At 47.9% G+C, this 141,163-nt stretch overlaps 5 protein-coding genes across 8 annotated transcripts in view; 2 read left to right on the top strand and 3 right to left on the bottom strand.

Annotated features, from left to right (window-relative positions):
• Bnip5 (BCL2 interacting protein 5) overlaps positions 1-8,662 on the bottom strand; it is a 13,714-nt gene extending 5,052 nt beyond the window's left edge. The window contains exons 1-6 of the mRNA XM_036167097.1: positions 8,511-8,662; positions 3,812-4,431; positions 2,946-3,065; positions 2,352-2,416; positions 1,928-2,165; positions 118-252 (exon numbers count right to left, since the gene is read on the bottom strand). Coding sequence (XP_036022990.1) covers positions 118-252; positions 1,928-2,165; positions 2,352-2,416; positions 2,946-3,065; positions 3,812-4,431; positions 8,511-8,575 — 1,243 coding nt within the window. The 5' untranslated portion in view covers positions 8,576-8,662. The remainder of the gene's footprint in view (positions 1-117; positions 253-1,927; positions 2,166-2,351; positions 2,417-2,945; positions 3,066-3,811; positions 4,432-8,510) is intronic.
• Positions 8,663-32,875: 24,213 nt separating this feature from the next.
• On the bottom strand, positions 32,876-40,547 carry Pxt1 (peroxisomal testis enriched protein 1). The gene is made up of 3 exons (XM_036168365.1): positions 40,420-40,547; positions 38,274-38,398; positions 32,876-34,004 (listed from the first exon to the last, which is right to left on the bottom strand). Exons 1-3 carry the CDS (start codon positions 40,433-40,435, stop codon positions 33,900-33,902), a joined length of 246 nt encoding a protein of 81 aa, XP_036024258.1. The 5' UTR covers positions 40,436-40,547; the 3' UTR covers positions 32,876-33,899.
• A 7,951-nt stretch (positions 40,548-48,498) lies between these two features.
• On the top strand, positions 48,499-68,857 carry Kctd20 (potassium channel tetramerization domain containing 20). 4 transcript variants are annotated; one of them, XM_036167884.1, is made up of 9 exons: positions 48,628-48,678; positions 49,522-49,595; positions 56,231-56,409; positions 59,824-60,097; positions 61,147-61,249; positions 61,559-61,679; positions 62,342-62,539; positions 64,445-64,555; positions 65,993-68,857. In XM_036167884.1, the coding sequence occupies exons 3-9, from the start codon at positions 56,250-56,252 to the stop codon at positions 66,283-66,285; spliced, it is 1,260 nt and encodes a 419-aa protein (XP_036023777.1). In that variant the 5' UTR covers positions 48,628-48,678; positions 49,522-49,595; positions 56,231-56,249; the 3' UTR covers positions 66,286-68,857. The 4 variants fall into 4 exon arrangements, with proteins under 4 accessions (XP_036023779.1, XP_036023776.1, XP_036023777.1 ...); XM_036167883.1 differs by lacking the exon at positions 49,522-49,595 and having other exon boundaries at positions 48,616-48,678; XM_036167885.1 differs by lacking the exon at positions 56,231-56,409 and having other exon boundaries at positions 48,633-48,678.
• Positions 68,858-72,523: 3,666 nt separating this feature from the next.
• On the bottom strand, positions 72,524-101,390 carry Stk38 (serine/threonine kinase 38). Its single transcript, XM_036167563.1, is given in 15 exon segments — positions 72,524-74,369; positions 75,023-75,117; positions 76,918-77,013; positions 77,161-77,284; positions 77,467-77,584; positions 80,885-80,946; positions 82,955-83,018; positions 83,020-83,058; positions 83,466-83,620; positions 85,967-86,090; positions 90,492-90,575; positions 91,938-92,060; positions 93,216-93,267; positions 95,296-95,431; positions 101,122-101,390. Coding segments are annotated over 15 exon segments (1,653 nt in total). The 5' UTR covers positions 101,372-101,390; the 3' UTR covers positions 72,524-74,238.
• Positions 101,391-123,340: 21,950 nt separating this feature from the next.
• On the top strand, positions 123,341-132,764 carry Srsf3 (serine and arginine rich splicing factor 3). The gene is made up of 6 exons (XM_036168070.1): positions 123,341-123,469; positions 127,110-127,317; positions 128,714-128,848; positions 130,982-131,020; positions 131,212-131,298; positions 131,399-132,764. Exons 2-6 carry the CDS (start codon positions 127,112-127,114, stop codon positions 131,424-131,426), a joined length of 495 nt encoding a protein of 164 aa, XP_036023963.1. The 5' UTR covers positions 123,341-123,469; positions 127,110-127,111; the 3' UTR covers positions 131,427-132,764.
• Positions 132,765-141,163: the final 8,399 nt, after the last annotated feature.

Below are 141,163 nucleotides of genomic sequence, written 5' to 3'. Positions count from 1 at the left end.
AGCCTGACACTTCCCAAAGGGAGGCTGAAACAGGCCTCGGCCTCCCTCTCCCTGCCTCAGTTTCTCTTCTTCAAATGGCAGAGTCAAGACAGGTTCTTTGAGGGGCAAGGTACTAACTGGATTCCCAGGCTCTGTCCCTCGGCGGCTTCTCTGTGGGTCCCTGACCGTCAGCTGGGGTGGTGTGAAGTTCAGAGGGATGTGAACACACACCGTCTACAGACAGGGCCTCCTGGAATCCGGGCTCCTCTGAGTCTGGGGAGCAGAAAGGCACAGTAAGTGTGCTGTGTCGGCCACACCCAGCAGCTGGCTCTGAGCCCAGGCAGGTGCCAGTGTACCCTGACCTCAGGCTCCGTTGGGCTCAGTGAGCTTCTGGGCTGTGTCGGGTCTGGGGCTCTGTTTGGAGGCCCAGATCAAGCTTCTGCAGCCCCCAGAGAAACCTTTTGCTCTGCTTCTCTGCCCTTTCCTCCCTCTTTCCGTGGGTTCCCTACCTAGCCACCGTTTAGGTTGATCCACTGGGGACAGAAGATGCCTGACTCCATGGCATGAATAAATGTCCACGGCCTAAACCATCTTGCAGGAAAAATCTATCCTCTTAAGTCCCCAAACCCATGCTCTCTAAGCCAGAAACTCTTCTGGCTACGGTGTCCCTCGAGGCCAGCTCCGTTCCATCCTGATGTCCAGGAAGAACCAATGTGACCAGCCCTGCTCCCTACAACTCTGGCTCCAGCTTTGGTGGGTCACGTGACTATGACCTCATCCCTTCCCCCTTGAGCTCAGCTTCCTCTCCCCTGAGACAAACCGAGATACAGACAGACAGTAGGACACAGACAGCAGTCTGAGACACTGAGACGAGATGACAGTGAGAGAGGAACTGGGAGGGCCTGGGGCACTCAGCTGGTAGACTGTCTGCCTGGCAGGCACAAGGTTCTGGGTTCAACTCCTAGAACCGCAGAAACCGGGAGGTGGTGCACAAGCCTATATAACCCTAGCGTTTAGGAAGTGGACAGGAGCATCAGAAGTTCAAGGACACTTTTTGCTCTACCAGGGCGTTTGAGACCAGCCTGGACTGCGTGAGACTCTGTCTCCAGACAGACAGAAAACAAAAACAAACAAGCAATAACAGCAAAAAACCACCACCAAAAAATCAAAACGACAACAAAATGGGTGTGTGAAGGGTTCTAAGTGGTTAAGAGTTCCAAGTTCAGGCTGGAGAGGTGGCTCAGTGGTTAAGAGCACTGACTGCTCTTCCAGAGGACCTGAGTTCAATTCCCAGCAACCACACAGTAGCTCACAACCACTTGTAATGAGATCTGGTGCCCTCTTCTGGCCTGCAGGGACACATGCAGGCAGAATACTGTATACATAATAAATAAATAAATAAATCTTTAAAAAAAAAAAAAAAAAAAGAGTTCCAAATTCTAAGTGGTTAAACACCCATTGCTCTTCCAGAGGATGCGGCTTTGACTCCCAGCACCCACTTGGTGGCTCACAAGCATCTGGAACTCCAGCTCCAGGGAATCGGATGCCCACCTCTGGCCTCCACAGATACCAGACATGTGCATGGTAACCAGACATACATGTAGGCAAAAACACACACACACAGTAAGAGAGAAAAACAAAACTGTAGCTGAGAACCCTGTCTCCAGCTCTGTCACAAAATCATCCTCAGCCCAGCTGCAGAGGATGGGGGTGGCTGAGGACTCTGCATACCTTCCCGTTGAGAGCCCAGGTGGGCTGCCTGCACCCAGGTGAGGCCATGTAGAGGTGACCAGCTCCTGTCCCTTCTCCATCTCCACCCCCACCCCTCTCCACACTGCTTGAGGCCTAGTGTGGGCATCAGAACAAAGCTGGCCAATCCCAGCCCTGGGAAGATCCCAGAGCCGGAGGGAAAGCTGCAGTTGCTATGGCAACTGCCAGAGTCGCTCACCATGGATGCTGGAGGTGGAAGGTCGCTGGCTACTAATACACAGGGGTAGGAAGCTGGGCCTCTTGGGCCGGGTTTCTGGGCCAAGGGCAGTGGCTGCACCCACTCTCTTGGGTTCCTCGGGGGCAAGCCTCTTGAGGGACAAGGCTTTCTTCAAACTGGACCTCTTTTCCTGGGATTTCTTCCTGGGGGGCGGCGTTGCCTTTCGGGGAGCTACTTCCGGCTGAGGGATTTGCACTTGCTGCGGGAGAGATGAGAGAATGTGAGTCAGGTCCCCGGCCGTGAGGAGAGGGTAAAGGTAGCCCCCGGACAGGGCGTGGGTGGCCGCCTCAGGAATTAGGGAGTAAGGTTAACTGGGAAGGGCAGGTGGTGCACGAACCCGGAGCTGCAGCAGCCCAGGGAGGGATCTCTGATGCTGGCGCCTCACCTCTTCCTCTAAACGGTCCCCTGCCTCCTTGAGCAATTCCACTATCTTCCAGATGAGTTCATCCTCTGCAAGAGAGCACGGGGAACCACCACTCCTAAGTACATAGACAGTGTTCCGAACTGGACTCCCAAATGTGAACATGGCCGGTCTGCTTCCCTCGGAGATCCATAACAGCTCGTTAGAGGGTTTCGAAGGGAGAAGCCCCCTCCTCCCCAGGGCTAGGATTACAGTGTACACGGCCACACCCCATTTATGGGATGCTGGGGATCTACTGACAGCTTGGTGTATGCCAGGCAAGCATTCTACCAACTGAACCACACCCCAGCCTGGCCCCTCTTCTCTATCTTTTTAAATACATTTGAAGAGATCGAAAGCCACGTCACGTGCCCCTTGGCACGGAGGCAGGAGCGTTGCTAGCAGCCTTTCTAGACTCTAAGATCAGTACACAGCACCAGAAGCGGCAGGACAGGCAGGAAAGCTGTGCGTGTTCCAAGACTCACCCCGCCGGGGCCCAGTCATCACCCCAGTAGCCTCTCTAGTTTGCTTCAGCCTCCCACCCATAAGGAGAGAAGGACCTTAGCCGTTTGGACTCACGGTCAGGTTTCTGGGGGTCCTCTTCTGATGGGGGACCCGCAGCTTGGGCAGAATTCTCTGAGGATCCAGCACAGCCTCCCTCTGCAGGCAAGGCCTGGGGGGCTCCAGAATCTGGTCTCCCTGGAAGTCAAATGCATAGACGCCGGGGTTAGTGACACTCCGCTGACCTTGTTAACCCACAGAGTGGATCCCACAGAGCGACAGGCCAGGCAGCAGCCACCCCCAAGCCTTCCCCAAATCAGAAACTGGCCAGGATTTCCTGGTGAAAAGGGGGGTGTCTCAGGACAGGCTCCCCTCCCACCAGCTCTCCCTCTCATGAGTCACAGTGTGGTGGCACCAAAGCCTCCAGCGAGGCCTCCGGGAGTGAAGGAGACTTCACTCCACATCCCCAGCTATGGGATGCCTGGAGGCCTGCTCTCTCCTTTCATCACGGAATAAAGGCTCCAGGGGCAGACACTGCAGAAACTATCAGAGTACCCGGCAGGCACCCATAGGCCCGTGGAGTGGGAGATTAGCTCCTTCCACCTTCCCCAAATCTCATCGCCCTTATACCAGCTAGTGTGCACCCACACCAAGCACTCGTTTCGTGTGAGCTGTGTGAACCCATGCGACAGCGACTATTTTATCTATTTTTGTAGATGGGGCAGGGAGGGGGCACATTAAGGCCCAGAGGGGAGTCACTAGCCCCAGGCCACACAGCATGTGGGACGGTGGCACCCCTGATGGGATCTAAGTGCTCAGGGGTTCAACCTCATAGAAATGTCCCCCACTGTCTGCATCTGATCTCAGTTGAGGACATTTAGGAGATAAACTTAGGGCACCCTGGTCCTTGGGGTGGGACAATGGGGTTACCCTACTCTGCTCACCCCTGCGGATCAGCCCCAGGTCTGCCTCCTCGGTGTGTGAGGTAGCCAAGCTGGGCGGTATGACCTCTTGGCCGTCTGCCTCTGAGTTCCGGGGCCCTGTGGGTTCTTCAGCAGCAGGCTTCCAGTGACTGTGTTTCTTGCGACCGGCCTTCTTCTCCTGAGACTTCTTCCTGAGGCCCGGCTCCTCGGCTGCCTCTGGGTGTTTGCTCATCTCCCCTTTCCCCTTTGACTTCCTGCTGGCCTTTTCTCTGGGCTCCTCCAGACCAACCCTTAGGAGTAAGACACTCAGCAACACACTCATCCAGCTCTGCTGGCCTTGCTTCGGGGCCTTCTCTTTCTTGGTGTCTTCTGGGGGTCCCTGCTCACAGGGGAGAAATTCACTCTCCTCTCCCAGAGGGAGGGCTGGGGCCACAGCTCCCTGGGTCTCTGCAAAGTGACATGGGCTCCCAGAAGCTCTGGCCCCATCGCTGGCCGTCCGACGAAGCGCCTTCCTGTGAGTGGACCCGGAGGGTGGCTTGGAGTTCAAAGACTCAGAGTCCTTCTTGGGATCCTGCCGGTCCAAGGATTGGGCTCTCTTATCTTTGGGGGGCTTCCTTGGGCCCCTCGGGGTCTCCACGGGGCTACAACCAAAACAAACAGCTCCTTCAGTTGAAGAGTCACCCATGCCCCCTGCACTCACACACACACACACACACACACACACACACACACACACACACTAAATTAATTAAAATGTAATACATTAAAATAAAACATCTAGATTCACAATTCCCTATGTGTGGGATCTGTGCAAAGAGCACAGGAAGGATAGTAAACAGTGGAAAACTGCTGTGGTGAACACAGGGAGATTTGAAGGTGACAGCAGGTGACACCTTCTCTCCCTCAAGCCTCTGTCCTGGTGGGAGACCCCAGCACGTCACCATCATCCCTGACCGTCAAGACCCACAGCACTGCTGGTGTCACACATGGACCATCCTGAAGGAAGTGAGGATGTCCTTGGGCCAGGGGAGGAGGTGGGCAATTTGGAAAGCAGCGCTGGCTAACGTTCCTTAGCGGGAACATACGGGCCGTGTAGAGACCCGCAATACTGTCTACACCTCATGTAGAAACTGGCTCATGCTCCTGAAAGCCCTAGAGTAAGATGCCTTACTTTTGTGTTTCCAAAATTCAGCTCTGGGTGGGATAAGGAGAAGAAAAAATTGAGGAAAATGTTTGACTTTCCCCACACTCACTAGTGATGCCTCTGGGATCCTACTTGGTGCTAAGGATACAGTCATGAGTAAGATGACAGGTACATCTAAAACAGAACGCTCTGGTGTTTAAACTGATAAAGCTGGGGCTCGGAGGGCACGGGGGCTTAAGAGAAGGCAGATTTAGACCAATGGACTACCTGACTATATTAATTAGCTCAAAGGAAGTTGAGCCAGAAATACTGACAAACAGGTCAGGGCTTCTGTTAGCCAGGATAGCTGCTCCACCAAATCATGGAAGCCGTTAATCATAGGACATGATTGTCAGCTCAGGCCCTTCTTCTTCCCTGAGGTGGCTTGGCTCAGGGGTCCATCCCATTGCAAATAAGAGCACCCCCACCCAGCTGAAAGAAAGGAGCAGCCATCTTTAAAAAGGGGCAGTTGCTATGGAAACAGGTTTCCACAGAGGTAAGATGAGCTCAGCCTCTTCCTGCTGGGTGCTATGCTTCTTCACCATACAAAGCTTCCCAGTGAAGTTTCCCAGTGAAGGACCACCCCAGGATCCCCATGACCTCCTGACCTCAAAGCCCAATAACTTATTCACCAGCCTCCTGCCCAAGGTGTCCTGGCCTTCAATCCCATGACCACCTCCTGACAACTCTTTCCAGATGGCCTCAACTGACTGAACTCATCTCTACGCTCCCCCGGCCCCTCTGCCTGCTCCTTCTCTGGAATGTTCTAGAATCACTGTTCCAGATCCAGGTCAGGGGCTGAGAGAGTGTGGCTGGCCAGAGTAGTGAGCCTGTTACTCCAAAGAGACCTTCTCTGTTGGATAGTCTGTTTTTCCTGAGAAGGCAGTGATCCACTTCTTCTTACACGGCCACAGATCTTTCTAGGTTCTCAGTGTGAAAGTTTGCCCATCTAGGAGTCATCATGGTCTCTCTCCTTCCTCTTCTCTGTTTTTCTCACATGTTTGGTTTCATTGCAGGGGAATCCTGCCCTGGCCCAGACCAGAAGCCCATAGCAAGCCAGGCATTGGTGTAAACACATTTATTGCATGGCTGAGAGCTTTCAGAACAAAGTCCACCCTCGCCAGAAATGCCTGGGTGATGCATGAATCACAGAGCTTAAGATAGGACAATGGTTCTGACGACTCATTTCACAGCCACAAAGGACCGACGAAGTCACACCAAGCTGGCATGGTTATCCCCGGCACGAGGCTGTGTTTGGCATATTTTCTAAACTGATCTCTGACCTCATCATTACATTGGCCTGGCCTCTCATGCCACAAAGCACTTCCTCCTCCACCCCTGGAGGCATTCGACACACACGTCGCCTCACAGATACCAAGGAAGGCCTTCAAGAACACATCCTGTACACTGTCAGCCTGCCCTAACTCAGAATGTCCAATACTGCCTCTGTTTCAAGTGTAAGAGGCTAAAATCGCATGGCCAAGCTTGCTGCTGTCATATCTAAGACCCCCAAGGGATGCCTGGCCAGCGGCTTCCCTGCTGTTCCCACCCCTGGCCAGGCAGGCCCTGAGTATTTGTGGAACAAATAAATAATTATACACAAACACACTGTGAGCCCTTTCATCTCTATGATCTCATCGACTCGGACAGTGCCCGGTGAATCAGACTGTCTGGCGTGGGGAACTGAGGTTGTGAGCCACTGGTACACGATCAGTCGCAGAGCTGGGAACAAAGAGCTGAGCCTGAGGATTCTTCTGCCCGTCCCATTCCAAATCCTGTCTTCTCACTCCTGCACCAAGCAACCTCTTCTCAACACAATGCATGTGCAAGATTATGAACGCAGAGTGGGCCTCACAGCCCCATGGCCAATGGCTCTCAGCTCACGCTGTCTCTCATGGGCCCATGCCGCCCACAGCTATCAGTCATGCTCTGAAGCTTCCCAGCAAGAGCCAGGAGAAGCTAGCTGCAAATGCATCATTCTGGACTCCTGCAATGGTACAGGCACTTCCACAGCTCTTGCCTGCCCACATGCTGGGTAGGGAGGTGCTCCTCGGAGACCCCTGAGCCTCCACTGGCATGCCTGGAATGGGAGACACGGTGGTCTTGTGTTCCCAAAACGCTGGGCCTGTCCTGTGCTATACCTGGCCCCACTTGTTAATTGGTGACAATTCAGGGCCTCCATCTTCTTTAGAAGGAGGGTCTTCTGCCAGGCGGTGGTGGTGCACGCCTGTAATCCCAGCACTCGGGAGGCAGAGGCAGGTGGATCTCTGTGAGTTCGAGACCAGCCTGGTCTACAGAGCTAGTCCAGGACAGGCTCCAAAGCTACAGAGAAACCCTGACTCGAAAAACAAACAAAAACAAAACACCAAAAAAAACAAAAGCAGGGTCTTTCTTGCATTCCTACAAAGTGCCCAGCACACCCCCTGCAGTGTGGGGATCCTTCAGACCCAGCCTGGCAGGTGCTCCTGAAACCTCTGAGGACCCCTTCCTGCCCAGAGGCCGGGTCTGAAGAGAGATCACCTTGGGCTCAACGGAAGTCTGTGGTGGCCTTCCTTTACATAATAGAAAGAGAGAGCCACCAACCCCCTCACTGTTCCAGCCTGTTACCCCAATTACCTCAGGTCTGTTGGTGACTCCTGGCTCCCTCACACCTGAACACCCTTCTCTGATGCTCCCAGCTGGTCCTTGTACACTTAAACATTGTGGAGGCCAGGGACAGATGCAGGTGGGCAGAGGCTCCAGCCAGAGTCCCAACCTCTGCAGTCCCAGAGGGATCAACACAGTGCCTTCCTGAACACAGCTGCAGGTCCCAGGAGACCCCTCAGCAGCTACAGAGCACTGTGGTGGGTCAGCTAGACTGACCTGGGTTCTCTTCATCCATGTATATGTATGTGCTTGTGTGTAGGGGTGTGTGTGTGTGTGTGTGTGTGTGTGTGTGTGTGTGTGTGCGCGCGTGCGCATGCGTGCGCAGGGGTATGATGTGGGGAGTTGTGTGTGGTGTGTGTATGTGTGGGCTAGGGGTGTGCGGGTATGTGTTGGGGGTGTGTACCATGACACACATGTGGAGGGCAGAGGAGTCATTCTTTCATGCTTCCTCTATGTGGTTCCAGGAACTGAACTCAGGTTGTCAGGCTTAGATGCCAGGCAACCTGCACCTGCTGAGCCATCCTGCTGGCTGTTCCACCTTTTTAAAAATAAGAAAAAAGGCTGGGTGGTGGTGGCGCACGCCTTTAATCCCAGCACACGGGAGGCAGAGCCAGAAGGATCTCTGTGAGTTCGAGGCCAGCCTGGGCTACAGAGCGAGATCCAGGACAGGTACCAAACTACACAGAAAAACCCATCTCAAAACAAAACAAAACAAAACAAAACAAAAAAAGAAAGAAAGAAAAAGAAAAAAGGTCGTAGAAGGCTCAGCAAGCCAGAAGCAGAACCAAGTCTGGACTTGGGGTCTATTGCTAGTATGTCTAGCTTCCTTCCGGGACCCTGAAATGCCCATCCATTGCCGAGGTTCACACACAAGGAAAGGATTCAACCCACCTGAGACCACAGAAGTCGCTGCTGTCCCGGGACATCCCTGGGTTGGGATTCTTGAAGCGGGGCATGGCCCCTGTTAGGTAGAAGTCCTTCGAGGGTCGGTTCCTGTGCCTCCGTGAAGAAACTGCTGTTGTGACAATATTCACAGGGGCTCAGAACTTCTGGGCTATATATGTCACTGTTTCCCGGGCTGAGCTCACAGGTAGCCAACCAGAGGGCAGCGCTGGCCCAACCGCTCCACCTGGGCTGCCCGCCCAGGCTGCTTCCCCCTCCTCTGGGCTGTGCCAGAGATAGGAAGCTTGGTAGAACTACCCAGGAGAGAGAGGAGGTAAAACAGGCACAGTTTCAGTTGACAACTTCCTTATTATACCTGAATCCCAGAATGAAACCAGCTTAACGTCTGGCCGTTGTACGGAACTGAAAGCGAAGCCTAGTGGGAGACGTTGTGTGTAGGGGTAGGGTGGGTGCATCACCTCCACAGCCTGCTTGGTCATGTCTAAGATCGCCGGAGATGGAAGGGGCTAGAACAGGCCTCCAGACAACCTAACCTGATGGTGGAAACCGAGTGTCCAGACCCTTCTATGGAGAGTGGCGTCACCACGGATTTTTCTGTTTGCTTTTGTTTTGAATATTTAATTCTTTGACAATTTCCTACACATACACAATGTATCTTGATCATATTCATGCCCAAATTTCCCTTCCACTCCCTCCAGACCCCACTAACATGTGCCTTTCCCACTACGAGTCCAATTAAAGTGATAGTTTTGGAGCCTGTCCTGGACCTCACTCTGTAGACCATGCTGGCCTCGAACTCACAGAGATCCACCTGCCTCTGCCTCCCGAGTGCTGGGATTAAAGGTGTGTGCCACCATTGCCCAGCTTTTGTTTTTGTTTTTGTTTTGAGACGAAGGCCTGCCCTGGCCTGGACCATACCTGGCCCTTCCTGCCATTCTATCCCACCTTAAAAACTAAAAAACAAAATACAACCTGGCTGCGGGGGCTGGAGAGATGGCTCAGTGATCACGAGCACTGGCTGCTCTTGCAGAGGACCTGGGTTTAGTTCCCAGCACCCACATGGTACCTACAAATCATCCATAATTCCAGTTCAAGGGATCTAATGCCCCTTCTGACCTCACTGGCACCATCATATACACACATATATACATGGAAACAAAACACTTCTACACATAAGTAAACTTTTTAAATACACACACACACACACACACACACACACACACACACACACACACACACACATCTTTGGCTGTATTTAATGGTGCACACCATTAATCCTAGCACTCAGGAGGCAGAGGCAGGTGGATGTTCTGCATGCAAGGCCAGGCTGGTCTATAGAGTGAGTTCTAGGGCAGCCAGGACTACACAGAGAAACCCTGTCTCAAATAACCAAAACACAAAAACTAGAAATGACCTCAGTGATAAACTTTCTGGTGTGTGTTTTATCACATCAAAATGAAGCCAATGGAGAGGCAGGGCTGGGATCTTCCTGATTCTCAGCGACCCTGCCACAGACAGGCCTGCTCTTCAGCGCTCGGGGCTGCTGAGGGGCTGCTGTGGGGCTGCTGAGGCAGCCTGCACCTCCCCTCTCAGAGTCCAGTGCCCCTCCAAAACCAAGTCTTCCTCTACAGCCTGAGAGACAGAGTCCGGGTCTGAGGAGCAGGGCCAGCCCCAGGGGGTATGTCTGGAGCACATTGTAAAATGAGTCTAAAGGACCCCTTGTTCAAACAGTATTTAGATGTTGGGGTGTGCATATCTTCAGTCCTAGCATGCCAGAGGTAGAGGCAGAAGGATCAGGAGTTCAAGGCCAGCCTCTGGAACATGCTAAGTTCAAGGCTGGCCTGAGTTAAACATGAGACCCTGTCTCAAAAATGAAAAGATTTTTTTGAAAAAGGCAGAACTGAGCCTACACCAAGCGGAGGCCCTTTCCAGGGCAGGTCCTACAACCTGTCCAGGCCAGCCTGTCAAAGGAGACTCAGATAGAGACACTTCTCGACTTATGCTGTGAAGAGAGAGGGCAGAAGTGGGAGAAGGGGAAACTGAGACTGTTCTGTGACATTTTTGTTTAATATAAGATATAGGAGAGCCGGGCGGTGGTGGCACATGCCTGTAATCCCAGCACTCGGGAGGCAGAGGCAGGTGGATCTCTGTGAGTTCAAGGCCAGCCTGGTCTACAGAGCTAGTCCAGGACAGACTCCAAAGCTACAGAGAAACCCTGTCTCGGGAAAAAAAAAAAAAAAGATATAGGAAACCATCTAGGGGTGTGGCTCGGGATAAAACACTTGCTAGTGTGCACGAGGACCTGGATTCCAGCCCCAGTACCGAAAAACCAGCAGATGTGACTGCTCTTCCTGGACCCAGGTTCAGTTCCCAACACCCACCACATAGTGGCTCACAACCATCTGTAACTCAGGTTCCAGAGGATCTGACTCCCTCTTCTGACCAACACAAGCACCAAACATGCATGTGGTGCACAGATATCCATGCAAGCAAACATTGATACACATAAATCTAGGGAAAAAAAAATCTAAAAATGCACAAATAATAAAAATACAGCTTGCTAACTTATGTACAGAATAGAATAGGCCAAGTGGTATACTCCTATAATTCCATATTTAAGAGGTTAATACAGGATCAAGAGTTCAAGACTAACCTGTGATGGAGTAGTGAGTACTTGTCTCACAGTCCAAGAGCAGGATCGGAGTGGGTGGTGCGTGCCTTTAATTCAGAGGTCCAAGTGTGTGTGCATCCAGGCCAGCCAGGGCTACACAGTGAGATCCAGGCCAGCCAGGGCTACACAGTGAGATCCAGGCCAGCCAGGGCTACACAGTGAGATCCAGGCCAGCCAGGGCTACACAGTGAGATCCAGGCCAGCCAGGGCTACACAGTGAGATCCTGCCTCAAACAAACAAACAAACAAACAACAATACAAACCCCACACCCAACAACAGAGAAAGAAGTAGGAAGTGTGTATAACTGACCCAAGATATGGTTAAGCGGAAGGTTTCTAATCGTAGCTATGAGGAAGAGTCCAGAGCAGAGAGAAAGCAGTAGACCGAACATGGCTGGAAGACTGGACCTGACCCATGAGAGGAGAGAGGGGGGTAAGAGGGAGAGGAAGACAAAGAGAATACCTCCAACGAGGACCAAGAGCGGGCATAGAGGGCGAAGGAAGGAGATGAAGGACCATGCATGGTTGAAATAGCAGGGTTATAAGGAGAATGAGTAGCTGGGGGAAGGGAGCTCCTGAGAAGGGGTGGGGGTGGGGAGCTGGGGCGGGGAGTCTAGAGTAAGGGAGGAGGTGAGAAGAACCCGGGTGTCAGCACGGACTCTGAAATGTGTAACAGGTACTGGTGAAACAGAGGAAGCCTGGAGCCAGCATGAGCTTTGGTGGGCTAACAGGACCACAGACAGCCATCTGTCCCTCCTGCCCAGTGGTAAGGGAACTGGCTCCTTTGGTAGAGGGGAACCCGCTTCACAAGTTCCTGAGAAATGTTGGCTTTTGTCTATCAGGCAGAATTCGGACCTGATGGAAGGAAGAGGAGAAAGGGAAGGAGGAGAGTGGAGGAGGGGCAGAGGGCCGAATGAGGCAAAGTCCCCAGAACCCCTCCCCTGCTCCCCACATGGCTAGAGCAGCTTAGGTGGTCCTGGCCGTTTCTAAGCTTGGTAGAAACAGGACGCAGATGCCTGGGTGGTTTCTTTTGGCCCGGCTTTTCTCACTCTGTGAACTACAGCCCCGGCCTCTCACGCCGAGGCCCACCACACGAATGTGGACGCAGATGGACGGGGACCAGTCCCAGTGATTTTCACAGCACCGCCTGAGTACCAACTGAGAGAACCAGGTCTCCTTGAGTGCTAGTGCTGGCCAGCCACGCTGTGATGCAGCAGGTCCTCTGCTGGGGACTAGCCCCAGAAGAAGGGCCTCAAGCAACACCCACGAGAATGTGTCATCAGCACAATAGCCCCAAACTCCAAATCTTGGAATTATTGAAATATCCAGTCAGGAAAATAAGTGACAGTGTATTCACAAATAAAGAGGACTTCCTTTCTCCCCCATGGACATGTTACCCTCCTGTGTGGCATGGCTGTGCGACCCTGGGCATGGGGCACCCTATAAACTTGATCTTGAGTGAATTGAAGAGGCGCCTGTCTTGGGAGCAGTTTTGAGGAACAAAGCGAAGAAAATTTTCCCAACTAGTGCTGTGAGTGTGGATCACTGCTGGCCAGAAGTCTGTCCCTGCCCTGGTGGAGGAATTTGCATATAGAAATAAGGACGACAATGGACTTTGCATATAGAAAGGAGGCTAGGTCCCTCCATGACCTCAGAGCAAAGAGCTAACTGGCAACGTGCCCTCCTCCTGGGACCACATTCTTTTCCTAGAGTCCTCAATGAGAAAGCCAGGCAATGGGGAATGAGAAGGCCAGGCAAATACCACGACAGGCTCCTAATAGCTCAGTTAAAAACTAGGCCCCCGTTCCTGCCTCTTGAAACTGGACAACAGTCTCTGAGGGTGCCATGAACAAAGGGCGAAGAAATCAGCAATGCCCCTGACATCAAGGATGAGGGGAACTGCCCGTACCAGGCCTGGGCCAGACCCCACAGTATCTCAGGCAATAACCACATCAGAACAGAGCCTGGGACTTGTTCAAACTTGCCCAGAAGGGGAAAAAACTATAGCCTTAGCCAACCCCTGCTAGCCCTAACCAATCAGGAAGGTACTAATACGATTGTCACTCGCGTTATAAGCCAATCCTAGATAGAATGACCTCACTGCCAGGTTGCTGCCAGGGTCCAGCCCCAGCAGGGTGCTGTGCCTCAATTCATCGAAGAATGAAGAGTCTGATCACTAGCTGTCTTTTCAAACTGACGGCCCCGGCTAGCGCAGGCCAACTTTATTTATACGAGTTCTAATGCATTCAAGCACGAGCAGTTTCAAGTCATTTCTCTTTATAATCATTTTCCAAGATCATTAACATTTATTCACCTTAATTTGTCTTCTTGTTTCCCACTCCCTTGATGTCATTGACCTTTACCCCATCTCATTATAGTACAAACCAAATTACATCTAGCCAGGCATGTCTTATTCATGCTGTGCCCTAGCCCGTAAACATACAGTTACAAAGTAAGAGATTTAAACCCCGTGATTAACAACATGATACTTTCATATTTTTGTAATCAACTGAGTGTATTGCCATGCCTGAGATATCATTTTCAGGTGTATGCTGTTTCCTCTCTGCACTTGGCTGGTGGGTGAGATGGCCCAGTGGGTAGAGCACTTCGATGCCTCAGGCAAGGAGTGGATGACAAGTTTAACAAATCATAAAACCAGGCTTACGAGAATGCTGTCAAAAGTGAATTTTTTTGTTTGTTTGTTTTATTGTTTGGACAGGGTCCCCAGCAGCCCAGGCTTGCTCGGTACTCACTACACTGCTGAGGACGACCTTGTGTTCCTGATCCTCCTGCCTCCACCTGTGGGCTGCTGGGATTACCGGTGAGCACACTCTGCTCACACTTGACGGGGATGCTGGGGGTGGAACCCAGGGCTCTGTGAGTGTTAAGTACTCTACCCATCCAGCTGTGGCCTCCCTCACGCCCACCCTGCCTCTGGAGAGCTTCCTTTCTCCACCAGAGGGTCTGGATCTGAGGAGCTGGAGTTGCAGGTGTGGCTTGGGACCCGGCAGGGGTCCCCCCAGCCCTGATTTTTAGGGAGCATTTTCCTGCTGGAACAGGTGCGGTTAAGGAGAAGCCCTTTATTCTCAGCCACGGGTCCCAGTGGCACCACACTGTCTGCGTCACAGCTGGGGTGTCTCACTCTGGAACCCTGTCTGAAACCTTCTTCTTTAATTCATCCCATGACTTTGTCGGCCTGACTCCTCTGGGTGGGATTAGTGGGAACCCAGTCCACTTCCAGCAACTGAAGCCGGCTGATTCCAGGCCACCCAGGTCACTTATCTCCTGAGATAAGTGAAAGCCAGGGCCAGCCAGGCATGACTCAGCTTGTTATGAATCTCCTAAGAATATTCTAACCAGACGCCTCTTCTCTGGAAAGTACACAAAGAGTACACCTGGGCGCCGGGCAAGCCATACTGCGTCTTCCAGAGCAGAAAGCGGCGGGGGTGGGGGTGGGGTTGGGCAGGGGGGGGGGGGGGGGGGGGGGGGGGGCTGATGTAAGGATCACCTTTTTTTTTTTTAAACAGGTCTCTAAAAGCTCAGGTTGGCCTCAGACTCGGAGTATAGCAGAAGATGGCCTTGAACTTCTGATTGTGTGGTCTCAGGCTGTCCAAATATCCAAAAAACGAGCTCAGCCTGGACTACAGGAGGAGTTCTGGAGAGTAGATAAAAGCCAGCATTCCTCGGGACTTGTGAAAAGTGTTTCCATCTGCGGGAGTCACTTCCCTAAGCTTTGGCAGAAGGGACGGGACGTGTGGATCTCCATCCACAGTACCTGTGGCTGCAGGTCAAAGCCCATGCTGCCTCTAGGCTCCCTCAGTCCCTATTGCCAAGTACTTGTTACACATTTCAAAGCCCCCTACCCTAGTCTCCGGCCCTCCCCTTCCCCCCAGCTCCGCCCCCTCCTAATAACCCACTGTTCTCTACTGTCCTGTGCTATTCTCTTATCCTCCCACGCTCCCTCACTATACCCCATTCTCTGTCGCCTTCTGTCTCACCATCTCCACTATTCTCTCCCGCTCTCCTGCTTCCCTAGCCCTGGCCAGGTCCAGTCCACCAGCCACGGTCAGTCTGCTTCCCTCTCTGCTCTGGGCTCTTCCAGATGCCCCTGGCTGTTCTCTCTCTCCTGTCCACAGCACCAACCTTCGTTGTATCATGCTGGCAGTTTCTTCACCCTGCGTGTCCACCTTCTGAGTGCCGGGTTAGAGATCAGCACTACTGCACCCCGTGGAATTCTGTGCTTTGGATGGAGCCCAGGGCTTCCTGCATGCTGAGCAAACGTTCACCCGACTGAGTCGTCACAGCAGCCCCTGGCCTGATGGTCTAAAGGGGTAGACGGCAGTGGGAGTCTGCTCCTCCCACTGTGGTAGCAAATGTCCACTTGTGGCACGCGCTGACCCAGACAAGCTTACCAAAGAAAAAGAATGAATTAAAAGGGCTCTCCCTCTCTGTCTATTGAGGCAGGGAGTGCTTTCTTTTTCAATGGTACAGTGGTACACGGATGCCCATAAACTCTTGCTGTTTTGAAACAGAGTGTCAAACTGGCAACCATCCTTCTGCCTCAGCCTCCCGAGTGCTGGGATCACAGGGGTGAGCCATCACACCCACCTCTTAAACTCTTGATCTACGGATCAGAGCTGAAACTAGATCCTCATTCAAATGCCAGGCCCTTAACTCGGCCAGGAAGAAACTGCAATTATTCCTGGGGGTGACCTGACTCCTCCCAGTTAAACCTGGGCTTCAAGGCAGCAACCCCTCTGTCTCATCCCAGGCAAAGGGCACCTCTCTCCTTCTGGGAACGTCTAGTCACAGGACTGACGGGAGAAACGGCTTGGGAGGGGACTGGAAGGGTACCAAACAACAATGGGACTAAACATGTTACTCAGCCCTCTCCATCCTGTCGGAGAGAAACGCCAGCTCCAGCCAACTTACAAGAGAAGATGCGTCAGCTGGAAATGCAGGAAGTGCCACGGGACTGGCTCACAGACCGGAAAAGGAGACCAGACCTCCTCTCCCTGCAGAAGACAGCCACCATCAGCTCCTCTTAGAACCCCCCCCACCCCCACCCACACCACCACCACCACCACCACCACCACCACCACCACCACCACCACCCCCCGCCACCCCCCCACCACCCCCCACCAGGACTGCGGCTGGGAAGCCCTGGCAGTTCTGGAACTCACTCTGTAGACCAGGCTGGCCTCAGCCTCAGAGATCTGCCTGCCTCTGCCTCCCGAGTGCTGGGGTTAAAGGGGTGCACTGCCACTGCCTGGTTTGGCTCAAGGTTTAAAGAGCTTGCTGTACTTGGGGAAATTTGGAGGAACTGGTTCGTTGCCACCCATCAAAACACTATATTAGGCTAATTTATCACAGAGAAGTCTCAAAGGGCAGAGCCTAGCATGAAGACAGTTGGATAGGAAATTGAGAAATGTATATGGGGCTGCAGACTACAGATCAGCTCTTTCCTGGGCCTGAAGGAAGAAGTCTGCTTTTGAGCCCACTGACAGACAGACAGAAATCTCAGGGAAGCAGAGACATTGTTTGTCTCTGAGTCAATTAGACAGATCCCTAGTGTGCAGACCGATCATACCACACATGGGACCAGGAAACAGCTGGAAACATGGCTCAGATTCACACAAACAACCCATGCAGAAAGACCAGTAAAGCAAAGAGCAGGTGGACAGGGATATCAACTGCTGCCAGAGTCTATGGCCTCCGTGTGGGAAGGGGCTGCTCAGGCCGGGCCTGAATTCCAAGCCCTCTGTGTGGGTCACAGCAGGAAAGAGGTGGTCCTTCATGTAGGCCATTGAGAGACTCCACTAACAGATGCACGTAGGAGGAAGTGGGTGTGGGTGTGCAGAAGTGGCCAGTGATGTTGCTGGTCCTTTGGGCTGTGACAGCAGGGGTTATCACAACCCCTAAATGGCCCAGGACAGGAGAATCTCGGAAAGACTGTGTGGATGGAGAAACTGAGTCTTTTTTTTTTTTTAAGTTTTATTTATTTATTATGTACACAGAAGAGGGCACCAGATCTTATTACAGGTGGTTATGAGCCACCATGTGGGTGCTGGGAATTGAACTCAGGACCTCTGGAAGAGCAGTCCGTGTTCTTAACCTCTGAGCCATCTCTCCAGCCCTGAGAAACTGAGTCTTACTGAGAGGAATGTGGCCAACCTGTAGGAGCCATGGAGGAGAAATTGGGGGCAATGGACACGTTGGCCAGGGTGGTGCCTGTCAGAACCCACCAGAAGCCAGAGGGCACTTAAGCCATTCCGTCATGGAAGATCACCCACCAGGATGAGAAATGGCAGAGGGTGGTCTCCATTGAGGCAGCAAGGTCCACTCGGAAGGAAGGTACGTGGCATGTCACCTGCTGAATTCTGGCCACAAACACGGGTAGAGACGACGGAGGCCCTCAAGCCTCCTAGTCCTCACAGATTTCTCCTCTCCACCTGCTGGCTCCTGGCGGCCCTGAATGAGCTTTACGTGGCTGAGAAACAAGCAGTGTGCCTGACTCCAGATAACATGATCATGAGGTAACAGATGACAGTGTGGAAGTGGGATTTTGGTGTGGGCGTGTCTCCCCGCCTGCAGAGTGGGATGGATGAATGAGGATGTCAGAGAGACCTCCCCGCTCAAAAGAAAGGCACAGTAGCCCAGGCTAGCCTAAAACTTGCCTTGTAACTGAGGATGACCTTAAACTTCTGGTCCTTCTGCCTCCAACCCTCCAGGGCTGGGCTGGCAGATTTATGCCTCAACACTTGGTTTATGTGGACGGAACCGAGGGCCCCCTGAGTGCTAGATGAGAACTCTACCAGCTGGGCCACATATCCAGCCCTGTTTCTCCATTTCACTGGAGACCTTCTGCCCCTGGCTCAGGTCGGACCTGCTGTCAAAGTCCTTTCTCTCACTTGTGACTGATAAGACCTGAGTCGGTGAGTCACCATCTGTCAAGGAAATACAGCCTTAACCGAAAATCACTCTCAAGTTCAACTAGGGTAGGGTGGTCTGTTCTGAAGTTTGCAAGCGTCCTGGGTGAGGCAGGATGATGGACCCTGGAGCTCCAGTGGTTCCTCTGATCTTTGTTCTCCCTGGGGAGTCCCTGATGCTGGGGGAGTTAGTCAGGTGCCTCAGATGCCCTCTGGTGATTCACACACCTCCTGCATCCACAACCCTCCACCCCAGAGCTCTGATGGACATCCCCATGCCAGCCCCGGGCTGAGAACCTGAACTTGGCCTTACCAGGGCACGTAACCAGTGACTGAGGGGAATGGCGTCTTGCTCAGAACTGCTGGCATTTCAAGGGTCACAACAGTAGTGGGGGACTTTCCAGGTGCTCCGCTCCCCAGGCTGTGTATTTCCTTAACTGGAATGTCAATCAGCTTATGGAAACTGGCTTTGTTTATGCCTCCATTCAACTGCTGTGCAGGAGACAGAGCGAGGCTCTGTGAGCTACACCCCCTGCCCGTGGTTTTTTTGAAAGTGATTCTGTATGTAGCCCAGGCTGGCTTCAAATTTACAATCCACCTGCCTGAAGTGTGAGCCCACATAAATCTGTTTAATAATTTATTAAGGGGTGCAGGGGAAATACAGACTACTGATACAGAACAAGGAGATGTCGGTGCTGATGTTGCTGGTCCAGCTGCCACTGTCCTGTCCAAGGAAGATGGGGACCAGCCGCAAGCTGCTCCACGCCGCTTGAGCCCCCCAAGAGAGTGCATGACCCCTGTTCCTCTGCTTTTAAGTGGTCACATATGCAGGCAAGGCCGTGCCCTAGGGCTTTCTACCTCAAAGCCATTGGCTGAATGGAATGAGTTCCACAGCACCTCCCCTTTTCTGTCTAAATAAAAGGGCTCTAATACTAACACAAAGCTATGTACAGTAAGAACAATTATCAAGTATTGTCCAGAAGAAAAGGTAGTAACATAAACAAAAATGGAACCACAGGCAACAAGAACAAGCAAGAAACACATACTAAATATCCAGAGATTTTAATATTACAGAGATGACTCCAATAGCTGTCCTAGCCTGAACAATCTGAATCTTGTACCTCATGTGCTCTTGGCTAAGATGTGAGAGGATTCTAACTGTAACTATCTAGTCTTCAACCCCATCAAAGACCTGAGAAGGAAAATAATTTTTTTGTTTGTTTGTTTATCGTTTGTTTTTCGAGACAGGGTTTCTCTGTGTAGCTTTGGAGCCTGTCCTGGACCTTGTTCTATTGACCAGGCTGGCCTTGAACTCACAGAGATCCGCCTGCCTCTGCCTCCTGAGTGCTGGGATTAAAGGCGTGCGCCACCACCTCCCGACTGAAGGAAAATAATGTTACCTGAGTGAGCAGGAAGTGCAGGCAAGCAACTTCTGAAAATGTAAGAGGTGACAGAAACAGCTGGACAGTCACCCAAAGTTTCTCTTCAAGTTCGGGCATCCAGTTTTGGCTACAGGCCTAGAATATCTGATAGGCCAATTTCAGAAGCAGAAAAGTTTAAAAGACTGTCCTACCCTGTCTTGGCAAGGTTTAGCAGTCGCTTTTCTTCATGTCCTGCTTGTACTTACTGTCAGCGGTCAAGGCAAGGGCAGTTCTCTGTCTAACGGGCCACTTTTGCCAAGACGATGAAATCCATATGGAATGTCTTCTAAGCCCAACATCCTCTCGGGAATAGATTGGTGCTGCCAGGAGCAATTGTGTCTCATGTCAACAGAAATCTAAGCTTTTAAAACATTTAAATGCCATATTCTCTGGGTCTTTGAAGTGTTTGAAGATTACCTATCCATCTGAAATATATCTCTGTTTATCTGGAAAACCTAACTAACAGGACTATAAGTTTGACAAGCATGGGTGACTATTGACCTGTAATTCTTATCAACCTATAAAGCTTAAAGAGTAATGCTCCACACTATAAAATAAACAATCTCTAAACAGAGGTACAGCTTAAGGACAATGACCTTGAAGTTGTGACAATATACAAAAGTATCTTAATCAGAGATAGAAATGTATAGAGCAATATGACAAAAACACGCTTAATTTATATCAATATACAAAATAACCTGCCGGGCGATAGTGGCGTACACCTTTAGTCCCAGCACTCGGGAGGCAGAGCCAGGCGGATCTCTGTGAGTTCAAGGCCAGCCTGGTCTACAGAGTGAGTTCCAGGAAAGGTGCAAAGCTACACAGAGAAACCCTGTCTCGAAAAACAAAAAACAAAACAAAACAAAATAACCTAAACAGAAGTAGAACATACATTCAGTATGGCAAAAATAACTTTTCATATGTATTAATATACAAAAATATTTTAAACATAAGTAGGAACAATATGACAAATGTAATTTTGAATTTGTATCACTATACAAGAATCCAATGCAAATTATCTAAAACTGATAGCTTCCATTTTAGTTTACAAGTCGATACAATAATCTACCTTACTATCCTATCCACCCCCCTGTTTTCTATTCCAAAAGAGTTTCCTGAGTCTAAACTTCATTGTTCTATCCCCTATCCTATCATAATTTACAACCAACCCTTACAGATGACAATTACCAGTAACCCTGAGAAAACAAAGACTTGTTGGGAGAGGGGGCATTGTTTTCTTAGAATCGCTTCCTGCTGTCTAGGGGGTGCCCGTATCTCTGTGGGATCCAGTAAAAACTAAAGCACTGGTTAAGTCTCATGAGGACTAGTTGTGACATTTATAATGTGTAAAGCACATCTGACATTCCGGGTAGAGTAAGATGGTGGACCATCCCAGCTAGCCGCCTTGGAACTGTCCTGAGCGGTTTGTAGTCCAAAGCCAATCTTCGAGTGTTATTTATGGGCTCAATAGTTTATTATGAATGTGGTAGAATCATTGTTGTGGGGCCCCATCATCCTTCTGGAGACTTTAGAGATCACTGTTAGGAAAATTTATTGTTCATTGTGGAAAACTTAAACACTATTAATATCAAAACGGAAAGTTTAAATTTTAAGATAGTAGTATATATCTAAAGAAAGGTTCTAAAGATTCAAACATAAGTATGAAGAGAAAGAGAATTGTGACAACAGTAGTCCCTGGATTTTGGTTTTCTTCTGTCCCACACCAGGTGGCTCTTCTGATAGGAGACAGAGATGCTGAATTTTTCCTTTAACAACATGCTTGGATTCAGAGAAGGAGAGAGCCACACTCCAACCCCCAAAGTCAGCTTTAATTTTTAACTGAGTTGGGACTTCAACTTTTTTGAGAAGTAAAAAAATATTGATGTTTAGGTAGTGAGATTTTTTTTACCCCAAATAGAATATTGGTACCATTAGGTCAGATTTTTCTTTGGTAATTTTTTCAGATAGTTTTCCTTTCTTCTTTAGATGTCTGGATGTCCAAGGTCTTTTGACTTCCTGATACGGATATTTCTATTTTCCTGTAAAGACAGACCCCTGCCCCGACCCTTATTTGGTGAGTTTTCCTTTTGACTTGAAGAATTGTCACATTGGTGGACGAGCATCCTTCCTCCTTATTAGGAGCGTTCTCCTGTTCGAACTGAATCTTCATCAATTTCGATGGTATCCATAGCTTTTCTTCTCCTGTAGAAACAAAAACAAAACCCATTCCCCTATGTAGCTCGTATCCTAGTTTCTATTCTGAGGCCAACACATCTCTAAAGTACACAGGCCGATTTAATTCAGTTGTTTTATCTATAGTCCAATGTCTCTCTGCAGGTGGTATTCCTTTCTCATCAGCATTAAGAAAATTTACTGTAAATAAGGCACTGTGCAATCTATCTTTGGGGGTCTCAGTTCTCCCTTTCTGTTTATTAAGCATTTCTTTTAAAGTGTGATTGGATCTTTCTATAACCGCTTGTCCTGTAGGATTGTGTGGTATACCTGTAACATGCTTTATATTATGGTATGCAAAATCCTGTTTCATTTTACTGGAGGCACATGCTGGAGTATTAATTTGTACAGGTATTCCCATGATGGCCATAACCTCTAGTAGGTGTGTAGTTACAGAATCAGCCTTTTCAGAACTCAGCACAGTTGCCCAATGAAATCCTGAAAATGTATCTACTGTATGGTGTACATATTTTAATTTTCCAAATTCTGCAAAGTGAAACATATTTGTTTGTCAAATTTCATTTCTTTGTCTATCATTAGGGTTACTTCCTGCAGGTAATGGAGTTTGGTTAAAGAAGGAACAAGTAGGGCATTTTTTAAATAATCTCCTTGGCTTGTTGCTAAGTGATGGAAAAATCCTTTTCAAGGTTTTGCTATTAGCATGGTATCTTTTATGAAATTCGGAGGCCTCCAGCACATTTCCTATTAATAACTGATCAGTTTCATCATTACCTTGTGCTACAGGATCTGGCAGACCTGTATGGGATCTGATATATGTTATATATATGGGATGATTCCTATTCCTGACTATTTCCTGTAATTGTAAAAATAATGAAGTTAATTCTGTTTCATCAGGAGTAAGTTCAATAGTTTCAATATGTAAAACAATTGTTTCTGCATATTGAAAGTCAATAACTATATTGAGAGGTTCTGTAAAGTCCATTAGTACCATGAGAACGGTATACAATTCTGACTTTTGCACAGAATCAGAAGGGCTTTGAACCACTTTGCTTAAGTTTCCTGATTCGTAACCTGCCTTTCCTGATTTATTTGCATCAGTATAGAACATAAGGACTCAAAGATTGGTGTTCCCTGTACCATGTGAGGAAGAACCCAATTGGTTCTTTTTACGAATTTAAGTCTGTTGCTTTTGGGATAACTGTTGGTAATCTCTTCCAAAAAGTTATTGCAAGCTTTTGACCAATATTCACTTTCCTCATAAGAGGAAATTTCTTCATTAGTTAAAGGCACTACAATTTCTGCTGGGTCCATTTTTGTAAATTGACAAAGTCTTAATTTTCCTTTTAAAATTAAATCCGAAATCTTTTCCATATATGCTTTTAACTTCTTACTGTGTTTATGTGGTAGAAATATCCATTCCAGGGGCTGGAGAGATGGCTCAGTGGTTAAGAGCACTAACTGCTTTTCCAGAAGTCCTGAGTTCAATTCCCAACAACTACATGGTGGCTCACAACCACCTGTAATGAGATCTGGTGCCCTCTTCTGGCCTGCAGGCAGAACACTGTATACGTAATAAATAAATAAATAAATAAATAAATAAATAAATAAATAAATAAACAAACAAACAAACAAATAAATAAATAAATAAATAAATATCCATGTAGGGGAATTCACAGAGGGTAATATGCCCAGAGTGCAGTCAAGCTCCGAGGCCAAGCGATCCACACGGCATCCTGTAATTTCTTGGCTACCGAAGCCAATTCTCTCTCCGCTTCAGCCGATGGAACGAATTCCCACAACCCCTGCTTCAGTCTCTCAACTGCCATTTTTGTAGGTCCAGATCTGCAGGACTGCTCAAGACACTTTGTGATCTCTACGTCTCGACTTGTGATTTCACACTGGGGTGGGGGGAGACATGGCTGTGGACGATGGTCTCCCCGCTCCCCACCTTTCTGACCACAGTGCACACTCAGTAGGACCACATTTGACTGCTTGCTGTGGAGATGAACAACAACGTCTGTCACTTGTCGGGGCCTGCCGGCCACGTGGAAGGGGACAGAGGCTGCGGAAGAGTCTGGTGCTGGTAGAAATCCACGGCTGCGTTTACGGAGTTTCGTGCCTCTGACTAGCTCCTGTACTAAGTAAGCCCCATGGCATTTCCTTCTCAGTTCCTACTGTTGCTCACATTGCAATCTGAAGCTGACCGTTCTTTCTTGGTTGCTTCTGTGGCCCACGCTTTCTCTTTTCTCTTTCTTTTTCTTTCTGTGTTATTGTGTGGTTGCTGATGTTGTTTTAGGGACTCCACATGTAGCCCAGGCTGGCCTGAAACTTTTGATCCTCAGCTTCCCAGTTCTGGGGTCACATTCATTAAGCCGGGCGGTGGTGGCGCACGCCTGTAATCCCAGCACTCGGGAGGCAGAGGCAGGCGGATCTCTGAGAGTTCGAGGCCAGCCTGGGCTACCAAGTGAGTTCCAGGACAGGCGCAAAGCTACACAGAGAAACCCTGTCTCAAAAAACCAAAAAAAGAAAAAAAGAAAAGAAAAAAGAAACATTCATTAAATTAATAAACACACCGTCACATCGTTTCTCTTGGTTTCTCTTCCCCTTCACATGGCAGCAGGCCAGAGGGTACAACTCACTCACTACACCCGGGACGGAAGGCAGGCTTCACCATAGCCACTAGGAAGTGAGGGAAGACTCGGTCCTCCTGGTGCTCGCGGACAGAGGGCAGAGAAGTTTCTGACATGCGTGTGTGTCTCTCTCACCTTATCCTCTGAGCTTCCCATCACCAAGAGGTCCCTCCGTGGCCTGAAAGTGCTGCAGAGCATGCCTGGATCGAAGAGTCCGCAGAAGGGAACTGAGGACGCCATACCAACACAAAAGCGGCTTTGCGCCTCCTGGTGGTGATGGCTTTAAACTGCAGGTCTTTCCTTGAGATGCTTGGGACCTTGAGAATCCCATCTGCGGGCATCCTCCTGCCGCCACCCCACCATTGGAGTCCTATGACTCTCCTAATGCCACCTCCCTAACGACACTCCCCTTGTACCTCCTGCACCACCTGGTCATCCCCGTGTCAGTGAGCCCTGGACCCCTTGCTGGGCCCACGACAGCGGCATTGTTTTCCTACTAGACCGCTCTCCAAGCCAGGGTGCCGGCCACTGTACGCTAGCTGTCGCTCCCATACACCCCGATGTATGAGCAATTAACTTGCAAGCTCAGGAAATTTAAAACACAAAGATCATGATTAAAGGGCTGGAAAGATAGCTGACAGGTTAAGAGCACTGGCTGCTCTTCCAGAGGTCCTGAGTTCAATTCCCAGCTCCCACATGGGGGCTCACAGCCATCTGAGATGAGATCTGGCGCCCTCTTCTGGCCTGCAGGCATACATGCAGGCAGAACACTGTGTACACAATAAATAAATCTTTTTTAAAAAAAGATCACGCCAGCGGTGGTGGCGCACGCCTTTAATCCCAGCACTCGGGAGGCAGAGGCAGGCGGATCTCTGTGAGTTCGAGATCCAGGAAAGGCGCAAATCTACACAGAGAAACTCTGTCTCAAAAAACAAAACAAAACAAAAAAGATCATGATTAAAATATTTCTTAAGGCTTGGAGAGACGCTCGGCAGTTAAGAGCGCTTGCAGTGGGGTTCAGTTCCCAGTTCTGCCTCTAACTCTAGCTCCCGGGGATCCAAAGCCTTCTTTGCGTTTCATGGGGCACCTGCGTAAGTGAACACACATGCACAAGCACACACACAAATAAAGAATTCAATCTAAATGGTATTTCTTAAATGCTAATACTTTGATTTCAGGGCACACTCTGAACCACCACCTCACCCCACATCTAAATTTGGGTCCCCTCCCCGCTGCCCCGCAAGGTCCCACAGAGTGAGTGAGCCAGGAGAACCTGACACTTGTACTTGAGAGGAAAGTCCCCTCCATCCACCACCAGAGGTCTGGTGTGTCTGCTTCTCTCCAGGCTGGTGTTGCCGGGTCCCAACATCTCATTCAATCACACAAGATCACAGGGCGGTAAGGAATCATTCAAAGTGACAGCACAACCCAGAAATAATGCCGCAAGAGAGAGCGGGCACAAGAGGGATGGTACCCAAGAGAAAGGACTGTTTGAGGCTACCTTTTAGGGGGAGCGGGAGGCAGAGTCCGTTACTAGGGTAAAAGTTTGGGTGGCCCTCTATTTTGATTGACAGGTCAGCTTATGGGTTCATTTCTCTACTGCTCACATCTCTCCTTGGTGCACGCTGTTTTCATATGCACACCCCGTGTCTCGGTGAGCTTCTGTTACTGTGATGAAACACCATGACCAAAGCAAATTGGGGAGGAAAGGGTTTATTTGACTTCCACTTCCACATTGTAGTCCATCATTGGAGGAGGTCCGGACAGGAACCTGGAGGCAGGAGCTGATGTGGAGGCCATGGAGGGTGCTGCTTACTGGCTCAATCCTCATGGCTTGCTCAGCCTGCTTTCTTATAGAACCCAGGACCACCAGCCCAGGGATTTCACAGCCCACAATGAGCTGGGCCCTCCCCTATCGATCACTAATTGAGAAAATGCCTTACAGCTGGATCTTATGGAGGCATCTTCTCAACTGAGGCTTCCTCCTTTCAGATGACTCTGGCTTGGGTCACTAGCCAGCACACTCAGTTATGCATAGGAATAAGGAGGCAAATATGGGATTTCCCCCCCAAAACTTCAGTTTGAGGACACAGTTTGTCATATTGTGCATGTATCCAAAAATGAGCCGGGCACAAATGGGAGTAATCATCTGTCTGATGTCAATGGTCATTACGTGGAAGGAAGAAGAAACTTCTTCCATTGCTCAGAGAGGGTGTGCATGTAGCTCCATACGGGTGCAGGTGGGGTCCCAGGTTGGTTGCTAAGGGGTTGCTAGGTGCAGTGTTGCAATGGGATGTTCTGGCCTGCTTTCTGTTGCTGTGATAAAGACCATGACCAGGGTTGGGGATTTAGCTCAGTGGTAGAGCGCTTGCCTAGCAAGCACAAGGCCCTGGGTTCAATCCCCAGCTCAAAAAAAAAAAAAAAAAAAAAAGAAAAGAAAAGAAAAGAAAAAAAGACCATGACCAAAAGTAACTTGGGGAAGAAAGGGTTTATTTGGTTTACATCTTCCAGGCCACCCAGGGACACATGCAGGCGGGACACTATACATAATAAATAAGTAAATCTTAAAAAAACCAGATAAGGTTGCTGATAGCTCTGTTGTGTTTGGAAGGAGAAGGCCATGAGAGAAGTTTCTCTCTTCTACCTGGCTGGAAATCGCTGACAGCTTGCAGGAGTTGGTTCTCTCCCGTCTTGTGGGTCCTGAGGATGGACCTCTGAGCCATCTTGTCGGCCCCCACCCCCACCACCTTTCTTTTAGGCAAGTTCTTGCTCTGTAACCCAGGCTAGCCTTGGGCTGCAATCCTCAGTTAGTTTCCCGGATGCTGGCATTACAGGCCTGAGGAACCATCCCCAGCTCCACTTTTAGCTGCTTTTAAGGCATCATTTGAGCACAGGCCATTGGCAGCTCTCTGTGTACACCCGTGGAGCCACCCCCAGGGACCGCTGTAGAAATTTCCAGAACCCAGGAAGTTCTTGTATACATACACACACACACACACACACACAAATAAATAATAAATTAATTAATTAATTAATTAATTAATTAAAAAATGTAAAAGAAGACAGAAAACGGGTTGGGGATTTAGCTCAGTGGTAGAGCGTTTGCCTAGCAAGCGCAAGGCCCTGGGTTCGGTCCTCAGCTCTGACAAAAAAAAAGAAAGAAAGAAAGAAAGAAAACAAAGTTAAAACATAAAATAGCAACGCACTGTGGCTGGGAACGTTCCCGGTCAGCTGTCAGTGATATGAACTAATTGTGTCTTGGTTGCCTCATCTGTAAAATAAGGCTAACAACATCCACGTATCGAGGTCACACACAGGGTTGTCACGAGCTGCGGTGACACCATCAATTTAAAGATCAGTGGCCGGCATCAAGGTGCTTTCTGAGATTAACAGACTAGACAATGCTTGTAAATGCCTGGCATGGGCCCAGGGCACGGAGGACACAGCCAATGGTGGCCAGCACCATGGCAGGTGTCTCCTCCCCGGAACCTCCCCGACTTAGTCACGGCAGGAGCCAAACACGGCTCCCCTTACCTGTAGTTAAAAACTGCCCAGGGTTCACCCCACACTGGCCCCGGTGATAGACCTCTTCTCCGCTGTATTTCCATCCCTTCTCATTACCTTTTCACCTTCCTATTTCCAAAGATTAACTTTTATGCCACGAGGTGGCTCTCACCTTTAATCCCAGGACTAGGGAGGCAGAGGCGAGGATGTCTGAGTTCGAGGCCAGCCTGGTATACGGAGCGAGTTTCAGGACAGCCAGGGCTACACAGAGAAACCCTGTCTCAAAAAAAAAAAAAACAAATATATGTATGTGTATGAGTGCAGGTGCCTTTGAAGGCAGAGATGGGGGACCCCCACAGCTGGAGTTACAGGCAGTTTGAGCCCCCCCAGTGTGAGCGATTGGAACTCAGGTCCTCTGGAACAACACATGCATTCCACTACTGAGCCATCTCTCCAGTCCCCTTTTTTCTTTTTGAGGTAGGATCTCCTGTAGCCCAGGTTAGCCTTGAACTTGCTGCCAAGAGCATAAGTCTGAAACATAGAAGAGCAAACACCATTGTGTCTTTCGCTCAGAATCGATTGGATAACAACAAATCCACAAGGTTAGCAGTCTGTCAACGTCAATTTGCTAAGTAATCCTGCTTTCCTGGATGGCCTGGGCCAAAACAAACACGGGTTGCTCCATTCTGACCTTAAAACTGCTTGTGTGTGTGTGTGTGTGTGTGTGTGTGTGTGTGTGTGTGTGTGTGTGTACACACGCCACAGTGTCTAGAGGTCAGAAGATGTGTTTGAGTCCTCTCTCTCTCCCTGTGGGTTCCTGGAATTGAACTCGGGTCTTCAGCCTTGATGACAAGCACCCTTACCCGAGAGCTCTAATTGTTTTTTTTTTTTTTTTTTTTTTGGTTTTGGAGACAGGGTTTCTCTGTAGTTTTGGAGCCTGTCCTGGACTAGCTCTGTAGACCAGGCTGGCCTTGAACTCACAGAGATCCACCTTCTGCCTCCTGAGTGCTGGGATTACAGGTGTGAGCCACCACCGCCTGGCTCTTTTTTTTTTTTTTTTTTTCTTTTTTTTTGTCAGAGCTGAGGACCGAACCCAGGGCCTTGCCCTTGCTAGGCAAGTGCTCTACCACTGAGCTAAATCCCCAACCCTGGCTCTTTTTTTTTTTTTTTTTAAGATGGTGCTAGAACTCACCATGTAGACCAGGCTGGCCTTGAGCTCACAAAGATCCATCTGCCTCTGCCTCCTAAGTTCTAGGATTCAAGGCATGTGCCACCACACCCAACACTTACTCTGATACTAACTCCCAGACCACACATTACCACCATACAGAACATACTGATGTGTTTATGTGGGTTACAGACGGGGTACAAAGGCTGCAGTAGGGTCAACACCATTCTTGAGCAGGAGCTGACAGACTGACAGATGCAGAGGGCAGGAGAGCATCTGTGAGGGGTACTAGCTGCTCTTGTGGAGGACCTGAGTTCAGTTCCCAGCACCGTAGGGTGGCTCACAATCGCCAGCTCCAGGGCATCCAATGCTCTCTCCTAACCCCACAAACACCTGCACATTCAAGGCGTACACTCACACAGAAGTAAGTGTGCTCACTCTAAACAAAAGTGTCAGAGGAGGGAGGATCGGAGAAATGAGAGGCAAGGGCCAGAACAAGCTTCCCAGACCGGCCGTGGCTGGCAACCAGGCCAGGCCATGTCAACAAGTGGGGAGCGAGATAACCAGCTCAAGCCCCTGGGACCCTGGGGTCCCCCGACACACACACTGGTGTACAGTGTTAGCTGCCCTCCCCCACGGCGTTCGGGGGCAGTCTCCAGACCTGGTTTCTCTGATATGACTGTGACACACCCGTGTTTCTACAGTCTTGATTTGCTTTGATAGGGTGGGACCCTTTCTATTTTTAGAATTAAGTTATCAGTCTGCTCCCGGTGGGTGGTACCGGGCAGGTGGTGGTGTTTACAGTCTGCCTAGGTGCCCAGTCACTCTGCCTCTGTTTACACTCCAAGTGGATCACGCGCTGCTTGAGAGACTCACCCGGGCCCTGTAGAACCCTGAGGATGCTCTATGGCCCAGGCTGATCCTGAACTCACCCTGCCTCCAGACAAACCCTCCACCCCGAGCTACATACCCAGGCCTCCCCTCCCCCTCCCATTTTGCTGTGTGTCTCACGGATTCCCGGTGGCCTGCTAGCTGGGGATTTCCAGGTGGCTGGCTTCCAGCTCTTGAGAGTCATCTAGGCAGAGGCCAGACCCAGTGAAGTCAGAAGAGCTGGGAGCTCAGGGCTGTCCCCCAGGAGTCCCCTTTGCCTAACCCCTGAGCAGGCTGGATGAGGGGCTACCTCCCTCTTCTCTGCGATGTCTCCCTCAGCTGCTTCTCTGTCCCCAGCTCCAGTGGCCTTTATTTATCAGTTACCACTATCCTTAGTTTCCTATGTGTCTCTGTGATCTGAGACCCTATTGCTTTGATTTTGAAACAACAGGAATATTTACTCAAAGGTGTAGCAGGAATCTTAAATGGTCTTATTAATAAAACAAACCTGAGGCTAGTTATTGGGGTGAAAGCTGGAAGATCAGAGAAGCAGAATAAGCCACAGCTACCTCAACTCGCCAGTTCCTTAGCTGATCCTGTTTCCTCAGAATGGAAGCTTCTGAGTCCTCATCCAAATGGATCTCAGCTGAACTGCTGCTCCAAAGCCTAAAAGCTTAACCAGGCAAATGCTTAGCCAGCCAAATACTTCTAGTTTCTGGTCCTCACTCCTTATATATCTTTCTGTTTTCTACCATCACTCCCTGGGATTAAAGGCGTGTGTCACCATGCCTGGCTGTTTCCAATGTGGCCTTGAACTCACTGAGATCCAGAGGGATTTCTGTCTCTGAAATGCTTTGATTAAAGGCGTGAGTGCCACCATTTTCTAGCCTCTGTATCTAGTGGCTGTCTGTTCTCTGACCCCAGATAAATTTACTAGGGTGCACAATATTTTGGGGGAACACAATACCACACAAAGGATTTCAAAATATATTTAAACTGTACTTTATTCTGTGTGCCTGTGTGTGTGTGCACATAGGAAAACTTTCTGGAGTAAGGCCCCTCCTTCTCATGTGGGTCCCTGGGATTGAACTCCGGCCATCAGACTTGATGTTGGCAAGCCCCTTTATGGCTAAGCCATCTATTCAACCCAAAAGATAAACAAAGCTGGGAAACATTTCTCTTTGGAAGGACAGAGATGAGTATATGCAAGCTGCAAAAATATGAAGCAGGAATTCAGCTGGCACTACAAGGCTAGAAGCCTGGCATAGCACGGGCTCTGACAGAGGGAAACCAAAACTCAGGGAGTTTGGGTGATATTAGCTTTTGAATGTATTAGCTGTCTCCTGCAGGGAATTTCCTGTACGCTGCTGTAGCTTTCCCATCTGATTCTTCCCCCAAGAACTTCTAACAGTGTGGTTGATCGTTTATTGAGTGTAATTTCCCCTATAAGTTTGGGACATATGGATGACATCCTTTTGACTATGTGTGAAAAGTCACATAAACAAAGACCATTTTCCCACAATCAGGCCTTTGTTCCTTTTACTTCAGTGTAGACTTAAAAAGAGTCTGCCTTCCTGTAATTATCTCCATTAGCAGACTTCTGGCCAGGGCCCTCTCCAGACAAAAGTATTTCATCTGAGAAACTTCTCAGACATCCAGGGACAGACTGCAGATAGAAAAGCATTAGTGTACCCTGAGCTCATCTTGCCTACTCATAAGAGAAGCTAACCTCACTAACCTTAACTCCTTACCTTCACCCTGGTTTATTAACACAAGACCCTAATGTAAGAGATTTACTGCTTGCTATTACCAGGATGGTGAACAGCCATCTGCGAGTTACTGAGACAAGATTAACATTCCCACTGACCCAATGAGACAGCCGCCAAGACCAGACAGATGATAGGTGCCACGCTTCGTCTCTTGTGCAAATTAAGCTTAAATCCTCCTCTTTTATCCGAAAGCCCAGGTGTTATCCTTAGTTCTAAAGAGTCCTCCCTTTAGCAATTAACTCAGAGCAAAAGTACTTTTTCCGAATCAAAAGCTACATATTGCGACACAGGTTGCCTAGCAACTGAGAACACTTTCCCTGCCCCGCCAGCAAGTGGCGCTGCCGGTGTAAGCTGAGCCAACCGTGGCGCTGAAGGAAAAGGGCAGTTTTATTTTACTCGTGACTTATAGTGACATACAGACGCCTAACTTTTTACCTAGCCACTTCTAAGAATATAGTCTGAGCACATAAATTCCTCTTTAAATCCCCTAATCGATTTTAGCCCTTACTTGACCCTACCCGAGGACTTCCATTAGTCACCCCCTTCTGGGGTTGTAAATGAAAGCTGACAATGGCTGCTCTCTGTGTGGATCTCATCGCCTCTCTCTATGGCCCTGAAAACTTCAAGCCTGGCATTGCATTGCCTAAGCATGACTGCCTGTAAGTTTATATAACCGGAATGACTGCTTGTAAGTATATATAATGGTAACCCCACGCCACTTGTAGAACGGGCTTAGAAGAATAAAGTGAATGGACTCAAAGAGCTCGGTGTGCATACATTCATTCGATAGTCCTAAGATTAGATCCTCAGGGGGCTGGAGCGATGGCTCAGAGGTTAACAGCAATGACTACTCTTCCAAAGCTCCTGAGTTCAATTCCCAGCACCCACGTGGTGGCTCACAACCATCTGTAATGAGATCTGGTGCCCTCTTCTGGCCTGCAGACATACATGTAGGCAGAATACTGTAAACATAATAAGTAAATAAATCTTAAAAAAAAAAAAAAAAGAGATCCTCAGCTGGTTGTAGATTCTTTTTTTAAAGCATTTATTTATTTATTATGTACACAGCATGAATGACTGCAGGCTAGAAGAGGGCACCAGATCTCATTACGGATGGGTGCATGGGAATTGAACTCAGGACCTCTGGAAGAGCAGTCAGTACTCTTAACCTCTGAGCCATCTCTCCAGCCCTGGTTGCAGATTCTTATCCGGACCCTGGGAAAGGGTTATCTGGGGCTGGGCCCCAATAGCTCCTGATATAGATGTCTACCATTATAGATGTCTACGTGGAAACACGTGAAATCACTCCTCTGCAAAGGTGACACATAGAGGTTCTGCGCTCAATAAAATCATGTTTATTTCGCTTCTTTTTTTTAAAGTAACACCTACCAAGAACTCCAAATGTGCATACCCAGAACTTGTAACTACTAACGAACTTTCTTAGGACTGGAAATTCTTTTAGCGGGTGGGAGGGGCTCTGAGACAGACAAACCTCGAAAGAGCAAGAGGATGGAAGAGACAAGAAAAAGAGGAAAACAAATCCAACAGGCTGAGCCACGGCAACCAGAGACAGCAGCAAGGTGGGGCCTCAGCCCTGACTGACTCGCCACAGCTCCCTAGATGGGATGGGGCTGGAGAGAAGTCTGTGGGTGGCAGGGCTGAGGAATGGGGGCAGGCAAGGCCTGAGGGACCCTCCCAGGCAAGATGGGCTCCTTATACCTGAGAAAGCAGGAGCCGGGCCTCGAACAGGTGATGGGGTCTGGCATGGAAGAGAGGGTGGCTGGGCCAGGGCTCAGTTCTGAGAACTGAAGACCCGACTCCTTCCTGCTGTGCACAGAACATCGGAGCTGGGGCCCAGGTGGACCAGGGGGAGTCGGTCCTGAAGATCTAGATACGGGTGACAATTGCAGGGTCAGAAGGTCAGAGGGCATGACCCAGGGAGAGGCCCCAGAGGTTTGTGGGAAGGCTTGCAAGGGGCCACTTGTGACGTTCTCTGTGTGGTCAGGCCTCCCAGGCTCCTGACTTCTCGGGCTTCAGCAGGAGGCCCGGGAGGCTGCCTCCACCATCTGTCCGCTCTGGACATCAAACCTGCTGTTGAGCAAAACCATCACAGACTCGGACCTTCAGCAGTGGGGGAAGGAGAGCTGGAGAGGGTTTGAGTCCCGGGCAGGACTCCCGCCCCTTGGGGAGCAGCCGGAGGGCAGGGCTTGTCTGTCTGGCCTTCACAGCAAATGGTTGTTCCAGAAAAACCGCAGCAGCACCTGACCTCTCACGAACATCGGCACCACAAAAGGAACCAGCGCTTCCCCCGCTTCCTGTGGAAGATGCTGTGTGAACAGACAGTTGTTTTGTGTTTAGCGTTGCTAGTTCAGGGCTGGCAAGATGTCTGTGCAGGTGAAGACACTTGCCATCAGCCTAATGACCTCCCCATCCCCCCTACTCCCCATCCCCCCACCCCCAGCAGCACAGGGTGGTAGGAGAGAACCGAATCCTGCAAGTGATCCTCTGACCTCCACGCTGGCTGTTTTTTTTTTCTCTCTCTCCTGGCTAGCCCCTCCCCCATCGCTAATCTAAACAAAAAGTTCAGAATTACAAATTTGACAAATACAAAATATTCATTCATTCAACGCAGCCCAGTTCTAAGTGCATGACTGGGGTGATGAACCGGCTCCTGTATGTTCACATGCACCACAACCCTTGGGGCATATTCCCATCCTGATCATCAGGGCACTCTTCAGGCCTGGGACCCCATTCCTCTGGCTTAGAGTGGGGGGGCCGGGGGCCACATCCCAGAACCCTTCCGGGTGGTCTCAGACAAGCAACCAAGCCCCGTCTGGAGCACCCGGGACCACAAAGACATAGCTGAGTGAGGAGGAGGGACAAATTCAGCCAAAGCTGGGCAGGAGGAAGGTCTCGGGCATTGTGTCTACGAGAGGAGGATGAGATCCGGCTTCAGACACCAACACCAACCCAGGAGCCTCCCTGTGGCTTGGTCACACTCAAGAAAAGTCCTGGCCAGGGATGGTAGCACACACTTGTCACCTCCAGGGAAGGTTGGGACCAGAGGAGCATTGAGGTTTCAGGGACTCCTGGGCTAAACAGACCCCATCCCTGTAGTGGTCGGAATGTAATTGGCCCCCACAAACTCATAGGGAGTGGTACTATCAGGAAGTGTGGCAAGCCGGGCGGTGGTGGCGCACGCTTGTAATCCCAGCACTTGGGAAGCAGAGGCAGGCGGATCTCTGTGAGTTCGAGGCTAGCCTGGTCTACAGAGCTAATCCAGGACAGGCTCCAAAGCTACAGAGAAACCCTGTCTTGGAAAAAAAAAAAAAGGAAGTGTGGCTTTGGATTAAGTGTGGCCTTGCAGGAAGTGTGTCACTGTGAGGGTGGGCCCTGAGGTCTCACATATGCTCAAACCACGCCCAGTGTCTCAGACCACTTCCTGTTGCCTTCAGGTTAAGATGTAGCGCTCTTAGCTCCTCCTCCAGCACCGCGTAGAACCACAATGCTAACGGATCAACCCCTGGAAATACAAGCTATCCCAATTAAATGTTTTTCCTCGATAAGCATTGTTGTGGTCATGGTGTCTCAGCAATAGAAATCCTAACTAAGACAGTTCCCCCAAAGGAAAAGCAAAGAGTTAGCTGAGCAAGGTGCCAGACTGGGGAGGCAGAGACCAGTGGATCTCTGAGTGGGCTAGCCTGGCCTACAGAGCAAGTTCTAGGACAGCCAGGGCTACACAGAGAAACCCTGTCTTGAAGGACCAAAAAAAAAGAAAGAAAGAAAGAAAAAAGAGGTAGGAATACAGCCTGCCATAGAGCACCTGCCTGCATTTGTGAGACCCTGGGTTCAACCCCCAGTGTGTATGGGGGAGCGGACAAGCCCTTCAGGTGACATCAAGGACCCTTATGATCTGCTGTCACTCACCTCCCTCTGGCCACATGCTTTTATTTGGGGTTGGCTTTTGGCTTTTGAGACAGGGTCTGGCTCTGTCTCCATGGCTACCCTGTCACTCACGCTCCACACTAGGTCATGTGATCTTCCTGCCCCAGCCTTCCGAGGTGCTGCGGCTGTCTATGTGCACCACCAGCTTCCACTGTTTTCTCTTCCTTCAGGGCCAGACTCACTGGCCTCCTGGCCATTCTTCAGAGATGGACCACTCCTGCCTCAGGGGCTCAGTGGCCTGCACAGCACCCCCTCCCCAACTCTTGGAAGGCCTTATAGCTTCTCAGTGAATCTGCCCTTCATTCTTCTTGAAGCCTCTCTCACATACACACACACACACACACACACACACACACACACACACATATAGCTTATTTTTTATTTTTTGTTTTGATTTTGGTTTTTCGAGACAAGGTTTCTCTGTGTGGCTTTGTGCCTTTCCTGGAACTCACTTGGTAGCCCAGGCTGGCCTCGAACTCACAGAGATCCGCCTGGCTCTGCCTCCCCAGTGCTGAGATTAAAGGCGTGTGCCACCACCGCCCGGCGGTTTTATTTGTTATGGTTACTATGTCTATGTATGAGGGGGTGTGCATGTGAGTGCAGTTACCACAGAGGCCAAAGGTGATTGAATGCCCCTGGAACTGAAGTTACAGGTGGTTGTGAACCACCTACATGAGGTTCTGAGTACTGAATTCAGGTCCTCTGGAAGAGCGGTACGTTCTCTTAATTGTCATCTCTCCAATGCCTGTATGAGTATTTTGCCTGCTCTTAAGGGTATTTTGCCCACATGTACCTCTGTGCAGCACTTGTATGCAATTCCCACTGGGGCCAGAAGAGGGCGGCAGATCACCTGAAACTAATTGCAAGGGGGAGCTGACACGTGTGTGTTGGGAATGGAACCCAGGACCTCTGGAAGAGCAGGCTGTGTTCTTAACCTCTGAACCATCCCTCCAGCCCCCAGCAGGTGTCAGTCCTAAAGCTCCGTCTCCCTTCCCTTCTGTCTTTTGCTCCCAGACACTTCCTACTATCTAACTACACACTTCATTTCCTATTTGGCTTCTTCAGACACTTGGTGAGGTCACAGTTTTGTCCCTTTTGATCAAGGCTGTAACTCCGTGTTTAAGTAGCACGTAGCACACAGCAGGAGCATGATAGGAGATTGGATATTCGAGTGACCAGCCCAATTAATGGAAAGCCACCAGCCACAGAATAAGGAATGTGGACTCAGTTCTGTCAGTAACTGAAAAACAGGGGATTTGGACCCTTTCTGTAGCTGACATCACTTAGAAAAATTGAATGCCTATTCCTCTGGTGTGGCCGTAAGAAAAACCGTGGAGCACTCGGTCTATAAATCACCGGTTCGACACTCACACTCAGCTGGTGGCCTTAGGCAGGCTGTGCCATGTCTCTGGCCCTCACCTGCCTTGACAAGGACGCTGCCGTAACTCACAGAGCTGCTGGGACAATCTCTCAGAGAGGAGCTCATGGAATAAACTCGAAATTCTCTGTTGCATTACTACATAACTCAGGTCCCAGGGGACAATGCAAAGTCCCAATCAGGCTAATTTGGTTAAATAAAGAGCCTGTGTTCCCAGAGGGACAGTTTCCAAAACCCAGGAAGGACCTACAGAGGTACAAAGATCCCCATTAAGTTAAGAAGTGGAAATGTGCTGCTACTGGGGTTGTTTTGTTTTGTTTGAGACAGGGTCTCAAGTAGCCCAGGCTAGCCTCAAACTCCTGCCTCTGCCTCCAAGTGCTAGGGTGGCAGGTCTGAGACACCAACCTGGCTTCCAAGTGTGGCATCTTAAACCTGTATACGGAGAAATTACATGGTCTGGGTTTGGGGGTGGGAGGGGCATAGTAACAAAAACTATATAACTATATAAAATAAACAGGTAGAACAAAATGGCAAAATCAAAAATATTTTAAGAAGCACAAAACAGGCCGGCGGTGGTGGCGCACGCCTTTAATCCCAGCACTCTTTAATCCCAGCACTTGGGAGGCAGAGGCAGGCGGATCTCTGTGAGTTCAAGGCCAGCCTGGGCTACAGAGTGAGTTCCAGGACAGCCAGGGCTACACAGAGAAACCTGTCTTGAAACAAAAGGGGGCGCTTAGCAAAAGAAGGAAAGAAATTGTTCTTCAAAACGACTAGGCAGCTAGACAACAGCGGAGGCAAACACTCTGTGGGAGCCTCTAGAAGAAACTATGCTTGCTGCGGGCTTCGTCACCCCCAATGTTCCAGAAAGTACCCATCAGTCCACCCTGGTGTCCCTTAGTATCTCTCGCCGGAGAAGACGGAGCCTCTAAAACTGGGCTGTGTGCTACCTCCACACAGATTCCCCCCAGAATACATGAAGAGATGCATCCGCTGGCGCTGCCGGCTGTGGCGCTGCCTCATGGCACATCAGCTGCCCAGAGGTGCTGTGCCAACTGTCCTTGGACCATAGTGTGAGGTACAGGTGTGAGACCCAAGGCTGGCTTTGCCCCAGGGTCATAGCTTGTAGGTATAAGGTTTGGTGCCCTACACACCATTAATCCATGAGTTCTGATCATTCCTGAGCACCCTGACTACCTGGCAGCCATTGTTCTGTCTCCCTTTCTTCCTCCAACCTGGCAGCCCCCCCCCCTCCCCGGGTACACTGTGATCTCACCTCTTGAACCATCCTGTGATGGACACTGTCCCCAATTTGTCTCAGCTGCATGGTCACTGACTGGATTTCTTCTGGCTGGTTCTGGTCAGCGTTGTCCTCCTCAGGCTGAGAAAGCGGACCGTGACCTACGAGAAATGAAGTGTTTAAGGGAGCCACTGACTTTGTAAAGGCACCTCCATGCCGCGTGTGTGTGTGTGTGTGTGTGTGTGTGTGTGTGTGTGTGTGTGTGTGATGCAACTGTGTTTATTTCTTCTTCCCTTCCTATGAGCTAGGGTATAGGTGTAAGTGTCTAGATTGCTTTTAAGCAACACAGAGTGTCAACGATTCCTGGGTACTTTGGGGACCTTGTAAAGAATAAATGTCGATAAAGAACTCCCAAATGCTTCAGGAATGGGGGGGAAGGGATATAAATTGTGGCTGTACAGGCTGGAGGGATGGCTCAGTGGTTAAGAGCACTGACTGCTCTTCCAGAAGATCCAGGTTCAATTCCCAGCACCCAGATGCAGCTCACAGCCATCTATAACTCCAGTTCCAGGGGATCCGACATCATCTTCTGGCCTCCACAGGCACCAGGTACACACATAGTAGTACACAGACAGACAGACATGCAGGTAAGTTTTGTTTCAAAAATGGCTACTGGCTGGAGGGGGCCTCGGTCCCAGGCTCCCAAGGCCAGAACTCCTCTGAGAAGCAACTTGGGATTTTTAACACCGCTCAACGGGGCTCTCAACACCTCCTCACCTTGGCCTTGGCTCTACTGCAGCCCAAGGCTCCAAGCCCTAACTGCTCAGAAGCACGTGCTCCGACCAGCTGTTTGCAGAGGTCATGTGCCCTCCCCCAACCAATGGGAAGCGCTGAGGTGGAGCTCCGGGATAACAGGCCATTCCTTCACCCCTCCCTCCCATCCTTTATTTCTTATTTTTTCAGTCTTCCACTTTTTCTTCTCATTTTATTACTTTCTCTTGCCTCTTTCTTTCAGCCCCCTCTTTCTTTTGTTAAAGATTTATTTGCTTTGCAAGATAAGTGTGTGAGTTACAGGTGGCTGAGTCAGCCGGTTGGATGCTTGGCACAACCTCCAGTTCTAATCACGGAGCCCCCTCTCTACCCTCTAGGATTTACAAGCGTCCGTACCCACTGAGCTATCTCTCAGAACTCCTTGAAGACAAAGTGGAAAGATGGATGTGGCCTGGAAGATGGTGCACACCTTTCATCCCAGCACTCAGGAAGCAGAGACAGGTGGATTTCTGTGAGTTCGAGGCCAGGCAGGGCTACACAATGAAACCCTGCCTCAGAGAACCAAAATAATTAATAATAATAATAATAATAATAATAATAAAAAAAAATAATAAATAATAATTTAAAATGAATGTAATCTTATTTTAGTTGGAGTTCTTAATTAGTTTTACTCACTAGTAACTTGGTGCTAATAGGAACTATGAGATTTATTACAGTGAGGCAGTTAGAGATTTTCACAGAGATGAATGAGTTTAGTGGTCTTCTTGCAGTTATTAATTTTAGGTTTTTTGAGACAGGGTTTCTCAGTGTAGCTTTGCGCCTTTCCTGGAACTCACTTTGTAGCCCAGGCTGGCCTCAAACTCACAGAAACCCGCCTGGCTCTGCCTCCCGAGTGCTGGGATTAAAGGCGTGCGCCACCACCGCCCGGCAGTTAATTTTAATTTTAATTAAAAAATAAAATAAAATAAAAAAGAATTTGCCAGGCAGTGGTGGTGCATGCTTTTAGTCCCAGCACAGCACTCAAAGTCTCTGTGAGTTCGAGGCCAGCCTGGTGGTCTACAGAGTGAGATCCAGAACAGACACCAAAACTACACAGAGAAACCTTGTCTCCGGAAAAAAAAGAAAAAGGAATTTATGCTTTATTTATGTGTGGGGAGTGGGAGTGCCCTGGGAGGTCAGATGAAGAGATGCCAAATTTCCCGGAGCCACAGACAACTGTGAGCCGACATGTGGGTGTGGGGGCTCAAACCCAGATCCTCCACAAGGGCAGCAGCGTTCTTACCCACTGAGCTACCTGGCCAGCACCTCAGTTCTTAAACAATACATTTAATGTCCAAGTTTATGTTCCCAACACCGAGAAACAGCACATACTAAGTGAAATATTTATCTTAGCCTGAAGCTAGCCCCTTACCTGTGTTCCTCGACATAGCTGGAGCTGGCCGCCCGCGGACAAGCTGGGTCTTGTACTTCTCAGGAGAAGTTTGTTTTGCCCATTGGTGATTGGTAACAATTTGTTATTTTGACAGGTGGATTCAGAAGTTCTTTGGGTTTGTAAACAATGCCAAGTACTTGTTTTCCTGTTGAAAAATACATCCTCCACCGGGCGGAGGCGGCCCACGCCTTTAATCCCAGCACTCGGGAGGCAGAGGCAGGTGGATCTCTGTGAGTTTGAGGCCAGCCTGGTCTACATAGCAAGTTCCAGGACATCCAGGGCTATACAGAGAAATCCTGTCTCGAAAAACAAACAAACAAACAAACAAAAAAAACCCAACCAAACAAACAAAAAGAATGCTTGAATTCTTCAGTGCCCCCCCTTAATTCAGTCTGGGTCCCCCATTCTATAAACGGTTCCACACAATTCAGGTAGGTCTTCCTACCTTGTGGGAATGCCCTTACAGACATACCCAGGCTCCAGGGAGAGTCCAGTGAGGTAGCAAAGCTTTAACCCTCAGGATTATATAGCGAGTTCTAAGCCGGCCTGGGAGGTCACGTGAGAGACTCCATGTTCCTCTTGCCCATCTTGACAGCTCCAGTGACTAAAACTCCAAAGAGAACCAGGCCAGCAGTGGTCCCCAGGATGGGGATGGGAGCCGAAGGGGTGGGGGCTCCCACCTCAGGGTAAGGGGCTCAGACAGCCCCTCATGCTAAAAATGACAAGTCTATCTCTGCTGTTCTCCAAAAGGCATCGCCACAGCTGCCCGCTTCTGGAAGGCTCCATCCCAGCAGGCTTGGTCTCCACAAGCTCCCATGCCCTGAGTTCGGTCTTCCCCATCCCTCAGGTCAGAGTGAAACCCAGGGCCTAGCACCTCAGGATGACTTTCCCACCCGTTCTGGGGTGTGGGGTCACACTTGCTTTGGGGGAATCTGCACACCGCCACTTGATGCACTTGCCCTGCGAGAAGGCCCTGCACACCTCAGCAATGCCAGCCCTCTCCCACGGTGAGCTAAGCCACCTGGCTGCAATGGCCCAGGTGCACAGGGCCCGGTCAGGGAGTGATGATAATCTCAGTCCTCCTGGGGGAATTGCTGGTAAACAGGGAGGAGGCGCCGGTAGGGCGACATCACAGTGGATCAGCCCCTGCTGGCTGTGTTTGTAGTAACCCAGCAGAGCCATCCAGGGCATCCGGCAGCTCCATGCCTCCTGGTCACGCTCATGATCTGTGCGCGGCCTAGGTCTATGAAGCAGGGAGGGCTTCGGGTGGCCCTGCAGGTAAGTGGCGGTGCCCGGACACCGCAGGATGTAGGGCCGGGACAAGGGCTTGGTCAAGGCCAAGGCGGCTGAGAGCAGCTGGGCAGACCTCTGAATGGCAGAGTCTGTTTCTCTCAGGGGACTTTCGAGCGCTGTGGGTGTGCAGCAGAGCACACCGTGGCCCTGAGTGGCTTTCTGCAGAATTTAGTGGGGGTGAGCACGTTGTTGGGAAATCAGGTTTTTCTTTTGTGGGTTCTTAGATCTCCAGAAAGTGGCTCTGTCTTATTAGCGTTGGAGAGGAAAATAAGAGGGTGGGCAAGCTGTGGCTCTTAGTAACTCCGGGGAAGGAAATCATTGTGGTTTTGGAGTTAGGGTCAGCAAGAGAGGTCTAGAGTCAGCGGTAGAAAGGAAGGGAGCAGGTGTCTTCACCAAACCAGTGAGGTAGCCCCGGGTGTCAGGGCAAGCAAGCGTGCTTGTGTGTGGAAGGGTACTCAAAGAGCCAGAAATGGGGAGAGGAAAGTTACACCCCTCCCCCTGCCTCCTCTCCCTCCTCCTCCCTCTCCCCTCCTTCATCCTCCTCCCTCTCCCCTCCTTCATCCTCCTCTCCTCCCCCCTCCCCTTCCACAAGGTCTCACTGTGCTGTTCTGGCTGTCCTGGAACTAACTCACTCTGGAGACCAGTCTGGCTTGGAACTCACAGAGATCCACCTGCCTCCACCTTCCAAATGCTGGGATTAAAGGGTGGGCTGGGAAAGTTACTCTTTTGAGAAAAAAAAATTAAAAAAAAAAAAAAAAAACCAGGCAGGCTTAGCAATGAAAAAACTGCCTTTGGTGGTGGTGGGTTTTTTTGAGACAGGGTCTCAAGTAGCCTAGACTGGTCTTGAACTTGCTGTGTTTTAGGATCTGGTCTTGAACTCCTGATCCACCTGCCCTCTAGCTCCTCAATCCTGAGATTACAGGTGTAGGCCACCTCTACTTCCCAAGTGCTGGGTTTATAGGCATGGACCATCACATCTAGTATACACAGTGCCAGGGATCAAACCCAGAATTCGTGTTTGATTGGTGCTTATCAATTAAGCTAATGTTTGATTGGTGCTTCCAGCTTGCCCCTGCACAAGCTGGGAAAGCCCATCTGCCCTACTTCCCCAGCCCCACCCGCACTAAAAGTCTCTGAACAGGAATGGCACCCAAAGTCCAGTTCCACATTTCTGGCAGAGGGTGCAACCCACCTTCGTGACATGACCAGTCCAATTAAGTACCTGCCCTGGCCCTAGCCTTTGGCCATACTTGGGGACAGTCCCAGTCCCTGGCCGGCATGTCATCACCCCTCACCCAAGATCTATAAAACTTCCCTACCTTAGCTTGAGGGCGTGACTTCTCTGGCCTGTTTTCTGAGACCATTGAACCCACCGGGGAATTGCTTTGTTCTCAATAAGCCTGTAATTTGGCTTGATCTGGCTTACTGCACCAGTGGGGAAACTTACTATCTGAAAAAAACATATCAGCTAACCAGCTAACTCACTACCAACTGAGTACATCCTCAGCCCCTCTAGTCCTTTTATGCCGATATTTTCAACTTCAAAAACATTGAGATTTATATTATTTTTAACTGTGTGTGTGAGGGTAAGTGTGGGTGCTTCAGGAAGCCAGAGGTATTGAACCCCCTTGGAACTGAAGTTATGGTATGGGGCCTACATGCCTAGCTTCTGAAATATCTAACATTTAGCAAACGTTTCTTCTATATCATGGTAGACCAGATCTCCTTTTGTGTATTTTTCCCATGATCTTCTAGAGAGGCAAGGGGAGGGCTTTAAAGCCACAGTGTCAATGGACCACAGTGAAGCCGAGGTCTCTTAGGATGCAGATCCTTCCTATAGTGCACATGTGGGGGAAATGTCTTGGCACCTAAGTTTGTGACAGAGTGGAGCAGCTGAGCTGCAGCCTCAGGGATGTTTAACTGCAGAGGGGCATGCTGCCAAGGCTGAGCTGCAGCCTCCTTGGGCTCACTTCTAGCTTCTTTTTGAGACTGCTCAAGTCCCCATGACTGTCTGTTGGTCATTTTGTTGTTACAGTCCTGAGACTTATTTATTTAGGGATAGGGCCTTGTGTATCCCCTGGTGACCTCAAACTCTGTCTGTAACCGAGTTCACTGTTTCCAATCCTAGTGTGACAAGTGACAAATCCTAGTTTAAGGCTTGCAGATTTGTTTTTCTTTTCAATGAAGTCTATTTAAAACTCATATGAGGCAGGAGCTGGAGAGACAGCTCAGCAGTGAAGAGCACGTGCTGCTCTTTCAGAGGACCCGGGTTCAATGCACAGCACCCACTTGATGGTTCACAGCTGTCTGTAACGCCAGCTCCAGGGGCTCCATCGCCCTCTTCTGGCCTCTACAGGCACTGCAGGTAGTAGTCAAAACATCCATACACTGCCGGGCAGTGGTGGCACACGCCTTTAATCCAGCATTCGGGAGGCAGAGGCAGGTGGATCTCTGTGAGTTCGAGGCCAGCCTGGTCTCCAAAGCGAGTTCCAGGAAAGGCGCAAAACTACACAGGAATACCCTGTCTCAAAAAACAAACAAACATCCATACACATAACGTGAAAACAAAATTTTAAATAAATCTTTTAAAAATCAAAACAAAGCTTAAATAAATAAATCTTTTAAAAATTATATAAAATGCAGCTGGGCGGTGGTGGCGCACACCTTTAATCTCAGCACTTGGGAGGCAGAGCCAGGCGGATCTCTGTGAGTTCAAAGCCAGCCTGGGCTACAGAGTGAGTTCCAGAAAAGGCGCAAAGCTACACAGAGAAACCCTGCCCCAAAAACAAAACAAAACAAAAATTATATAAAATGCAATTGACTGGGCTACATAAAAAAAAAAAAAAAAAAAAAAAAAAAAAAACAAACCACCTCATACAAGTAACAAAAACCTTCCCAGTATCCAATATTGGGTTTGAGAATAAAAACTGTTTATTCACAAACACAAGCCATCATAGCTGGCCCATGGCCTGGGACACAAGTGTGTTTGTGAACCAGTAACCAGAGTAAGGTGAGATAAACACTTACCATCTTACAGCCGACACTGAAGCCTGGGGTAACCCATTCCACATGTCCTGGTTCCCCTTTCAGCTCCCCACAGGGCTTTGGCTTGCAGACTTTGGCTTGCTTCTGGATGCTCCAAATGAGCACTCTGTGGGTTTCCAACAGTCAACGCTCTGAGATGAGCGCTGGACTTCTTCTGAGGCAGAACTTGAAGTGTTTATAGATTGCGCTCTGGCCTACTGTTCATTACTGGTGACTCATCTTTTACTTATTTATATTTTTATATTTATTTTATTTTATTTCCTGAGCTGAGGACCAAACCCAGGGCCTTGCGCTTGCTAGGCAAGCGCTCTACCACTGAGCTAAATCCCCAACCCCTCATTTATCTTTTGAGACAGAATTTTGCTATGTAGGCCAGGCTGGCCCTGAACTGGTGGTAATTTCTGCCTTAGCCTGTAGGTGACACCAACCTTATACCTGGCCATTCCATCTTCCCTGCCATCTAATACACAAAACACACCTAAGTATCCATCCACTTTTCTAAAAGGACAGAATATCTAAATAAAATAACAAAATTCGCAGCCAGGGCCAGTGGCATGGTTCAATGGATAAAGGTGTTCCCTAAGCAAGCCGGATGATGTGAATTGGTCCTTGCAGCCCATGGAGAAAGGAAGGAACCAACTACTACAAATTGTCACCTGACACCCACATCCAAGTCATGACGCGCATCCATCCCCCATCATATGCAATATGCCCACACATGGTAATAATGAATAAAGTATTAAGGGTTTGTTTGTTTGTTTGTTTGTTTTTAACACTTTTTTAATGTTTCTCCAGACAGGGTTTCTCTGTGTAGCCGTGGCTGTCCTGGATCTTGCTCTGTAGACCAGGCTGGCCTCGAACTCAACAGAGATCCGCCTGCCTCTGCCTCCCAAGTACTGGGTTATAATCGTAGCCACCACTGCCCGGCAAGTATTAAGTTTTTAAAATTTGTATGGCACAATGTAGTATCTTTTGAATGAAGTGTTTTTCTTTCAATTTTTAAAGTTACATTTCTTTATTATTTACTTTGTTTGTTTATTGTGTGTGAGTGTGTTCATTGTGTGGAGGCCAAGGACAGTCTCCATTGTGCAGAAGGCAGGGATCTCCAGCACTGAATCTCTCCTTCCATCGTGTGGGTTCGGAGGATTGAACTCTGGATCTCAGGCTCAGTAGCAAGTGCCTTTGCCAGCTGAGTCATCTCACTGGCCTTAACTTGTTTTTTCTTTTTCAAGACAGGGTTTCTCTTTGTAGCCCCAGCTGCCTTGAAACTCACTCTGTAGACCAGGCTGGCCTCAAACTCAAAGATCTTCCTGGCTCTGCCTCCTGAGTGCTGGGATTAAAGGTGTGCACCACCAACCACCCAGCTTGTTTAGAAGTTTTTTGGTTTTGTTTTTATTTGGTTTTGGTTTTTCAAGACAGGGTTTCTCTGTGTAGCCTTGTGCCTTTCCTGGAACTCACTTGGTAGCCCAGACTGGCCTAGAACTCACAGAGATCCGCCTGGCTCTGCCTCCCAAGTGCTGGGATTAAAGGCGTGCGCCACCACCGCCCGGCCTTGTTTAGAAGTTTTAAGGGTTGTAAAACATCATGAAGAATGTTCTATAGGATTTACTGGCAGCAAATGCAGGAAATGTAATAAACCCATTAGTTGAATGAACCTGTATTGCCTTTTGAATCAGCTGTTATGAACAATGAACGTTCCAGGCTTGCCAGTTTGGCTTTCTGAGTTACAGTCTCTGATGATAAATAGAGCTCAGAGGCTTGATATTTGGGGATACATTAAATTAAAGTTATAGAAACCAGCATAAACACACGTTTCTAATATGCTACCTATAATTTGATGTCTATCCAAAATTAGTGCCATGTCTGATATGCTGAATTTAATATTAAATTTATATGAAATTTAATAAAGAAGGAACCTTTTTAATCTTAACTATTAATTAAAATGTATGTTATCGAGTGTCCCCTCTAGGTAACAGGTATTAAGTGTTAGCTCAGGACTGATTCGGAAATAAGAGAAAGAGAAAGCCAACTGTCCTTGAACAAGGAAGGCAGCAGTCCCTCCGTGTGGAGACTGCCCTGGGGCAGAAGAGGGAACTTTGGGAGGAAAGTTTTATCAGTGGGTTGTTCCTGTAGTTCCCTGGCCTAGAGATACCGACCGATGTTCACATTACTATGGCAGAATTCTGGGTAGGCAGGTGGCTTTTTTGTTTGTTGTTGGGTTTTTGAGACCGGGTCTCTCTGTGTAGCTCTGGCTGTCCTGGAACTAGCTCTGCAGCCCAGGCTGGCCTCGAACTCAGAGATCTGCCTGCCTCTGTCTCCTGAGTGCTGGGATTAAAGGTGTGCACCACCACTGCCCAGCGGGTGTCTTATCAGAATGCTGAGGTGGGAGTTGTTCAGGTCATTTAAGTTCTTTTTTTTCCCGGTCATTAGTCTGTCATTAATTCTTCTGTTGTTTGAGCTAGGGTCTAAAATAGCCCAAGCTGGCCTCAAACTTGTTCTATAGCTGTGCTGATTTCTGTCAACTTGACACAAGCTAGAGTCACCTTGGAAGAGGGCCTGGGTGCATTGCCTCCGTCGGAGTGGGAAGAGGGCCTCGGTGCATTGCCTCCATCGGGGTGGGAAGAGGGCCTGGGTGCACGGCCTCCGTCGGAGTGGGAAGAGGGCCTCGGTGCATTGCCTCCGTTGGAGTGGGAAGAGGGCCTCGGTGCATTGCCTCCATCGGAGTGGGAAGAGGGCCTCGGTGCACGGCCTCCATCCGAGTGGGAAGAGGGCCTCGGTGCATTGCCTCCGTTGGAGTGGGAAGAGGGCCTGGGTGCACGGCCTCCATCCGAGTGGGAAGTGGGCCTCGGTGCATTGCCTCCATCGGAGTGGGAAGAGGGCCTCGGTGCACGGCCTCCATCGGAGTGGGAAGAGGGCCTGGGTGCACCGCCTCCGTTGGAGTGGGAAGAGGGCCTCGGTGCACCGCCTCCATCGGAGTGGGAAGAGGGCCTGGGTGCACGGCCTCCGTCGGAGTGGCCTGTGTGTACAACTGTGGGGGACTTCGTTGTTGTTCTCACCCCAACCTCCCCTTTTTTTAAAGGGGATCGAACCCAGGTCAAGCGCTCTACCAGAGCTAAATCCCCAACCCCCCGTTTTTTAATTAATGAGGTTTGTGCGATCCTTGTGATTGTGTAATCAGCCGGTCTGATAACTTTCTTTGACAGTGAGAGTCGCGGTTTTCCCTTTCTTTTCAGGTTTTCCCCAGGACTAACCAACTTTCTGATACTTCGCTCCCGGGCAACGTGAGACCTATAGAACTTGGCTGGGCGAGCGCAGACTGTTCCATGACACTCAAGGGTGGAGGGGAAAAAAAAACAACTGTTCTTCCTTTTCATCCATCTTTTGTTTTGTTCTTGTTTTCCTTCCTTCGGCCTGCAAGCCCTATCCATCCGCCACCCCGACGTTCGGGGCGGCGAGGCTCATCATTTCCCTATGAGCACCAGCCGTCCGGGGGGTGGGGGGAGCTGCCGAGCTTCTCTCCCCGCCTGGGGCGGCTCGCTTCTCCGCCTTCGCCCTTCAAGACACGGACGCTAGCGTGGGCGGCGCGCACTCCCCGGGGCGGCCGGGGGAGAGGGCCCCGTCACGGGGCAGACGCAGCAGGCGAGGCCCCGGCTTGCGGCCTAGGACGCGGCGGGGGAGGGCGGGGCGTCCCGCGCGGCCTTCCCGGCGTGCCCCGCGCGGAGGGCGGACACTCTTATCTGGAAAGGCCGGGTGACTCAGCCGCGTGGCCGCGGCCGGGGGCGGGAGGCGGGGACGCGCGGTGGCCGGAGCACAGCGGGTCCCGGAGGCGGCGGCGGCTCGCTCGCTCGCATCCCGGGCGGCTTCGGGGCTCCGGGGCCGAGAGCTCGGCGGCGGCGGCCGGTGAGTGGCGGGCCGGGCCGGGCCGGGCCGGACGTACGGGCGGGCGGCGGCGCGGGCTGATGATGGCGGCGGCCTCGGGGCCCTGCGCCGGCTCCTCCCCGGCCTGGGAGAAAGAACCCGGGCGGGCGGGCGGGCGGGCCGCAGCCCGGGCTGGGGAAGGTCGGCGGCGCCTCCCGCGAGACTCTGGAGCCTTCCGTCGGGGCCTGTCGCCGCTCTGTCGTCATCCCGGGCAGAGCCGGCAGTTCCCCTGCGGAGAAGAACTTTTTATGGCAGCCGACAGTGTCTCAGGTTTGCGCCGTCAGAGAAGTTCCCCTTCGTGGGGATTTGTCCTTCTCCCGAGCAATCCTGGCTTGGGCCGATGTCCTCTGGTGGAGTGAATTTGTAAACTTCTGCATGAGGGTTCAGCCAGCGAACAAGGAACTCTTGGGCCAACTTAGAGAAGATGCGTTTCTAAGCCCTTTTCCACGGGGTCCGTTTGCTGATAAAGCCATTATTTACTTGGAAGTTTGATACATGTCTCCCCCCCACACACACCATGGTCTCTCAAAGTGTTGGAATAATAATAGCTGTGAATCTTGCATTAGAACGTCAGCCCTACTCCTAAAGAACAAAACCCAAATCCTAACCAGCGGTTCTCAAATGTGCCTGCCCCATTAAAAGGTTGCAGGACCCTAGCACGGCTCCCAGAGATGGATTCTAGACATTTGGGCTGGGGTGGGCCCCTGAGTCGGCAGGGTGAGCAGGCACCCACCCCGTCAGCCAGGGACCTTGGGAAACCATAAGTAAAAACCTGTCCGATGCCTTTCTCTTTTTGTTGACTTATTCCTCTCTGTTCATAACCAGACAGGAATCAAGAAGCCCCGACTCCGGAAGGCAGTGTGAGAAAGGATAGTGTTTTCTGGAACTCTGACATTAGGGTAGGAAATGGTTTTCATACATATCCTGTTATTGCCTTGGTAGGAGAAAGATCGCTTGTATCTGGCTGGCTCATTTACCCTATTTCTTTCCGGAGCCTGCTGCTAGGAGCATCAGAGCTTAAGCTGGGCCATTAGGTGAAATCTCCCTCCCCATGTATCAGCCAGTGCCCTAAAGTTCCATAGCCTGGAGGTCTCGGGTTCCCTGGGATGTACCAGCATCAGTGTTATTTATATGGGCTTTGAGTTCTGGGCATCAAGTCACTAACCGAATATCTGAGTCATGCCTATCTTATGCAGAGCACTGAAGTCATTTTATAAGCAGCATCCCAAATGTGGCCCAGAATTCCCTTGCTCTCTAGCAGAATTGAGGGTCGGGTGACCTCCACATCTGCCGACGGTCTCTTCAAATAGACTCCACAAGTGACCGACCTTACAGTTACCCAGCAGTTTTTGACAGTATTCTTGGCTTTGGTACCTTTTTGGATGTCTGGCTTCACTTGCTGATGGTTTGTTGTTGATGATTTACAAAAATGTTGTGCCTTTCTTTCTGTAGCTTTGAGGTTCTTGACTTATTTTGTGTGTGTGCCTTCCACCTGCCCCGAATCTGACCTCCCCAAGCTTCCACAGCTAATTGGAGTGAGAAATTGAAGGGAACTGTTGGAATGTTAATTGCTTTAAGTTGGGAACTCAGTCATTGAAATATGAAACTTAAAGGGGTAAGGGACCCTATTATAAATTTACCTAGTACAGGCATCTCATCTTCCAGGTGAAGAATCCAAGATAGGCAGGCTGGGGATGGAGCTCAGAGGTAGAGTGCCTGCTTGGCGTGTGTGTGTGTGTGTGTGTGTGTGTGTGTGTGTGTGTGTGTGTGTGTGTCTCTCTCTCTCTCTCTCTCTCTCTTGCTAGATTTGGTTCTCAGCACACACGCCCACACACCCACACACACAACACAAAAGACTGAGAGATGAGATGGTAGATTCCTGGTTCCTAGACTGCTGTTCTTCCCACTAAATTGTCTTTAAATGTTTCAAAGTGGAAAAGGTGCAAAGAGATAAAAAGAGAAAGAAAATGGAGAGACTTTCCTAATACCACAGAGCCAGTGTTATCTGGAACATTGGAGAAAAATGTGTTCTAACCATAATCCATGAACAATGAAAGCACTAGACTAAGTCTCAGGAGCTTGGTGTAAGGAGGAAAAGGCTGAGTGAGCAAGAGGGCTGTCTTACAAAACCCAAGAGTGATTATAAGTTCACTAGTTTTAAAAAGATTCACTTTCAGCCAGGCGGTGGTGGCGCACGCCCTTAATCCCAGCACTCGGGAGGCAGAGGCAGGCGGATCTCTGTGAGTTCGAGGCCAGCCTGGGCTACAGAGTGAGTTGCAGGAAAAGCGCAAATCTACACAGAGAAGCCTTGTCTCAAGAAAAAAAAAAAAAAGATTCACTTTAGAAAAGATTTCATGAAGACTGGTTTTTACCAGTTACATGTATATGCAGTGTCCAGATGTTTGCAGCTGTCTTGAGCTACTCTTGTCATGATCAGGTTTATTAGGAGTTTTGTGGGGAGGTGTTGATGGTTTGCCTACATGTATGTCTACCAGTTGAGGCATTAAAGGCCTTTACCACACGCATGCGATGCCCTGGAGATTATGTTGTCAGATCCTTTAGACTGGAGCTGTGGTGGCTGTGAGCTGCCATGTGGGTGCTGGGAACGGAACCCAGGTCTACAAGAGTCTCGACCACTGAGCTGTCTCTTCAGCCCATTTTGTTTTCTGAGATACTCTTATGTAGCTCACACTGGCTTTAAAAAAAGGGTGGAGACCAGCTCTCAGAAGGCAGAGACAGGTGCATTTCCATGAGTTCGAGGCCAGCCTGGTCTACAGAGCGAGATTCAGGACAGCCACAGCAGTTACACACAGAAACCCTGTCTTGAGAAACTAAAAAAAAAAAAAGGATGGAGAATTTTGCCAATCATACATTCGTTGGGGTTTTCTTTGTGATAGTCGTGATTAGGACCCAAGCCGAGCATGGTGCCTTTCTTTAACCCTAGCACTTGGGAGGCAGAGGCAGGGATACACAGAGACACCTTGTCTCAAAGAACCAAAAAAAGTCCCTAGGACTTACAAGACTATTTTCTGTTTTAGTCTGAATTGTAGTTTCATCCAAAAACTTAATTTTTGCCATAACTACTAACCTTCAAGCTTTGTGGTCTAGGCATAGTCACATTCCTGACACCGGTCTTGGTAAAGCGTCCGCTGTGTAAGCATGAGGACCCGAGTTCAGATCCCCGGCACCTCGTGAAGCCAGGTGTGGTAATAGATCCCTGTAGTCCAGCACTGTGGGGGAGACAGCAAGACCAGGGGCTAGTCAGCTGGTGAGCCCCCTTAGCGAGAGGCAGTCTCCGGTGTAAGATGACACCAGATGCCAACCTCCGGCCCCACAAATCCACGTGGACGTGGACGCCCAGGCACATACAACACACTCAACATGCTGTGCAGCAGAGTTCCGATGTCTTCGGGTTTGGAAGTATTTGCATATTGGGGGTAGGACTTAAGTCATGAAATTCTTTTGTGTTTTATACACACATGGTCTGAAGGTACTGTATGTGATGTTTTTAGTACTTCTGTGTATGAAACAAAATTTCATAGTGGAACTTTCACTTTGGCTTCATATCTAAGATGAAAATTTGGGGGTTTTGAAGTATTTCAGATTTCAGAGTTTTAGAATTTACCATATTTCAGACATGCCATTTTATTATGTATTTTCGATTTTTATTTCTGTGTGTGTCAGTGTATGTGCAGGCACAGGTGTCTGTTCATGCATGTGGAGGTCATGTGACAGCCTTGGGTGTTGACCAAAAGTGATGACCTGCCTTGTTTTAGTCTGTTTTCCTGTGTGTACATCTTCACGTATAGAAGCTAGCTGTCCATTGAGCTCCAGTGATCTGCCTGCCCTGCGACCCAACACTGGGGTTACGGGTACATGCTCACAGTTTGTCTGTCTGTCTGTCTCTCTTTCTCTCTCTCTCTCTCTCTCTCTCTCTCTTTCTCTTTCTCTTTCTTCGTTTGCTTTTTGTTTTTGTTTTTCGAGACAATTTGTTTGTGTTGATAGCTGTCCTGGAACTCATTATGTAGACCAGGCTGGCCTTGAACTCGAGATCTGTCTGCCTCTGCCTAGCACTGGGATTAAAGATGTGCACCGCCACTGACCAGCGTGTGTCCACTTTCTTAGCATGGGATCTGGAAATCAAAGTCAAGTCCTCATGCTTAAGACTAGCACTTTTCTGAATGAGACTTTAGGAAATGTTCGCTGAGGTAATTCCCATACTGTCCCTCATCCTTATGTGGTTTCCACTGTGATTGCAGATTGTGTGACCATTGCCACTGTTTTTCTCGAGGAGTTTTAGAGAGCTTATAGATGTTCTTCATCTGTTTTTAAAAGCTAACTTCTGGTTTCACTATCTTGTTCTTAGTGAAGTTGTTTATTACATCATTGTGTGGGACGTGTGCATGCTTGTGCAGTAGTCTACATGTGGTCAGGGACAACTTGCAGGGGTCAGTCCTTCCCTTCCTCCCTGTGGTTCTGGGGTCAAACTCAGCTGTTAGCTGGGAAGTGCCTTTACCTGCTCAGCTCCAGCCCCCAGGATTGAGTCATTTATCAGTTGGCGATAGGAAGGCTCTAGGCCTGCCCATGTTAAGTCAGCTCTTAACCACCACAGCACCGCCCCATCCCCACCTGTTAGGTTTTGTTTTCTGGAGACAGAGCCTCACTGTGTCCCAGGCTTGCCTGCAGCATGGGCTGCTCCTGCTCCAGAGTGCTGGGGTTGCTGGTGTGGGATAGCACCCTGGCACATTTTCTCTTTCTCTAATTTCTAGCCTTACTTCTTAGATATTTTTTGGGATTGAGAAGGTATTTGTTGAGAAGGAGATTTTTGTCTCTTTTCCAATGTGTATGTTAAAGCTGTCGATCTTATCCTGACTGAAGCTCTTCTGTGCTGTATCTGTGTCGTCCACATCCTCTGCAGGAGTGGTATGCACTCTTAACTGTATTTTGTCATTCAGTTGAAAATAGTTCCTCTTTTTTGTTTTGTTTTGTTTTTCGGGACATGATTTCTCTGTGTAGCCCTGGCTGTCCTGGAACTCACTCTGTAGATCAGGTTGACCTGGAACTCAGAGATCCACCTGCCTCTGCTTCCCAAATGCTGGGATTAAAGGTGTGTAACACCACTCTGAAACAATTCCTATATCCTATTGTGATTTCCTTTTTTTTAAAACTCAGATTATCTGAAGCAGGTTGCTTAATGTTCCGACACTTGCAGCCAGTTGTGTCTGTTGCTGGTCACTGTCACGCTCCACCTGGCACAGCTGCAGAGTGTCAGTCTATTGAAATGTAGGAGGCTGGGTTGCCTGATCATGTTCCACTCTAACCAAGTGTCCAAGAATGCTCGAAAAGGATGCTCTGCAGTCTTGGGGGCAGTTAGGTCAGATCATCCTCTGTCCAGAGCTCACGTGTGTCCATGTTTATGAGCAGCTTTATGGAACACAGCTGTGTTTACTCACTTGTGAATTGCTGATGGCTGCTTTTGGACTGTAGTAGTGTGGCCTACAACACCTAGAATGTCACTGTCTCCCTCCTTACCGTTCCTGTTGGAATTCTTACCCTGCTGAAAACTTGGGCTACTGGAAAGGGACCCTGTCAAATACTGTTTCTAGAGTGTCTGCCTGCTCTCTGGGAGAGGAAAGTGGTAGGAATCAGGCTTGCTTTCATTTTTTCCTCATCAGTCTAGAGGAAGAGAGAGAGAGAGAGAGAGAGAGAGAGAGAGAGAGAGAGAGAATGAATGAATGAGGGAGGGGACTGTGAGCTGCTGCTGCTGGGGAGAAATGACATGGTAAACTTTATAGCCGCTGTGGTTGATTTAAGGATGGGCATCAGAATTAAGGTGGAGGGGCTGGAGAGGTGGCTCAGCAGGTAAGAGCACTGGCTGCTCTTCCAGAGGACCCGGGTTCAATTCCCAACATCCACATGGCAGCTCACACCTGTCTGTAACCCCGTTCCAGAGGATATGACACCCTCACACAAAGTATATACAGGCAAAACACCAGTGCAGTTAAGTAAATAATAAATAATAAATAAATCTGAAAGAAGAAGGTAAAAAGGAGAACTTAAGCAGCACCAGTCATAATGTGATTGTTTTTTTAACTTATTAAATTATGTGTCCTTGTTGTTTGTGTGGCTATGTGCATGTAAGTGCAGGGGCCTCTGAAGAGGGTATTGGATCCCCTGGAGCTAGGATTAACAAGTGAGCCACTCAGTGTGGGTGCTGCAAACCGAACTCAGATCCTCTCTCTGCAGGAGTGGTATGCATTCTTTTTCTATTTCTTTTTTTTTGTTTTTTGTTTTTCGAGACAGGGTTTCTCTGTGTAGCTTTGGAGCCTGTCCTGGAACTCACTTGGTAGATAGACCAGGCTGGCCTCGAACCCACAGAGATCCACCTGCCTCTGCCTCCCGAGTGCTGGGATTAAAGGTGTGGGCCACCACCGCCCGGCGTGGTATGCATTCTTAACTGCATCTCTCCGGCTCCTTTTTTGCTGTTATTTTTATATAGTCTGGAAACTTCACCTGTGTATACAATGTGTCTTGGTCATATTCACTCCCATTCTTTCCCTCCCACTCCCCTAGCTCCTCCCCAACACATCTCCCTCCCAACTTCATGCCTTTGAGCTTAAATAGTGCTGCCCTGGTGCATGGTGTGGCCTATGGGGTCATCCACTGGGGGCATGGGCCACCTCCTGCTCCATGCTGGAATTTGTAACTGGCTTGATCTTTGCAGGTAACCATAGCTGCTGTGAGTTCATGTGTACAGCAGTTATGTCTGGCTGAGGACATGTGTGTCTCACAGTGACCCTCAGCTTCCAGCTCTTATATTCTTTCCACTCTTCCTTAGATGTTCCCGGAGCCTTAGGGTGGAGGTTGATGTAGAGGTGTCTGGACAGCCGAGCACTTGATGTTGCTTGTTCTTAGCCTTTGAGCATTTCTGAGCATCTGTGCTAGCCTCCACTCACTTTAGTATGGCTTTATGGTTGTGATTTTTGGATGCTCGATAGCTGGAGACGTGCATATGCCATTTTTTAAAAAACATTGGCAGAGCTGGGCAGTGGTGACAAATGCCTTAAATCCCAGCACTTAGGAGGCAGAGGCAGGCAGGTCTTGGGGTTCAAAGCCAGGTGAGTTCCTGGGTAGCCAGGGATACACAGAGAAACCCCATCCACAAACAGAAGCCATAGGTAGACTGAGCTCTTGAATTCCTTTCCCCCCTTGATCTGTGACCTGAGTGACACCAGATTTTGTCCCCTTACGTAATATGTAGAAATCATAGTGTATAGCAAGGCACAGTGGCACAGTATTTTAATCTTAGGGCAGATCTCTGAGTTTGAGGACAGCCAGGGCTAGAAAGAGAGGCCTTGTCTCAAAACAGAACCAAAAATGTGCCCTGTTACACCTGCACCAATTTGTAGTGGTTGGTAAAAGCCATTTAGATCCTCTGATGTTACAGATGTCTTTTACCAACCACTACAAACAGTGGAAGTCCTTGGGAACCAGTTTTCTGATTTCTAAATCATATACATTCCTTGTCTTCCAGGCTTCCTCTCTGACTAAGAATGAATGTTCACCAGGGCAGTGATGGCGACAGGTTATTGCAGCCAGAGCTCAGCTGCCTAGGAGATGAGACCTTAGCTGCCACTCCAGAGAAAGAAAGCAGCAGCTCGGTGTCCTCTGGACTTCACAGTCTCACTTATCCCCTAGCTACCAGGAATGAAGGTACAGTGGTGGGGGCTGTCTCACACCCAGACAGTGAAGGAATGCAGATTCTTAGGCTGAGCATATAGTGAGTTAATTGGCTTAGCATAGGTACACTGTGTATCCAGCTGACCTCCGTAGGAAACCTCCATTCCGCCTGGCCCATCCACCTGGTGGAGTGTGTAAGACAGCTACCAGTTTGGAGTCAGGAGACAGCTTGACCTGCTGGGGTCTGTGTCACTGTAATGAGACCCTCACTCCCTGAGTTCTCTGCTCGTAAATAGAGTGAAAAGAATTGTCCATAGTCGCCCTTCCTCCGGGGCGGGGCGGCTGGACCAGTGTGAGTGGTGGGACGGTTCCTGAGCGCTCTGGGGCAGGCTTACATGGAGTCCTAACTGTGGCTAGCCAGCCTGTGTCACTGCGGACCAGGCTCTGCTTGCCTCTGCCTCCTGAGGACTTCAGTGACAGGCACTCTCAGATAACCTTAGTTAACTTTTTCTTGTTTGTCCTTGTTCTGTTTTATTTTGTTTTTGTTTTTCGAGACAGGGTTTCTCTGTGTAGCTTTGCACCTTTCCTGGAACTCACTTTGTAGTCCAGGCTGGCCTTGAACTCACAAGAGATCCGCCTGCCTCTGCCTCCTGAGTGCTGGGATTAAAGGCGTGCGTCACCATCGCCCATCTTGTTGTTTGTCTTTTAAACTGGAACTCAGTTTATTTGTTTTGTTGGTTGTTATTTGTTTGTTTGAGTGGGTTTGGGGTTTGCGCTTTTTTTTTTTTTTTTTTTTTCTTTTCTCTCGTTCTTTCTTTCTTTTTTTTTTCTAGACAGGATTTTTTTTCTGTGTAGCCCTGGCTGTCCTAGAACTCATTATGTGGACCAGGCTGGCCTCAAACTCAACAGAGATCTGCCTGTCTCTGCATCCTGAGTGGGATTAAAGGAGTGTACCACTGCTGCCCAGCTCAATTGGCTAATTCTTAACTGGCTGGACTTTTTATCATTTTTTTCAGTCTCTCTCTATATATAGGGCATCAGGTCCCCTAGAACTGAAGTTTCAGATGGTTGGGACCCACTATGTGGGTGCTGGGAATTGAACGCAGGTCCTGGGAGAGTAGGCAGTGCTCTTAATCACTGAGTCATCTCTACAGTCCATTTTTTAAGATTTTAGGGTTTTGTTTTTGTTGGGGGGATGCTGTTGTGCTTTTGTTTTTTGAGACAGGGTCTTGGGTAGCCCAGGCTGGCCTCACACTTACTAGGTAGCTGACCTTGAACTTCAGATTCTCCTGCCTCCAGTTCCCCAGTACTGAAGTGGGGCTGGGGTCAAACACGGGGCTTTAAGCATGCTGAGCAAATACTCTACCAAGTGAGTGAGCAACAGCTCCTTGTTAATAAAGTTTTATGTGTGTCGTGGCCTGCACAGGCCATCAGAGGGCAATTTTATGGAGTGAGTTCTCTCCTCCCACCTTACGGGGTTCTGAGACTCAAACTGAGGTGGTCAGGGGCGTGTGACAAGCGCTTTACTCACTGAGCCCCTCAGTGGCTGCCCACACATGTACTGCCTAAAAAACTTAAATAAATAAATTCATGTTAAAGCAAGTCTTCAGTCTACATTTATTAAAGATAAAAAGCAGATGTACATCCTAAGGAGGTAGATGCCCAGTCTGTCTAACAGTACAGTCCGAAGATGTATCGTTAGGGGCGCCCACCAGAGATGACCTGTCCTGCTCTGTCACGGTACTGTTGATATTTTCCATGCTGGTCCTCAGTACCATGGAAACCCCATGCTGTGTCACCTTCTGTAATCCCAGCCCTGGGGAAGGGGAGACAAGGATCAGTTCAGTGTCAGCTTCAGTTTACAGCTTTAGTTCAAGGGCAGCCCAGGCTACACAAGATTCTGTCTAAGCGGAGGAGGGGTTTTAAAGACATAATTTAAAGAAAATAGCCTTTTGGTGGTAAGACAAAAAGTGAGATCCCAAGAGTAAATCCTAATGCCATTTGCACTGGGACTTTGCTGCCGAGAGCCAGGTCTGGAGCTCAAAAGCTGATGTGGGTGGGTCCCATCAGGACTCTAGTGTGCAGTGAGGGTGTTTGTTCTGTGAATTTCTGGGGAGAGTAATGGATTTTAGATAAAGACTTCCATTCTTTCTGGCAAATTAAAAAATAAAAACAAAAGGCAGCTTTGAAGACTGAACGTCGAGTTTCAGCACACAGTGGTAGTGAGTTCCTAAAATACAGACAGCAGTGCTCGGGCTGTAGCCGAGTCTAGAGAGAGGGAGCATAGGAGCCTGGCAGGCATGAGGCCCTGTGTGACCGAGTGTGAGGGCACTCGGAGGGGGCAGAGAGGAGGGTTAGAAATCAAAGGCTACCCTCAGCTACACAGAGAGTTTAAGGCTAGCTCAGACGGAGATCCAGTTTCAGAAATAGTCAAGTATGGGGCTAGAGACAATTCTCAGCTAAGAATGCTTTGTGCTCTTCCAGAGGCTTGAGTTGAGTCCCCAGCACTCACGTTGGGTGTCTCATAATCACCTGTAACTCCAGTTGAGGGATCTGACTTCATCTTCCGGCTTCCTTGGGCACTTGCACACATTCACACTCACAATCCACAAACATAAAATCTCCATAATTGAGCAAAGGGGATGGAAGTGTTATTTAGATCTGTGTAAAACCTTTCCTTCTGAGAATCTTTCACTGCTTCTCAGATCTGGCTGCCTGGCTTCTGGCCCTGGCCTCTTTTTTCCTGGTTCTCTTCTCTGCTCACCAGCCCCGCCTGTCCCATCCCTCCCCTGCCTAGCTACTGGCTCTTCAGCTTTTGATTAGACCAATCGGGTGCCTTAGGCAGGCAAGGTGAACCAGCAACACATCTTTACATAGTTAAACAACTGCAGCCCAAACAGTTGTAACCCGTCATTGCCTAGTTAAAGTAATCCTCCACAAGAGAAGTAGGAAGTGATTGCTTCTGAACACCAGCTTTGGGGACCGGCAGGAGACTGCCAGGCCACCACACATGCAAGCCCTGCTCTTTGGTCGGGTCTCATACTCCCTACACTTTGCTGACTCTAGAATTGCAATCACTTTAAAGTGTGGGCGCTTCTGCCTTTAACCCCATGTCACACACAGAAAGCAGTTACCCAGATCCAGTGTGAGGCCCTAGTTGTGAGAGGGGTTGGTTGGTTTTGGTTTTTCAAGAGAGGGTATTCTCTGTGTAGCCCTGGCTGTCCTGGAACTCGCTCTGTAGACCAGGCTGGCCTCAAATTCAGAGGTCTGCCTGCCTCTGACTTTAGAGTGTCTAGTGTTATTTTTAATTTTCCCTAGGCTAGTATTTTAGCTGTGAACACACCTATGGCTTTAGGTTTTCGTTTATTGTTTTAGAACAGACATGGCTTCATTTTTCTCTCTAGACGTTTGCTCTTTAGTTACTTGGTTATTTGTCTGATCTTTCAGACTTTGCATGTGACTATGTCCCTCAGCCAGCAAGCCTTCAATATCCTCACATAATGCCACTTCCTGAAGACAGCAAGGGCTCCTGCTTCCAGAGTGGAAGCAAGCGGAGCCACGAGCCCTTCATCGTGTCAGAGAGATTTGGAAACAGCGCCATAGGCTTTGGAGGTAGCTCTCACCCCCAGGCCCCAGAGAAAGTGACTCTTCTTGTAGACGGCACACGTTTTGTGGTGAATCCTCAGATTTTCACTGCTCATCCGGATACCATGTTGGGAAGGTAATGAGAGTTCTCTTCTGTGTGCACTCTTTCTCTGTGAGTAGAAGGGTCTGGCCTGCATTGGATGCAAAGCTGCACCAAACTCAGTCCATGGCTGACCTTCCTCCCTTCACGCTTCCGTGGGGAAAGCGAGGAGAGTGGGTGGGAGCCTTGATGCTGGGAGGGTTGCATTTGTACAGCCAGATGAGGAGTGGAGTATCCACTCAGGACCCCCGCCCCACCCCACCTTCCCTGAAGCACACTGCCTTACACTCGGGTACACAGGTTGCAGATGCTGAGTTCAGAGCCATGTTGTTTCCTTCTGTAAGAACCAGTATTAGGAATGATCCACATGGGACAAGAATACCCATCTCCAGTGGGGGCTGGTTTTTCTTTTTGGGCGGGGGTTGGGGGCTAGCACTACTGGAGATTGAACTAGGAACCTAGTCAAGCATGGGAGATGAGCACTTTCCTGAGCTAAAGCCCTGGCCTATTGCTAGTTTATTACTTCTTAACACATGTGGGTGTTTCACCTGCTGGTATGTTTGTGCAATGCATATATTCAATGCCTGCAAGGGCCAGGAGAGGGTGTCGGACTCTGGGACAGAGGTACAGATGGTTGTGAACTCCTCACGGAACCACGTCAAGGTACAGAAGAGTCTCACAGCTGTCTGTAATCCGTGGCTAGAGCAGCCTGTTGGAGTGGGTCATTCCAGAAGGGAAGACGAGCCAGGAGGGAATGTACCAAGAGCTGCTCCTTCCTCTACAAATCACCTCACAGATGAGTGGGGAAGGAGGAGGAGAGGCACAGGCAGCCTGAAGAGCTGGTAGTTCTTGGGCAGTAGGAGGCATGCAGGGCACTGCTGCACACTGCAGAGGCCTCTGCAGTTGGCCACAGACTGACACTTCCTTCCTTGCCTCCCTTCTTTGGTCTGAGGAGTTTCCTGGGGCATGGCGTTCATCTGAGGGGCATGAGATCCCAGGGCTGCAGGAGAGTGGGGTAATGTTGAGTGGAGGGAGAGAAAAGCGACCTCTGCTGGAGAGGGGGCACTGTTGCTGCTGTCTTTCAGAATGTTTGGACCAGGAAGAGAGTACAACTTCACCAGGCCCAATGAGAAGGGGGAGTATGAGATTGCAGAGGGCATCAGTGCCACCGTGTTTCGCACAGTGCTGGTATGTAGTTCTGTGTCCGGTCCTGTCCTGTCCACCGCCAGGGCACGCCTGCTTACATGCTGCACCCTCAAGCGCTCCACAGCTGTAGGACTGACTCTCAGGTCTCTGGTGTCCAGCGGGTCTCATTCCTTCTTCGTCTTTCCTGCCTGTAACTTCTCAGTCCTTCCGTAGGGGAGCTCCGTCAGTTGTCTATGCACCGAGCAGCTGACTCCAAGGTCCCTCCGCCTCGGTGGAGTCAGGAGTGTAGGGTTAGAGGAGCCATCGCCATGCATTTCTTTCCTACATTTCTCCTTTGCGATCTGTTCACAGGATTATTACAAAACTGGCATCATCAACTGTCCCGACGGCATCTCTATCCCAGATCTGAGGGACACGTGTGACTATCTCTGCATTAACTTTGACTTCAACACTATCCGCTGTCAAGATCTGAGTGAGTATGGAGCAGCTGTCAGCCACCCCCAGCCAGTGCACTTTGACCGTGCTTAGAAGTGAAGGAGTGTGGTGTGGAGGTTGAGAACCACCACAGAGGTAGACATCCTGCTAACTATCCACTGCTACTCCTGCGTGAAGGGACTGTGGGAAGTGGAGGAAAGGAAAGGAAGCAGCTGGCGAGTGTGGCTCACAGCCATCATTCCAGCCCTCAGAAGCCTGAGGCAAGATGATGACCATAGGTCAGGGCCAGCACGGGCTACCGAGTAACACTGTCTCAAAAGCAAAGGCTGGAGATGTCGCTCGGTTGATGGAGTGCTCCCCGAGCATTGTGAGACCCTAGGCTCCATTCTCAGCACCAAGTCAAGTGGGCATGCTGAGACGTGCCTGTGATTTCACTGTTCGGGAATTGGAGGCCGGAAATAAAAGGAATCTAATTTGGCCAGCTAGTCACTGGGATACTGCTCCCTTGTCGGGTAGGACCATGGCGTCCACTCTGACAAGCAGGAGTACTGAGTGTTTGTGAGGGAAGGATCATGGTAAAGCCGAACAGTGCAAGAATAAAGCTGCTTCTCACCTTGTAACGTCTCTTCTCTGTCTTCTGTGACGGCGGCAGGCTTGGTGTGGACAGGAAATGGATTCTTCTGCCTTTTCTCTCCCCAGGTGCCTTACTTCACGAGCTGTCCAACGATGGTGCCCACAAGCAGTTTGATCACTACCTCGAGGAACTGATTCTGCCCATCATGGTGGGCTGTGCCAAGAAAGGGGAGCGAGAGTGCCACATTGTGGTGCTGACAGATGAGGATTCTGTGGACTGGGATGAAGAGCACCCCCCACCCATGGGGGAAGAGTATTCTCAAAGTAGGAGCCCCTGCAGGGTGTGGGTGTTCTCAGCAAGAGGAACACTGCCTAGATTCGTGTCCAGACCCTAGAGCCCCTTCAGATCCAAGTGATGGGGACGAGCCTAACCTCTGCTGGCATCTCTCCCCTGGGGGATGGCATTGTCAGATACTGAGGTTGGGGATTCAGTTCTCATCTCATTTCAGTCTTGTTGATGTGGGAATCATTCACACCTTAAACAGTGCGGTGAGAATTGACTTGATGAGAAAAACACTTGGTATGCGATTGGGAGGACCCAAGTTCAGATCCCGAGAACCACAGAAAAAAAAGGTGGATGTGGTAGCACATGTCTGTAGTCCAGAGCTCTTCTAGTGAGATGGGGGAGAGACAGAATCCCTGGAACCTCATGGGCCAGCTAGCCCTGGAGTGCACAGCAGTGAGCGGCAAAGCAGAGACCCTGCCTCAAACAAGGTGGCTGGCAAAGACTGACGGCCCAGCGCATCCTCTGGTCCCCACACACGTGCAGAGGCAGATACACTCAGCCCCTGCATCATGCATGCACGCACCCTTTATAGAAGGATGTGCACTTAGAGCTTTTTAACCCTGCTCCACCTCTGGATCCTTTTGCTTGTACTCTCTTTGTGTAACAAGCTTTACATTCTTCTTAGGGCTACTTCATAGTCTATGAATGTGCCGTCATTCACTTACCTTGTAGGACTTTGAAGCTGTCTATGTACATAAATTATGCATGATCACTTTCGGGGGCTTTGTTTTTGAGACAGGGTTTCTCTGTGTAGTTTTGGATCCTGTCCTGGGTCTCACTCTGTAGCTCAGGCTGGCCTTGAACTCACAGAGATCCACCTGCCTTGCCTCCCGAGTGCTGGGATTAAAGGCGAGCGCCACCACCGCCCGGCTGCTTGATCACTTTTTTTTTTTTTTAAGATTTATTTATTATTATGTACACAGAAGAGGGCACCAGATCTCATTACAGATGGCTGTGAGCCACCATGTGGTTGCTGGGAATTGAACTCAGGACCTCTGGAAGAGCAGATGGTGCTCTTAACCTCTGAGCCATCTCTCCAGCCCCTCATGATCAATCACTTTTAAGCAGTATTTTTGCACATGCATCACTGTAGGCTATTTCTAAACATGGAATGTCAAAATCTTGGTGCTTTTATAATTTTGACATGTTGCCAAATTGTCCTTTCTAAAGGTTATACCAATTTGCACTCATAAAACAGTATGTTAAGCTGGGGAGTGGTGGCAGCGCACGCCTGTAATCCCAGCACTTGGGAGGCAGAGGCAGGTGGATCTCTGAGTTCGAGGCCAGCCTGGTCTACAAAGCAAGTTCCAGGAAAGGTGCAAAGCTACACAGAGAAACTCTGTTTCGAAAAAACAAAAAACAAAAAACAAAAAAAACAGTATGATAGAGCCTGGTGTGGTAGACAGACCTGTATTCTCAACATTTAGGAAGTGGAACAGAAGGATCCACCTTGGCTATCATGGTGTGTTTCAGACCAGCTTGGCTACAAGAGATCCTGTCTGTCTCCCCCACACCCAAAAAAATAGGGCATGTTTTTAGCCTGGTGGTGGGTATGCCTTTAATCCCAGCGCTTGGGGGGCAGAGGCAAGCAGATCTCTTGAGTTTGAGGTCAGCCTGGCCTATAAAGTGTGTTCCAGGACAGTCAGGGATCTGTGGTGAAACCCTATCTGGAAAAAACAAAGGGCCATGTGTGAGCAGGTGCGCTGTTCCCCACCTCTCAGAAGCTGTGCTCTGGAGCTCACCCTGGCAGATTTGCTGCAAGCCAGGATCCCAGTGTTAGGGCTGCTGGGGAGGGTGTGACAGGTCAGAGGCCATCATGGTTGTCACCTCACTCCTCGGCCTCTGGGACTAACTCCAGGTTTGGGGGCTTTGTTTTGTTGCAGTTCTTTACAGCTCCAGGCTCTACAGGTTCTTCAAGTACATCGAGAACCGAGACGTGGCTAAAGCAGTGTTAAAGGGGCGGGGTCTGAAGAACATCCGCATCGGCATTGAAGGTATCCCAACTTCTCAGTGCTGGGGGGCGGGGCCAGGTGGAGGCAGGCCGGGCTCTGGGAGTCCCAGGACAGAGGGACCTACACAGGGCTTCTGCACAGAGAAACCTGCCTCAAAAACCAAAGTCTCAGCCTGGGGATAGGATGGGTCCTTGGGCGCAGTTTGTGCCTTTGACTTGGCTCATAGGAGCGTGACAACACGCACATTGACTCCACACACTGAAGAATCCTGCTTTATTGCTGTTCGTCCTGAGGCTTGCATTTGCCTTTCCTCCAGTTGAAGCAATGGGGTCTAGTTCTGAGTGTCCCTCGGGAAACTAGCACCCTGGGTGAAGTCAGAAGGTCCGGGGCACACCTGAGCAAGAACATGTTTCTGGGATCTACAATTATCCTTTGAAAAACAGCTTAAGAACTTCAGACTTGCCAGCTGGGGTGGTACAATCCTAGCACTCAGGAGGCAGAGGCAGGAGGATTTCTGTGAGTTTTAGGCCAGCCTGGTCTGCATAGCCATTTCCAAGCCAGCCAAGGCTATACAGTAAGACTTTGTCTTTTCTTAAATAAGATAAAAATTGAGCTGGGTGGTAGTGGCGCACGCCTTTAACCCCAGCACTTGGGAGGCAGAGCCAGGCAGATCTTTGTGAGTTCAAGGCCAGCCTTGTCTACAGAGTGAGTTCCAGGACAGGCAGCAAAACTACACAGAGAAACCCTGTCTCTGGGAGAAAAAAAAAAAAAAAAAAGACCCGAAAAAAAAACCAAACAGAAGGAAATTGAGGTTCTGTTTCCTTTTGAGGGCTGTGTAGGCCGCTAGCTGCCTCGTTGAGCTGGTGTGGATGCGGCCTGGCTCCTGTGCCCTGTTAGCCTCACTGCCCACAGAGCTAGCTCTTCCCTGCATCGTCTACTCAGGGATTTTAAATTAGAGTTCATTAGCCTCACCTTTCACATTGTCTGCCTGGTGTCTGCGAAGACTGGGGACAGGGGGACAGGAACTTCCCTTCTCCCTGGGTGTCTGCCAAGCCATTGTAGCTAGACACACTCCAGACTGGTGCCTTACCCCTACCCTACCCCCACCTCTCGGTCCCGAGAGCCCCTGCTGGGTACTTGCCAGCATGTGGTTTTCTCTTAGGTGGACATTGCACACTCCCTTGCTTTCCCTTACCCATGCTTTCTGCACAAGAGCATTGGTGAGACTGCAGGGTGTGCCCTGGTGGGGTCTTGTCCTGTGGGATTGCTTCCAATAACTAAAGGCGCTTGGAGTTAGTAAGTGCTTTCTTTTCCCTTCCCATTAAACTTCCCACAGACCTGTCTCTTCTCGGAGCAGAGGGCCTTGGGAAGGTGCTGGCCACCTGCCACAGAGCTTTTCTTGCTGTCTTGGCTCTGGAAATAGATGCCAGAGCAATCACCGTCTGCTGAGATTGTGAGCACGGTGTTTTCCCATTGCAGGCTACCCTACCTGTAAAGAGAAGATCAAGAGGAGGCCCGGCGGGAGGTCTGAAGTTATCTACAATTACGTGCAGCGCCCCTTTATCCAGATGTCATGGGAGAAGGAGGAAGGAAAGAGTCGCCATGTGGATTTCCAGTGTGTTCGCAGCAAATCCCTCACAAATTTGGTGGCTGCTGGAGAGGACGTCTTGGAAGACCAGGAGATCATAATGCACCACCCCCCGCAAGTGGACGAACTTGACCGCTTAAACGCTCCACTCTCTCAGATGGCTCCTAATGATTTCCAAGATTAGGGACAAATGGGGTCTGCCCCTCGCCAGAGCTCTTCTCTTTGTGGGTACCCCCAACCTGGCTTCCCTGTCCTCCTGTGGGTTCTCACCCCAAGGAGATGCTTCCTTCTATTTCCATCCCCTCTCAGTTATTAACATGCCCTTTTCTGAGTCTGCCTCTGGTCGGGTAAAGAAGCTCTGGTAAATAGGCGACCATCTTAGCCAGCCCTGGTAAACAACCATTTTGAGTCTGGTGCTGTTGCTTGAGTCTTGTACAGCTGCAGGAGAGGAAGTGGACTCCTGTGGCCTCATGGTTGGCACAGTGGCCCACACCCTTTACGGCTGGTGGGTGGGGTTTGCATCAGAGTAATTGCTTAATAGCAGAAGGACCAAATGTCAAAGCAAACAGTCTGTGTGCTGGGGCAGGTGTGCCCCGCTGAGGAGTGTGCCAGGGTGGATAAAAGGCAGTTCCTGGGTGCTGCACCCAGATGCCATCTGGATAGAATGGCTGAAAGGAATCCCTGAGAGCTGAGGCTTTTCATTAGCACAGGAACAATCCGACACATGAGACAGGGTCTGCAGCAGGAAGAACAGTGACTCTTTGGCCTCAGGATTCAGAGCCCAAACTGATGCTTCATTTGGAAGCAAAACTTGGAAATTAGGGGGCAGAAAGGCTCGAGATCAGGCCAGTGGGACCTGTACCCTGGGACAGCGAGGTGCTGTGGGTGTGGTGGGAAACCTGGTACCTTCCTGTGAGCTCCAGGGAGGAGTTGGGTATGGTGAGCTGGGTGGGAACCATCACCTAGGTAGGTGCTGTCCCAGAGTTCTCACACTGATACATTCACATTTTCTTTTAAGTAGCGCATAAGCTGCTCAAACATGGTAAGAAAATGATATTATTGTTCTCCCCAGGGTCAGGTCTAGGCCTTATTATTTGGTTTGATCTGTTCACTCTTACATGTATGGTAGACGGCAATCCAGATCAGCCCTCAGCCCCTTCCTCTGACATTTCATGGCTGTTTGCAGAGTCAAGAGTCAGACAGCCATGTGTCTGGGATCATCTTACTTCCTGGTACAAGTTGACCTTTGTGTCGGCCCTCCACCCTGGACATTTCCTGTCATAGGTGGTGCATGTAAGCTGTTTCCTTCAAGTTCCTTAAAGAACACGGTTGGTTGTTGAAGTCTGCTCCCATTAGTAACCCTATAGTATACTACTTGACGGCAGTAAAGTCAGGCTTGGAAAGCCCATCTCCAGGACTGAAGAGCAAGAATGTTCTGCAAAGCATCACAGTGGGAGTTGGTGAGAGATCTTCCCTGCTCAGAAAGGAACTGAAGGGTAACTAAGCAGCCCTGGTCTTTGTGGTGATCATTGGTGTCTTGGGGAGGCAAAACCCAGCATCCAGAATACGGGTTAAGGTTATCTGTGTCCAGAAGTGACTTCTGGGAAGTTGATTGCCTCGTGTTTGAGGTCAGGTTTGGCCTTGACTTTGTTGGTGCTACATGGTTGCCCGCCAGCAGCTGACTGGCCCAGGCACTGGTGCCGTGTGCTTCCTCTGTGCTAATCAGTGGCCACTGGAGTGATTGTGTGTGTGATATGTGCAGTGTTGAGGTGTGAGCACAGTCCTTGTCCTTGGGAGTTGGTGACTGCCTTCGGCCTTTTATGAACTAGGTCTTACCCTGCACCCCAAATAAGTTAATGTGCTGTGGCTCCAGCCCCTGGGGTTTGAACAGGAGGCAGTCTAGGCTGATCCGGGATTGGATGAAAAGCTGGGACTCAGGCTTGTGGAGAGGAGGCTTCTTTAGCACCCTCAGCCCCCCTCCCTTTACCTTAATTTCACTGTCACTGTAGTCTGGTGCCTCCCCTCAGTCTCACCTGCTGTGCCCAGAGTTGACACATTCTTCAGTGGTCCTTGCAGGATGCAGGGCTGGGGCACAGTCGTCTTTGGAGTTGGTCACTGGCTGTATGAGTGAGAGGACTTCTCTAATCAAAAGATGGATTGGGGGCTCATGCGTCTTTTGTAAGTGCCTGAATAAGTAAGCTGGGCTGTGCACAGAAATGGTCACACGAGACAGGTGACTTTACCCGCAGACTCAGAGCATCTTAGCAAGGTAAGAGATAAGGTGAACTTGAGGTTTGACGGTTCAGCGTGTCCTTGTAGCCTGTGTAGTTGATGAGGAACACCTGCCAGCAAGGAGTTGGAGAACAGGGACAGACAGAGTTAGAATGGAAAAAAGGACATGGCAAGTCAAAGAAGACTGAAGAGTCACTTGACCAGCCCGCAGGAGGGGGCATCCTCGCAGTCCGGATGTGTCTTAGGGAGAGGAGTGTCCAGAGCACGGGCTTCACCCCAAACTCTGCTTCCGAGTCAGTTTTCAAGTTGAGTGCTGCGCTTGTCTCCACCCGCAGCTTCTGAGGCGGATGCAGGGGGCACAGCAGGACTGCCACCTTCGCAGGAGGCAGAGCCACTCTAGTGTCTGGATGGGTGTGGCCTCTTACCCTATACTGACTGTGATGTGCACTTGTTCACCCACCAGTGTTTACGGATCCTGTGTATGGGATGCTTTTTCTACAATAAAGTATTTTTATTCGTGTCCATTGGTGTTTAATAGAACAGACAGTCACAGAATGCACTTTCCGCCAGGCCCGACCACCTGAGTTCAGTTCTCTGGCTCCATATGGTGTTAGACAGGAGTGTCTCCGCAGGTCCTCTGACCTCCACACAGTGCTGAGGCATGTTTGCGCACGATTCCAAGGACAAAATCATTTTTATTCTATTTATTATTTGTGTATGTGTATGAGCATCTTAATCTGTACACAGTACTATCTTGATGGTCCTTTTGTTGTTGTTGAAAGTCTTAGTGGCCTGAAACTCACTATGCAGATAAGGTTACCTTCAAATTCAGAGAGATTGGGAGCCAGAGACACCTTTAATCCCAGCACTCGGGGAAGGAGCCATCCCCGTGGGACACAACTAGAATGGACCCAAACATTCTGCCCAAGGCCAGCCCGGGACTCAGCTGCCGATCCTGTGAAGCCCAACAACTTGGAGGTGCTGCTGAGATTGCCCTGCTGATCAACCTGCTCAGCTGATCCATTCGGGAGTTTCAGAAACCTACAGTCTGCAGTCTGAGGAAACAAGCTTAGCTGAGGAGTTAATGAGTGAGCAAAATGCAACCTGAGAACGCAAGAGAAGGAACCACCCAGCCACTGAACCAGATCACCAGAATCATAAGCCCACCCTACACTGACTGGGAACAGGTAAGGCACCATTTCTGGACTGGCAGACCAGGTCTCTAACCCCTAGGCCCCAGCCATCGGAGCCCCAGGGACCAGGCAGCTACCTTTCCCTACTCCCTCACCAAAAAACAAAAACCCAAAAAACAAAAACAGCCCCTGCAAACCCAACAACCACTGAAACCATAAGCACACCCTGCACCAACTGGGAACAACTGCTCCCTGAGAAACAGCCCAACAGCACTGATTTGGCCAAGAACTAGTAAACCAAGACTATCAGAACAAGAGGCACCTTCAGACACAGACACTGCCTGCACCGAGCAGAGGAAGAGATGAGTAGACAAAAACACAGGCAACAACATGAAGACCTACATGACAACATCACAACCTAGGGATTCTACACCTGCAAGACCTGAACATATCAAGGCAGAAGAAATCAATCCTAAAAATTACTTTAAGAAGATGATAGAGGCCCTTTTTAAAGAGGAAATGAAAAACTTCCTTAAAGAAATGGAAGAAAATAACAAACAAAAAATTGAAGAAATCAAAGAAAGCCAAGAAAAAGAAATTAAACAGATGAAGGAAACAGTTCAAGATTTGAAAATTGAAATCGAGACAATAGACATGGAACAGAGGATCTCTGACGTTGAAGACACAATAGAGAAAATAGATTCGTCAGTCAAAGAAAACACTAATGCCAAAAAAGTCGTAACAGAAAAGAAAAACAAAAAACCAACCTCTAACGGATTTAAAGGGTGGTGCCTACTGGCCGGGACAGTGGGTCCCTTTCCTTAGGACACGGGCTCGCCTCTTCTCTTCCTCTACTGTCCTAGGCCGTCTTCTTGAGTTCACAGTGAGTTGCCGCTGGAGACCCTACACTCCAATCCAACTAACCCTGACACTCAACCAAATGTAAAACCAAAAGTGTGGCGATACTGTGTTCTCCAAAATATTTTGCACCCTAATAAACTTAACTGGGGTCAGAGGACAGAACAGTCACTAGATATAGAGACCAGAAAATGGTGGCGCACACGCCTTTAATCCTGTCACTTGGGAGGCAGAGATCCATCCGGATCTCTGAGTTCAAAGCCACACTGGAAACAGCCAGGCATGGTGACACACACCTTTAACCCCAGGAAGTGATGGCAGAAAGGTATAGAAGGCGTGAGGACCAGGAACTAGAGCTGGTTAAGCTTTTAGGCTTTTGAGCAGCAGTTCACTGAGATCCATTTGGATGAGGACTCAGGCATCCAGTATGAGGAAACAGGATCAGCTGAGGAACCAGCAAGGCGAGGTAGCTGTGGCTTGTTCTGCTTCTCTGATCTTCCAGTATTCACCCCAATACCTGGCTCCAGGTTTGTTTTTATTAGTAGGACCTTTTAAGTAAGATTCGTGTAACACAAAAGCTTAGATATCAGACCTGTTAGTGTTCAGATCAGGTGAGAAACGAGGGCAGGGTCTGCAGGACCTCCTGTCTTGGCCCCATTCTAATCAAGTTTCTCCTTGGCTTCTTGTTAATAACAAAGACCCCATAGGTGTCCAGAGCTAACACCCTGAGGACAGATGGCCTGGTGGGTGATATTTTCTTCCCAGGCATTGCTTGCCCTCAGCTAATGCTCCTCAGGACTGGTCCTTCCCTCCAAAAGCTTTTAGAAGTCCTATGGAGCTGGACAGTGGTGCACACCTTTAATCCCAGCACTTGGGAGGCAGAGCCAGGCGGATCTCTGTGAGTTCGAGGCCAGCCTGGGCTACCAAATGAGTTCCAGGAAAAGTGCAAAGCTACACAGAGAAACCCTGTCTCTAAAAAAGTCTGTGTCATTATTTGGGAGCTGGAAGTACAAAGAAAAACCCTTTAAAGAACTCCTTCAGGAGCTCCTGCAGGCTACTGGCCTGTGGCTTAGCATGCATGGACCTCTGGAGGAGGGATGCTTAAATGCTGTGTGGACAACTGTCCTCTGAAAACCGAGTGAAAAGCACTGTTGAGCTGCTTTAAGCTGGCATTAATTTTCATAGTTGGACATTTCGGGAAAACATGCTAAATAGGAAAGAGCCACCAGCAGAATTGAGCTCAACTGAAACTACCATATAGGTTACATGGGAGGGACACGGGACAAGGGGATCTGGAAAAATGTGCCTTCCAGGAAGGTGATTCGAAGAACTCTTGGTGACCAAAGGCAGAGGTCATATATTGTATCACACAGATGCATCTAAAACTAGTAACCCAAGGCTGGAGAGGGCTCAGCACTGAGCACTGGCTGCTCTTGGAGAGGAGCTGGGTTCAGGTCTCAGCACCCAACACCATAGGACATAACTGAACTCCAGTTTCAGGGGATCTGATGTGATGTCCTTCCAGACTCCTTGAGCATTGTGTGCACATGGTGCAGACATACATGCAAACAAAACTGATAAACATGAAATTTTTTTGTTTTGTTTTTCAAGACAGGGTTTCTCTGTGTAGCTTTGCACCTTTCCTGGAACTCACTCTGTAGACCAGGCTGGCCTCGAACTCACAGAGATCTGCCTGGCTCTGCCTCCCGAGTGCTGGGATTAAAGGCGTGTGCTACCACCGCCCTGCGGAAAATCTTTTTTTAAAAAATAGAGTTTTGGTGAGATGCACAGCCAGGAGCAAGTCTGAGGACCTGAGTTGATCCCCTGGGCCCTTAGAGCTGACAGAACTAACTGCTCCAAGTTGTCCTGTGACCACAACACACACAAGCTGTGACACATACACAGTACATAAAATGTAATGAAATTTTATGTAGGAAGTCCCACACTGTAAGCCCTTAGGCTCCTGTATGACCCAGTGACAACACCTGTCCAGCAAGTGTTTTGTCCCCACTGAAACAGAGGTAGGCGGGGCCTCAAGTCTCTTTCTATGAATACCAATTCAGAAGGCCAGCTCCGAGACAGCATTTTGTACCAAGAGAACAGTGTCCAGTATCTCTGGACAAAGATTGAAAGGGGCCACCTGATTGTATTTCAAACCACCGATACTTTAAATACATCACACTAAATAAAACCACCAGGTCCCATTACTGTTTTCACAGTTTATTCCAAGGTTGAGTAGTTAAAATGTGGGCATTTCCCCAGAACGAAGCATTCCCCACCACACAGGCTCCACCACTACTCTACATTACCTCTCCACCCATGCTCACACACTCCTGCACACACACAGGGATCAGGACCCCAACTGTTTGGTAGTAGAGAGCTCCTGTCTCCTTTGCACTGGCAGGCTCTGCATGAAAGATTAAGGAGCTAACACACCCAGCACCTTTACCCAGAGTGAAGACTTCCGCAACATTCCTTTTTCCTCATCTAAGACCTGCCTGGAAACAAAGCAGTTTTGCTTACAGTTTTAAGTCTTCTCTTCTCTTCTCTGAATGGCTGAACTAGGACAGAGCTGACCTTCACAACGTCGAGCCTGGCAGAGAGGAGTCCCAGCTGTAGCCTGGCCATGACACCGCAAGTCACCACTCAGGTGCAAAGAATGCGCTAACAGTTATCAACACTTGAAACCAAATTAATAATGCGTTCATATGGAACCCCCACATTTTTCTGACGCAGCAAGTCTTCTAAAGGTGGCAGCAGCTGTGACAGAGAAGGCACTTTGTGCTAAATTCAGTGTTTCTCATGAGAGAACGCCACAGCGGAGGGGCCAGGTCAGCCCAAGCTGCAGGCAACCCTTTTGGGTGCAGGGGCAAGTATCCCCCAGGAAGGCATCTGCAAAGGAAAACTTTGTAATCATGATTCCAAGGCAAAATGGCTACTTGAAGTTGGGATGGGAACACCTAGACAAACACAGTTGCACCATGAGTTGAGGAATGAGCCCGAGGACTCCTCTGGGCTGCCTGTCTTGGCTTCCAAGGAGGCTGTGAGCTCTTGCATGGCAGCACCGGAGCCTCCACCGGGTTCTCTGCTGTGTTCTCAGGAACAAGCCATCCTGGTAGCACTTCTGGTATTGCTGGTAGGCAGCACATGTCTCAAGATCTTCTTACACAGCCGTGAAGAGAAAGTGAGGGTTGAACATGGTCCAGAACTCCGTGGCAGTGTCCAGTGGCTTGGGGGCTAACAGCCACAAAGGATCACACTCAGAAGAGCAGCATGAGTCTTTTGGATGGGGAGATAGGTCAGGGGATCCGGGTCTTTGCCCTAGTACCATAAGTAAAGTGCACCATGAATGAAGGCTGGGGAAAGCTCCTCGCCCAGGCCGAGGTATGGGGAGAAAACACCACACCCACAGGACGGAGATCGTTCCTTCAGCCACACTGTTGGCTGTTCACACAGATTTTCATTATTGCGTTATTTCTTTAACTATACGATTTTCAGCTATAAAACGAAAAGAAATACTTGGTGGGCTTGGCAGGTGGCATATCACCACAACACAGGCATTGGCTGGTACTCAGTGTATATAATCTCAGTACTGGTGGATGATGGCTCTTTTTCCCCTTCATTCTGATGAACTTAGAAAATTCAAACTCTCTTTGAAACACCTAGCAAACTGGCTCACAGAGCTCCTCGAGAAGCAGGACAGCTGCTTGGGGCTGCTGGAGAAATGCTTGTCTTTGTCCTATCCGGTCCCTGGTGCACTGTGGAGGACAGCCACTTACCATCACATTTCAGAGACTTGACTATGGCGTGTTAATGGGGTCTACAAACTTCTTGGAAGTTCTTTCAAGAGCGTGAGAGGCAAACACAATGTTGTACCGAGAACTCTGACCAGTTTAGGGTTCCCAGCACAGGCCTTACTTTGCTGCCTTCATGTAGGAAGGTATGGCCCCCCTGGCTGTCAGGCCCTCAAAGCGCTTGTATGTGTAATTGATGAAGACCCAGTCTTTATTCTTGTAGTCAGTCTCAGGGTGATTGCTTGTGGTCACTGTAATCAAAGAGACGGAAGAGACTGAGTCACTGCCCCCCTCAAGGACAGCTCGGTCCCAGAGACAGGACGCCCTAAAGAACACAGCACAGTGCCCATTTGGAAAGCGTCATTTTCACTGTGCAAATTCTCTATTTCGCTCACCTATGTTCTCTGAACTTCCCATTTCTGCATAAATATTTAAAAGTTTAATTTTGGGGGCTGGAGAGATGGCTCAGTAGTTAAGAGCACTGGCTGCTCTTCCAGAGGTCCTGAGTTCAGTTCCCAGCAACCACATGGTGGCTCCCAGCCATCTCTAGTGGGATCTGGTGCCCTCTTCTGGCCTGCAGACAGACATGCAGACAGAGCACCCATGTGCATAACTAAATCTTGAACACCGAAGTTTTATTTTCCTGCTCCAGTCACTTCGTTCCCCTAACCTTTAACCCAGTGAGTAACTACAGACAGTTCTGTGACTGGCTTGGCCAGGCCAGCGCAGAGTCAACACGGGTATGTACTCACATCCCATTCAGTGCTCTCACCGCTACCCCACAGTACTACTTATACAGGGTCAGAAGTTCCCCTCCACATTCTGAGGAGACTCTGTAAATGTCACCCCAAAACCGCAGGAGATGATGCAACTCTGAGGCCTCAATGTCAGCCAGTGGGATTACCTGTGGGTTTAAGAATATCAGACTCTGGAAATTCATCGAAGTTGGAGGTATCATCGATGCTCTTGATTTCAATAGCTATGGCAGCTGGTCTCTCCCTGCCAAGAACAGACACACCAAATCACCAGTCAGTATTCACGTGGAGGACGCTGACCAAGTCTTTCTCAGGAGAATCCTGTCTGACATGGGAGGACTATTCACTGGTAGGCAGCATTTTTTTCTCTAAATGCTAAATAAGCCAAATGACTGCATCTGAGGAAAATTATCATTAAAAACTGGTAATTCAGCTGGGCATGACGGTGCCACGGCTTTGATCACAACACTCAGAAAACAAAGGCAGATGGATCTCTTGTGAGTTCAAGGACAGCCTAGTATACCTAATGAGTTTCAGGACAACAAAAGGGCTACACAGAGACCTTGTCTCTTTGTTGTTTGATTGGTTCATTTTCTGAGATAGAGTTTCTCTGTGTAGCCCTGGCTGTCCTGGAACTTGATCTGTAGACCAGGCTGGTATCAAATTCATAGAGATCCACCTGCCTCTACCTCCCAAGTGCTGGGTTTAAAGGCATGGACCACCACCGCCTGGCTGAGATGCAGTCTCAAAAAAACAACAAAACCAAACAAACAAAAAAAGCATTCCACTGGGTGGTGGTGGCGCCTGCCTTTAATCCCAGCACTTGGGAGGCAGAGATAGGCGGATCTCTGTAAGTTCGAGGCCAGCCTGGTCTCCAAAGCGAGTTCCAGCACAGGCGCAAAGCTACACAGAGAAACCCTGTCTCGAAAAACAAAAAAAAAAAAGAAAAAAGAAAAAAGAAAAAGAAAAAGAAAAAGACAGACATCAGAAAGAGAGGAGAACAGAGCTATAGCTCTGTGTCAATGCACCCATCCCCTAGTGGAGGACTGTCAATGTGCTGGTCCCCAAATAGAGTGCTATTCCAACAGAAGAAAGAGCCTCTAAGCAGCCTGCACTGGGCTTTTCCCTGATTCCACTGGAAAGATAAAATCACAGCGATGCTGGCCACAGTGGAGCCAAAAAAAAAAAAAAAAAAAAAAAAAGCAGACTGTGAGTGCCAGGCTAGCTTCACAAGTCCACCCTGGTCTACAAAGGGAGTTCTAGGACAGCTGTTATACAGAGAAACCCTGTCTCAAAAACCAACCAACAAAAGGATCTAAATCAAAACACAATTATAATATAAAATGGCAAGACACTTTCTGCTTAGTAATCCTTGAGTGCCAAGGAAAGCAGGTGCTTCAGTGGGTAGTCTAGGAGCCCAGGGCATACCTCCTCCCTACCCTCTCAAAAAGCTTCTTTCCTTCCTCTGTACTGTACCCCTTCACCTTCTTCTCACTGGTCCTCTACCTCCCAGAAACAGTCTCTACCCGAACATGAACAACAGGGCACGAGGAGCCTCTGCTGAAGGCACTCAACCATAGAGGACAGGTATGAGGGAGACAGCATGCTTCCCAGACACCCTTCACTTCATTCTGTCAGTCACTGCTGGGTCTACTTCATCCTGTGGCACACAGTGGACAAGCCTGACTCCATTTGCACTGCAAATGAAAGACTCTAAATGTCTAAAGGGCTCTCTTCCTTTATGAAGCTTGCTAATGATGATTCTCCCAAACTAGACTAAGGAAACACAATCTGGATGGTGGCCTATGCCTGCCTGATTCCAAGCCCTTGGGAGGAAGAGAAGCAGGAGACTCAAGAGTTCATTATCATCTTCTGTTACACACCTAAGGTGCTTGCTCCGCAAACCTGCTAACCTAATTTGATCCCAGAGCCAATGCCAAGGTTAAAGGGAAGAGTGAACTTCACTCATGAACTGGGGGATGAATACCTCCCCGCTCCAATACGAAGTTATGTTAAATCCTGGATAATGTAATATGGTGTATACCTGATATGTTCCCAGTCAACACCTTCAAAAAAAGGATTACTTTTTATTTCCTCAACTCCAGAGGCTCCGATTCTATGTTCCCATTCACAGCAGAACCTGGAAAAAACAGGCTTTTCAACACCCTCCAACAGTTTCTTAGCCAGGCTCCTGCATGCTCTTCCCCCAAACCCTGCCCCTGGAGGAAGCAGGAACACCCAGGATTCATTCCTGTCACAAGGCTGAGCATTGGACATGCTCTGCTACCTCAGAATCAGGCCCTTGGCGTTCTCGGAGACAGGAACTTCTGGGGGAAAGGTCAAAGTTTCTTTCCAGTTCATCACCTTCTTATATGTCTCTTGTGGGGTCTCAGAGCAGAAGGGTGGGTAGCCTGTAATGAGCAGAAGTGTGGAGCTTTACTGCCCGGAACCCGGACTCTGAGGCACTTCTCGGCCCGGTTTTCTGTCTCTAACAGCAACTTACCACCTCTGCATGGTCATCCCTCCACCACACTGGAGGGGTTCTCATCCCCCCAGAAAGCATCTAAACCCCCTCAGGAAGCATGCAACGTACCGATGAGCATCTCATACATGATCACCCCGAGTGACCACCAATCGCAGAGCTTGTTGTAGCGAGTCTGCATGAACACCTCAGGAGCAATGTAATCAGGAGTGCCCACTGTAGAGAAGGCCTAAAATACATACACACATTAGGCAGGCCTGGCCAGGAGAGTGTACCTAAGCTCAGAATGTTATTCCAGAGACCAAAGGCCTTGAGCTCCACCAGGGGCACCCCAAACTACATAAGTAGGACAGCCCAAGCCTACTACAAACTCATCAGCTACAGCACTTTCCAAAATAACAATAGAGCTTTGTTAATAAGACAAAAGACCCCTCCTAAACATATCCAGAGCCTATACCATAAATGACCTATTAAGAACCAGGCTCTATACCTGAATGAGCCTTCCTAATTCTGCCAAGATGTCTGCAAGGAAGAACTACTAGCCCAATGATGGAGATAAAACCTGACATCCAAACGCATTGTCAAGGCCTGAGAACTAGTGATGGGACAGCCCAGTGTGGAGATGAAATGCTCCAAATCATCCCACTTCCAACGTGCACTACATGGCCTGAGAGCACCCCAAAGGGAAGCCCTGTTAGTGAGAACGAAAGTCCTAGTGGCCAAACACTTGCAGATGGGCTCTACCGCAGGCCGTCTTTCTGTGAGGAGTGAGAGCATCTCCAGCCGCCAGTATTTTACTCTCATGTCTACCCGAGGCTACAGACCCTAGGAGGCCGTCAGCCAAAGCCGGCCATTTGGGATCTGTCACGTGTAAGGCACCTCTGGGATCAAAATGACAGCTCTGCTCGTCTGCTAACCTTAATAACCTGTCCTGTTTGGTGGGAGGTGGCTCAGCAGGTGGCCGATTTCCACAGTGGCTGTATGACTCTCACCACACCCACGAGTACAGGCACCTCCTTCTCCACACCTCTCCAAGAGTCTGTCAGATTAGGACTGGGCGGAGGTGTTACCTCAAAGTATTTGCATTCCCCTGATGGTGAGGTCTACAGGACATTTGTTTTGGGGGTCTCACAATACAGCCCTGCCTAGCCCAAGACTCACGGTGTAGATCAGGCTGGCTTCGAACTCAAAGATTCTCCTTCTCTGTCCTCCAAGGGCTGGGATTAAAAGTACGCACTAGCAGGGTTGGGGATTTAGCTCAGTGGTAGAGCGCTTGCCTAGCAAGCACAAGGCCCTGAGTTTGATCCTCAGCCAAATAAATAAATAAATAGACAGATAAATAAATAAATAAATAAATGAATGAATGAATGAATGAATAAATAAATAAATAAGCAGCAGCCCACACCAATGAGCTAGAGAGGTTAAGAGGAGCCAGGTTTCAATTCCCAGCACTCACAAGGTGGCTCACAACTGTCTGCTGGGCAGTGGTGGCACACGCCTGTAATCCCAGCACTCGGGAGGCAGAGCCAGGCAGATCTCTATGAGTTTGAGGCCAGCCTGGGCTACAGAGGGAGAGCCAGGACAGGCTCCAAAGCTACACAGAGAAACCCTGTCTGGGGGGGGGGGGCACTAGCAAGCCCAGCTGAACACTTCTAAAAAGAGTTCTTGACTACCTGTGTTTCTTTTTTAAAAGATTTACTTATTATGTCTACAGTAGAGGGCGCCAGATCTCATTACAGATGGTTGTGAGCCACCATGTGGGTGCTGGGAATTGAACTCAGGACCTCTGGAAGAGCAGTCGGTGCTCTTAACCTCTGAGCCGTCTCTCCAGCCCCAGTGTTTCTTTTTAAAAACTATTCTGGTCAATTGCCCGTTTGTTGACTGACGGTTTTACTCCCTTGGTATTTAATTTCTGCAATTCTTTGCAAGTTCTACATATTAGTCACTTGTCTGAAATGTATTTGGTAAAGCTTTTCTCCACTCTGGGCTGTCTGCACTGGTAATCGTTTCCTTTGCTGTAGAAACTTTTTATTGTCAAGTAGTCCCATCTGTGCTACTGATGCTCTATTCAAAAAGGTCCAGCCTACCCCAGTATCTTGAAGGGCATCTCCTGTATTTTCTTCTAGAAGTTTCAAGGGTTTTAAATTCTAGAACCCACACAGCGGCTCACAACCATCTGTAACTCCTTCAAGGGGATTCTATGCTCTCTTCCGGCCTCTGAGGATATCAGGCACATACATGGTATGCAGACACACATAGAAGCAAAACACTCACACACACACACACACACACACACACACACACACACACACACACGTTTTGGTTGGCAAGATGGCTCAATTGGTAAAAGCACCTGCCACCAAGACTGATGAACTGAGTCTGAGTCCCAGGACCCACACAGTGGGATAAGAAGTGGTCCTCTCGCCTATAAACACAGAGGCATTCATGTACACACAAATGAAATAAATAAGACTGAAGTTTTCTTACACAATAATATTTCAGTGGTGAATGTATACTATTTAAATTGCTTTCAACATACTATCAAGGTAAATGCAGTAAAATTATTTACTTTGAAGCTTGTGGGGCACAATTTTATTTATGTATGTATTTAGGGCTTTGTTTGTATACATGTCTGCACACCAGAAGAGGGCATCAGATCCCATTATAAATGGTTGTACACAGCCATGAGGATACTGGGAATTGAACTTAGAGCAGCCAGTGCTCTGAACCACTGAGCCATTTCTCAGCTCCACTGGGGCACAATTTTAAATGTGGACATAGTCAAACACTTACAAAAATTTTAAATTCCCCTCTCCAATTCTAACTACCACAATGTAAGAAAAGGTAAGACAGATGAAGAGGAGTACTGGCTTGCCTAAAAGGGTCAACATCTGAACAAGTCTGAGATACTTCCTGAAAACGGGCCGGCAGTACATCCATAATCCTGCTGTGTTGGTGGAGTCAAGAGGACTGGGGGGTGGGGCGGGGGTGTTCAAGGCCAGCCTTAGCTATATAATGAGTCCTAAAACAGCCTAGACTATAGGAGACTTTATATCAAAAATAAATTAATAAATAGACAATGCCTTAAATACTCAAAGCAGAGGTTTACACTTAGCCTTGAGGTCCCCAGCTTAATTAAACCTTTTATACCTTAGAAGGGAGGACAGGAAGAAAAGTAGTGTTACCTATTGGAAGGCCTGAATGAAGTCACCTCCCGAAAACTCACCCACTGGTGCCTCATGTTGTCTACCCTCCTCGCAGAACTCCTTTGGAGGCACCAGCACAGTGACAGTGCTGTTACTGAGGGACTCCACACAAGGGGTGTTTATCAACTGGACATACATGTGCCTTTCTGGTTTCGGTTTCTGTTCCTGTTTTTGCTTGGTGATAGCTGGTACTGGGGACCCAGGGCCTTGTGCAACCCAGACAAGCCCTCTGTTACTGAGTACATCTCCAGCCCATTTGTATTCATTGTAAAAATTACTCAGACTGGTCTGTAATATTTTTAGAAGCCTCCAGTATTACTTACTAGCTGGCGTCTGTTTCTTTTCCAGGTCTCTGCTTTCCTTTTGGAATTCATGTTCTGGAAAGCTAAAAGTAGAAAAATCAAGTCCTAATCAAAAGTCAGAAAAGAATGCTTAGAACTCTGGGGGTCTGGACTAGTCATACCATACACTCACTAAACTCCCTGGGTGAAGTCAGGCACGGCAGAGGGAGGCAGAGGAAGGCAGATCTCTATGAGTTCCAGGCCAGCCTGGGATACGTAGAGACCCCCATCTCAAAGCACCAAAATAAGGGAGACAAACAAAACCAATTCAACTCTGGTGACCCATTTTCCACTGACTTCTATCACCCCAACACGAAGCTCTAAACACAGCACTCCAAGAGTCACAGTGGGAGTTGTCAACAGTTTCATGTGGCTCATGTAGCCAGAGAGAACAGCCAGGCCTCACCAGAACCGCAGAGAAAGAAACTCAAGTGTCTATCAACTGAGTATGCATGTGCTTGTTTGTTTGTTTGGGGTTTTGGTGGTGGTACTGTTGAAGGAATGCAGGCTCTCTGCATGCCAGGCACGCAGTGTACTCCTGAGTTACAACAACTCTCTTCTACTCACTCTGTTTTGTGGTCACCTCCCATATACACGTAATACACTCAGATGACCCCCTCATCTCTCACAGTTCTGTATGTTCAGTTCTCACCCTTGTTCAGACCTGGTTTGTAGCACTCCACAAAATCCAGATCAACTCACTCTGAATCTGCAGATGGGCTTGACCCCATGCATCCTGACCTACAACATTCACAATTTCTAAAACTTGTGCCTAGCTCTTTTTATGCATTTTAGGAGTCAAACTTGGGTCTTCACGGATACAGGGCAAGCACTACACCCACTGAGCCATCTCCCCAGGCCTCAACCGTGATTTTACTACATACTCTTCCATGCCGATACTGCTCAGGTGGAAAAGAACACCTGGTGTGGTGGTTTGAAAGACAATGGCTCAAAAGTGGCACTATTAGGAGGTGTGGCCTTGTTGGAGGAGGTGTGGCCTTGTTGGAGGAGGTGTGGCCTTGTTAGAGGAGGTGTGGTCTTGTTGGAGGAAGTGTGCCACTGTGGGGACGGGCTTTGAGGCTCATATATGCTCAAACCACGCCCACTGAGGCAGTCTATTTCCTGTTGCCTACATATCAACATGCAGCAGCTCCTTCTCCAGCACCATGTCTGTCTGCATGATACCACGCTCCCCACCGTAATGACTGCAGTAGCTATTTTCAGGTGTGTTGCTTTTGTGTATGTGGCATTTGTTTACCTCCTGTCTAGAACACCTGAGGGTCTAATAAAGAGCTGAACGGCCAACAGCAGGGCAGGAGAAAGGACAGCGGGGCTGGCAGGCAGAGAGTGTATGCAGAAGGAGAAATCTGGGAGGAAGGATAGAAGATCGAGGAGAAAGAGGAGGACTCCAGGGGCCAGCTACCCAGCTACATAGCAAGCCACAAGGAGTAAGATTTATAGAAGTCAGAGAATGGGAAAAGCCCAGAGGTAAAAGGTAGTCGGGATAATTTAAGATAAGGAATGCTGGCTAGAAACTAAGCCAAGCGAAGGCTGGGCATTCATAAATAACAACAAGCCTCTGTGTGTGATTTATTTGGGAGCTGGGTGGCGGGTCCCCCAAAAGAGTAAAAAAGAGCAAAACCCTCCAACAATAATGATGATGGACTAAACCTCTGCACCTGTAAGCTGCCCCCTCAATGAATGTTGTCCTTACAAGAGTGCCGGGGCCATGGTGTCTCCTCACAGCAGACACCCTCCCTAGACTCCTGGACGAAACCGTCAGCAGCAGTTCTGAGCGCTCATCTCATCAATCCCTGCTGTGCCATGGTCACACCAGCACCTTCCTAGCAGGGCTCTCCACAAGTCCTTCCCAGCATCTGCCTCAGCACAACGGGAAGCACTCACCTCGCCCAGTCAAGCAGCACAGAAACCACAGAAAGGTACTACAGTTCGTCTCTAGAACTCCTGGGTGAGGATCTTCCATGTCCCCTGCACCGCTCAGTTACCAGGGCAACCACTCTTACACACTGGGTCAAGGAACAGGGCACTTACTGAAGTCACTGGGGAGGCTGTGGTTCAGGTTCCTATAAAATTCTGTCCTATGTGCTTTCTTCAGTTCCTGTGCAAAGGCCAAAGTCAGAAAGTTTCACATGGCCCTGTGAGGAAAGAAGAGACACAGTGATGGATGGACAGACACTCTTGGGTAGGGAGAACATTATCTTCTGTCCTTCCAGCATCCATTACACTTCTGGTCAACATACTGCTCCCACTCATCTACACTGAAAAACACCTAACAACGAACTACTCAAACAGCTGGGTGTGGTGGCACATGTCTTTAATCCCAGCATTTGGGAGGCAGGCAGGTGGATCTCTAAGTTTGAGGCCAGCCTGGTCTACAAAGCAAATTCCAGTATGGCCAGGGCTACCCAGAGCAACTGTCTCACCACCCCGTACAAAGGAGAAAAGCATACAAGGTGGATGGCTGTTCCCTATCAGCACTGCATGTAAACAGAGACTACAGCCAGGGCTGCCTAGCTCAGCAGACAGCTACGCCCCCACATACCTTGCTGTCCAAGAGAAGGTTGTCTGGTTTGATGTATCTATGGATGAATCCCAGCTGGTGAATGGAGTCTATGGCTAACACTGTTTCTGCTATGTAAAACTGAGTCTCCTCTTCTGTCAGGGTATCCTTTTTCATCAATAAGGTCATCATGTCCCCTGGAAGCAGAAAGATACAAAGCCACCAGCACACACACAATGCATGTACACACACACACACACACACACACACACACACACACACACACCATAAAATGTGAGTAAGAACCAGTTTTCAGATACAAGTCAACTACACCCGCTGTGCTGTGTCCCAGAGTCTGACCCGCAGTGCTGACATGGGAAGAAACAGCAAGAGGTTTCTAATACTTAAGGGTAAAAATCACAGAGAAAAACACACCTTGTACCTAAGCTAGGTAATGACTACTATGCTATGATTTAATTTTCCTCTTCAGAGAAGTGAGAATTTCTCCCATGATTACAGTGTATTTGCTTACAACAGTATTTTGGACTTGAGGGAAAATCCTACTTTACTTTTTTTTTTTTTTCTTTTCCTTCGAAACAGGGTTTCTCTGTGTAGCCCTGACTGTCCTGGAACTCGCTCTGTAGCCCAGGCTGGCCTCGAACTCACAGAGATCCACTTGCCTCTGCCTCCCGAGTGCTGGGACTAAAGGCGTGCCCACCACCCAGTAAGTGACCTAAAGTAACTTTTATGTTTGCTCCGGTATCTGTAAAGTTGTCTATATCTAGAGGCAAATGGCAATTCCACACAGGCTGAATTGCTGTCATTAGAACGAAATGCCAAATAAAATATAAATATTCAGGGAGACTAAAAACAAGGTTTTGCACTAACACAGAGAGGCAAACTAAGAGGAAGGTGGCCTGTGGGCAGCTGAGCATCAGTTAACAAATGCTGAACCCACTACTCTACACTGGAGACTAACAGCCTGACAGGCGAGCACACTGGCAGTTCTCAAGACCACCAGGGCCTTTTCCTAACATCTTATTAGAGTACTTAAATGGACGCCACTATCCATTACATAACTGTTAATCTAATGATAAACTCCTTAGTTTCCTACAAGGTCAGAGTGTAAAGCTCAATACCAATATCATAAAGCAAGAGAAAAGAGATTCAATTCATACCCTAAAATTCAGCAACTAAACAAAAGCAAAGAGAAAATATGTCAAGTAGCTAAGAAGCTAAGCGAGCCGGAAGGTTCAGTGTCTACCTCATGTAAAGCTACTTACAGTAGGAAACAAGGGAAAGAGACCTCTGACCTCAGAGTCTCATGCTGCCTTCTGAGGGGCATATCATTCATAAATCTTTTTTTTTCTTGTATTCTTGGTAAGAATTTTTCCCTTGGACAAAAATTAAATAAGGGCCCAAGACTTGAAAACTGTGAGTCCTCAGCATCCCTGGGAATACTCTGAGACCAGGAACAGTGGCTGAATCAACCCTAAGGTCACTATGCAGCTGTCACTCACTACCAAGGAGAGCAGGAAGTCACGGCCTGACTTATGTGAGTTTGCCCAGATGGTGGGAGGGCTCAGGCCAGCTCAGGCTGTGCAGGCCAGCATCACCAAGTCCAAGGGCAGGGTCCAAGGGACATGAAAAACTAAGGGATTAGTGCAGTCATGGGTAGGGAGACACATGGTAAAGAGCTGGTGGCCAGGCTGTCTCTTACTACCTAAGAGCGGGCACATAAATGCTTAAGACAAGGGGCGGGGCACATTCTACTAGCCAACTCTACTGTAATCTTGATCTTTTGTCAGTGAAAATTACTGGTGACCCTGGGTCTAAACTAAGGGGTGTCACAAGACCAATATAGTTTGTCCCAATAAATTACATTTGCTTTGTTAAAAACCAAAAAGAGGTACAGGGACTGGGAGGAGAGGAGGGAGGGGAACTGGGGTTGGGATGTAAAAACAAACAAACAAACAAACAAATAAATGCAAAACAAGAGAGAAAAAAACAAAAACAAAACAAAACACTTGTCTTCTGTTTGCTTAGAGTTTACTGGTTCACCAGGAGAGACTGTCCCCAAAACAGATGGGATGCTCTGCTCTGGCTTACTCTGTAGCTGTCTAAGCTTGAAATCTCAGAAAGGAGAAGTGGACTCTAGATATCAATACAGGTGAAGAGAAATCACTCTTTACTAAGAAATCACCAAGAAAGAAAGCAAAAGGTTAAAGCACAGGAGTCCATGGCCTCAGTGTGATCGGCTGGACAGCATGCAGGACTCCCATCAGCAGGAAAGTAGACAAAGCTCCCTACTTTGCACATGTTTAAAAGAAAAAGAAACAGGAAGACTTAGCCACCTAAAATGGGGAGTGAAGGAAGGCTAAGACCTCAGAGAGTCACCAGCACAGGCGGACACTGACCTCCTTCACAGACCTAGACTAGACACAGACTCTGAGCAGTTACAAGTAGAGGAAGGGTTAACTGTTGATGGGGGAGAAAAACCACATAACAAAAGGGAAATCGACCTTTCATTGTGAAGTAATTACCTCCAGGCAGGAACTCCATGATTAGGTAGAGGTTTAGCTTCTCCTGAAAACTATAGAACATTTTCACAACCCACAAACTGTCTGCCTCCAGTAGAATGTCACGCTCCGCACGAATGTGGCCAACCTGGAGGTATACGCATTTGATTAATGACAAGCCTTGCTCTGCTGTAAACTGTATATCTGTTTAAACAATTTAAATACTGTTCTGAGTATTTATTTGTGATGAGCAAAAGTTCTGCTACCACAAACTGACCAACTTGAAACTGACATTTGACTTGAAGGAATTCAGTAACAGAAACCTGGTAAGAAAGGCTTTTACAACTGCCAACAGGAATGAACGGTTTCAATGCAACAGGAATTGTAGCAGTGTCAGGAAGTAAACCTCTGATTAGTTAAAATTATCATTCACATATAGCTATATATAATATATATAATTTGTCCTAATAATCTTTTTTTTTAAAGGCACGTCTTTCATGTTTTCACATCTTCCATGTTGGCTTTGAACTCACTCTGCAGCCAAGGTCTACCTTGGACTCAGATCCTCCCTCCTGCCTCCGTCTCCACAACTGAAGATTACAGGCATGTCCTGCCACACTGGTTTGTTAGTGAGAACACTGAACCAGGGATAAACAAGCCCTCTCCCAGCATCCCCAGCCCATAGTGCTAATCATCCCATAGGAGAAACAGCCCCGCCTCAGTCTGCATTACCCAAGTGAACTTGTTTTTGTCTGGTTCTGGTTTCATTCTGCCTGAGATGGAACCCAGGACCTTGCTCATGCTAGAAAAGCACTCTACACAAGTGTTCATGTTCCATAAGTACTCAGCTATGTGTCCCTCACAGTGATAGCAAAGTAACAGAGCCCTGAGTAACAATTCTAGGATACCATGGTGCCACAGCACTTAGCCCACTCTGTGCACTACACCGCAATATGAAAAAAATAAAGTTTTTACTGGGTTATAGATTCAAAATCATGGCATTTCTAGTTTTCTACATTTTCTGCAACATCTAGCTAAAAAGAGACTGAGCAACAGGTAGTTTAGGGAAGCTGGTGAAATCCTTCTGTTCAAATGCAATGCTTTCTGAGCAGGGGTGTGGCTCAGCTGGTAAATGGCTTGTCTAGCATGCATGAGCCCTGGGTTTGATCCCAGCACCATGTGAAGCTGGGGAAGAGGTGTATATGCTATAAATCCAGCACTTGAGAGACAGAGGAGGAGGATCAGGAGTTCAAGTGACCATCCTCCTCCTCTACATAATAAATCTGAGGCCAGCCACGACTACATGAAACCCTGTCTCCAAAATGATGATGACTATATCAAATTTATATTATTTAAAATATGTAAGAGTAACAAAAAAAAACCATTATTACATATTCTCAAATTGATTCCTCCTTTTTTTTTGTCACAAGATCCAAGATGGGCTGAATCAAATCTAAGTTCATCAGTCAGTCCAAGCCTATGATAAAAGTCTGATCTTAAGTTTTTACACTATGTTCCAAAGATGCCTGAAGATTGACAAACTGGAGTTCTGTGGTTCTATCTAATACAGTGTTTACACACTGCTCGTTTTGGCAGGGTATCTTCAGTAGGACCACATGCTCTTCCATGACTCACTGGGAGACACACCCTATCATCTCCTGACTTATCTCTAACCTGCCTATTCTCCCAAACCCCGTGGGGCTTAAGGGCATAATAATTGGCATATCTGAGTTTCCAGTCTACAGGAACATGGCTCTTTGGGGAGCTCTAGCCTCAATGTGTGAAAATCCTTAGGTTTGTGTTAAGTGTTATTTCTGGCACATGGTGGTAAGAGCAGAGCTATGAAACCACAAAACCAGCCCGACCTCTACCTTGCCTTGTCTGAAACGGGAAAAGCTTGTGAAAGTTTACTGCTGCTTGCTGACCTGCACTCTATCCAGAAGAGTGTGACCTCTGCTCTCCTGGGTCCCTCCCTACTACAAAGATCCAAGGGAACAGAAGCATTAGTGTCACCACTTGTCGCTCATCTTGCAGGACACAATAATGACTGTGATGTCTCCTGTTTGTCAAGAGGAAAGCTAACTGCTAGGAGTCCACCTTATCCTTTCCTGAGGCTGACATGGCAACCAGAAGCCATGAGATCTAGAAATGGAGTCGGCTGAATACAGAGGCAGAGGTACAGCTCACACCAGAAGGTTCTCTTCCCTAGCCATAACATCTAAGGCACTAAAGAAGCTGACGTAGCAGCCAGTCCTGTCCTTCCACAGCAGTGCAACCCATCAACCGCACTGAAAGAGAGCTGACTAGTGAATGCTCACGTCTCCCTCTCTAAATGTTCCCAGGCGACAGAAGCATCCCCTGTGTGGGGCAGAATAACAACCTGAGCTCAACAGGTAGTGATCAACCCTGCTCAGTTCAGAAATGGAAACAAACAGTACCTACAACACGACAACTTAGATTCTCAGTTGGAAACAGTATCAGCGCTACCCAAAAATGGGGACAGAGCTGTGCTGGCCCACCTCGCACATTTACCTAGCATAAGCACTGAATGCTTTCAGGACTTAGCTGGCCACATATTGAGTCCACCAACTAAGGTGACCTAGTTAATGTTCCAATTAATGCATTATTTTAAAATTCCAATTAATATTTACTTTCATTAAGAAAATTATAGATATTAACCTTGAAGAAACAGTAATATTTGAGAAAAGATTTTATAACTTCTGTTTAGATCACCTGCTATTGAGCTTCCAGTCATGATGTACCTACTTAATAACTTTCCCTTTTTCTAAGGGTTTTTTTTTTTTTTTTTTTTAAAGACAAGGTCTCTCTCTAAATAGCTCTGGCTGTCCTAGAACCCACCTATGTAGACCAGGCTGGCCTCAAACTCATAGAGATCCTCTGCCTCCCCAATGCTGGAACTAAAAGGGTGCAGCACCATGCTTTTTCTAATTTTTTAAGTGTTTTGTTTTGTACCCATGTGTGTCTTGTGTATGAGTGGAGGTCAGAGGACAGTGTCCAGGAATCAGTTCTCGTCTCCATTCTGTGGATCCTACCTGACAAAGCTTGGGTCATAGGCTTAGTTATCTGAAGCACCTTCCCGCTCTACCTCTCCCCAGCCCCACTTTATAACTCTGACTGCTAACCAAGTGACACAAGCTGAGTGCTGGCTCCAAGTACAGGAAATACACACTACAGAACTTACTCATGATCTACAGATATCCTGACTAATTAACAGTTAACTGTTTCCTCCAGTCAGGACCTGCACTTCTACAGCACACTGTCCTTCAGGTAACATGGAAATAGGGCTATAACGGACTTTCATTAAGTTGCTGCTTGCTTAAACTGCAATAATATCTAAAGAGCTGCTAAAGACCTGCTTTCAACGGGAATCAAGATTCCAAGGCTTCCGAGTAGAACGTGAAAAAGGAAATAAAGTGACTAATCATTATGTGTACGGCTGTTTGGTCTACATGGCCAGTCTGAGTACCATGTGCATGCATGACCCCAAGAGGTCAGTAGAGGGTGTCAGACTCCCCGAGACTAGAATTATGGACTGTTGTGAGCAACCAGGAAGGTATTAGGAATTGAATCCAGATCCTTCAAAGAGCAGCCAGCGCTTTTAACCACTGAGCCATCTCTCCAGCCCACAAACTCCTCAATTTTGAGGTGGCACTTGAATATAGGCAGGAAAGACTATGATTCTACTCCTTCAGGTGGCAGACAAGACTAGATGTGGGGCCAGTCTCTATCCTTACTGCTGGGCTCCAAACAGAGAGTTTGGCCTGGCACAAGATCTCTGACCTTACACTGGAATTCTACAGCATCACCCACTGCTACCTGTTTCCGGGCAACCAGCTAAGCTATACCAGCTCCACAGAGGGTCTGTACTCTTACTTTTAAAATGATAAGCTATCAATATTTAAAGCTTATGGAATATTTAATCTTACTTATTTGCATTAAGTATGTATCTCAGATCTATTTTCAATGTGAGCTCCAGTCCTTATTTGGTAGGGTGGTGTGTTAGTAGGGATGGAACCCAGGGCCGTGCACAACACAGGCAAGCACTCACCACTAAGCTTTGCTCTGCCATTTATATTTTCCAAATTAATTCAGAAATTGGCAAGGTGGCCTCTCTTAGGTGCTGATGAGCCACAGAGAAGGCCCATCTTCAGTTTAGGTATAAAGAGCACAGCAAATTCTGACACATCTGAGTTTTACCTCTCCACCCAAGAAGTACAAAAATCTTGTCATTTCTCAGGATTGGTAAGAAACTGCCATCATACGAAGTGTGACCTCAAGAGAGTGCAGCTGTGATAGTTGGGAGACCCAAAGCTTCCTCTATAGCCTCCACTGTAAAGTATTATTCGTTATTTGTATTTTAAATGTGTAAGTGCATCTTTTGGGGAGGAAAGTATGATCACATGTTTCATATCCATAAGAGAACTAACTAGAGAAAACTCTAATAAAGCAAACAGACTAACTAAGCAAAAAGAACAACTTGAACAACAAGCCCACAAGCTGACGGACGGCAGCTCCCGCTGAACATTACCTGCTCCTTCTCAAGCGTGTCTGCTTTGCGCAGGATTTTCATGGCATACACGTGCCACGTGTCTTTCTTCTGAAAGAGCCTCACCTGGAAGGTTACAAAGCAAGGCTAGGTAGGTCGAGTTCACACTACCAAGCTGAGGAGTGTATCTCCAGCACTGGGGATCTGACCCGGGACTTCACAACTACTATTTACACTAGAAAAACATTATCATTTGAATATAAGCAATATTCAATAACTTGCAAAAAACCAGACAATACTTTTAATGTTACAAATGAATGTATTTGTCAGCCATGCCAATACTGGAAAGATCCTCAACTATCTCTGCAACTGAACGCTTTGGCTCCTAGTTGACCAAACTAATTTAAAAGCCTTCAGTTTTAAATTTAAGGCCTAGTTATACCCATGACAAAAATCAGCCAGTCATCTTGGAAAGTGTAAGTAATAATCCTAACATTTAAAATGAAAATAACACATCAGGTCTACTTGTACTTGAGTACAGTAATCTTAGTGCTCAGAGGCTGAGACAAGGCTGCCACCAGTTTACAGTAGTAGTCTGGACTACGGTGTGACCCTGTGTCACACCAAAACAAACCACGAAAGTAAAAGCTTATTCATGGGAAAAATGTCTAAAAGTTAAAAACAAACAAGACAACAGCTGGGCAGTGGTGGTGCACGCCTTTAATCCCAGCACTCAGGAGGCAGAGGCAGGAGAATCTCTATAAAGTCTAGAAAGTGAGCTCCAGGACAGCTAGGGCTACCCAGAGAAACCTTGTCTCAGGAAAACAACAACAACAAGAGACAGGGTGGTCTCTTTGCAGCAGCACTGTGGTACTGGGAAGGCAACAGCTTTAAAGCAGCCGGCTCTGCTCAGTCTGTCTCGGTGCCCAAAAGCCATGTGACAGTGTGCATCTCCAGGGTATTCATTTACAGACACCATCTATAAAATGGCTACTGTCATGATTATAGGAGAATAGTTGATAAACTGATATCCTCCAAAGTAACATCAGGATCTAAGCACAGTGGTACATGCCTGTAACCCCAACACTCTGGCGCCCGAGGCAGGGGGATCATATAGTTGATGCTAACTTTGGCCTCATACTGTGACTGTTCAAAAAAAGAAAAAAGAAAGTGCCAGCGAGGTGTTGGTGGCACATGCCTTCTCGAGAGGCAAAGACAGGCGGATCTCTGGGAGTTCCAGGCCAGCCTGGTCTACAGAGTAAATTCCAGGACAGAAACCCTGCCTCAAAAAAATCTAAAACTAAAACAAGAAAGAGCCAATGTCATCTCTGACAAGACAGAGAAGTGATCTGAAACAACGAAAAGGGGAAAGAGAGAGTGAGGGTGTGCCTTGCGTGCCTGCCCACTGAACCCCATCTATGTGTACTGTGTACACAATCGGGAGCTCCTGATACGTTAGCAGCTGTGATGCTCTGGGATATTTTTTACCTCACCAAAAGCTCCTCAGCCTATGACTTTTAAAGATTCAAAATCTCCCAGTCCAAGCCTTGTTCTCTTTAATCGAAGAAACTCTGTTTCCTTCCGAGCATGTGCTGATCTCCTGAGTCGTTTCTAATGTTTAAACAAAGGAAAGGAAGGGAAGTTGAAATTCTGGAACTCTGAAACCAACTCCTATCTGCCTTCTGCAGCTGGGCGCAGGGCCACACTCGTCTATGCATAATCTTCTCACACATGACCCCATCACGCAAGCCTCATTCGGTGGGCCTTCCTCCCTTTGCTGGCCATCAGACAGATACAACAAGCCACACTGAAGGGGATCTGAGAACTTTGACTCAACTACTTCAACAGTCCACTGTTGTAGTTCTAATGAAGAGAGACAAACCTACTTTCCTTGGGCCCTGTCTTAGGTTAAGTGTGTTTGTCTGGGTCCTCCGGACCTGTGCACACCGCTGTTCGTCACCTGGTTTTCCTACATGTGTTGGGCATTTGCTATCACTGCCCCGGGTTGTGTCACTCGGATCTCTAAAGGCATTTCCAGTGCTGTTTGGTTACCTACATCATCCCTGGGTTTTTTGTTTTTTAATTTATTATATATACAGTGTTCTGTCTGCATGTTGCCTGCACACCAGAAGATGGCGCCAGATCTCACAGACGGTGGTGAGCCACCAAGTAGTTACTGGGAATTGAACTCAGGACCTGGAAGAGCAGCCAGCGCTCTTAACCTCTGAGCCGTCTCCCCAGGCCGCATCCTCCCTTATTGGGTGTATTTTTGCCGCATGTATGTGGGCAGTGTACAGACAGGCTGATTTGAGACAATATTTTGCTTTGATAATGACATCAGAAATGGACCTTACTTCTATGGAGCCTTTTCAGTTCATTTACTCATTCATTTAGGGAATTTAGTGTAGGTTGGCCTGTCTTGCAGCGATACTCCTGCTTCAATTTCCAAGTACTGGGATTATAGGTATGAAACACCTGAACTTTGTAAGAATGCTCACCTTGTTCTTTTAAATTTTAATTTAGTTTTGCTAATTTCATCTTTTCTTAGAATTCTAAGGCTAATTAATTATAGTAACTGTGAGTAGAGATACCTCCCTCTCCTGAGTATTTAACTAACTTCTTCCTCTGCATGATAACAGTCCAAAAGCATGCCATCTCTCAAATTCCTGTCACTGAGGCAAACGCTTCTCTGGCACCAAAGCTAACTTGATAGAGAAAGCACAACCTTTCACACTGGAGCCCAAGAAGAACTCCCATGTGAATTACCTCTTCATTCTTTAGGACTTCTTCTTCCATCACTTTTTCTAACTTCTTTTGTCTAAAAGAAACAATAAATATATATATAACTAGTATTTTATTCTGACAAGCCTATATGAACATGATTGTTAGACACTTGTAGGAAATGAAAACGTATTCATTTAGGTAAAGCCTTTTTTTTTTTTTTTTGGTTTTGGTTTTTTGAGATGCGGTATTGTGTTCCCCCGAAATATGTGTGTTCCCCGAAATAAACTTATCTGGGGTAAGAGAACAGACAGCCACTAGAACAAAGCCAAAAATGGCTAGAAAATGGGTCAGAGCAAGCCATAGCAGAAGTTGGGCGGTGGTGAGTTCAGGCCACTTTAGAAACAGCTAGGCATGGTGACTCAGCCTTTAATCCCAGAAATCCAGCCTTTAATCCCAGGGAGTGAAAGCAGAAAGGTATATTATGCCTGAGGACCAGGAACTAAGTTAGTGGGTAGAGGTGTTTGCTGTAAAAGACGGACAACCTGAATTTGAGCCCAGAATCCATGTGAAGATGAAAAGAAAGAACTGAGTCCTGAAAACTGTCTTTGATTTCCACCACGTGCGACAGCATGGACAGACCCCTAGTCACACATTACTATATTATGGGTCACAGAACTAAATCTGAGAGGCTAAGCCTACAAAAGTTCCAGAACAGAGAATGTCTATATGACTCAAAAACAAGTGCCAGGCAGTGAAGACGCACACCTTCACTCCCAGCACTCGGGAGGCAGGTGGATCTCTGAGTTCGAGGTCAGCCTGGTCTACAGTGTAAGTTCCAGGACAGCTAGGGCTACTCAGAGAAATCCTGTCTCAAAAAATTAAATTAATTTTATTACTAGAGCATTTAATTTTTGTACTACAAAAACTTTTGAACCTTTTAGTTCATTGTTCAGATATATTAACTTGATTAGCTTAATTACTCAATTAAACTAATAGCTTTGGACACTTTAAAAGAGCTCTAATTTGCTTGTATATAAAGGCTTAATAAGAGTTTTCCTTGTTAGGGTCAGGGTGTCTTCTCACCCATTAGCAGCTGTAGACAGACAGACGTTAAAGCAGTTGTTTGTTATTGATAATAAAATATATCAAGTATTACAAAAAAAATTAAAATGAGCTCCTGAAACTCAATAATAAAAGTCAACACAATATTTTAAATTGGGAGACAAAGCTGAAGGTGGTGGTGCACGCTTTTAATCCCGGCACTCGGGAGGCAGAGGCAGATGGATTTCTTTGAGTTTGAGCCCAACCTAGTCTACATAGTAAGTTCCAGGATAGCCAGGGCTACATAGTAAGACCCAATAGGTTTTGGGGTATTTGTTTTTTACAATAAAACAAAACAGCTATCACCATCACTATTAACTAAGTCTTTAGAATGGCAAGTGCTCACATGTTAGAGTAGCCCTTCAAGACACACAGTTCCACCTCCACCTTGCTGGTGAGCAAGCTGCCAAGCAAAAAGATCTTAGGAACCAGCTCCAGCCTCAGACAGCTGTTACTTATAAGGCAGGGTTCAAACTGCCAAGGAGTTACTCTAAGAAATCACCCTGCTTTAATGATGAACCTAAGTGATACGACCAAATTATTTCTTTTTATAATGCAACAGACTCCTGAGTTATTGACCAGTTGATACAGCTTTATTTTTTTAAAGATTTATTTATTTATTATGTAGTATTCTGCCTGCATGTATGTCTGCACACCAGAAGAGGGCACCAGTTCTCATTACAGATGGTTGTGAGCCACCATGTGGTTGCTGGGAATTGAACTCAGACCTCTGTAAGAACAGCCAGTGCTCTTAACCTCTGAGCCATCTCTCCAGCCCCTAGATACAGCTTTAATAGAAAGGATCTGGAAATCTGTCACACTGCCACTCCACTGCAGTAGATGGGCTATGTAACATGGCTGTTGCTACCCTGACCTCCTTTTGTGCACAACACATGCTATAACATGTAACCACACGTTCTTCATCTTTGTTTTGTTTTTGCCTTGTATACAACAGGTAGGCACTCTAGCACTGAGAAACATCCACAGCCCCACATCCAATGGTTTCCACCGAATTCTTTACCTCATTTCTCGTTCTTCGTGTTGAGCAATCAGGTTGCTATAAAAGTTCTCCAGTGTTACTTTGGTCATTGTCACCCTTTCCTTCGTATGGTTACTCATGGATGAGCAGGGTGTTGAGCCTGTCATTGCCATGGCTGCTAGAAGAAAAGAGAGGTGTTACTCTGCATCTTCCAGTTAGAATCCAGCAATGAGGCACTCCCCTGTCCCTGGTCAAAACAGAAACTGGTATAATCTTTCTGGAGAACAAACATAACATGCAACAAGCAAACAAGCCAGGCGTGGTTAATACCTAGGACAGAGTCACCTGGAGAGGGAATCTCAGTGAGACTGTCTAGATTAGGTTGGCCGAAGAACGTGTCTGTGGGAATTTTCTTGATTGTGCTGATGTGGAACCAACTGCCCACGGTGAGTGGCACCAGACAGCTGGAGAGATGGCTCAGCAGTTAAGAGAACTGGTTCTCACAGAGGACCAGAGTTCAGTTCCCAGCACTCACGTGAGACAACTCAAAACCACCTGTTATCCAGCTCTAGGTAATCTAACCCCCTGTTCAGGTCTATACCCGGGTACATGTACACGTGTCCACTCCATGTACAAACACATACTTTTTTAAGACTGAAGAAGGAGCTGAGCACTAGCAGACATCATTAGTTCATGCTCTCTGGCCTTGACTCTGGGTGTGATGTGAATAGCTGCTTCAAGTTCCTGCTTCCCAGACTTCCACAATGATGGACTGTGACCCTGAACTGTCAGTCAGACAAACCCTTTCTCCCTCAAGCTGTTCCTGTCAGGGCATTTTATCACAGTAACAGGAAACAAAACTAAGTCACCAGGTATGGTGTGACATGCCTGGAATCCAGTACTCAGGAGGCACAGGCACAACACCCTGTCTTAAGTTATTTCTATTGCTCTGATAAAGACTGTGAACAAAAGCAACTTGGAGAATGCAGGGTTTGTTTGGCTTACATAGCCCAGGTCACAGTCCACTGTATGAAGCTATGGCAAGAACTCAAGGCAGGAACTTGGAGGCAAGAACTGAAGCGGAAGCCATGAATGAATGCTGCTTCCTGGCTTGCTCTCCATGGCTTACTCAGCCTGCTTTCTTACAAACCCTGGAACCACTGCCCAGGGGTGGCACTGCCTACAGTGAACTGGGCCTTTCCATATCAAGCATCATTCAAGGATGCCTCCACTGGTTTGCCCATAGACCACTCTAATAGGAGCATCTTCTCAACGAAAGTTCCCTCTTCTTAGATGATTCTAGCTTGTATGAAAAAACAAAAAACAAAAACTAACTGACATTCTATCTCAAAGCAAATGAGAGTGTAAGTACACACACACACAACTAATTATACAGTTCCATTCTTTGCCAACTACAAAACTGTATTAAATAATTCATAAAGATTCATACGTCTTTTTAAAAAGAAAAAAGATTCCTACATAAGTTGGTTCAATGAGCTTTTTTTCTTTCTCTTTTTTTTTTTTTGGTTTTTCGAGACAGGGTTTCTCTGAATATCTCTGGAGCCTGTCCTGGACTCGCTTTGTAGACCAGGCTGGCCTCAAACTCACAGAGATCCACCTGCCTCTGCCTCCCGAGTGCTGGGATTACAGGCGTGTGCCACCACCGCCTGGCAAAAGACCCTCCTTCTAAAGAAGATGGAGGCCCTGAATTGTCACCGCCGCCACCACCAGGCAAGTTTTTTTTTTCTTGAGACAGGGTTATCTGTGTGCAGCCCTGGCTGTCCTGGAACTCACTCTGTAGACCAGGCTGGCCTCAACCTACCTCTGCCTCCCGAGTGCTGGGACTAAAGGCATGTCCCATTAACACCCAGCTTCAATAAAACTTTTGTTTTGTTTTGTAAGACAGGGTTTCTCTGTGTACCTCTGGCTGTCCTGGAACAGGTTGGCCTCAAACTCACAGAGATCCACCTGCCTCTGCCTCCCGAGTGCTGGGATTACAGGCGTGTGCCACCACCGCCTGGCAAAAGACCCTCCTTCTAAAGAAGATGGAGGCCCTGAATTGTCACCGCCGCCACCACCAGGCAAGTTTTTTTTTTCTTGAGACAGGATTATCTGTGTGCAGCCCTGGCTGTCCTGGAACTCACTCTGTAGACCAGGCTGGCCTCAACCTACCTCTGCCTCCCGAGTGCTGGGACTAAAGGCATGTCCCATTAACACCCAGCTTCAATAAAACTTTTGTTTTGTTTTGTAAGACAGGGTTTCTCTGTGTACCTCTGGCTGTCCTGGAACAGGTTGGCCTCAAACTCAGAGATCCACCTGCCTCTGCCTCTCAAGTGCTGGGATTAAAGGCGAGTACCAGCCACCACCACCTGGCCAACGAAACATTTTAATGACAAGAGAAAACTAGAAATCCCCATGAGTAAGTATATAATAGAACTGATTGAAAGTATGAAAAGCCCCGGGCTGGACAGTGCACACCTTTAATCCCAGCACTCGGGAGGCAGAGGCTGGCAGATCTCTGAGAGTTGGAGGCCAGTTTGGTCTACAGAGAGAGTTCCAGGACAGCCAGAGAAAACCCATCTCAAAGGAAAAAATTAAAAATTAAAAAAAAAAAAAAAAAAAAAAAAAAAAACCCTCTGGTTTCTGAAGCTTGGGTGTGGTTTCTTATTTGTCAGCCTGTACACTCTCCACCCTCAATGAAAACCACATGCACTCAAAGTGTGTTTGGAGAGAATACTTAAAACCAGACATTGAAAAAAACAAACAGGGTAGTAAAATGGTAAAAGTGCTTGCTCCCAAGTATGAAGATATGAGTTTAGTGCCTGGGATCCACATGGTTGCCACAGAGAACCAACTCCCAAAAGTTGTCCTCTGACCTCCACACACTAGCCACAGGAAACCACCTCAAGCCTCTATCCACCCCACCCCACATATACACAAAATAAATAAAATTTAAAGATAAGGTGAGAGTTCCCAAAATTTTCTAGAATCTACATAGACAGTTACTGTGTGTGTGTGTGTGTGTGTGTGTGTGTGTGTGTGTGTATGTGCGCGCGCGCACTTGGTAAACCAGGCTGGCCTTGAACTCATGGCAATCCTCTTGCTTCAGTTTCTTAAGTGCTAGGACTCCAAGCATGGACTAGCACACTCAGCTCTACAGGCAGTTACATTTTTCTTGTTTTGTTTTTGTTGTAGCCCTGGCTGTCATGGAACTCTCCGTGTAGACCAGAACTCACAGAGATCCACCTGCCTCTGCCCCCCCAAGTGCTGGGATTACAGGCGTGCACCACCACCTCTGAGCTACATTTTAACAACTAAAATACAGCTGAATGTTAGAAAAGAAAGAAGACAGACATGCAGGCAGACAATGCTGTCCACACATGAGCAACTAGTAAGTCTAAGCTGAGCAAGCTAATGATTTGTAGTTGTCAACACAGCTGTAGGAAGAGAACATTTACAGACTGGTATATGAGAATGAGGCAACAGGCTGTAAAATGTGACAGTGGTGGTGCACGCCTTTAATCCCGGCACTCGGAAAAGGTAGAGGCAGGCGGATTTCTGAGCTCGATGGCAGCCTGGTCTACAGAGTGAGTTCCAAGAGAGTCAGGGCTACACAGAGAAACCCTGCCTCAAAAAAACAAACAAACAAATTAAATAAATAAATAAAATGCTCCACAGGAAGCTGAGTGTAATGACACAAGCCTTTAATCCCAGCACTTGGGAGGCTAAGGAAGGCAGATTTCTGTGAGTTCCAGGCCAGCCTGGTCTACAGAGTGAGTTCCATGATAGCAGAGCTACATAGTGAGACCCTGTCTCAAAAAAGGGGGAGTGGGGAAGGGGAACAAGTCAATAAGATATTATGTGTACTCAAAGATGACAAATAAGCCGGGCGGTGGTGGTGCACGCCTGTAATCCCAGTACTCAGGAGGCAGAGGCAGGTGGATCTCTGTGAGTTCGAAGCCAGCCTGGTCTACAGAGCGAGATCCAGGAAAAGGCACAAAGCTACACAGAGAAACCCTGTCTCAAAAAAACAAACAACAAAAAAAAGATGACAAATATATTAGGCCAACAAAAATATTTTTATTTTCCACCCAGTATCTAATGCAATGCTAAGGACTACACTACCCTTCCCCTTTGAGTTCACTATGTAGACCAAGGTGGCGGCAAGCTCGGAGATCAGCCTGCCTCTTTCTCCCCAGTGATGCACCCACCACCGCTGGCCCTTTTGACCTTTGCTCAAACCCTTCTCTTCCTCTACTTATAAAAGGGTTAGCCTAATTCTAATAACCTTTAATCAAAAGATATGATTACTATTGCTCACTATCAGCTCACGGGTTTACTGGTCAACCACGTGCTTCTTAGGAGGCAGGGCCTTCCCCTCCTGCTTGCCATAACCCTAGCTTTCTGCCCTGACCCACGGCCACTGCAGTCCGTGTCCTGTTTACTTCACCCTCCTTCAACTCTGCAAAGTTAGGGGAAGGTGGGCAAGGAAGTCTGAGAAGGTTATTGTTTTCTGTTAACAAAGCATACACTCCTCAGACAACTCAGTACTCAGGACTGGGAACTCAGTGAGGTCGAATGGGAACCACTCTTTTATTATGAACTATAGAGTTAGGTATGCCTGCCTGGTTGACCTCACAATGGCACACCATCTCTACAAATACCATTTCAGCGACATTTTCTTTCTTTGTGACTGGAAGATCTATCTTTCATTGGAGATCCAAGCAGGCGCCAAGACTGTTCCTTAAGAGTCCCAAATGGGATCTCTTCCGAACTATACAAAAGCAAACACCAGGCATACTTGTTTTACGATCTCAAACTGTGCTGTGCACCTAGAACCTTCCAAAGTTTGCTGGGGAGCAGTGTGTGGTGGCAAAAGCCTTTAATCCCAGCACTCAGGACGAGAGCCAGGTGGATCTCTTCGAATTCGAGGCCACCTTGGTCGACATAGCAAATTCCAAGCCAGCCAGAGCTACAGTGAGACCCTGTCTCAAAACAAACAAAGCACTCTCCATCTGTGGTGTCCAGTCCCAGGAGGGGAGACCACGGGTGATGGATCGCTGGCTGGGGTGGATGTGGTAGGCAGGCTCGGAGGGCAGAGCCGTCCTGTTATGAGGAAGCTGGTATCTGATGTTTGGGGTGGGGCCCAAGAGCTGCTCTTGCAGCGATGGTGGTTTTTTTTGTTTAGGGAAACCGCATGTACTGGCTAACTCACGGCCAAGGTGAGCTGAAGGAAGAGGAAGCCGTGGTCCACCTCACCCTGACCTTCCTATTCCTTCTGAAACAGAACCAGATTCCTCTGCGTCCTGGGGTCCTTCGCGGGGCGCCCGCCGCTGGCAGCCGTTCGGTACCCGCTTTCTGGCACACTTTCCCCCGCGCCTGGCTCCTCGGCCACTTTTTCCGCGTCCTCCCGCTCGGCTCCTTCCCACAGTCCTTCTCAACGGTCTTCGGGCCATTTGCGGTGATCTTAGGGCGACGGGGAAGGCCCGGTACCCCCAATACGAACCGCAAATTCGGGGGGGCAGCCTCCGAGGTCCCACACCTACCCAGGGGCAGCCTCCAACTCCAGACACCCTCGGGTTCGTGCATCCCTGGGGGAGGCCGAGGTGAAGAGTGGTGCTGGCCGAGGTCCCGGAGGGGACGGCCCCGGGGGCTGGGGGGACGCAGCCGGCACACAAAGCTGGCGGCGCAGGGGGAGGAGGGAGCGGCTGCCCGTCCGGGCTGCACGCCGAGCGGGGACCGACAGAGGGACGGACAAGGGGCCGAGGAGGCCGGGAGGACGCGGGGCGCCCCGGAGCGCCCCGGAACGCACGGACCAGGCGGCGTGCCGGGGGGAAGGAGGGGGGACCGCCGCCGCGAGACACTCACCAGACCCGGGAGGACGGGGGCGCGCGGGGCCGGCGGCGACGGCGCAGACGCGGCGTGCAGGCGGCCCGAGGAGCGACGGCGTCGCGCCGGAGACTCCGAGAGAGCGCGGCCGCCGAGCCGCGACGGGAAGAGGACAACAGGAAGAACCCCAACTGCCGGAAAAGACGGCAGCGCGGAGGGGCCAAGGCTGCCCGGTACCCCCGCAGTCTGTGGCGAGGGGCCGCCGCGGCCGGGACTGCGCATGCGCCATCCGCCGGGGGCGCTCCCCGGGCAGCGGGACTGCGCGTGCGCGGCGGCGCCCCGCCCACAGCCTCCTCCCCCACTCCGCCCCGCCCCCTTCACCCGGCTGCGCCCCGCCAGGGAGGGAGGCTTAGGGAGTCCGTGCACTGTGTGTAGGGCGTGCTCCGAAGTGGCTCGGACTGGGCTAGTTCGCCTTTGTTTTGTTTCTTACTTTTTTCTTTTGGAATAATTATAGACTCACCAGAAGTTACCAAATGAAAACACTCAAGTTCCGTAAAAGCCAGCACCCACCCAGCTTCCCTCAACGTCTTACATAAGACACCCGGCTCAACACCCGGAAATTGACTTTGGCCCTTTATCAACTAAACCAATGCAATCAACAAGCGTGACTGGGATTTAGCGTTTGGCACGCACTCCTGTGAGGGTGTCTGTAGTGCTCTGAAATTTAATCAGAGTTTTCCCCACCCTCCCTGACTTCCGACCATTGTAGCCATAGTCTGTTGGAACCCTTGGCCTTACCTATTTTTCTTTATTGTAAAGGATTAACGTGCTTTGCCTGGGGTCAGATGAGCTCTCACACGTTAGACCTCTCCGTAGCGCACAGAACTTACCTGAAAGGCCAGCGCTCGTTCATTCCCAGAGAACTGAGCGCGATGCCCTTGATTGGAAAGTTTTAAACTCCTGGAAACAATGACTGAGCCAAGGTCCCAGCCTCCCTGCTAAGGGGCCCTCTGGGAGCAAGAGAAGAATGTTCCTTGTGTTACTCACCCCCTGAACGTTTTTTGTGCTAAGTGTTCCTCTGCACCCTTTTCTAACTGCTGAGACCATAGGATTTGGTTTTCTTCTTCAAGCATGAAATCCCAGACTTTGTTTCCTTCATGGTCTGAAAAAGGCTTGACTGTGTCATCTTCAAAGCAAAGTTTCCATTAATCTAAAAACAAAAATCGGTCTGAAGAGAAGGGATTGATGGCTCGCTCCATGAGCAAGATCACTGGCAGCTCTTCCAGGGACCTAGAACCCATATAGCAGCTCACAATGATCTGTGACTTCTGTAACTTCAGTCCCAGGGGACCCATGGCCCTCTTCTGGCCTCTGAGGGCACCAGGCACACCCGTGACACATGGACACACATGCAGGCAAAACACCCACACATACACACAAATAGAACCGTTGGCGTGGCAGTGCACCTCTTTAATAACAGTGCTTCAGAGGCATAGACAGGTAGATCTCTGTGGGTTTGGCCAGCCTGGGCTACATAGTAAGACCTTGCCTCAAAATAATAATAATGATGATGATGATGATGATGATGATGATGATGATGATACTGTGAGGCCAGCCTGGTCTACAGAGCAAGTTCCAGGACAGCCAAGGCCACACATAGAAACCCTGTCTTGAAAAACCAAAATAACAATAATAATAATAATAATAATACAAAAACAAGGGCCTGCAAGATGGCTCAACAAATAAGTAAGTTGCCTGGTGCCAGGCAAGATGCCCAAAATTCAGTCCTGTAAGGAATCCTTTCTCTGTCCTGCCAGTTCCTAAATAATAACACAGAGACAGAGACTTTTTTTTAAAGATTTATTTATTTATTATGTATACAGCATGTATCCCGGCAGGCCGTAAGAGGGAACCAGATCTCAATACAGATGGTTGTGAGCCACCATGTGGTTGCTGGGAATTGAACTCAGGACCTCTGGAAGAGCAGCCCATGCTCTTAACCTCTGAGCCATCTCTCCAGCCCCCAGAGACTTATTAATTATGAAAGCTCAGCCGATAGCTTAGGCTTGTTTCTAACTAGCTCTTATATGTTAAATTAACTCATTTCTATTCATCTACGTGCTGCCACATGGCTCATGGCTGTTACCGCTCCTCCTGCACATCCTGCTTGTTCTGTGTCTCCTTGAGTCTTCCCCTTTCTTCTTCCCAGAATCCTCTCTGTCCCCTGGAAGTCCCACCTAACCTCTTCCTGACTAGCTATTGGTCATTCAGCTCTTTATTAAACCAATCAGAAGACACCTTGGCAAAGACACACCTTCACAGTGTAAACAAATATCCTGCAACACAGTCCCCATGACCCACGTGGTGAAACAAGAAAGCCAATGCAACTTGTCCTCTGACTTGCAGCTATGTTTCAGGTCCCCAAGACAGCTCCGATGGTTTTCATTTTATGTGTGTGGGCGTTTTGTCTGTACGACAGTCTGTGTGTACCCCATATACATGTAGTGCCGTCAAAGGACAAGAGGTGTCCAATCCTCTGGAAATGGAGTTACAAAAAGTTATTAGCTGCCACATGAGTGCTATGGATTGGACCAGGGTCCTCTGCACTTTTAACAGCTGAGTGATCTTTCCAGCCCCCTTTTTTAGTTTTTAAGTTGTATTGAAATATTACTTACCTTCCTACTGCATATTTTGGCCTCTAAATTTTTTTTTTGAGACAGTCTTATACAGCTTAGGCTAACACCAAACTCAATGTGTTGCTGAGGATGAACCTTGAACTCTTGAACTCAGCCTGCCTCAGCCTGCCAAGTCCTGAGATTATTGGTGTGGGTTACCACAAATGACTCGTTTATATCTTTTGAAAATGAATTTCCAAAGCAGGGAGAGGTGGTGCAGGCTTTTATTCCCATCGTCCCTCATCCCCTAGAGTAGGAACTCACCCTTCATTCCTAGAGTAGGAACTCACTCCTCATGCCCTAAGAAGGAACACACTCCTCATGCCCATGGGCCTCCGGGTTCTTGGGTACCACTTTTCCCCTGCTCAGTTTCTAACCCCGTAGCCTGCTTTCTCGTCAACATCTTTCAATGTTGTCCTAAGTCATTCTTTGTTCTGCAGCAGTCCCCTGCTTCCTTGTCAGGCTGACATATGATTGCCTCACCCACCGAAGCTCCTAAGGACAGGCACTGGGGCCCCGCCCACAGAAACAACCCTATCAGCTGACTCTGAATGTTCTCCCCATAACAGACCAGGAACGGAGCTAAGTGTGGGATGGTCTAGTGTCTCTCTGACTCTAGTGTGCACGCAAATGAGTCCCTAAGACTGGTTCAAGAACGCAAACGGGGCTGGACAGAGGGCTCAGCAGTGAAGAGCATGCCCTGCTCTTGCAAGAGGACCCAAGTTCAGTTCCCAGCACCTACATGATGGCTCCCCACCATCTGTAGCTCCAGTCTGCAGGAGATCTGATCCTCTGCCTCCTGAGTGCTGGGATTACGGGTGTGCGACGCCACTGCCCGGCTCATTTAGTTTTTATTCTTAGCAAATACTACAGGCACAATCTTGCAAAAAAGACCAGGTGACCTACAAGAACTATAATAGTAACAGCCATTCCCTGCCCCATCCACTTCCACCTGCGCCCCTGCAGACGCAGTCTCTCTCAACACTTTGCTTCTTTCACCCCTTATGGGGGACAACATTGCTTTTTTATAGCCAATGTTATGTATTAAGCAGTGCAATATTATTCATTAAGCGGCGCTTTTTACGATGCCAGAAAAGCCACAAGGTACAGCAAAGCCCACTATAAGAGTTTATTATTTACATCTTCACTTCAGAGTTTTAATTTCTTCAGTGGTCTAACTTACGTGACAACGTCCTCCACACCAGGCTCCCACCACTGCCCTGCCTCGCCAGTTACATTACAGTTGGTGCCTGCACTCAAATCGGCTTGAATGACATATATGGCTAACACTGAGACCTGGCATGTCGACACCCCTTCCCTACCTTGAGGAAGCCCATGCCAGCCCGGCATGAGGGCTTGTCTTACACTTTCCTTCACTGCCTCTTTTTCTCTTAACCCTCATGCTTCAATTCTATTGAAAGGGTTTTTCAAGGGTGTCAGGTGGTGGCGACGCATGCCTTTAATCACTTGGAAGGCGGAGGCAGGAGGATCTCTGTGAGTTCGAGGCCAGCCTGGTCCACAGAGTGACTTCCAGGACAGCCAGGGGTACACAGAGACCCTGTCTCAAAAAACCAAATTAAATAAATAAATGATATAAATTGCAAGTCTTCTTGAGAAACCAACATGCCCATGCTCTCAGGTGTACTTTGTTGAGTTTCTGTTTTAGATTTATTTTTACCTATGTGTATATATGTGTATCTGTTAGTGCACATGTGTGTACCACCTGTGTGCAGGTGCCCATGTAGGATAACAGAGGGCATAGATCTACTGGAGCAGGGGTCCAGGCATCTGTGAGCCACCAGACATGGGTGCTGGAAATCAAACTCAGGTCCTCTGACTCGCTCTGTACTCCAGGGTAGCCTTGAACTCACAGAGATCCTCCTGCCTCAGCCTCTGGAGGACTGAGATTAAAGGCGTGCGCCACCACCGCCTGGTACCTTTTCTATTATTAAAACCTCAACTGCTGCATACAATCTAGCCCTGAAATTGTTTTCAATGTCAAAGCCATGAATCCTGGATTTTCCTGAATTGAGGTCCCTAAAAGGCTAAGGGAACACAAAACCAGACATAGTGGTTCCTGACTATAACCCCAGAACTGAGGACGTGGAGGCAAACAGATCTCTGAGTTAGTTCAGGGTCAGTATGGTCGTGTCATTGGTAGTTGAGGTCAGAATTGAGGGCTTCCAAGTTCTGGGTGTCTTACTTGGATTTGCTAGAGTGGCAAGAAGGGGAGCCCCTTAAAACAAAGGGACAGAACAGACCATCCACACTACAGCAGCAGGGTCCACAGTTATTGTCAGGATTCTCTTTTACGAGATTCACTGAAGCAGAGCCTGATTATGAGGGTGTAGTGAGGGCGGGTCTCTGTTTTGATTGAGAACTTAGGTCATATAATCATTTTTCTATTGCACAAGCCCCTTCCCATAATGCATCTCCTTTGGATCCTATGCACCCTCAGTTGTGTTAGACATTACATGGTAAATAGAGGGTTCTCCCTATATTTACTTGATGAGATAATTTTGCCTTACTGGGCATGAATCCAAAACCAGTTTCCCACTGGATTACATACACACACCCTGTACCAGGATGTGTTGGGAATACATTTGAATAGAAACTGAATTTGACAGTCACTAAAGGGAGGGAAAGCTTATCCCACTGTTCAAAGAGGGGTGTAGCCTGATGCGGGCGGGGATCTGGGGTGTGTGTGTGTGTGTGTGTGTGTGTGTGTGTGTGTGTGTGTGATGCACAGGTGAAGCTCTTAGGCTGCTGGGTGAGTATTTCAAGGAGCTGTAAGAATGATGTACATAGCCCAAACCAAGTAGACTGCCAGGTTTCTAAACTACTCCCCATGCCTGCTGAAGCCTACCCAGTGAGATCTAGCCGGCCAGGGCTACATGTCCAACTAAGGGAGAGAGAGCTGGAGAGAAGGCTCAGCAGTTAACAGCACTGGCTTCTCTTCCAGAGCACCTGGTTCAGTTCCCGGCACCCACGCCGAGGCTCACAGCCATCTTTAACTCCAGTTCCAGGGGACTCTGGCCTCTAACTTTAGAAGGCAATGCATACTTTTTGTGTACAAACATGCATGCAAGCAAAACACCCATGCACGTGTGTGTGTGTGTGTGTGTGTGTGTGTGTGTGTGTGTGTGTTATATGTATATTTCAAGGAAATCCTCAAAAGGCTGAGGGTGACATGGAGCTGTGCCTCTGTCCCCTCCTTGCTAACAAAACTCGAAACTTGAAAAACCTCAAAGCAAAGAGAGTAAGAAAGACGAAAATAGCTTTTGACGTTATTTCTTGGTTTCAGACTTCAAGCTCTGCTGCAAAGACAGTTTCCTCGGCTCCTAAGTTCCTGCCTGATCAGAGTTTTTCTTTTCTCTAAGCTGCATGACTAACGATGAGGAGAAGAGGACTGGAAAAATCTTGAGAGATACAGTTTTTAAAGTAACTTTTTCCAGGTGACCACTCATTACAGTGAGTCAGCGTTTCTCTGGGGAACGAGGGTAAGAATGTCCGGAAGTAATAAAGGTGCAGCTGGTCCAAGGAACATCACCACCCAGGTGACAGACATCTGCTTTCCCAGTCCCGCCGTTGTGAATCAAGATAACAGGCTCAGGTAGGGTGGCACGCCAGGCAGGTATGCCCTTTAATCCCAGCACCCAGAAGACAGAGGCAGGTGGATCTCTGTGAGTTCTAAGCCAGGCTGGTCTACACAGGCCTGGTTCTAGGCTAACCAGGCCTGCACAGTGAAACCTTGTCTCTAAAATAAATACATTTGCTGGGTGGTGGTGGTACACGCCTTTTATCCAGGCACTCAGGAGGCAGAGGTAGATGAATCTCTGAGTTCAAGCCCATTCTAGTCTGTAGAGTGTGGTGTTATTGTGTTCCCCAAAATATTGTGCACCCTAATAAACTTATCTGGGGTCAGAGACAGAACAGCCACAATATTAAACATAGAGGATAGGCAGTGGTAGCACATGCCTTTAATCCTAGCATTCCAGAAGCAGAGATCTACCTGGATCTCTGTGTGTTCAAGGATACAGGCAAGCATGGTGACTCAAGCCTTTAATCCTAGAAGTGAGCCTTTAATCTCAGGGAGTGATGGCAGAAGCAGAAAGATATATAAGGCGTGAAGACCAGAAACTAGAAGCTTTTTGGCTGGTTAAGCTTTTAGGTTTCTAGCAGCAGTTCAGCTGAGACCCATTCAGGTGAGGACTCAGAGGCTTCCAGTCTGAGGAAACAAGATCAGCTGAGGAGCTGGCGAGGTAAGGAAGCTGTGGCTAGTTCTGCTTCTCTGATCTTCCAGCGTTCACCCCAATACCTAGCTTCAGGTTTTATTTTATTAGTAAGTACCTTTAAGATTCAGATACAGTAGAACAAGTTTCAGGCCAGCCAGGGCTACAAAGAGAAAGCCTGTCTTAAAAAAAATAAAAATGTAAATAAATAAATAAATAAATAGTCAGGAGGGTGGGAACTATGCCAACATGGGTAGCCTGCAATGCTCAGAGTGAAGAGAAAAAAAGAAATCTAGTTTCTGAACAAAAAAGAGGGAGAAAAACATGTCCCCAGGAACAACAACAACAAAAAAAAATCTGGAAGTCAGAAACAAAAGGGGTAGAAAGGGGTAGGATATCCACTGACCTCACTGTTTGGTTGGGAACCTCCCAGGGAAACAAGGGAGGGCTGAGACTTTCAAATAGAACAGGGTGAAGAGCTGTGTGAATCATGAACCTCTCCAGCTCCTTGGGGGTTACTTCTAAATCTTCCCAGATTTTTAGAGGCCCGAGAATTATTTTCACTGCCAACTGATAAATAATTCGTACGTTCCCTGTAAACGGAGTTGTTTGGGTCCATGCAATCCATGTCTCGAGGTGAAGTAAGGCTGTGTGGGTTGAGGAAAGTCACGGGAGTTTCATTATCACAGGACACCTCAGAACCGATAATGGCCCTGTGACTGTCCATCAAGGTTCACATATTACACAGGACATTCCAAAAGTGAGAGGGTATGTGGAGCACCAATTAACACTTTCCTGAAAGTGGGAGCCCAGCGGTTAAGAGCAAGTAGTGCTCTGGCAGAGGACCCAAGTTTGGTTCCCAGCATCCACATTGGGCCAGCTTACCACCATCTGTAACTTCAGCTGCAGGGCATCCAACGCCATCTTCTGGCCTCTGTGGGCCCCTGCACTTGTGTGCCCATACCTACGCATAGACAAACACACTTATACATAATTTAAAAATAAAACAAAGTTTAAAAAAATTTCCCTAAATGTGTGCTCCAGCAAGCATGACCATGGTCAGGATGTGGGTTGTGGAGACAGATCAGATCGGGGCCAACAGGTCAGCTGCTCCACCTCGTGTGGCTTCAAGAGCCTGATCTTTGATGAACTGTAAGTGCACCTCACACTGAAATGAGCCAGAGAGTTACCATAAGCAGGAGGCTCTAGGCCTCTGTCTCCCCGGGTTGGCAGCTAAGGCCTGTTCATCTCAGAGCTCTCAAAGTTGGAAAGTTGAGCGGTCAGCTGTGGGACTGGGCTCATAGTCAGAAAGGGAGGAGATCTCAAGCCCTGAGATATTTGGTAAATGAAGCTCTGGGTCCTGAACCAATGAATGTCATTGGAGGTGGGAGGTTTTGCTAAAAAGTGCAAAAATTGTAGCCCTCTGTGGTAGCAGCCTATGGGGAAAGAGGAATTTCTTACCACTGAGGACTTTTAAATCCACTTTCTTGAGGCAGGAGGGACGGCTAACAGGTAGAGAAGCACATACTGTTCTTGCAGAAACCCTCCATTTGATTCCCAGCACTACCTGGGCAGTTCACAACCATCTGCTGCTAGTTTCAAGGGATCCAACACCACCTTCTGGCCTCTGCAGGAACTGCACATATGTGCTGCACATACATACCTTATACATAAAACTAAATAAATAAAAATAATAAAGCTTGCACCAAATGCCATGCCAACTATTTTTGCCATTTTCTGCAGAATTGAACTTGTTCTTGCAGAGTGAAGGTCTGTTTCTTACAAAGTGAACAAGAAAAAGCCTGTCTGCCCATCATCGTCTCCTGAATTTGAAAAATGAACTGAAGAATCACCTTCCATTCTGTTTGTGTATTTGTTCATTTAGATGGGGCCTCACTAGGCATATAACACTAGCTGGCCTAGAACTCACAGAGATCTGCCTGCTTGTGCCTCCCTAGTGCTGGGATTAAAGGTGTGTGCCAGGCCAGCCTGGTGGTCCACAGAGTGAGTTCCAGAGCAGACAAGGCTACCCAGAGAAACCCTGTCTTGAAAAATAAAAGAAAAAATTTATAAAACACATAGATGGCCTATGGGTATTCTCTCTCTCTCTCTCTCTCTCTCTCTCTCTCCTCATCTCTGTTTCTGTCTCTTTTCAGTGCTAAGCCAGGACACAGATCCTTGCCACATTGCCTATGCCAGGCAGGAACTCTACTGCTGAATCCCACCTCTCCTTTTTTTTTAAGTTTATTTTTATTTTTATTTTTTTCAGAGCTGAGGACCAAACCCAGGGCCTTGCGCTACTGAGCTAAATTAAAGTTTCAAAGTAAAATTAATATTCCTACTCTTTTGCCCAAAGTGCCTCCACCCCCAATACTTTGTTGTTAGTTTTTATTTTGTTTTATTTCAGTAACCCAAGTTCATGTAGCCCAGGCTGGCCTCCAGTTCATTATGTATGGAGGTTGGCTTTGGACTCCTGATCATCCTGACTTCACTGCCTTGGTGCTGGGATAATAAGCGTGTGACCAAGCCCAGGCTCGTCCGTCCCTCACCCCTTTCCTCCCCTTCCACGGGTTAGCAATTGGATTAGTACTTTGTGCGTCTTTATTCAAACGGAAGCAAAACTGGATAAAGAGACTTATGTCCTCCTTTTTTAAAATTTATTTTTTATATGTAGTCGCGTGTACTTGCAAGAGTTTATGTGTTTCATGTTCGTGCAAGTGCCTGTGGAGGAGGCCGGAGAGCCCTGGATCCCCTGGAGCTCCAGTACCGGGTTTGTGAACCACCCGTTGTGGGTTCTGGGGACGGAACTGAGATCCTCTTCAGACAGTAAGCACTCTGAACTCCTGAGCCAACTCTCCAGCCCCTAACCTCCCCTTTAAAAAAGGGGGTGGGGGGCATGATCTTTTCTTAGGGAGAGTCCAGTTTTGGGTGCTAGATTCCTGGTTTATGAAGAAAGGAGATAATGCCGCACCTTCTTCACGGTCCCCTCTCGGCCGCTAGGGGGGCTGGTGTCACCCCCTCCTCCCCAGCAGCTCAGCCTCTCGGGACTACCTTTGTGGTTTTATTTTATAACGTCACACTCGCTTGGCTGGTTTTGTCAGTGACAAACTTAAGCGTTCAGGGTGTGGTTTGCAGCTGTTGGTCTTTCAAGGTTCAAGCAAATCCAGTACGCAAATGTCAACATTTCCAAAGCAAACTGGGGAGCGGCTGCTTGCATTACAAATGAACCTTGCAAAATGATTCATTTAAAGCTTTTAAAAAATGTATTTACACACAGGCGATACGGTTTTGGTTTTTGTTTGTTTTTTTTTAATCCACTCTGAAGCCGGTGTTGGTCTGGAACTCATGGGTGATGCTTTGCCTCTGCTGGGCTTTATTTATTAAATAGCACTTTAATGCAGTACAAAATTCAAAACAGTAAACAATGCAAGTGTTTAGAAGGCACCTAGGCAGACATGCTGGTACAAGACTGTAACCCCAGCTCTTGAGAGGAAGAAGATTAGGAGTTCAAGGTCATCCTTGGATAGTTCAAGGCCAGCCTGGGCTCCATGGGACCCTATTTAAAAAAAAAAAAAGGTTGGCAAGATGGTTCAGCCCGAGAGGTGTCTGCATCCAAGCCTGAACACCTAAACTCAATCCCTGGGACCCACACAGTAAAATGGGAGACCTGAGCCCCTTTGGTCTCCACATGCATGCGAGTGAGCACACACACGCACACACACACACACACACACACTTTAAAAAGCTAGGGCTTTTTAATTATTTTTAATTATATTATATATGTTATATATAATATATTAAATATATTTAATTAAAAAAATAGGGCTGGCGAAATGGCTCAGTGGATATGGGTGCTTGCTGTGAAACTTAGTGACCTGAGTTCAATCCCGGGTTTCACATTGTGAAGGAGAAAACTGCAAGTTGGTCTCCAACTCAGTGTGTACCTGTACAAACACCCCCCCCCCAAATGTATAGATAACTAAAATTTAAGACTAGTGTGTGAATGTGAGTGTGTGCGTGCGTGTATGTGTGGATGGCTCATTGGTCAGGAGCTCTGGCTGCTTTTCCAGAGCGCACACTTTCTCCCTCCCTCCCCTCCTCCTCCGTTTTTGGAGTGAGGTCTTGCTGTGTTCTTATTCTGGTCTGGACCTCATTATGTAGCTCAGGCTGACCTCACACTTGGAAATTCTGCTTCAGCCTCCCAAATGGGGTCCGAGTGATCAGCTGGTCTTTTTCTTTTTAACTTTTCTTTTTTGTTCCTTTTATCTTCTTTCTTTTTTTCTCTTTTTTTTTTCTTTCTTTTTAACTTTTAAGGTGCTGTTTTCAACAGGAGATTATTGTAGGGTTTGTTGGCATATGCAAAGAATATGGAAAGACACACAAGGAACCAGTAATAGACTCATGGGAGGAAGGCTCTGTGGCTGGGGATCAAGGTGGATGCTCATGCACATATTTAACCTTTTATTTTATTTTATTTTATTTTATTTTATGCGTTCGTCTGTTTTGTTTGCATTTATGTCCGTGTACCAAGCGCATGCAGTGCCCTCAGAGACCAGATGAGGGCGCCAGATCCTTGAACTTGAGTTAACAGGCAATTGGGAGACACCATAGGGATGCTGGAAACTGAATCCAGGTTCTCTGCAAGAGCAAACACACACACACACACACACACACACACACACACACACTTTAAAAAAAATTTAAGATAGGTTCTCATGGGGTCCACTGTCTACTTAAGGATAACCTCTAACTTCTGTTCCCAGCCTTCACCTTCCGAGTGCTGGGATTACAGGCGTTGCCCCTGGCCAGCTCCCCATCCTTGATATAATGTTCTCCTGCTCTGCTTCCTACCTTCCAACTCTCCATCATGGGGTGTTCTTTAGCCAGAATTCTACACTCTAGACCCTGTCCCCGTCTGTCACTCTTCATGAACTGGCTGAGATGAAGCACCTGACGGTCAAATGTCCTCCTGGAACCTGTCGCCTGCAGCCACTCTCGGGACTGTGCCTCAGCTTATCTTCTTTGGTTTTCTCCAGCCTTCCTTACGCCTCCAGCTCCTCTGCATCTTACCCCATAGTTATCCTCACCTCCCACTCTGAGAGCATCCCCTCACCTCCCACCGTGTGTGCAGACATCAGCATCCACTTACCAGTCCCTCCCCCACTGAGGCCAATTTCCCATCCCTGGCTTCGGTTTCTTGTCTCCTGGGTCTTCAGAGGCTCCTTCCTCTCTGGATTTCCCAAAGTCCCTCCTCTCTCCTTGTGTCAATGTTTATGAGCCTCCGAGGCTCCAGGCTAAGAGCCTTTCCCCAGCTGCCGCCCCACCTTCCTGTCACAGCCACTTCCCGTTTTTTCGTCCTGTAGCTCTCCCATTTTCTTTTTAGTTTCTCCAGACAAGATCTCTCTGGCTGGCCTGGAAAGCTGTCTGTAGACCAGGCAGGCCTTGAACTCGCAGATCTGCCTGCCTCTGCCTCCCCAGTGCTGGGATCAAAATCAGGTGCCACCACACCCTGCTTTTCATCCTTCCCGTGTCCTAGCCTCCAACTGTTCTAGACGAAGTCAGAAACAATACCTCCATGGTAGCTAATGGAGCCTCTTCTGTTTGCTCGCCCAGGTGAGTGTGTGTGGTCACTGACTAACCCCTTACCCTTCAAGTACTTTGCTTCCTCATCGTCCCTGTGACCATGTTTTGACAGAGGCTCTGGATGGCTCAGCTGGTAATTGCTAGCCCAGGGACTGGATTTCTTCCTACCTGACAAACACCTAGTTATCTTTAATTTACCCTTCTCCACCCAGCAGATCAGCCTGCACAGGCCAGAGGCCTCTGCTTGCCCAGGTAGCAATTATCACAGATTGCAACTAGCAGCGATGGGGTTATTCTATACCTCCAGGCTATCCCCTGGGTTGTACCGAATGCCTTGGGACGTCTGTGGTGGCAAGACACAGGGGAGGTGGCCCTGTGCTCCAGAATGTCCCCTGCTCTGCAGGTCTGGCTGCAGTGTACTGAGAGCTCTCGGGATGCAAATGTTAGAGGGACCCAGAATGCTCCCTTCCTTCCCTCACCGGTCACCATTTTCTGGATCTCCTTCCAGACACTGCCAAACAGGGTTTTTGGAAATGATAAACGCAGCAAGACCTCCGCTGCAGGTGACTGAGGCCCTGGGTCTGAGCCCACACACCAGGGCCACCAAAAATAGGCAGCTGTTGTTTCTACTGGAGATCGAACCTAGGGACTTGTACATGATATGATAGGCAAACATGCCTACCATTGAGCCATTTTCCTGACCTTGTTTTTTTTTTATATATATATATATTTATTTATTATGTATACAGTATTCTGCCTGCATGTGTCCCTGCAGGCCAGAAGAGGGCGTCAGATCTCAGTACAGGTGGTTGTGAGCTGCCATGTGGTTGCTGGGAATTGAACTCAGGACCTCTGGAAGAGCAGTCAGTGCTCTTAACCTCTGAGCCATCTCTCCAGCCCTTGACCTTGTGGGTTTTTTGTTGTTGTTGTTCTTTGTTTGTTTGTTTTTGGTTTTTGGAGACAGGGTTTCTCTGTGTAGCTTTGCGCCTTTCCTGGAACTCACTTTGGAAACCAGGCTGGCCTCGAACTCACAGAGATCTGCCTGCCTCTGCCTCCCGAGTGCTGGGATTAAAGGCTTGTGCCACCACCGCCCGGTGACCTTGGTTTTAAGATATTTATTTATGGGGGCTAGAGAGATGGCTCAGGGGTTAAGAGCAAGTACTGCTCTTCCAGAGGCCCCCCCGTTCAATTTCCAGCACCCACGCCAGGTGACTCACAACCACCAGCTCCTGGGGAAACCAACTCCTCTGGCCTCTTCAGGTACATGCACTCACGTGACATATCTATTCACAGATACATACATCCACACGATTAAAATTGCAAACCTAAATCCGGAAAACAACTAAGATATATTTATTTGTGTGTGCATATGCGTCTCCTGTGTGTGTAAGCAGAGCCAGAAGAGAGAGAGCATTGGGTGTCCTCCTCCATCTCTGCCTGTTCCTGAGGCAGGGTCTCCCCCTGAACCTAGGGTTGAATTTGGCCAGCTTGTGATCCTCCTGCTCCAGGGACACCAAGAAGCTTGGGAAAATTGGGTTTGGCGACAACAGACACATCTAAAACTACCTGGTTGCCCATAGGAGGCAGACAAATAGGTGTAATAGAAAAAAAAAAGTCATCTTTCCTTTTGCCAGAAGGCAGAAGCAGAGGCCCATGTCCTCTTCAGCCTTACAAAGAGGAATATCTGAGTGAAACATGGAAATTCTGGAGCTATTGGAGTGGGAAGCATGTGAGTCACTCGCAATATTAACAAAATAAGACACACACTTCTGCCTAAATGTGGCTAGCAACCCATGGATAGCCGCCCACTGTGCCCTTTAACTAATTAGCCTAATTACCTCCTACCGTCTTGTCTTCGACCTTTCTTGTCCCTCAGATTCCCAATTCTTATTTCTTGTGTAAATAACGAAGCAAAAATCTTCCCCAGCAAAAGCCCACAGATAACTGGGAGGGAAGAAGCCACAGGTTTGAGAAGGATCATCTTGTTCACTTGTAAATTAAGATTCTTCTTAATTAAAGCTCACTCCTTTAATTCCAGCACACAGGCAGAGGCAGGTGGCTCTCTGAGAGTTCAGGACAGCCAGTGAGAAGAAAGAAAGAAAGGAAGAAAGAAAGAAAGAAAGAAGGAAGGAAGGAAGGAAGGAAGGAAGGAGGAAGGAAGAAGGAAGGAAGGAAGGAAGGAAGAAGGAAGGAAGGAAGGAAGAAGGAAGGAAGGAGGAAGGAAGAAGGAAGGAAGGAAGGAAGGAAGAAGGAAGGAAGGAAGGAAGGAAGGAAGAAGGAAGGAAGGAAGGAAGGAAGGAAGAAGGAAGGAAGGAAGGAAGAAGGAAGGAAGGAAGGAAGGAAGGAAGGAAGGAAGGAAGAAAGAAAGAAAGAAAGGAAGGAAGGAAGAAGGAAGGAAGGAAGGAAGAAAGAAAGAAAGAAGGAAGGAAGGAAGGAAGGAAAGAAAGAAAAGGAAAGAGAGAAAGGAAGAAAGAAAGGAAAAGAAAGAAAAAAGACAGAAAAGGAAAAGACACCTCCTTGCTGGATGGGTTGGTGTTGCAGGCCTGTAGCCCAGCACTCAGGAGACTGAGGCAGGACAAAGACAAGTTCAAGGTCGTTCTCAGCCACCTGGTGAGTTTGAGGCCAACCTGGGATACGGAGGCCCTTGTTTTTCCGTGTAAGATGCTACCTGCCTTTTCAGTCCCCAGGGAGGAGGTGAGAGGGTGTGAGAGCTGAAGATTGGTAGCGCCTCCTGGGCCGCAGAGCCACAGCTGCTGCTGCTGCTGCCCCCCAGTGGCCTGCGGCTTTCACACCAGCCCTCGGGACTGGGCAGAACAAGGAGAACATCAGGGATGACAGAGAACTTGACCCTGCCAGGGTGGAGCGCCTTGGAAACCTGCCTGTCCTTAGTCTTGAGAAAGAGATTTCCTAGTGGCTAACTGCACAGCGCAGAGCTGGCTCTGGAGGTCCCCACGGACGGCTCCCTCCAGCGCTTCACCTTCCAGCTGCCTTGGAGTCTCCCCTTCCTTGTTCTTGCACGTCTGCTCTCCGGAGAGCTTCAGGGAAACCAAAATAATTAGACTCTAGGGGGAGCTGCTGAGGGATGTCATAAACAAACTGACAAAAAACCTTTTCTAAGAATTGATTTCTTCTTCTCTGTCTTTCAAGACAAGGTCTCTCTACATAGCCCTAGCTGCCCTGGATCTCACTCTGTAGCCCAGGCTGGCCTCGAACTCACAGAGATCCACCTGCCTCTGCCTCCTGAGTGCTGGGATTCAACGAACGTGCCACCGCTGCCGGCCACATATCAATGTCTAATTATAACACCTTAATTTAAAAATTGGATTGTAATGGGGAGAGGGACGTGACTTTTTACACAGATTATTAACCACAGCAATCATGTATCGAATGACCACTCAGTAGACATTGTGCCCCATGTGCCCAGAGAAGCCAGAAAGGACATTGGATCCCCAGGCCTTAGAGTTACAGGTGATGGTGAGCCACCTGATGTGGGTGCTGGGAACTGAATTCAGGTCCACTGAGTCATCTCTCCAGCCCCCCAACACCGTTTGTTTACCGATTTGATTTTGAGATCTGGTTTCATGTAGCCCAGGCTGTCCTGAAAGTTATTTTGTAGCTGATGCTGGCCTTGCCCTCCTGATTCTCCTGCCTTAATTCCCCAAGTGCTGAGACTACAGGTGTGGTGCCAAGCCTAGCTTCCTCTCTGTTATCTAAGGCATGGTTGCCAACCCCCTTGAGCCTGTATGACACTTTCCCTTCTCCCTCTCTGTGAGTAGAGCCCCAAGGCTGAGGGTATACGATGTTTTGACTTACATTTTTTTTTTTTTTTTTTGAGCTGAGGATCGAACCCAGGGCCTTGCGCTAAAGGCACTGAGCTAAATCCCCAACCCTTGACTTACACCTTATTCCCCCAACCCATCTCAGTGTCTAGAGAAAGTACCTAATAAATACATCCTCAATCAATGATTGTCCAGTCTGTAAATTGGTCCCAAAACCGCTGCTTAAGAAAACCACATAAAAATGAATAGTGTAAGCCGGGCAGTGGTGGCCCACACCTTTAATCCCAGCACTCGGGAGGCAGAGCCAGGCCGATCTCTGTGAGTTTGAGGCCAGCCTGGTCTACAGAGCGAGATGCAGGACAGACACCAAGACAACACAGAAAAACCCTGTCTCAAAAAACAAAAACAAAACAAAACAACAAAAAATGTACAGTGTGTGTTCTACAGCATAGATGGGTTAGCAGACTCTATACTACACTAAATGAGGTGGTCACATACAGACAAGCATTGAAGGATTCCACAAATATCAGGTACTTCACAAAGTCAAAACAGAGAGACCGCTTGTCTAGGACTGCAGGGAGGGGCAGGAGCCACTGCCTAATGCTTGTGGAGTTTAAGTTCCACGAGATGAAATGTCCTGACGGTGGACTGTAGTGATGGGTAGACTTTTGTTTTTGTTGGGTTTTTGTTTGTTTCGAGACAGGATCTCATATGAGACAGGTTCCCACATGACCATCTCAGACTCCTGCATGGACAGCAGGAGCTTAAACTTAACAGCTCCCAGCAAGCCAGCCACCAGCTTGCAATTTCCTGCACTGGTTGGGTTTGATTTTTTTTTTTTTTTTAATGAATTTGTTTTTTCCTGTATGGATTGTTTTGCTTATATGTCTGTGCAACACATGTGTGCTTGATGGCGACCCTGGAACTTGCAATGGTTCCTCAAACCAGGCTGATCTCAAACTCACAGATATCTTCCTGCCCTTGATGGGATCAAAGACATGTAACCACCATGCTTGCCAAAGAAACAAAACAAAACAAAACAAAACAAAACAAAACAAAACAACAACAACAAAAACCTTTTTTCTTATATAGTCTTGGCTGTCCTAGAACTTGCTCTGTACACCAGGCTGGCTTTAAACTCAGAAATCTGCTGTCTCTGTCTCCCAGGAGCAAATATATAATATACACAACACACACACACACACACACACACACACACACACACACACATATATTTTACCTGATCACTTCATTCTCACCAATGCCTAATCTATACTTAAAAATATTTTAATAAATTTCAACTTTGTTTCACACACACACACACACACACACTACAAGGAAAAGGCTCAGTGGTTAAGAGCACTGACTGCTTTTATAGAGGACCTGGGTTCAGTTCCAAGTACCTAGGTAGCTAGGTTCACAGCTTTCTGTAACTCCAGTTCTAGGGGATCTGATGACTCCTGGCCTCAGCAGGCACCCGGCCCACACATGGTGTACAGCCATATAAGTAGGCAAAACACTTATGCACATAAAATAAAGATTGGAAACTAAAAAGTAATTTAAATCGGTCCTCAGCTCTGGAAAAAAAAGGTAATTTAAAAAATACAAATAGGGGCTGGAGATATGGCTCAGAGGTTAAGAGGGCTGCTTGCTCTTCCAAAGGTCCTGGGTTCAATTCCCAGCAACCACATGGTGGCTCACAACCATCTGTAATGAGATCTGGTGCCCTCTTTTGGCCTGCGGGGATATGTGCAGACAGAACACTATATACATAATAAGTAAATCTTAAAAAAAATAAAATAAAATAAAAAATACAAATAAAAAGACTGAGCTGTGTGTGCGTGTGCGTGTGCGTGTGCGTGTGTGTGTGTGTGTGTGTGTGTGTGTGTGTGTGTGCGCGTGTGGTGGTTCACATCTGAAACCTTGGCCTTTCTGAGCTGAGGCAAGAGGGATGTTTCAAGTTCTAGCCAGCCTGACCATGAAGTGGGACCTCATCTAAATCCTCCCACAAAGATATGGGGAAAAAAAATCAGGTGCTAGGGAGATGGCTCAGTGGTTAAGAGCACTGGCTGCTCTTCCAGAGGCTCCAAGTTCAATTTCCAGTACCCAGGAGGCAGCTCACAACCATCTGTAACTTCCAGGAGCTCCAGTACCTTTTTCTGGCTTCAACAGGCATCAAGCACACATGTGTGTTGCACAGACATATAAGCAAAACATCCACACCCAAAAACCAAATTCATTAAAAAACAAAACAAAACAAAACAAAAACCAAAGAAAAAAATCAACCCCAACAAATACAGGAAGTTGCAAGCTGGTGGCTGGCTGGCTGGGAGCTGTTGTTCAGGCTTCTGCTGTCCATGTAGGAGTGTCAGAGGGTCATATGGGAGCCTCTGTGGCTGGGCTACCCACTGCCGCTGGTGTGGAAAGATCCTCAGGAGGATGTCAAGATACCTCGGAAGCTAGGGAGAGGGTGAATCACGTCGTTGGCACAGGCTCTCCTGCTCTGTGAACTTACTCCATGGAGAACTCGTGGAGAGGACAAAGAAAGACCTGGAAGCTAGCTAGGTGTCATGTAGCCCAGACAGGCTATATAAAAAAGACCCTATTTCCAAAAACAAGAAATAAAACAAAACCAAATCCAGGCATAGTGGCACACACCTTTTAATCCCAGTACTCGAGACAGAAGCAGGTGGATCTCTGTGCCTTTGAGGGCAGCCTGGTCTACACAGCGAGTTCTAAGACAGCCTGAGCGACACAGTGAAACCCTGTTGGGGGGAATAAATAAGTAAAATTAAACTGAACCCCCCAAACCACAACAGTAACAAGGAAACATCCCCCCTGGAACCCTTTTACTCAAATGAGGAGTCAATGTATTAGTAAGACATCTTGTATTCTTTTTTTATTCTTCCTGCCTTCAAAATTCCAATTCCCTCTCTCTCCTGTTCACATTTACAGCACATCTCAGTGGAGACCAAACAGCTATTAGCTACAGGTGCTTAATGGTTATTGCATAAGACAGTACAGCCCTAGACCAATTCCCCAGTCTGCTCTGATGTGTTTTGTGTCCCGGGAGGCTTGATTGCATCACCCAGCTCCCATTCCCTCAGGCTTCTAGGGTGTAGTGAGAGAGAAGTCACTTTGTAGAGATAGGACTGGGAAGAGCCCTGGGCCTTGCTTGGGTGCTAAGCACCTTAGAAAGAATGTGGTCTGGTTCCTCTACTCAGAAACCCAGGCTGCTAGTTAGTTCCTCTTCTGGTTTGTCCGGGTAGGGTAGCCCTGCTGCCTTCTTTGTGCCAGAGGGCCCAGAGCTGTCTCTGGGAGTGCCTTGCTGGTCCTTATTTCCCTTAACACTTTTGTAGATAATCCCTTCTAGAACTAACCCTCAGGGTAGATACTTTGATTGAGTCAAGTAGCCAAGGAAGCAGTGTTATGGTTCACCATAGTGAACTATTATTAGTTTTGCTTTACTCAAACTTGAAGTCAATCACAATTTTAAAATAATAAATCTTAGCCAGGGCAGTGGTGGCGCACACCTTTAATCCCAGCACTCGGGAGGCAGAGCCAGGAGGATCTCTGTGAGTTCGAGGCCAGCCTGGTCTACAGCGTGAGATCCAGGACAGGCACCAAAACTACACAGAGAATCCCTGTCTCGAAAAACAAAACAAAACAAAACAAACAACAATTAAATCTTGTTGGGCATGGTGGTACATGACTTTAATCCCCGTATTTGGGAGGAAAAGGCAGGTGAATCCCTGAGTTGGAGGCCATTTTGGTCTACAGGGCAAGTTCCATGACAGCCAGGGCTATACAGAGAAACCCTATCTTGAAAAAAGAAAATTAAATTAAATCTGTGTATATAATTAGTGCCTGGCCATCATTCTTGTGGCTTATCTTACTTTTGGCAATGCTAGAGATAGAATCCAGCACCCTGCATGTGCTAGCGTCAAGCCTCTGCTACTGAATGACATCCCCAGCAGTGGCTTTTTTTTAGGAGTGGATGAGATAGGGTCAGGTGGAGCTGAGCTGGCTCCTGCCCGGAATCCCGGCAGGCAAGCTGAGGAAACACAGTTTTGCCTTGAACTTGAACTTGGACTGTAGTCAGGTGTGTCAAACCTGCATCCCAAAGTCTGCATGGGTCTAGGAGAGCTATGAATGCAATGCAACACATTTGTAAATGAAGTCATGGGACAGTTCCAACACATTTGACACCTTGGATAGAGTGAGTGCTAGGCCAGGGTGGGCTTCAGAGAGAGACCCCGTCTCGGACACAAAGAGAACAATACGTGCTTGCTGGGCATGGTGGTGCACACCTTTAGTCCCAGCACTTAGGGGCAGGTGGATCTCCAGGTTTGAGGCTAGACTGATCCACATAGTGAGTTCCAGGAACAGCACGGGAAAACTCTTTCTCAAAACACCAAAAAAACCCCCAAAAAACAACAAAACAAAACCTCAAAACAACACCACCACCAACATTTGGACCAGGGAGATGTTGCAGATGGTTAAAAAGAAACAAACAAAAAGCTTGTCTGTCGGAAGCTGGGCTGCATTAAAGGTGGCCATTACCTACCTACCTCGATTGGTTTATACATAAAAATGTTTTAGAGCGGAGAATATGACAAGTCATGTAGTTACATCAGGTTTTAATTCTTTTCAGATAGAATCTCAAGAAGCTTTTCGGGCTTAGATCTCACTAAATGTATGGAAATAACCTTGAACTCCTGCTTCCTTGGGCCCAAGTCCTAAGGGTACAGGTATGGGGCAGGAAGGAAGAAAGGGGACAAACCAGGCCCAGTACGGTATGTCTAACCCATGAAGAAGAAAACATCTACAAGGAAAGGAGATAAAAAAGTTTCGCTAGAACCCCTCTTGTAGCTCTACAGCTAAAGGTCACAACACAAACGGGTTTAACAACTTGTATCCTGCACCGCACCGCACCGCCTTCCTTGTGGTATATGAATCCACCTCTTTACCAGTGGGGGAACTGAGGAGGAGAGTGTCTGGAAAACTGGTTAATATTTTTATTTTTCGGGGAAGCAGAAATAACTACATTTCTGCCATAAACCAGACTATCCTGAGCGGAGCCAGGCGGAGGACACACGTTTGGAAACAGACTCTGGAGACAGACTCAGTGGCTGGTCAAGGAAGGTGATTGCTCATAATTCAGTAGCTCTTCTCGGGGCTGTGTGCAGAGGCCCGGGGAGATGCAGGGGCCTGCCCGCGAGGGCAAAGCTGTTACAAAAGGCTGCAGGTGCCCCCGCGGGCATCGGCATGGCCGGGCCAGTGTGCTCAGAGCTTAAAGTCACCCCATACCATAACCTTTCCCTTCCACGTGTTGAAGTGATCCTGGTGACCGTTTCCCTCCCCCACCCGCTTCCAGACGGCCTCACCGAAGTCCCATTTGCCGCGCGCGGTTAGGGCGAGGCGGGAAAACAAGAGTTAGGCCAACTTTGCAGACTAGACTGGTGCCTGCCTGTGCAGGGGCCGGGAGCGGCCACCGTGGGCTACCAGTTAGGTCGCCCACAGCTCGGCGACCTTGAGAACGACTCTCAGGCTCCTGAGTCCGTGCATCAAACAAGCAGGGGCCAAGCATGCACGCCTGACTCTGACCCCAGCCTGCAGCTGCAAGCGCCGTCGCTCGGGAATAATGGCGGCGCTGTCCAGGCTGTTTTTAATCCAGCCGCAGCCTAGGCGGAAGTGAGGAAGAAAGGAGTCTGGGGTAGAGATGGGGGCTTGGAGGGGGAGGAAAAGGATGGCCGAGCCCGGGCGCGGCACCTCCGGGACCCGCGGGCACGCGGCGGCGGCGGCGGCGGCGGCGGCGAGCCCGCGCCACGGCGCGCGTCCCCGCCCACCGGGCGGAACGGCCGGCGCGCGCTCCCAGCAACCGCGGTTTCTCGCCGCCCTACGTCACGACCGCCGCCGCCTCTGATTGGGCGAGAGGGCCGGGTCACGTGGCACAAACGGAGTCTATAAATCGGGACGAGGGGCAGGCGGTGGTCCGCCATTTCGTGGACGCCAGGGGACGGGGAGCATCTGCGGGGAAGCAGATTCCCGAAGGGCGCGGGTGGGCCTGTCGGAGTGTTGGGAGTTGAGCTTCGGCTTTTTTGAACCCAGGATCTCGGTAAGAGGCCGGCCGGCGACCGGAGGAAGGGAAGTGGAGTTGCTCGGAGTCGAGGCGGGGCCCGGGCGCAATGGCGGCGCCAGGTTGAGACAAAGGGGCGCCGCCGCCATTTTGTGACGTTCGGTCCCGGGCGGCGGCGGGGACACCCGGCCGGGTCGGAGGTGCTTCCAGGCCTCTGAATCCGGCAGTTTTCCTGTTTCCACTGCGGGGAGCCGAGGAGAGCGGTTCCTGCGGGCCGGGGTCCGGAGAGCAGCCCTCTCTGGCCACGTCCTGCATGGCGCGGCCTTTTCACCTGATGGCGCCTTTTTTGCTCCTGGTTCTCTTAGCACGGGGGCCAAGGTTTTTGCATTTTCTAAGTCACGAATCACGGCCGGGGGACCAAGCCTTTCGGCGCCGGAGCCCTCTGCGGTCTGGTTTACTTAGCGATGGTTGAGTTTTTTGCTTTAAGGCTTGGATGGAGTTAGATTTTATTCCTTCCCTAATGGAAGTCCCGGTTCCAGTTGAGTTGGCTTTTGTTCTTGGACCGGGTTTGGCCGCTGTTAACAGGTGTGGGAACCTTCCTTGATTTTCGCCGAGTGGCTTGGCCTCCCAACGGAGTCCTGGGAACAGGGTGGGGTCACGACAAACTAGGATGTGCCTGGACTGGAATTTTTAGTTGGATAGTGGTCGGCTTCACCGTAGGAGAGACCCTGGAAAGGAATTGTTTTCGGAAGTGAGGTTGAAGGCTCACTGAAAGTGTGTCTAAGGTTTGCTGTACGTTCGTGTATAGTCAGTGTCTTCGGCTTTTTTTTTTTTTTTTTTTTTAATGTGAGACAGTATTTTGGGGGGTATGCTGGTGGGGATTGAACTTGGGGCATTGTGTGTGCTAATAAGCAGGCACCCTGCAGGTATGTTATTCTCCCAGACCTCAAGATTGGTTTTTGAACGTGGCTTCTCTTTTTCTATAAAGACGGGTCTCTTTACCAGTCTGACCTCATAACTCATTCCTCTGGCCTAGTGAGTCACAGGTATGCGTGCCTGGCTGTGGTAGCTTTTAATACATTCACGACGTTGTGGAATCTTTGGTTCCAAGGTGTTTCGCTTGTATGTTTTGTTTTTTCCTGAGACAATTCTCTGTAGCCCTGGCTGGAACTCGGTCCCATTGCCTCTGCCTTCTGAGCGCTGGGATTAAAGGCGTGCGCCACCACCGCCCCATTTTGTTTGTTTGTTTGTTTGAGACAGGGTCTCATGCAGCCCAGGCTCTGTATGCTTCAGCTCCTGGTTTTCTTTTTTTTTTTGTGGCCCCGACTGTCCTGGAATTCTCTCAGTCTCTTTGGGATTTTTCTTCAACCTTATTGTTGGACATGCATGAGCTCAAGATCACTTGTCTTTCAACATTTGAATGCCTTAATGCACATAAACTATAAAATACTATTTTTCTCTTCCAACAGCTAGCTTCTTGCCAGTCACTCACTAATCTAGATTTTCCACTGTGGGTGTTTCATATTCTGGCAATTGTAATGTGCTTTTCCGGTTTTAGAATATTTTCAAGATTTTTACACTTGTAGTATTTTTCAGTACTTCTGACTGCTGTATCACATTTTACATGTCTATTTCGGGTAACTTTAGATTGGCACAACTTTCACTATTGTGGCTAGTGCAGCATTGAGCTGTATAGGCTGTGTGTGTAGTGCTAGGGATTAAGTTTTAGGTGCATTCTAGGCAAGCTTCCTACCACTGAACTATGTCCAGACTTTCAAATATATTTGGGGGCAGGGTGGGAACCACATGGAGCCGGTGTGGTGGTGCACACCTTTGAATCCTCCTGAGTTCAAGGCCAGCGGATCTCTGAGTTCCAGGCCAGCCTGGGCTACCAAGTGAATTCCAGGAAAAGTCGAAAAGCTACACAGAGAAACCTTGTCTCGAAAAACAAAAAAATAAAATAAATAAAAGTACGTCTTTAATCCCAGCACTCAGGAGGCAGGCAGGCAGATCTCTTGAGTTCCAGGCCAGCATCTTTTGAGGTGACACTAGCATTGTTCTGGTAGTAAAGGAAGTTTTGTGGCAATGTATCTTAGAAGCTTTTGGGTGTGACTGGATCTTCAGCTGTAGCCCTGCCTAACCTCAAAACTGGTGAGCTTAATGACTACCTTTTTTTAATTTGTTTTTCAAGACAGGGTTTCTCTGTAGCTTTGGAGGCTGTCCTGGCTTTGTAGACCATGCTGGCCTCGAACTCACAGAGATCCATCTGCCTCCCAAGTGCTGGGATTACAGGCGTGTGCCACCACCACCCGGCTAATGACTACCTTTTAAGACTAGGATTACAAGTCCCATGTAAAGGAAGCCTTTTAAGAAACATTTTAGGGCTGGAGAGATGGCTTAGAGATTGAGAGCACTGACTGCTGCTCTTTTCAGAGTTCAATTCCCAGCACCCACATGGTGGCTCACAACCATCTGTAATGAGGTCTGGTGCCCTCTTCTGGCATGCAGGCATATATGTTGGCAGAACACTGTAAGCACAAATAAGTAAATAAATCTTTTAAAAAATAATAAAAAAACACTTTAAGTGCCAGACGTTGATGGCACACATCTTTGATCCCAGCACGGGGAAGCAGAGACAGGTGGATCTCTTGGAGTTCGAGGCCAGCATGGGTCTACAAAGCCAGTTCCAGGGCAGCAAGGGCTGTTAGAGAGAAATTCTGTTTATTTTGTGTTTGGGGGTAGTATATATATATGTACCACAGTGAAGGTCAGAAAGATGAATTGGCAGGAGTTTTTCTACAGTGTCCTGTAGCTCAAATTAGTAAGTTGTCTGGTCCAAATGTGGTAGTTTACCAAGCTGTGGTTGAATAATGAGGTCTGTCCATCTTTCTGTTTCCTGCTGTGATTTCTTCTTCCTGGTTAACTGTTATGTGATGGTGAGAGGGAACAATGGAAAAAGGCTAAAACGGTTGCCTTGCTTTAGAGGGGAGAGGCTGAAATCTGACGTGTGGATTACATTTATTTATTTATTTATTTATTTATCTTGGTTTTTGGGGACAGGGTTTCTCTCTAGCTTTGCACCTTTCCTGAAACTCACTTGGTAGCCCAGGCTGGCCTCGAACTCACAGAGATCCGCCTGGCTCTGCCTCCCCAGTGCTGGGATTACAGGCGTGCCACCCGGATTATGTTTTATTTTTTGAGACAAGGTTTCACTCTATAGCCCTGTCTGGCTTGACCCTCCATGTGTAGACCAGGTTAACCTCAAGCTTAGATCCACCTACACTACACTCTGCTTGAGTACTGAAATTAAAAGCATATCACCACACATGGATTGGTCTGGGGTTTATATGTAGGCTGCCCTCAGACTCAGATTGCCTGCCTCTGCCTGCTGACTATAAACATTTTGTTGGTTTCCAGGGACTTAGGGTATAAAGTATGGGGTGGGGGTAGACTGGGTTCTTTGACAGTACTAGTTGTAGGTTTTGGTAGTCCCTGTGCCCCCACCCCACCCCCGCCTCTTTAGTAGAGGTTATGTGTGCTAGGCTTGAATCCAGAAGCTTGAACATGCGAGACAAAATACCACTAATCTATACTTTGAGGCTTTTTTTAAATTACCGAGGGTTTGTTTTTAACTACATTGCTTGGATAAATTAATATTGTTGGTATTTTTCTGTTGCAGAAATGCATCGTGATTCCTGTCCATTAGATTGTAAGGTGTATGTAGGTAATCTTGGAAACAATGGGAACAAGACTGAATTAGAACGGGCTTTTGGCTATTATGGACCACTCCGAAGTGTGTGGGTTGCTCGAAACCCTCCTGGCTTTGCGTTCGTTGAATTTGAGGATCCCCGAGATGCCGCTGATGCTGTCCGAGAGCTAGATGGAAGGTAATGTTAATGACAATTAGTTAACCTGGTTTTTAATGTTTAAATTTCCTAGGACATGTGGCTGTTTTGTGTTTTAGATGTAGCTATACACTGGTAATTGCAACTCTGCTGGCTGGTTGTCAAAACAGTTGTGCCCCAACATTCCTGCTTTGAGCCAGATGTGGCTTATACCCAAAAGAAATCCAAACGCTTGGCAGTTAGACTGGAGCTCAAAGCTAGCCTTGCTTACATAGCAAGTGAAGGCAAGGATAGTTTTCTGTCTTGATAGACCCCAGGGCCTTGTGTGAGAAAGTGGCTCACAGGAGCTCTGAAGTTACAGGTTGGTTGTTCCTACAAGTGCAGTGAAAGTTTGGTAGGGTCATGCTGCTTAATTCATTGTCATGGCTCTGGACAATGAAGGGAAAGATAATCAACCATATTTGGTGTTTTTCTGTTACTAAGTGGAATTTCTTGTATGCCAGTTGTTTGTAATAATAGAGGGGGTAATATGAAGCAGCCAAAAGATAAGTAGCTTATCTTAAAGCCTTTAGAGAACTATATAGGAAAATTAAAAATTCAAGGGAACAAGTCACAGTAGAAATACATGAGAAATACACAAATAGTTACAGCTAACAGTTATTACTGAGCTCAATCAAGAGTGGTTCAGGGACTGTTGATAGAGATGGCCCAGTGATTAGGAGCAGAGGACCTGGGCTCAGTTTCTGGAGGCCACATGGTGGTTCGCAACTATTTGTAACTGTAGTTTCTGTGTATCTGATGTCTTCCAACCTCCTTGGGCACCAGGCTGGTGCAGGCCCTTATTTCTACATGTAAAATAAAGTTTTCTAAAAAAGTGGTTTAGAGCCGGGTGGTGGTGGTACACCCCTTTAATCCCAGCACTCAGGAGGCAGAGCTAGGCGGATCTCTGAGTTCGAGGCCAGCCTGGTCTACAAAGTGAGTTCCAGGAAAGGCGCAAAGCTACACAGAAACCCTGTCTTGAAAAACAACAAAAAAAGCGTGGTTTAGAATTGTTTTGCTTTTGTGAAACAGGGTCCCATAGCTTAATATAATTTTAAAAAGATTCATAATTTAAGACAAGGTCTCATTTTGTAATCTAGGCTTCAGATCCACCTCCCTGTTGCTGGAATTAAAGGTGTCTATATATGCCAACATACTCAGCCAGACTAATTCATAAGTAGTAAACTTGTTTTCTTGCTTTTAAGAAATTCCATTTGGTAAATTATTTTTTAAAAAAATGTAAGAACTCAGACCAAACAGGGCCGGGGAAACTCATGAAAGTGTCAAATTAGGTTCCATTAGATTTCGGTAGTTTGGGTGAAATGGGGAGAGATGTAGAGGGCCTCCCTGGACCACTGCCTGCCATGACAATTTTGTGATTAGTGACTCTTCTCCTTAGAACACTGTGTGGCTGCCGTGTAAGAGTGGAACTTTCGAATGGTGAAAAGAGAAGTCGGAACCGTGGCCCACCTCCCTCCTGGGGTCGTCGCCCTCGAGATGATTACCGGAGGAGGAGTCCTCCACCTCGGCGAAGGTACTTGAGAGAGCACGTTTCAGAGAGGCATTGGTGTAATGGAGTAGCTAGTAGGAGCAGCTATTTCTGCCTAAGTTTGGTGGGTTTTAACTTACTGTCAACATCGGAGGTTTCTACGAAGCAATTGCTGGGTGTAGCTTGGGGTATGTGAGTTGTGCTGAGTGTTGGCTTTTGTCTGTAGGTGTATATCCATGTTGGTAGTTAGTAACTTCTATCTTGGATCTGTCTTCTAGTTCATCTTCTAGTTGCATCTTTTTCCAAGTCTTCCCTTTACTTCAATTTAGGCCTTTTTCCATTTCTTGACTCCATATTGATCAACATTACATTCAACTAGCTCTTCACAAATGTGTTTTCTACTAGCACAATTGTAATATTTATCAAAACAGGCAGCTGTTTTAATGGTACAACTGGTAAAGTGGAAATCTTTCTGGAACAAACTTAAGTCACTAACCAATAAAGGGGCTGAAAGTATTCCCAGTCATCCGCTCTTGAATCCCCAGTAGGAGAGAATGCAGGTTTTTTTTTTATGATTGAAATGGCATCATTCTTGGACCAGGCAGTATTGCCTGGATGCAAACTCCTCATCTCCTCAAATCAAGCCTCCCAATAGTTTCTGTAGGACTGAATTTACCTCTCACAGGTGAGTGAGGTCCTAGGAGATGGGAGTACAAAATCTTGCCCCTTTTGCTATTTTGAAAAACAACACACTGTTGCCCATCATAATAAAGAGTATTTGTTAGCTAATAGATGGTTGTACTGATGGCTTGTTTTTCATTTTTTTTTGTGCTTTTTGGTCCATCTATTAATAAAAATGAACCCCGTTACAGAGTCACCATCATGTCTCTTCTCACCACCCTCTGAGTCTGCATTAGCCAGTCAACTAGCCCTTTCAGCGTCATGTGACCAGCGCGCCCCATTCAGCTTGGCTGGTGTCGTTTCACATGACCCAGGCTGGCCAGTCGTCAGGTTGCACCGCCCTTTGGTTCCCGAGCATGCTGTTTTCTCTCAGCCTTCTCTCCAACCTTAACCAAATCGGCAGCAGCCACCTCGACCGCCCACACATTCCTGGCCAATCAGCTCAGCTGTTTATTTACCAAATGTCTTCACAACAACTACAGCAGCAGCCTTCGGCTAACAAAAAAGCAGGAAAAATCCACAACACCCCCTTCGCCAACCAACTAAATCCAACGCAACATCTGGCAAAACCTTTTCAGCAAATTCTTCCTGGCCGTCAGTCCGGCAGCCTCACCTCACCATTTCTAGCTTGTTGAAACCCAAAACTAGTAAGTTTTTCCTGCTTATACAGTTTACTGCTGGTTAAAAATAAGGAGTAAGCGGCTTAAAGTAATTCTTTTTTCTGGATCAAAGGCTGGCTGTGCATAATTGAATGGTAACGTACAATATATTGCTTGAAACAACTTTTAAGGGTGATAGGGAACTCATAATGTGACTAGACCTTCAAGTGAACTTATGTGCATGTGTGAGATGCCAAACTAAAATTTTAATATCTCTAACAGATTTTAGCTTTTCTTCCTAGCAAAAATTTGTTAAATCCTATCACCTTTAAATGGTTTTACTAACAGTTTTCAAAATTTAAAAATTTTGGGGGTGAAGTGTGGGCCAAGCTACGGTAATTTTGATGAGCCTAAACACACTCTTAAATGTGACGTCACAAATGCAGTTCTAATGTAGCACTAAATGGCATCGATATTACACCTACCACGTTTTCACAGAAATGACACTATCCACCTGGTACTTAAGTCTTGTTATGGACTTAAAGGTTTGCATGGGTTCCAAATACTGGTTTATGGTACTATTTTTGGAACTACTTGTGGGACTACATTTGGTGTGGTGTTTGGGTAGTGAGTTAGTTTGACATGAAGTTTTGCATTGGACAGATCTGCTGTGAAGCATTCTTTGTTAAATCCATGGTTGGAATACCTGCTTTCACTTGCTTTTTGTTCCTTAATCCTTCTGTGCCTTTTTTTTCTTTTCTTTTTTTATTTTTGGAGGATGAGTGCCAGTTCTTCGGCACATTCACTGGGCCCAACAGTGAGATTGAAAAGTTGGGAAATGCCTCACGCCATATATACTAATTGACAATTAGCCTAATTTTGCCGTTTCTGCTTTTAGATCTCCAAGAAGGAGAAGCTTCTCTCGAAGCCGGAGCAGGTAAATGTTGTGCCCATTCTCAGAAATGGCAGCTTCTGATACTCACTCGTTTAATGAGATTTAGATAACTTTTTAATAACAGCCGTGTTTTGGGTAGCTTATATAGTCAATGTTAAGTTAGAATGAGCCAACCTTTTTCTTTTATAAGGGAAATGTCTAACATTGGCTAATGTGCTGTTTGTTGGCTTTAGGTCACTTTCTAGAGATAGGAGAAGAGAAAGGTCTCTGTCTCGCGAGAGAAATCACAAGCCGTCTCGATCCTTCTCTAGGTCTCGTAGGTAAGTTCACTAATGGCTATTGAAGATAGGCATATATAGTCTTTTTATACTATGTACTAACAAGATACTAATGTTTAAAATTTTGCATTTCTTTTTTTAGCCGATCTAGGTCAAATGAAAGGAAGTAGAAGACCAGTTTGCAAAAGAAGTGATGTACAGGAAAGAACTTCATTTGACAGGAGTATGTACAGGAAATTCAAGTTTGGTTTGAGACTTCATAAGCTTGGTGCATTTTTAAGATGTTTTAGCTGTTCAAATTTGTTTTGTCTCTTGGAACAGTGACACACATAACGATGTAATCCTCTGTGATTCCAAATGGATCATAGGAGGCATATAATATCAAGAATTGTTACTTTACAATGTTCCCTTAAGCAAGATTGACTTTGCTTTGATCTTTAGTTTTTCATAGACTGAAATAAACCTAGATCCTGCCCAGTTAAAGTGTGATGTGCTAATGATATAGAAAGAGCTGGCAGAAATGGAAAAGGCTGTAGTTTCTCTAGTAGCTGGGATACGCGTGGAGCTGTGGGGCAATGATAAGCAGTCTTTAAAAGATGCTGTGAACACAAGCCAATAGGTAAAGGGTGGGAACTGCACTCCAAAGGCTGGCAAAGAGGTTCCTCACCGATTGCTATAGATGGACAAAAAGCTGTTTGTAACATTTTATTTGAAATGGAAGGCTTTAAGTTAGCAGTGTCCTATCAGTTTAAGGGTACATTGTAGAGCTGAACCTTTTGAGTTACTGTGCAAGATATCTTTTTCATGCTGTCATTTGTAATATGTTTGTGAGAATCCTTGGGATTAAAGTTTTGGTTACAAATTGTTGTTTAACTTGAAAGCCTGTTTTTCCTTGCACACTCAGATCTGTGAGCTTGGTATCAAGTCCAAGTATAACATTCCTATTGGAAGCCATACTTATATTTTCTTGTAAAGTGCTTTTGGATTAATAAAATACTAGCATAATTGTGTAGTGGTCAGTTGAACCCACTGTTACCATTGTTCTTATCCCTGGGAAAGCAGTTTCGTTACCCAGTTCTTTCTTTGTAAGAGACTGAACTGAGAGTCACTGGACTAGTGAATAAATTTTTTTCCCTTTGGTTGTCACCTAACTAAGAGTTAGACATTCTTTAGGAGTTGAAGCCAGTTCAGGATCATGACACTGACTGACATTTTAAAATAGCACCAGTGTGGTGTGTTGTAACTCTTTAAGTTGCCCGTAAAAAGTGGCTTTGATCTTCAGCATGAAAACATTCAACAAAGTTTAAAAAGTGGATTTCATTTCATTACTTGAGGTCTTGCATGGGATTCCAAACTGATCCATCATGATGTACAATCCACCATATGGTAAATGTAACGATGCACAGTTGAATATGGAGGCATGCATACCCTTTCTCTTAGAAATCTGGAGCAGTTGTGCTTTCAGATTTTTTTGTTTGTGCAATTAGATTAAATCATAATGCAACAGTCTTGTGGCTTAAGTTTTCTTAAATGTGCTCTTTTGAGATAGTTTTTGGATTTACTGTACTTTGTTTTTATCTCTAAGTCCTCCCTCCAAGAAAACAAAACAAAAACCTGTTAGCTTTCAACAATAAATCTCAGTAAGAAATGAGAGAATTGTGTCCAGAAAGTTCCAATGTGAGCCTTTGAAAGAAGTGTCCATGTTCAGAGGAGATTCTTTTAAATTTAGACTTCTGTTAACATGTTAGGAAATTGGACCCTTTGTCCTTCATGGTAGAATTGAGTGTTTTACTCATTGGCTTTAGCCTAACTGGCTATTGATCATTAATTAGATCACTGAACTGGAAGCCCTGGCACAAGTTTGGTTGATAGGAAATATAGAATGTGGAGATTGAAAACTGAACTGACATTTACACTGTGGGTATTTGGAAATGCTCTTGTAATTTCTGTAGGTCACGTTAGCCAATCTTGATCACTTTGTGAGTGTAATACTAAGTTATGGTTATAGGTGTTCACTAAAGGTCATATACTTAGTGATAATTGGGGTTTCTCACTTCCTTGTGGGTTACCTCTGATGTACATACTTAAGTGTGATGTAGGTGACCTTGGTGTACCATGTAGGTACCAGGTTTTCTAGAGTGACCTAGCACTGTTAATGGAAGAGTTACAGGAAAAAAACACCAGAGTTCTCTACCAATCATGGGTTTAGTGCCTTGTCTAAAGGCTTTTCTTTGCAGAATCCCAGGTGGGATTTTTTTTTTGTTGGATAATCTCTTCCAGTTGTCTATTTTTATACTGCCAGACTGTTGCTTTCTGGTTTTTCTTTGGGGAAGGGGCATAAAAGATTTTTATGATTAAAGACACTGACAAAAAACTGGGTTGGAGTATATTTTTATCTAAACAATTCGGTAGCATTGAGTTTTATTTTGCATTACACCAATACTTACCCTGTCTTACACAGTGTTTATTGCATACCTGATACACTGTGACCTTGATCTTGAAAGGGCTCTTGAACCATGCTGTGATAGTCTATTTGGGTTTTGTACATGCAGTATTTCCTTGGTTGGATTCTAAGTATGTAGTGTTTAGGTATATCACTTAATATCAGCAAAGGCCTGTTGCAGCTGAGCCATCCTGCTCCTAAGGCCATACCTTTGCTGCTTGAGGCTGGGTGCTGAACCCATGAGTCACACAGGTAGAGACAAGAACTGTGCTACTTAATCATGCACCCATTGAGTAAGCCTTCTCATTGGCTCTCCAAAAGACTTCTAACTCAAGAGGAATGTGATCCTGTCACCTACATGGCAGTTTACAGCTAGTAATGCCAGTTCCAGGGGATCTGATGCCCTCAGGAGGCACCCATGCAAACAAAACAGCAATTCATGCTCAGGAAGTTTAAGGAAGAGCATTGGCTGCTCTCACACCGGACTGAAGCTTGTTTTCTAGCACTGACAGCTCCTTGCTGTCCATCTCAAGGGATCTGATTCCATGTTCCTTTACCAGACATGAACAAAGTGCACACATGTATGTGGGAGGAAGCAAAAACTTCTGCAAATGTCTTTAATGTCCAGGAACTGGAGCTGAGTTGGGTGGGTTTTTGGTGACACTGTTGGATAGAATGGAGCCAGCCAGCATTGAAGATGGAACATATAGAGACATCCCTGGGCTCCAGAACATTTGGTTTGGGTCATGCTGGCATCCTGGACAACAGCTAGTCTCTAATGACAGTAAGGGTTTTAGGCTTTTTTGTCCAGCTTCCGGGGAAAGCCAGGAAGGTGGTGAATATACAGTGAAGTGTTGCCTGTTTGGGGAGCAGCACTTAACCAAGCTGGCATTTCTGACTGAACTTGGACATGAAATGGCTAGAAATAATGAAGTCACCCCATATGATGTCATTTATAATAGGTGAACACTGGCTGCAAACTTGGAGCAGCTTTCTGGCAGATTGGATGTTTCTCTGGTAGTAACTCAAGAGGGAGAAGTCCTGAACCTTGGCCAGCCCTGGGTACAAACCCATTCCACTTTAGTTATAAGAGTTACAATCTTAGTAGTTTAGACAAGTACTTTTTATGAAGTAACATGTCAGAAAAAGAAGGACCTGTGTTCCTAAGTACTATCAAGGTTTTAGTTGTTAATACAAGGGCTGGAGAGATGGCTTAGGAATGATGAGAATACTGCCTTTCCAGCACCCACAGTTTCAGCTGCAGAGGATCCAGTGTCCTCCATGGGTACTACATGCCTTTCACATGCAGGTGGTTCAGTTTTGTGGATTTGATCAAGTGTGCAGATAGAAAAAAGCAAGCTCATCTTTTCTCTGCCTCCCAAGTCCTGGGAATAAGGTTGTGTGCCACCCCCTCCCAACAATTTTTTTTTTTTTTTTTTTTTTTTTTTGAGCTGAGGCTTGAACCCAGGGCCTTGTGCTTGCCCAAGCGCTCTACCTCTGAGCTAAATTCCCAACCCTAGATTTTCATTTTTTACACTACTTAATTGTGTGAAGAGAAACCAGGCCAGCCCCGAACTTGAGTCTCTTGCAAATAAAAACTCTTGGGTTTTTTTTTTTTTTTTTTTTCCATTTTTTTTTTTGAAACAGGGTTTTTCCTGGGTAGCCCTGGCTGTCCTGGAACTCACTTTGTAGACCAGGCTGGCCTCAAACTCAGAGATCCACCTGTGATTAGCTTGCCTCTGCACCACCACCACCACCAAGCAAATCAAATCTTAAATGGGTTAGAGAGATGGCTTAGAGGTTAAGTAAGCACTGGCTGCTCTTCCAGAGGTCCTGAGTTCAATTCTCAGCACCCACATGGTGGCTCACAACCATCTGTAACGAGATCTGGTGCCCTCTTCTGGCCTGCAGGGATACGTGCAGGCAGAACACTGTATACATAAAAATAAATACATCTTTAAAAAAATTTAAACAGTACCAGCACCCTACTGTGGACCTCCACAATGTGGAGGTTAGCCTCCACATAGGCTGGTACTTTGCTTAGTACACAATTGCTTGTGCTAAGTGCTCAAGTAACTTTGAAAACAGCTCTTGGGAAGCTGGCTGTCAAGGCAACCTATTCCTAGCTATGTAGGAGGTGCACAAGGTTACCTTGAATCAAATCAGTTCAAGGTCAGGAGAGATTATTTTAAGCCTGAGAATGTTAGGTTTGTAAGAGGATCTTTCCAAGTTACAGAGATTGGCAGTTGGGAAATATGCGTGGAGGACAGTTAGCTGGCTCTTTGAGATGGGTTTTGGGGGCCTAGCAAATGTATGCCAGCAGTAGCAAGCCTGAGCCTCCCTGTCCATTCCATCACTTGGGGACTGGGGTGGGGGGGCAAGTTGCATCAAATGAAGCTACCAGGAATCCAAAGGGCTGCAGTTTGGCTTTGTGCCAGGGACAGGGCACACTTCATCCTTTCTAAAATAGCTTTAATGGGTGTTTTTATGTATGAATGCAGGTGCCCATCGAGGCCAGAAGGGGGCATCTGACTCAGCTACAATTACAGGCATTTATGATCTGGTGGAGCAGCAGGTGTCCTTTATCAATCCCTTTGCTTCTGAGAGGGTGTCACTGTAGCCCATGCTGGCCTAGACTGGACAGTCTGAACGACACTGCTGGGGTTACAGGTGTGAACCACCATGATGCTCTGGTGGATTTTTAGAGCCTGTGTGTGACGCCCAAGGATTCTAGCAGTCAGATAAGATGTCAGTAGAAAAGGCTTTCTGCCTTCCACTGCGGTAGTTCCCATTACTGGTGCTGGGGACCCCTGGCAGGGTTTCCAGGAGAAAGGCAACAGCCAGAAGGGCAGGAAGCTCAGATAGATCCCAGGTGTGCTTTTCTCATAAAGGACTCCGACCCTGAGGGTGGGATGTAGGTGCTGGCTAATTGGGGAACAAAGTAAATGGTCTCCACTATAAGATTTACTCCTCCACCCCAGTTTATTAGTTGTTTTTTGTTTTTTGTTTTTTTAAGAGTCTCATGTATCCCAGATTGGCCTAAACTGGCTACAAAAATGACTTTATCACAAAATAGTAAAGGGTTGATATTTACAAAAAAAAAGTCCAAGGGGATGAGGCTGGACTTAAGTTGATGGAGTACTTTGCATGTCTAGATTTTTTTTTTTTTTTTTTAAATATCAATCCTTTACTGTTTTGTGATAAAGTCATGTTTGGAATTGAACCCAAGGGCCTTGTGAGGGTAACATAAACCATCAGTCCAGGGCCTTGAGTGCCAAGAACATACTCACTTGGAGCTCTTGCACTAACCCCAGGTGTTTCTACACCCAACACTGAATTATAGGTATGCAATGTAGGTATGTGTGTAGCTCCGCAACAGCATTGCCTAGCATGCTCTAGACCCTAGCAAGGTTTGATCCTCAGTGCTTTTGTGTGTGTGTGTGTGTGTGTGTGTGTGTGTGTGTGTGTGTGAGAAAGTCAGTATGTGAAGCATGAACTTAATAAAATAATAAGCAGTTTAAAATTATGAGACGGCATAGATGCTCAAAGCACTGCATACAGGCAAGTCGCAGTGGAGATGCACAGACTGATGTTAACTGTGGCCAGGAAGGGGCCTGGAGCTCCGGTAGTAAGACATGGCCGGGCAAAGGTGCTGACCTGTAAGATGGCACAGCCATTGTTTTCACCAGCACGCAGCTCCTCACAGCTAACATGCAAATAAGTCCCACACTAGAACAGGGTGGCCTGCCTGCTCCTCCCCTGACACCGCATCTGCCACTGCAGGTGTGTGCCAGCAAGCACCACTAGGCTCCAAGCTTTTCCAAGCCTTAAAGTACACTTTGTATTTCATTCTTAATGGATTCAGTGCCTCGGAGGGCAGTCATTCCAAGATGGCAGGCAGTTAATATGGCACCATTTCCCCAAAGCTAAACACGCCCCTAGCCTATGGACAGTTTCACAAACCTCTGAGGAGTCAGTTGCCCAGCTGCCCACTAGGAGGCAGTACTGCCCTGCTGAGAATCCTGGGACCCAATCCTTTGCCTGAGGCCATGCATCTGTGGTGCAGAGCTGAGTCAACATTGACAGTAATGGCGTTGATAGGAGTTACTGAAGTGGGCATTCCTTGGAATCACACATTTTACTTATGTTCCCATCGACTCTGGAGCCTCACTGACTGAGGTGGTCCATGTCATATATGCTGAAACTAAGGCTCAGGGCTGAGACTCAGCCGTTTGTGTGGAAGATTGTGACTTCCCAGTCTCAGCTCCAGAACCTGAAACCCTGTTCAGAAGCACACAGAAGTGCTTGGTTGGTGGAAACTGACAAATTCACAGCCCCGTGGCTTTGCTCAGGGTTTAATGAGTGAAGAGACCTTAGGGATGGCTAGAGACATTAATTTTCTAACTTTCAAGGTAGAGAAACAAGCTGGGTGTGGTGGTGCTCCTTTTTACCCCAGCACTTGGGAGGCAGAGGCAGGTAGATATTTGTGAGTTCGAGGCCAGCCTGGTCTACAGAGTGAGATCCAGGACAGGTGCAAAGCTACACAGAGAAACTGTCTGGAAAACAAACAAACAAACATAAAAATAAAGAATAAATGGATAATACAAGTATGTGTGTGTGTGTGTGTGTGTGTGTGTGTGTGTGTGTGTGTGTGTGTGTGCAGCCCAGCTGGGGCCACCTCTCTGCTTGTACAGTTTCCTGGCCAACCAACCCTTCCCGGTGAGAGGGTGCTGGCACCTTGCCAGGCACCCTGGCAGATAAAGCTTCAGACGGATGGCAAACAGTACTCTCTCCAGGAGTCAACACAGGTCTGATGGAGCCCGTGGTTTGTGGCTGTGCCAGCCCCAAGGCTGCCTTCCCGCCCTCTGCTTTTATCATTCCTGTTCCCGTGGCTAGGTTGGGACTCTTGTCACAGGTGAGACTCCTGTGAGCGGGGCACCTGCACACCTCAAACCACCACAGACCTGCCTGCCCACCCCCCCAGGGCAGGCCCACACTGCATCGCCCCATCGTCAGAGTGGAGCCTGCACAGGGCTGGATGCAGCGTCGCCAGGGCTGGCCCTTGATGGCAGCAGACTCGTGGCCACCAGGTGTTGCCGCTGAGTGAGTGAGGCACAGTGGAACAGGTGGGCTGCCCACCCCCAGCATCTCATAAATGTCACTCACCGTCCGCATCTGTTCTTTGAAAGAGACCCTCCTTTGCAGACCACAGAACACCTAGAAAATGTACCTTTAGTTTGGTTTCCTGAAACAGGGTTTCTCTGTGTAGCCCTGGCTGTCCGGGAACTTGCTCTATAGACCAGGCTGGTCTCAAACTCAGAGATCCGCCTGCCTCTGCCTCCTGTGCTGGGGTTAAAGGTGTGCGCCATCACTGCCTGGTTTTTTATTTTTTTCTCTCTCTCGAGACAGGGTTTCTCTGTGTAGCTTTGCACCTTTCCTGTGGTAGCCCAGGCTGGCCTCGAACTCAGAGATCCGTCTGGCTCTGCCTCCCCAGTGCTGGGATTAAAGGTGTGCACCACCACCGCCAGGCTTTTTTTTTTTTTTTTTTTTTTTTTTTAATAGCATATGTGGTGGTTTGAATGTATTTGGCCCCCATAATCTCACAGGGAGTGGCACTATTAGGAGGTGGCCTTGGAGGAAGTGTGTCACTATGGGGGTGGGCTTTAAAGTTTCATATACTCAGGATACTGCCCAGTGAATTAGTTGACTTCCTGTTGCCGAGCACTCTCAGCTCCAGCACCATGTCCGCCTGCATGCTGCCATGCTCCCTGCCTTGATAATTGACTGAACCTCTGAAACTATTAGTGAGCCACCACAATTAAATGTTTTCTTTATAAGAGTTGCCATGGTCATGGTGTCTCTTCACAGCAATAACTAAGACAGCATATTACATAAAAAATAGATTTACTTTTATTATTTTATGTGTATGGGTATTTTCCTGCATGTATGCCTTTGTACCATGTGGGTGACCAGTGCCCACAGAGACCAAAAGGGGGTGTTGTGTCCCCTAGAACTGGAGTTACTGTTGTGAGCCACCATACGGGGTGCTGGTAATCAAACCTGGGCCCTCTGGGAGAACAGCCAGTGCTCTTAACGGCCTGAGCATCTCTTCAGCCTATACCCTCTCTCACTCAGGCAGTGTCTCACTGTAACCCTGACTGTTCTTCCAGAGGACCCGGGTTCAATTCCCAGCACCCACATGTTGGCTCACTACTGTTTGTGACTCCAGTTCTGGTACCCTCCCATAGATGTACGTGTAGGCAAAACATCAGTGCACATAAAAAGAATTTTTAAAAAAGATGTGTGCTGCTACACTTGGATGCTTCCCTCTCTGTCTACTTCCTTTCTTCCTCTTAGAAAATGACTTTAGAAGCCCCACAGTGGTGGTGCACACCTTTAACCCCAGCACTGGGGAGGCAGAGGCAGGCGGATCTCCGAGTTCCAGGCCAGCCTGGTCTACAGCGAGAGAGATCCAGGACAGCCAGGCCCACACAGGGAAACTCAGTCTTGAAAAAAAGACTGTTGTTTTCTTGAAAGAGAAAGTCTCTGTAGCCCAGGCTGGCCTAGAATTTACTGTGTGGCCCAGGCTGGCCTCCATCTCAAAGCAATCCTCCTATCTCTGCCTCCCAGGTGCTAGGGTTCCAGGTGTGGGCCACCATGTTTGTGTGGCGCATTTGTGGGTTCTCTTGCCCAACCTCCACCCCCAGCTGTGAAGTGGAGCCACAGGCTCTCCCAGGCTTGTTGGGACAAAGCCATGAGGTGACATATGGGAGGCACCGGGCCTGGAGGAAACCCAGTAGTTGGCAAGCTCGGCGTTTCCCTCTATCCACTGTACTGCACCTTCATTAATTACTTTTCGTTCCAAGGTAATCCACCTGGCCATAAAAGGAAAATCAGAATAGACAACAACGGGCCAGGGAGCTGGCTCCTCCATTTTTCCTGTGTGTTTCGTTCATTCTGTGTGACTTATTCTGGGATGTTTCTTCATGTGTGTTTAAAGGGTGTCTGGTGACATCACATCTTCAGTTTTCAAATGGGGGAACGTGCATTCCTGAGAGAGGAGGTGCCTTCTAAAGGTCATTTGAAACTGGAAGCTTCTGAGTCCAGGCCCAGTGTCCCAGAGTCAGGGACAGAGGAGACTCGGGGCATACCTTGGGTTTCTCTACACACCCTGAAAGCTCATGACACCATATTCCCTGTGGGGTCCTTGATCATCCGCACCGACAACAAACACCCCTGCTTCATTGTCCTGTCCTAAATCCTGGGATTAGGGAGGTTGTGCGACTTCTGGGGAGGAGGGGTCTCAGCCCCCTCGGTTTGGCTTCCCTGGGAATTCTGGGTTGGAACTGCCTTCCACCTATCAGAACCCAAGGACTAGCATTCCGGGTATTTCCCCTCACTTTCAAGGGTGTTTTGTTTTTCCTTTGTTTTGTGGTCTTTGCTTTTCCTGTTTTTTGCCTGACT

This window comes from Onychomys torridus, chromosome 18 (genome assembly GCF_903995425.1).
Source record: "Onychomys torridus chromosome 18, mOncTor1.1, whole genome shotgun sequence".
Lineage (NCBI taxonomy): Eukaryota > Metazoa > Chordata > Mammalia > Rodentia > Cricetidae > Onychomys > Onychomys torridus.
The sequence above is the reverse complement of the archived record's forward strand: the minus strand, read 5'-3'. Positions and strand labels throughout refer to the sequence as shown.

Excerpts from the sequence above, each read along its gene's own strand:
- Pxt1 (XM_036168365.1), bottom strand. Across the intron at positions 34,005-38,273 it reads ATCACAGGATGGTTCAAGAG|CATCTTCCACAGGAAGCGGG; the intron begins GTGAGATCACAG and ends CTGTTCACACAG.
- Kctd20 (XM_036167883.1), top strand. The coding sequence starts at position 56,250 with ATGAATGTTCACCAGGGCAGTGATGGCGACAGGTTATTGCAGCCAGAG. Across the intron at positions 60,098-61,146 it reads CCGGATACCATGTTGGGAAG|AATGTTTGGACCAGGAAGAG; the intron begins GTAATGAGAGTT and ends GCTGTCTTTCAG. Across the intron at positions 61,680-62,341 it reads TATCCGCTGTCAAGATCTGA|GTGCCTTACTTCACGAGCTG; the intron begins GTGAGTATGGAG and ends TTCTCTCCCCAG.
- Srsf3 (XM_036168070.1), top strand. The coding sequence starts at position 127,112 with ATGCATCGTGATTCCTGTCCATTAGATTGTAAGGTGTATGTAGGTAAT. Across the intron at positions 127,318-128,713 it reads GTCCGAGAGCTAGATGGAAG|AACACTGTGTGGCTGCCGTG; the intron begins GTAATGTTAATG and ends TCTTCTCCTTAG. Across the intron at positions 131,299-131,398 it reads TCCTTCTCTAGGTCTCGTAG|CCGATCTAGGTCAAATGAAA; the intron begins GTAAGTTCACTA and ends TTCTTTTTTTAG.